Source organism: Euprymna scolopes, chromosome 23 (genome assembly GCF_053919585.1).
Source record: "Euprymna scolopes isolate OS-2025 chromosome 23, ASM5391958v1, whole genome shotgun sequence".
Taxonomy (NCBI): Eukaryota; Metazoa; Mollusca; class Cephalopoda; order Sepiida; family Sepiolidae; genus Euprymna; species Euprymna scolopes.
In genome coordinates, this window is record NC_136504.1 from 5,645,828 (window position 1) to 5,790,006 (window position 144,179).

Sequence of the window (144,179 nt, forward strand, 5' to 3'; positions counted from 1 at the left end):
GGGGCACCCCCGCATTTATATCATATTGTTTAGATGTACGACCGTCGAGGACAACCTGGATTTTTCTCTTATCTAAGAAGGATTTAATTATGTTAAGTATTCTACCAGTGATACCGTATGATCTGATTGTACTGAGGAGACCCTCATGCTATACCCTGTCAAAAGCCTTAGATATATCTAGAGCTACCGCTCTGCCCTCCCCCGCTGTGTCCAGTGAATGGTATATACGTTCAGAGATCACAGTTAGGATGTCTGCTGTGGAACGGGCTTGTCTAAATCCATATTGTTTGTCAGTCAGTAGTTTAGCATCTGTAAGATGATGGACTAGAGCATGGTTAATTATGGTCTCAAATATTTTGGCAAAAAGTGGGAGGAGGCTAATGGGGTTATAATTTGATGGGTCCGTCATTTCGCCAGAATTCTTGAATACTGGTACAACAGAAGCAGTTTTCCAACAGCCCGGAAAGCAAGTTTCATTGAGGCATTTGTTGTAGAGTTTGGAGAGAACTGGAGCTACTTCGGCTGAGCACTTTTTTAATAGCACAGCTGGGATAAGATCGGGTCCACATGCTTTTAAGGTGTCAAGGTTTTTTATGATAGCATGCACCTGAGCAGGGGTGGTTTTCAGATCGTCTAGTGTGGCGTCTGTCCGCATAGGAAAGTCAGGTAGGGGGTGGTTTGAAGGGTCCAGTGTGGAGTTAGAGGCAAACCGACTGGCAAGCATGTTAGCCTTGTCGGTTGCTGAGGAGACAACCTCGTTATTGTTGGTTAGTGGGGGAATTGTTGATTGCCCATTATTTACTACACTGTTGTAGATTTTCCAGAAGTCTCGAGTTCCTAGTTTTTGTGATTCGATGGGCTTTTTTGTTGTTTCCGTAAATTATCTCTTAGCTGTCGCTATTTCTTTCTTAACGTTATTTCTAGCTTCTATATACTTCAGTCTGTTTGAACTGGACTTATGTCGGTTAAACCTACGGTATGCATGCTGCTTTTGAGCAATGGCAGTTGCACAAGTCGACGTAAACCATTGGGGAGAGTGGGGCTTACTATAAAGTTTCCGCATGGGAACATGCGCTTCGATTGCAGTTTTGAACCAGTCAGTGGTCTCGTTTGCACATTGTTCAGCAGGGAGAGAGAAAATATTTTTCCATGGAGCATCTCTAATTAGTTCCCTGATGGCTTCCCAGTCAGCCTTATTATAATATCTCGTTGTTTTGAGCACTGGCTCTTCAGTTTTGGGTCTAGAGTTTTGGGCGATTTCAACCATTATCACTGCATGATCAGCGTTCCCGAGTGGGCTGTGGGCCTTCGTTATGCAGTCATCGGGAACTGTGGTCAAAAACAGATCTAGAAGTGATGCATGTTGTTCTTCCTGGTCAGGGAAACGGGTTGGAAACGTAACCATTTGTGATAGGGAGTGAGATATGGTTTGTGCTGCCCGCTGCATCTGTGTGAGTAGAGAATCCAAGCCAGTTTTTGTGGTGGACATTAAAGTCACTAAACACATGTATTTGTGCGCTAGTGTCGAGGGGCAGTGCCGTATCTATGCTGTCATATACTTTGTTTATTATGGAGCAGTCCTGAGTCGAGGGAGAGCGGTAGAGAAAATAATAGTAGCTAATATTGTGTTGCATGTTTTGTCTAAAGCACATAAAGGCTTGATAATCTGTTTCTAGGTTTGTTTCTCTAGTCAAGGGAAGGGTATTACGAATGTAAACTCCAAGTCCGTGCATATGTCTGTCAGAGTCCTTACGGCAGAGTGGGAGATATCCAGGCATGTTAAAGTGGTTAGAGGGAATGGAGGAGTGTAGGTTAGTCTCACTTAGTGCTAAGATATCCGGGGGTATTTGTTAAGAGAAATGCTTCAAGATCAGCTAAGTTAGTTCTAAGCCCACGGATATTTGTAAATGAGAGCCTCAAGGGAGGAGGCTAGTTGAATTTGTTTGTCCCTAATCCTGGTTTAAGCTTATTTTTAGATTGTACTGTCGTCATATTTTTTTTAAGAGTTACGGTAAGGGGGAGCTAAACAAGAGGTTATGCGGAGCTTCAGACATGCATCACAAGTAGACCATCAGCTGCCCTTTCTCCAATTAGTATTGTGGCCTCAGGAAAGCCCACCGGGGATGAGTGCAGGGCCCCTTTCCATGCGCGTCATGGCACTGCAAACAACCCGATATTATTCAACTGTTGATGGAACAGCCGCTCTAAGCGCTACCAAAGAGTTAGGGCTCCTGTACTACCAGTCGGTAACAGCAGCCAGGAACTGTCAATCCGGTACCCTCAACCCTTTAGAAGAAGGTCAACCCAATCTAATCGCTCTGGCATATCTTATACTTTGGTCAGCTGCAACAGTAAAGTCCACGATTTGGCAGGACTTTTCTTTCTTGTTAATTATTACGACATCTGGTTTTCTTTCTTGGATGGTTTTATCAGATTGTATGTCGATGTCCCAGAGGATTTTGGGATTCTTGTTTTCAATTACTGTTGCCGGCTTATGTTTGTACCATTTGTCCGTGCGTTCGAATGCAGTTGTTTGCACAATTCCTAGTGTACAGTCCTTCGTACTGGGTCGTTTTGTATTCTTTTTAGCGTGCAGCCCTTCGTACTGGGTAGTTTTGTATTCTTTTTTGAGCTAGTTTGCTACATTCACTTCCTTTATGGTGTATCGTTTCGTCTCTTTGTTTTTTTTATATATCCTTTGAGATGGTTGGTTCTTATTGAATTATCTTGTGGTGCTATTATTAGGGATTCAGGTTTTTGGTTTACGTGCCCTTTTTGCATCATTGTCCAGGTGTTTTCGTTTTTCTCGTCTTTTGTTATCCTTGCGAATCTTCCGTGCAATTGTTTATCATCCCATGTTTCTTTTCTTGTTTTATCCTTTATCCCTCTGTGTTCTCTTTTGTTTTTTTCCCTGTGGCTCTCGCTGTCATAATTATACAACCAGCGTTTTGTATTATGAATATTTCTAATTTTGGTGTTATTTGCACCATCTTCTATACGAACACGTCTCCTCCCGCCGTCTTTTACTTTACACATAGAGTCAGTCAGCATTGTTTTTCAGGTTTAGTGCGTTATGCATGGTCATGAGTTTCCTGGTATTCTGATCTAGCTGTCTCAATTCTTTTTTAGATCACCCTATGAACGGTCCACAGTATATTACTAGTCATACTGCCCATGTAATTATACCTTTTATTAGGTTTCTGCAATATAATTTAGTTCTCTGAAGTGTTCTTGTGCTCCTGGGGTATTCCTTTCCAATTCTCTCTTTTATTTCAGCTTATTTGATGATGTCTGCTTCCAGAACTCCTTAGTATTTATAAGCGTCTTGTTCCCACAGGGTTTTCATCTCCGTTTAGTTGAGTAGTTCCATGCCTTCTGTCGTTTCTAGTTTTCCCTTTCTTATAACTAGTAGTGCGCATTTTTCCATGCCAAATTCAATTTGAATTTCCTGGCTGAAGATCCTAGTGGTATTTATTAATGTATCTAGTTTATTTTTAGGCCTTACGAAAAAAGTTCCAGATCGTCTACGTGCATCAGATGGTTCATTTTTTTTATTTGTATTAGATACTTGTATCCGGCTTTGCACTTTCTCAGTATATTGATCAGGTGCAACATTGCTATGATGGACAGTAATGATGATAACGAATTTCCTCAGAAGATTCCTCTTTGTATATCTTTGTCTCATCGGCCACACTCTTCACACCTCTCACATACAGATTACAACCTTTCAAAACATACTGACAACTTTCTGCATGAAAAATGCTTAAAAAACGATCCATCGCCACTAGAATGCACAATATTTACGTAAGTGTCACACACACATCTGTTTTGCGATAGTGAAAGTATGTTCTGATGATGCCTCTTTTTTCAATAAATCTTTGTTTGAGCTGAGATGTGTCCATCTGAAATAAAAAGTAAAAATAAAACACCAGTACTTTCATGTGAACTCGATATAAAAGGACCTTTGTGTGAATGTGGGTAAGCGTTCGTCCGCTATGGACACCAAAACGAATGGGCAGAAATGTTTTCCTATTGAAAGTGTTTTAAGAATGTCTTGGAGAAATATTGATAATTGATAATCGAAGTAATCCGATGAAAGAAGGAACATTTGATTTGGGTCAAAGTAAGCATCTTACACGACCAAACATAATCAATTAATTTGAGAAGCTTTATTACCACATAAACAGAAAAGCTCGAGATATAAAAATCAACTAGGTTCTTTGATATGGCAGGGGCACATTTGAAATTAATGTTTCTCGTTAGAACACAATTGAACCATGATACTTGACTTTTGCATTTTAAATATTAATTGAAGCCTTTATCACTACTTTACTGGGAATATCCGATACGTAATCAAGATTGGGCTTTTGATTTGGCATGGCCACGTTTAAAATTAATGGGTTTGTTAAGAGCACATTTGATTTTCATAAGTGTGATAAAAACTACAATGTAATATGGGTAGATCCCTGCTAGTAGCAATGTAAAATGTTCCTCTCGGTGTCTTACGCTGGGTCTCCAACTAGAGCAGCCATGTAATCGATTTGATTAAAAATGCACGAGTTCATTGATTTCGATGAAATATAAAATAGTGAACTTTCGCCGACTATCATTCAATCCCGGGTAACCTTATGTTTCCCTGCTATTTAATATTGTTTTTTTTAAGTTCGTAGTTTTTTATCATACTAGGCAGAGGTAAATAATCGCACTGGTTTCTTCGGACGATCGCGTACGTTATTTTAACACCAACATCGTGATTTCGAAATCATAAATTGAATATAATCGTTCCATAGTAATAGGTATATGTGTTGCACATGTAAAGTGCTGTCTTTTCCAGTGTTTTCAGATATTTCTTTCATATAAGGTTTCAATGAGGAATTCGTGACTTTACCTCGGGTCGTCAAACCTATTGGAGATTTCATAAAGATCTCTAAGACATTTTCATTGTTCAGTTTCGGTGTCTCCTTCATCGTTGACGTCACATCCTTGGTTTGCTCAATTGAATATGATTTTACGTATCGACTATTCCCGGGCAGAGGCACGATTTACCATTGTTTGAAAGTTGACAGGTGCTAAAATTGGATACAAAGATATAAATCATTTTACTTCCCTTTTCACCTCCCCACATATCACACCGATATGCTTTATTAATAACTCACGTGTTTATGAGTAATACATATAATCTGCATCATATAATTCATACTTGAATATATATATATACATATATATATATATATCATACACATACACACACACATACACATTCCCCCCCACACACGCATATATATATATATATATATATATATATATATATATATATATATATATATACTAGAAAAAGTACCCATCCTTTACTGGGTTCAAAAACAGCCTACAAAAATGGACTATGATTTATGAAAGGTTATGAAAATGTAGGGTTGTAAAGAGATAGCTTGAAATTTGGGGGTATCAAAACCAAAGCAAAATATGATGAAAGTAAAAATAAAATAGATACACCCCATAATTTATTATACCATACCTGTTAACACTGAAACACTTATCACACTATTCTTTGGGTCTATATTAAAAAAACCTTGTTAAATTTGTGACATATTTCCATTCTATGAAGGTCAGGCGCGAACAAACATCCCATAATTTTATTATACCATATTTCTTCAAACTGAAACATAATTACCAAATTATACTTACGCAGATAGATATGAAAAGTCTTTATTAAAGTTTGTGCCTATTTCCATTTTATGTAGGCCAGGCGGGAACGTTGACGCCAGACTTTTAATATACCATCCCTATATAATTTCAAACAAACTTTTCAAAGTATTATTATGTACATCTACATCAAAAACACTTGTAAACGTTCTTTTTTAATCTTTTTTTATTTATTTATATATATATATATATATATATATATATATATATATTTGTATATATATATATATATATATATATATATAAAGTGATGCCAAAAAGAAATCCGCACTTATCATAATAAACACGCAAATTTTATACCTCATTTGATTCGTTTTGTGTTCTTCTATAATTTTATCTCTTCTAAATCTCGTACAAATCCCCGAATCCAATTAATTCAATTTATACGAATAACTGATCCCCATCTCAAAAAACTAGAAACGTAAACTCATTTTCATTGATAATTACTTTCATTCTACCTATGTGTTAATTCATAATTCCATGAGGTAAAGACACCCGTTTTTGATTGACTTTAGACTGACTTCCGATTTCCCGACCGCCAATAATATTATATAAAGTATATATAGATATATAGATATATATCTGCATAGCAAATCACAGTACTTTAATTTTCGTTTGTTTTTCTTCTTGTTATATAATGTTTTTCATTTTTCTATTTTCATCTCTACCTATTAATGTTTTTTACTACGTACTTTTCTATCAAGTGTAATTTATCCCCTACTGAGACACAAAGTTATTCCTCATTGAAAGCAACACAGCTATACCGACCTAAAACATCTATTGCAAATTAAACATAGAAAAAACGACGAAAAACAATTTCGAATGTTGTACTACCTAGCTCAATAGTTGAGTATACTTTGATTTTCAAAGTAAACATTATTTAACACTTAAGCTTAAACAAAACAAAATATGTTATTTCAAACCAAAACGCGGCGGTGATCTAAACCTTATAATGATATCAGTTTGCATCTTTAAAATAGAAGGATAAAGAAATTGAACATTTCTTTCAAAGTCGTCACGTTTCTTGACATTTGGTGAACATTTTATTTTTTTACCATTTATTCTCTTTCATTTACCCATTTATCGAAACCATATTTTATTTTGCCGTAAAAGATGTAAAAAGACAAAAATAGTAAAGCGATCTACAAACCGGAAGGAAGTGTCATTTGATAAAGAAATGCCAAGTCTTTTGTGCATCAATTTATACCACGCATGCGTAAGCCTTGGTTTACGTCATAAATATGGTGAATGACTTCCAGCTTAAAAAAGACGGAGATGTATTAGTATTTCTGGGCCTCTAAAACGTTATTTATATAGAGCGTGTGTGTATGTTTGTTTATCTTGTTATGCTTTTCTTATATCTAGAGATTTCGTGTTGTGGGTAACATTAAAATGTCCAGTATTTAGCTCGGTAGAAGAAATATTCACGAATGGATGAGCATTCTCCCTCATCTTGTTATGAAAAAGGTAACGGACAGCAGGACTTCTAGATCCTCTTTCGAAATATAAAGAGAATGTTAAAAAGATACATCCGGCTGTCAGCGTTTATTCCATAGAAAACGCGAAGTATTCAGTTCATATATCACTTCCGATCCATCTGTCTATCTATGTATAAATGTGCGTATTTCTACGTCTTTCTTAAATTCCACTCTTTCGTGCGGCGATTCTCTATTTCTCAATATACATGTTACTCATTTATTGACTTAAAGAACATCAATTTTCATACTATATCGGGATATAAATCTTGACACAAAAAAACTGGAAAACACATACGTAAGTGAGAAGTAACGTATAGTTCCTAGTATTTGGAAAACGACATTACGTTTAATAGATGAACATTTATATATATATATATATATATATATATATATATATATATATATATATATATATATATAAGAAACATTATAACTATCAGTTTAAATTCACAGTAAAATGTATTGTTTGACTGAATAGTCAAGAAAACAAATTACAAAGTCCTTATTCCGCCAAGTTTCAATGAATATCATTCTTCTCATCAGAGGACAAAAAAAAATCAACAAAAACACACACACACACATACACATACACACACACACGCTCACACACACATATATACATAATGACAAAAGTATATATTAAAAAGTTCATGATGTCGACCATCTTACAATTTATTACGTTTATTCAATTGGTATTTACAATTCTTTACAGTATGTGTTTCGTTCCACAAATGCAATCACTTTATTATTATATTAATAAGTGTATCTATTTTGCCCTTAACTAATCGGAAGAAATGGCAACAATCAATCCATCAGACGGAAACAAAGTTCGATTTGACATGATTGAAAATCCGAAAATTAGAAGAAAAGCTGTAAATACCTCATAATATGTTTATATTACGCCATTAGGGCAAAATAGATTCACTGATGTAGAAAATAATTCATTGAGCGGAATATTTATTAATAAATGTACTGCCTAATAAGATTATAAAGACATTGTTATACAAAAGATAATATATATAAAACAAGGCTTAATAGCATAATATTATATATAAAGATGCATTGAATAAAAAATTTTAAAATATGAAAAAAAAGATGGACGGGTAGTATACAAGTAACTCATAGCAAAAAGAAATGACAAAGAAGTAAGATAAATCTCACCTGTCTGTTAAATATATGTATTTATGTATGTATGTTTTTCTATTTTCCTAAAATTTTCGATAGAGGCGACGGATTTTCACGAGATCGATATCGTTCTTAAACACGACCCTTCGAACGACAAATATCGAAAAATTGGCTGAAAACATTAATTACATGACCCTCAACTGAACACGCTTTTACAAGCAGGGGCAGCTATTTTCGCCGATATTTTCGAAAATCAACTTTTTTTCGATTGACAACCCTTAATTTAAAGATTTGCCACTTCTGGTTTGGCAATGGACGCAACGGTAAAGACTTTTTTATCACTTGATCACTTTTTATACGTTCTTTTCCTCCTTTGCGGTACGTAAATACAATTTTTTTTCCGCAACATACATTTCCAAACAACCGGGAAACGCTGGGCACACAGCCTAGTTAAAGAAGAAAATACAAAAAATGAAACAAGGAGTATTGAGGGAAGAAAAAGCGAGATATAAAGAAAGTAGGCATGTGGGTAGTGAAAGCAAAAATCACATACGGATATACCAACGGGAATAAAATAAACGTGTAATAATGAGTAACGTGAAAGAAAAAAGGCTAAAGATATTCATAATAAAAGGCTTACGGTGGGGCAGAGGCTGAAGCTTAGATTGAAGTTCAGGACCTATCAGGTTGGCGAATCTCTTTTGAACCATCTCTAGGAGTGAGAGATTAGTAGCAGATGCACTAGCTCAAATATGACAACACTCCTCCATAAATGGGCGAATGGTGACCTTATAGAGTTATAGGATACATTCGGGCGTGAGTAGCTTTCTAGCACAGTAGAGAGAACATACCTTTTTTCACAGCGGTCCTGGCAATGCTCAATGTAATTCTTCTAACTCGTTTTTCCTGTGGACGTTAGGCTGAGGAGTTTAAAATATGTACTTTCAGATAAAGAGTCTTTGGTCATTGCTATTGACCGTAGAGAAGGTTTCTTGCTGTTATTGAAGGAAACAAGTTTAGTCTTGACAGTATTGTATGTGCCCATCCATTTGTGTCCCCATTCCACTACACATTGGAGGTAGTCCTCTTGTGTTTCTGCCATTTCTTTAGATATGTGTTCATTTGTTTTCCTGTCGTGTCTCTTATAGAGCGTGGTATCATCAGCATATATACCCATCTCACAGACAATTTTGCCTGGGAGGCTATTTATGAATATTAGGAATAATAGAGGCCCAAGGATAGACCCCTGAGGCACTCCAGCATCTATATCATATTGTTTAGATGCACAACTATCGAAGACAGCATGGATTTTTCTCTTATCTAAGAAGGATTTTATCATGTTAAGCATTCTTCAAGTGATATTATATGATCTGATTTTCCTGAGAAGACCTTCATGATATACATTGTCAAATGCCTTAGATATATCTAGAGCTACCGCGCTACCCTCCCCTGCCTTGGCAATGAATGGTAACTACGCCCAGAGATTACAGTTAGGGTTTCTATCGTGGAATGGGCTTTCCTTAATCTATATTGTTGGTCGGTCAGAAGTTTAGCATCTGTTAGGTGAGTGACTAGAGCTTGATTAATTATGGATTCAAATAGTTTGGGGAAAAGCGGGAGGAGGCTAATGGGGCGTAATTTACTGGGGCACTTATTTCGCCAGACATCTTAAAAACTAGCACCAAAGAAGCAGTTTTCTAGCAGGCAGCAAAGAAGATTCATTAAGACATTTTTTGTAAAGTTTGGAGAGAACTGGAGCTACTTCGGCGGGCACGTTTTTAATAGCACAACCGGGATGAGATCAGATCCACATGCCTTTGAAGTGTCAAGATTTTTTATGATACCATGCACCTTAGAATAGGTGATTTTTAGATCGTCTAGTGTGGCATCTGTCAACAAAGGAAAGTCAGAATGGCAAGCATGTTAGCGTTCTCGGTTGCTGAGCGAACAACCTCATTATTGTTGGTTTATGGGGTAATTGTTGATTGCCCGCTTATTTATTACACTGTTGATGATGTTCCAGAAATCACGGGTTCCAAATTTCTGTGCTTCGATGTGTTTTTGGTGGTTTCATTAAATTCTATCTTATCTGTCGCTATTTCTTTCTTGCAGTCATTTCTGGCTTCCATATATTCTGTCTGTTTGATCAGGATTTATGTCGGTTAAATTTGCAGTACGCATGCTGACTTTGCTCAATGGCAGCTGCACAAGTAGTAGTAAACAATTGGGGAGAGTAGGGTTTGCTATAAAACAACCGCAAGGGACCATGCGCTTCAATTGCTGTTTTAAACAAATCAGTGCTGTCATTTGTGCACTCTTCAGCAGGAAGTGAAAAGATATTTCGCCATGGGGCGTCTCTGATGAGATCCCTGATGGCTCCCCAATCAGCATTTTTAGAATATATCGTCGTTTTGAGCAATGACTCTGCCATCTTGGCTCTAGAGTGTAGAGCAATTTCAACTATTATCACTACATGATTAACATTACCAAGTCGGGTGTGGGCATTTGTAACACAAGCATCAGGAATTTTGGTCAGAAACAGATCTAAAAGTGATGCGAGTTGTTCTTGCTGGTCATAAAAACTGGTTGGAAACGTAACCATCTGAATGATATATATATATATATATATATATATATATATATATGATAGAGAATGACTTTAAAACCAATAGTATATATATATATATATATATATATATATATATATATATATATATATATATATACTATTGGTTTTAAAGTCATTCTCTATCAATCTATACAGATACAAATACACACTCATTCGTATATATATATATATATATATATATATATATATATATATATATATATATATATATATATATATATATATATATAAGCAGAAGCACCCTTCGTTGACTGGGTTAAAAAACAGCCGGGGTTTGTAAAGAGATAGGTTTTGATACTGAAAAATTTTACCCTAAGAAAAATTTGATGACAGTAAAGATAATTTTCGCGAAAAAAAAAATTTTTTATATCAACTTTGTTTCCATTCGTAGCCAAGAGCGACCAACAAAATGATGTTTCCTTACAAAGAGAAAATGTTATATATATAATAATATAAATATACAGGAAGTAAATGTTACCATAGTCAATAAAAGATATTTTTATGGAAGAAAAGTTTATTGATTGGTATTTTTAAGTAGTTTGTATTTTTTTTTTTAATTCATGAACCGCTTTAAAAAAAATCAAAATGGCAGCAACTTTGAAATGCAGAGCCCCGTTTTCAATTTAAAGGAGGGCACCTAAGCATTCTGTGTTAACAATTTAAGATAGTTCCGTCAACGTAAGGAATATTTATAAACATATTTTAATGTTTTCCGTTAGGGGAATATTCGATTATGGCATGTGTAGGTTATATAAAAAATCATTTATTAGTAATCGCCTGAAATCTCGTTTTAATTTCGGTTCGCTGAAATTATTTCAAGTAAAAAGCATTAAAAACTATTTCAAAACAAAAAAAAACATGAACTGAACTTTTATTGACTATGGCCACATTTATTTCTTGTATATTCATAGTTTCAGGTAGTCATTTACTGGCTTTTCTGCTAAACACTCTTACTAAATAATATCGACGAAATATCGAAAAACAAAGAAACAAAAACACTTTTGAAAAATGATTAAGTTTACTTATATTAGTAAAATAATCCGAAACAGCAAATGGGATATTAAAAAGTAAACACGTCATTACTTAAGTTTTTAAAGCAAAGAATCGATATAAATGTGAATAAGAAGAAAATGGCGCCCTTTTCAAGCAGAACAGCTTCGTTTCAGTTTTACAGTATTGAACGGTGTAGTATTGCGCCGTCGGGTTACGGGTTGTACTATTGTAATGAAAATAACACGCGAGTAGGGTTGTAATCAACTGAATTTCTTCTAGTAGACTGACCAAAAAAGCTTAAACAGATATATAAATAAAAATAAAAATTTTATGTAAATGATTTTAAAAAACATGTAATCAGGTTAGCAGGATTTTTTCCTTCTATTTACACGATAACATGTAACGTTCTTATTTTTATTATTTATCTATTTATCTATTTTCGAAAGAGTGTCACGTGCAAGTGGAGAAAGAATAAAACAGTTATGCAAAATTTTTGTGGAAAATTCTTCTGACTTTTCTTTTGCTTTCACTTTAATAAGAACGTGAATTTATGAGGTGAATTTAGTCGACACAATATGATTCAACTCAAAATTTTTTTTAAAAAAAGCTAGTGTGAATTAAGATTAAAGTTAAGGTGTTATCGTGGACCCTCACCCCTTTTAAAACACCTTGTTAAACGTTGTGACATATTTTCATTCTATGGAGGTCAGGCGCGAAGGAAAACCGCATAATTTTATTATACCATATAACTTCAAACTGAAACATAATTACCAAAGTATACTTACGCAAATATGAATTAAAAGGTTTTTTTTAAAGTGTGTGCCATATTTTCATTGAGTACGCGCGCGAACTCAGACCCCATGATTTTATTATACCACCCCTATTTAAGTTGGACCATACTTATCAAAGTATTCTTATGCACATCTGTACAAAAAAACCTTGTAAACGTTTTTTTTTTCATTTTCTATTTCCATACTTTGGGGGGGCCATACGCGATCACAAACCCCACAATTTTTATGAACCACCGTTCTGCCAGATCAAACATATCCATTTCTGATCCTCGATACATCTATAATTATATTTAATCAGTTTGTTTTTTAAAATAGTTAACCATATAGGAGCCTATTCGTGACCAGACACACACACACACACGCACATACGTTCAGCTTTATATATATATATATATATATATATATATATATATATATATATATATATATATATATATATACAGCTATATATAATCGGATATTTTATGTTATTCCTTGCAATTAAGTATTGACTCGGCGGCTTCGATAAAAAAAATATAGAGATTTTAATCAAATCTCACATAAATATTGAATCTTTTGAATCGTTTTATTAGATTTTTTTTATCCTACAGACGATATCATGTCCTCTTATAATTCAGACTGGACGATAATCTATTTTGGCTCTTTAACGGCCATTATTTACAGAGAATAACAAGATATTCCGGGGATCGAGGATTTCTCAGACACACTATTTTAATGTCGCAATAAACACACACCCACACACACAAACACCCCCCCACACACACACACATATATATATATATATATATATATATATATATATATATATATATATACATATATACTATATCATGTATCGATATATATAATTTTAGGAATTTATTCTCAGTATTTACTTCAATAGCTAGTACTAGGTAGTTGGTTTGCTTTTATGTATGTAACAAACTTAGGTAGAAGCTTAATATCTAAAATTTATATTTCGTTGCTTAAATAATTTGTATTGTCAACAAAGAGACGCATATATACATATATATATATATATATATATATATATATATATATATATATATATATATATTAATGAAAACAAATGTATGTAGTTTTTACCTGATATGCACAATGGTAAACTTCAAACTAATATAAATAACAGTATTTATATATAGAAAATTTAATCCCCTCCGAATAAAAAAGCTCAATGCGCTATAGAGAGTAGTAGTCCTTAGATTAATGGAAAGAAACTCAAAACTGTAAGTTGTACTTTACAATCAAAATTTATTGTTGGACTGAATACTCCTATAAAAAAAAAAAAAAAATTTTCAAAGTTCTTATTCCGCGGAGTTTTAAAGAATGCTATTCTTGTTATTCTTCTCATCAGAGGACATCACACATTCAACAAATTATTGTAGCAATGCTAGAATTTTCAAGTTAAGGCATTAAGTGAAACCACAATTTATTGTAGTTATAAATTGCCTAATACAAAAGTGAAAAAAATCTTGGATATGTAAAAAAATATATATATAAAAACAAACCGCGCATAATATTTAAGCTTGAATAAAAATCCTCTCGAGTTGATTCGAAATGCAAATTAGTTCTTTAGAGAGAATGTATTCCAAAATATGTCTAGCGTGACGATGCATATAATCCGATGGGAAAGTTGTAAAAACAGCTGAAATAATGAAAATTGCTTATTGTTTTCCGGCCGTGCAGTAGCCCAATAGAAGTCTGTCCCAAATCAAATGGGACCTAGTAGTAGAAAGACAGAAATTCAGTATGAGAACCTTTATCATCGGCTTAATTAGAAAAAAAGTGATTTCACATTAAATTTTAAAGTAATAAAGTTCAGGCTAAGCGGGAAAAATTAGTCCGTGAAACGCGTATTACTCTGACTGGATATTGTCTAGACAGAACGGAACAGATCAGTCTATAAAGTGTTAAATTCGGTGTCATTATTAAAAAACATTCTAGGAGTGATGATTATAAAGTTTTAAGTGTTGCAATATCATAGCTTATACAGATTGTCGAACATATATGATGATAAAGATGACAAAATAATAATAATAATAATAATAATAATAATAATAATAATAATAATAATAATAATTTAATAACAGGAATTTAGTAACAGATTTAGTAACAAAGTATAAACAATTTAATAATAACGATGAAAAATAAAGACGGCGATAATAATAATATTTATAATAGCAGGAACAGTGATAGTGACACGAATAATTATGTCAATCATATTCCGATAGTTATAAAAGTAAATATAAAGATATATACACATATACATGCATATATGTATGTATATATATATATATATATATATATATATATATATATATATATATATATATATATATATATATATATACATTGGCATACCCACATACACATATACATACTTACACATATACACAAAAGATACATACACGTATTAACCACAATTATGCATACATAAGTACACCCATACACATACAAGTACATATATGTATATATATATATATATATATATATATATATATATAATGTGTGTGTGCGTGTACAAAACACACACACACATATATATATATATATATATATGTACAAAACACATTTACACGCACATATAAAAAACTAAAACTAAAACTAAAAATATAAAAATAAATAATTAAAATAAAAACCTTCACAATTTATATATATATATATATATATATATATATATATATATATTTGTTTTCATAGATGTACTTACAAAACTCCTTTGCCAGTTTTTAATTTACAGATATGACAACTCATTATATAGGGTATTCAAGCCATGCGAGGCTTTATATTTGGGTTTTAGCCGGCGCAATCGGTACACATTTGAAAATTACAAAAAAGTATTTTGCCAGGTTTAATTAAACAAACGTATGGCATTACGAATATGCATGCGTAACGTAAAAACTATTGGTTATTTTTTACCGTTGCAGCAAACAAGTCTTCATAGTTCAATAGTTAGTAAAACGTTTGGTTGCGATTTTCGATGGTGGTGTACGAGTGATTATTTTATTTAACTGTATAATCATTACAATATATTGGGTCCAATATAATGTAATAATACACACTAAATCTGCATTAATCAAAATATTATAAAAGGTTGGTGCAAAAATAATTTCAATTTTTGACGTACATATATCTGATATTTGCCTCAATCTAATATTTAATCTGATTTTATGACCGACCAACGTCGGGCCTCCTCCTCGTATTTTATAAATTTAAACATCTACAACATTACCTGGCGGCCTGGATTGAATACTAACATAGACTATACCTTAAAACATTGCTAGAGGCAAAAGTCTAAAACAAGTTTCGAAATATGGTCGAATAGTGTCTCTGCTAACACCATTACTACTGTTTTTATTTTTTTTGTTCGTTTGTCATCGCTTTTCTGGATATCACGTATTATTACCTCGATTTAGTTTGACCAACGAGGTAATCTATATATATAGGATTAGTTATTCTTATTATTTACTACTGTTCTCATCTTGAGTGAAATTTTCACGACGTTTCGGTCGATATACCATCCTCCCTGTTTCTGCTGTTTTGTTGAAGTCGGCATTTTTCTTTTTATCGAGCTCGGAAATTTGGGCGGATTTTTTAACAGAACACTGTATTTATTGCGGAGACTAGCATGTTTACAATACTTCAATTTCAACTCCAATTAATCATAATACATTCCGTTGCTTACATCACCGAGCAAAAGCAATATATAGTAAGAGCAATGCATATGGAGACGAGATGGGACAAATTGAAAGATACCTTTCACTTAAACAACTATCGGGATAGCATGACATAAATTTTAAGAAGTCTGGACCAGACACCAAGGGACACCACCTGGAAAGTCATCACATTTATTATACCATACGTGAATGGTGACCGAAAAAAGACTTCAAAGAATATGAAATGCATATCACATAAAGACAAAATTCAAAAGCTATTTAACTCCCCAAATACAGCTCGTGCGAATCAAGCTCCTAACGCAAAAATCATGACTAAAACTGTGTACATGAAATCACAGAAAAATATGGAAAAGTACTCAAAGACGGGCATTTCCTCCATTAAAAGTACGGATAGAAAAATATGGACAAGCCGTATTACGTAAAGATATGAATGGTAAGGGGACAATAGCAACCATTAATGCACGAAGTAAAAACTAATGACAGAGTCGAGTGTAAGACGACTCAAAGAAGCATCACACACGCTGGCTTACAATCGATAGGCAAGTAGAACTATTATAAAATTAAACACGGTATTGGAAACTTTAACTATAAATAATATAAATTCTATAAAGTAAAAAGTACAAACACTTATATGTATATATATATATATATATATATATACATATATATATATATATATATATATATATATATATATATATGTATATATATATATATATATATATTTGCAGGGAGACGTGACGTTGACCGTCAGTAAATGATAAGCAACGAATATTTCACACTCCTTTATATTTATTGTCACCGAAATCCGTGAAATCGACTGGTAGAAAGCTTCACATTCCTCTATGCTGTATTTAGTCCAAAATATATGTTATTAAACATTGCACTATAGAGAACCTACTGTTTCTTTTGTCAAATTATTCATATAAACTTCTTCCAGTAAACGAAAAAACTACATTAAGCAATATACGTGCATGTTTTCTAACCTATAGACCACGACATGTTAAAACAAAAAAGAAAAAAATACATGTAAATATTCAAATCTTATAAAATGCGGAATTAAAACGTTATGCAAAAATTTTTTAAAAAAGCACGCTATCAACTTACCCACAGAAGAATTTTCACGGCCTGTTGTTCTATCATAGTTGCTACGCGACAACATGAAACACTGTCCTTTGCAATGATATATAAATTAAAATAAGTGGTTTCAATTATCGATTATTTGTAAATGTTGGGGATATTCTGAGAAAAAAACATGACTATTATCACTCCTACTGATATAAACTAAAGTTCCATATATTTTAATGAATATCTGCTCAGCCCTTTCGGAGTCTATAGAGATCGATCCCACGCACACAAAGAAAAAGTTGCATTTATATGATGGTTAAATATATATATATATATATATATATTTATACATATATATATATATATATATGTAATTAAATTGTAATTCAATGATTTCAAAAAACTCTTGTTGAAATGAAATGAAGTGATTGAGTTTCATATCAAAGAAGTTTTACTATTCTAAGCAAGACAAAGACTGGTTTAGAAAATTAATCTCCTTAACACATAGGGTTTCGATGTCTACCATCTCATCAGATGAGAGAAAATATTAGCAAATGGTTATAAAAGTATGCACCCTATTTGCTAAAATCAGAGAGGCATGGAAAGTCAAAGTGAAAATAATACATTTATCAGAAGTCATGTTGAAGGAGATTTTGTAGAAAAAAGGATATTAATGTTTTTTGTAGATCCAGCTTGCTTGGTAACATCCATGTTATACGTTCTTTAATCCGTTTGGTAATAATGTCCAAGTAATATATTGGGTAATGAGCATAGCTGTGTAGATATCCGAATCGGGCAAGTGCGTGTTTAAATTTTTTAGTGGGTCCAGCGTGTATATATATATATATATATATATATATACAGACACAAACCGCTCAGGTAGTGGAAAAAATAAACAAAAATGACAGCGTCTCGAAGCTGAAAATATCGCAAAAACATTTTAAAATAACACCACCTACAAATCTTATATATATATATATATATATATATATATATATATATATATATATATATATATATATATATATATAAGATTTGTAGGTGGTGTTATTTTAAAATGTTTTTGCGATATTTTCAGCTTCGAGACGCTGTCATTTTTGTTTAACTTAGAACTAACTTAGCTGATGTTGAAGCATTTCTCTTAACAAATACCCCGGATATCTTAGCACTAAGTGAGACTAACCTACACTCCTCCATTCCCTCTAACCACTTTAACATGCCTGGATATCTCCCACTCTGCCGTAAGGACTCTGACAGACATATGCACGGACTTGGAGTTTACATTCGTAATACCCTTCCCTTGACTAGAGAAACAAACCTAGAAACAGATGATCAAGCCTTTATGTGCTTTAGACTAAACGTGCAACACAGTATTAGCTACTATTATTTTCTCTACCGCTCTCCCTCGACTCAGGACTGCTCCATAATAAACAAAGTATCTGACAGCATAGACACGGCACTGTCCCTCGACACTAGCGCACAAATACATGTGTTTGGTGACTTTAATGTCCACCACAAAAACTGGCTTGGATTCTCTGCTCACACAGATGCAGCGGGCAGCACAACCCATAGCTTCGCTATATCTCACTCCCTATCACAAATTGTTACATTTCCAACCCGTTTCCCTGACCAGGAAGAACAACACGCATCACTTCTAGATCTGTTTTTGACCACAGTTCCCGATGACTGCATAGCGAAGGCCCACAGCCCACTCGGGAACGCTGATCATGCAGTGATAATGGTTGAAATCGCCCTAAACTCTAGACCCAAAACTGAAGAGCCAGTGCTCAAAACAACGAGATATTATAATAAGGCTGACTGGGAAGCCATCAGGGAACTAATTAGAGATGCTCCATGGAAAAATATTTTCTCTCTCCCTGCTGAACAGTGTGCAAACGAGACCACTGACTGGTTCAAAACTGCAATCGAAGCGCATGTTCCCATGCGGAAATTTTATAGTAAGCCCCACTCTGCCCAATGGTTTACGTCGACTTGTGCAACTGCCATTACTCAAAAGCAGCATGCATACCGTAGGTTTAACCGACATAAGTCCAGTTCAAACAGACTGAAGTATATAGAAGCTAGAAATAACGTTAAGAAAGAAATAGCGACAGCTAAGAGAGAATTTACGGAAACCACTAAAAAGCGCATCGAAGCACAAAAACTAGGAACTCGAGACTTCTGGAAAATCTACAACAGTGTAGTAAATAATGGGCAATCGACAATTCCCCCACTAACCAACAATCACGAGGTTGTCTCCTCAGCAACCGACAAGGCTAACATGCTTGCCAGTCGGTTTGCCTCAAACTCCACACTGGACCCTTCCAACCACCCCCTACCTGACTTTCCTATGCGGACAGACGCCACACTAGACGATCTGAAAACCACCCCTGCTCAGGTGCATGCTATCATAAAAAACCTTGACACCTCAAAAGCATGTGGACCCGATCTTATCCCAGCTGTGCTATTAAAAAAGTGCTCAGCCGAAGTAGCTCCAGTTCTCTCCAAACTCTACAACAAATGTCTTAATGAAGCTTGCTTTCCGGGCTGTTGGAAAACTGCTTCTGTTGTACCAGTATTCAAGAATTCTGGTGAAAGGACAGACCCATCAAATTATCGCCCCATTAGCCTCCTTCCACTTTTTGCCAAAATATTTGAGACCATAATTAACCACGCTCTAATCCATCATCTTACAGATGCTAAACTACTGACTGACAAACAATATGGATTTAGACAAGCCCGTTCCACAGCAGACATCCTCACCGTGATCTCTGAACGTATATACCAATCACTGGACAAAGCGGGGGAAGGCAGAGCGGTAGCTCTAGATATATCTAAGGCTTTTGACAGGGTATGGCATGAGGGTCTCCTCAGTAAAATCAGATCATACGGTATCACTGGTAGAATACTTAACATAATTAAATCCTTCTTAGATAAGAGAAAAATCCAGGTAGTCCTCGACGGTCGCACATCTAAACAATATGATATAAATGCGGGAGTGCCCCAGGGTTCTATCCTTGGACCTCTATTGTTCCTGATATTCATAAATGACCTCCCCGACAACATTGCCTCTGAGATGGGTATATATGCTGATGACACTACACTCTATGGCAGACACGACAGGAAGACGAATGAACACATTTCTAAAGAAATGGCAGAAACACTAGAGGAAGACCTCCAATCTGTAGTGGAATGGGGACAAAAGTGGTTGGTCGCGTTCAATGCTGCCAAGACTAAACTAGTTTCATTCAATAATTACAAGAAACCCTCTCTACCACCAATAGCAATGGCCAACGACTCTTTATCTGAGAGTCCATCTTTCAAACTCCTTGGCCTAACGTTCACAGGAAACATGAGTTGGAACAATTACATTGAAGGCATTGCCAGGGCCGCTGCAAGAAAGGTGGGCTCTCTCTACCGTGCTAGAAAACTACTAACACCCGAAAGTATCCTGTACCTCTATAAGGCCACCATTCGCCCATGTATGGAGTATTGCTGCCACATCTGGGCTGGTGCATCTGCTACTAGTCTCTCGCTCCTTGACAAGGTTCAAAAGAGAGTCGCAAATCTGATAGGCCCTGAACTGGCATCTAAGCTTCAGCCTCTGTCCCATCGACGAAATGTTGCATCCCTCTGCCTGTTCTACAAGTATTTTAGTGGTGAATGCTCTGATGAACTGCAATCACTTGTGCCCCCACGACGCGAGCACCCTCGACAAACCCGACAGGCTACTAGATCCCACCCCCACACTGTAGAGGTCCCTAGATGTAAAAGATCTTTTTACTCCAATAGTTTCTTCCCCAGAACCGCAAGACTCTGGAATTCCATTCCAGGTCCCTGCTTCCCCAACAGTACTGACGTGCAGAAGTTCAAGTGTAACGTGAACCGACACCTTGCTGCCCAAATCCCTACATAGTACCCCAGTAGTTGTTGCCCCTGATAGTAGCCCCCTACACCAAAGTGGCAATTTGCCTTGTTTGGGGTGAAAATGTAATAAAAAAAAAAAAAAAATATATATATATATATATATATATATATAAATATATATATACACAGGCACACATATATATATATATATATATATATATAAAGCTGGACGTCTATGTGTGTGTGTGTGTCTGGTCACGAATTGGCTCCTATATAGTTGACTATTTTAAAAGACTGATTACATATAAAGATAGATAATGTATCGAGGATCACAAATGGGTATGTTTGATCTGGCAAAACCGTGGTTCTTAAAAATCATGGGGACGTAATGAAAATATGGCACAAATATTAACGAAGACTTTTAATACATATTTGCGTAAGTATACTTTGGTAATTATGTTTCAGCTTCTGTAGTACCAGTATTCAAGAATTCTGGCGAAAGAACTGACCCATTAAATTATCGCCCTATTAGCCTCCTCCAACTTTTTGCCAAAATATTTGAGACCTTAATTAACCATGCTCTAGTCCAGCACCTTACAGATGCTAAACTTCTGACCGACCATCAATATGGATTTAGACAAGCCCGTTCCACGGCAGACATCCTCACTGTAATCTCTGAACGCATATACCATTCACTGGACAAAGCGGGAGAGGGCAGAGCGGTAGCTCTAGATATATCTAAGGCTTTTGACAGGGTATGGCATGAGGGTCTCCTCAGGAAGATTAGATCTTACGGTATCACTGGTAGAATACTTAACATAATTAAATCCTTCTTAGATAAGAGAAAAATCCAGGTTGTCCTCGACGGTCGTACATCTAAACAATATGATATCAATGCGGGAGTGCCCCCAGGGATCTATCCTTGGACCTCTGCTGTTCCTGATATTCATAAATGACCTCCCCGACAAAATTGCCTCTGAGATGGGTATATATGCTGATGACACCACACTCTATAGCAGGCACGACAGGAAAACAAATGAACATATATCTAAAGTAATGGCAGAAACACTAGAGGATGACCTCCAATCTGTAGTGGAATGGGGACAAAAATGGATGGTAACGTTCAATGCCACCAAGACAAAACTGGTTTCATTCAATAATTACAAGAAACCTTCTCTACCACCTATAGTAATGGCCAACGACTCTTTATCTGAGAGTACGTCTCTCAAGCTCCTTGGCCTAAGGTTCACAGGAAACATGAGTTGGAACAATTACATCGAGGGCATTGCCAGGGCCGCTGCAAGGAAGTTGGACTCTCTCTACCGTGCTAGAAAACTTCTTACACCCGAAAGTATCCTGTACCTCTATAAGGCCACTATTCGCCCATGTATGGAGTATTGCTGTCATATTTGGGCCGGTGCATCGGCTACTAGTCTATCGCTCCTTGACAGGGTTCAAAAGAGAGTCGCAAATCTGATAGGCCCTAAACTGGCATCCTGACTTCAGCCTCTGTCCCATCGTCGAAACGTTGCATCCCTCTGCCTGTTCTACAAGTATTATAATGGTGAATGCTCTGAAGAACTGCAAGCACTTGTGCCCCCACGACGTGAACACCCTCGACAGACCCGACAAGCTGCAAAATCCCACCCCACACTGTAGAGATCCCTAGATGTAAAAAATCTTTCTACTCCAGTAGTTTCTTCCCCAGAACAGCTAGACTTTGGAATTCCATTCCAGGTCACTGCTTCCCCAACTGTACTGACATGCATAAGTTCAAGTGCAACGTGAACCAACATCTCGCTGCCCTAATCCCTACATAGTACCCCAGTAGATGTTCCCCTGACAGTAGCCCCCTACACCAAAGTGGCAATGCGCCTTGTTTGGGGTGAAAATGTAATAAAAAAAAATTAAAAAAAAAGTAAAGCAGTTTTACTTCTTTTTTTGGGGGGGGGTCCATTTTCACCTCAAACAAGGAATACTGCTACTTTTATGTAGGGGCTCCTATCAGGGGCATAAGTTGCAGGGATACTATGTAGGTAGATTAGCAGCAAAAGGTATGTTCACATTATACTTGAACTTCTGCATATCAATACAGTTGGGAAAGCAGACTCCCAAATGGAGTTCTAAAATCTAGTCGTTCTGGGGAATAATATTTGGAAATTTCTACTTTTTAGAGGTGGTGTTTTGTTTTTTGTCGGGTTTGTCGGAGTTATTTACGTCGAGGAGTGCACGTGCCTGTAATTCGTCTCAGCATTCACCATTAAAATTCTTGTAAAACAGGCAGAAGTGAGCAACCTTTCGTCGATGGGACAGAGGTTGAACCTCATATGATAGTTCAGGATCTATCAGGTTTGATACACTCTTTTGAACCATGTCCAGGAGTAAGAGACTAGAAGCAGATGCACCAGTCTAAAGAGGACAACAATACTCCTCACATGGGCGAGTGATGACCTTATAGATTTGTATGAAACTTTCAGGCGTAAGTATTTTCTAGCACGGTTGAGAGCGTCCACATTCCTCGCAGCGGTTCTCGCAATGTTCTCAATGTATGTGTTCCGGTTTATTTTTCTTTTGAACTTTAGGTCGAGGAGTTAAAAGGAATACTTTCAGGTAATGTATATGTAGCCATAGCTATTGGTATTTGAAAAGGTTTCTTGTAATTATTTAAGAAAACGAGCTTAGTCTTGTCAGCATTGCATGTGATCGTTTATTTTTGTTTCAATTCCAGTACAGATGTCTCTAGTGTTCTGCCATTTCCTTACAGATGTGTTGATTTTTTTCCTCTCGTGCCTGTTATAGAGCGTTGTCCCATCAGCAAATATACCAATTTCAGTGACAGTTTTATCAGGAGGTCATTTTTTAATTCAAAGAATAATGAATTTATTCGGATAGACCCCTGAGGTACTTCCGCATTTATATCATATTTTTTAGATAAATGGTCCACCTGGTTAAGGACAGAAATTATTATTTACTTTCGTCTCTATGTTTTCCACTTACTAATATATATATATATATATATATATATATATATATATATATATATATATATATATATATATAATTCTATTTGTTTTTAAATATGCAATATGTCGCTACACATTCATAATCATGTTTCGGTAAGCTAGTAAGTAGTAACTAGAGACCTCTTGAAGCGATACAGCTTATGCTCATGAACGTATACAGATACATAATTGCTTATGTAAAAACAAATCTTGCCCCACTTCGGTTTTGAGTCCTTTTGTATTATCCTTGATAAAATTAATTGGTTATTTTACCCCTGTAAAATAGTAAACGTATATATATATATATATATATATATATATATATATATATATATATATATATATATATATATATATATATATGATTGTTGAGCTGGATTAAATCCGACGATATGGAATAACATGGAGGTGGAAGGACCTGGATACTCAACGTTTCGCCCGATTTATGCGGGCTTCTTCAAGAGGGATGATCATTTACGAGAGAGTCGGAGGATTGGGGCTATATATAATGATGGGGGAGAGCAACGTGTTTTCCTTATGTAAATTAGATGTCATTTTATGAGAGAAAAAAATAAATTAGAGTAAACTAGTGTAGTGGATTACGTCTAAAAGTTAAAATATCGTGGAGATTAAAAAAAAATTGCGTTTGGAAATATAGCGGTGATAGATTAAGTAAATAAAATGACACGAGATTACGAAAGAATGATACTTTATGTATATATATATATATATATATATATATATATACACATATATATATATATATATATGTGTGTGGGGGGGTTGTTGTTGTGTGTGTGTAAGAGAGTGAGTGATCTAAAAAATATAACATGGTTTCGCCAAATTCATGAAGCCTTTCGTTATGCATATCAAGAAAGTGTGAAAGAGAAACTAGTAAAGAGAAGGGAAATGTGAAAGGAGCGGAATAGAAAACATGTTAAATAAGAGAGCAAGACAAGCAACGAATAAGGTAATAGACACAAAAGCATGTTGATTATAAAATCATTCTTCCGATATCGTCTTGCAATTGCGTGGCTTCTGATCGATGTCCTGGCTTCTGTTTTCCTATCTGACTTACGATGAATATAAACAAAATATAGAAAAATTGAAGCAAACTGCGATCGATTAACCACGCTAAATTTAGACATTTTTAAGGGACGCACTTGATCAAAAGTAAAACACTATGCTATAGGAAATTGACGCTCAATATGAAATAAAATAGATATTACATATAACTGGTGCACTATCATGAAGAACTCTGGAATCAGATGAGTTTACGTACACATAGGAGAAATCATGGACATAGTCAGGGTTTATAAATGTATTTCGATTACTACAGTTTGGGATCGATTTTAGGCCGATATGTACTCAGAATCACGAGGCGTTTTTTTTCCTGTAACATACCTTTGTGTTACATGTTTTGTGAACCACCTCACTGTGTTGTTCTGGATTTTTATCTGCATGCAAGGCTACAGTATTCGCAAAGAATAAATTTAAATTACCTAAGATATCTGCAATTATTAGAAAAACGTGATGCACGTATGCAATATGATCTTCGCAGTGGTTATCTTTTATCCCGCAACCGCATTCGTATTTGTAAATCCTTAAGTTAGTATCTAAACATGTTTGTAACGGAACATGAAAAACTGAATCTCTTGAGTTATTATTACATGATTTATAACGATTCGTTGCATATTGTCTATTCTAGTAAGTTTATATACTGAAGAAACTAACATGGTTGTATCAGTTTACCAGCTCGTCCATTTAAGCTTATCATTTAAATGCCCAATGCTTCAGTATCAATCTCTCGTAATCAAAAGCATCAAATGATAATTAAACAAGAGATGTTACATTTAGGAGACTTTATGTCTTCAGAGATTAACTTTGTATGAATCTTGTCGACGGACCACACTGAGTAAAGTGTTTTACGCGTTTGGGTTAATACCAGACGCGTAAAACAGAATAATTTTCATGAATTAATGAAATATTGATAACAAAGTTAGGGACGACAGGTAAAGTAGTCGACAAAACAGAGTCAAATGATGAAACAATAATGTAAATTAACAGAAAGATACGGTAATAAAAAATAAAACGTATATATATATATATATATATATATATATGTGTGTGTGTGTGTGTGTGTGTGTGTGTGTGTGTGTGTGTACATGAAGGAAGCATTTGCGTGAGGAAACAAGTTGCACAATAGATCCATTTTATTTGTTTGGGCATAATATCTTCTATTCTTGGTTCCGTTTTAGCAGTTTTTGTGTATCGATAGACACGCGATTTGCGCATCACTACTAAGTTTCGTCCATCGTTTTCTAGGCGAAATATAAAGCGGGGAATTCAATATAGACACGCTGATCTTCCCCCCCCCATTGCTCTCCTGTCACTATGGCGACGAGAAATTTTAATAACCTTAAGAAAAACTGCAGTTTTATACAATAACATCACAAGTGAATTTAACAAGTTTTATCATCGCACAGGCAGAAGCTTCCAGCTTTTAAAATCAACTGTATATACTTTTATAAGACAGAGGCGCGTCCGAAATTAATGTTTTTAGAGCACAAATTAACCATAACTTTTGTACGTTTAACTTTAATTCAAGTGGTTATGTAAAAATTATTTCTATGAAATACACAGTTGGTTCTTTGATAAGACAGGGGGCGTTCTAAATGAATATTCCTGCTCAGAGCACAAATGAACCATAATCCTCGACTGTAGTCACTACGAGAGCCATGTGAAGTGTCCTACTGGAGTGTACAGGAAAAGTGTTCCTAATTAGAGCAAGCAATTAATCGATTTGATTAAAAAATTGCGATATCACCGATTTCGATTACAATAAAAGTATGTATGTGAAAATGTTTTGGGGCATCGTTTAATCCCTGAAAACGTCGGGTCTCCTTGTAAGTCTGTTTATATATGTCTCTCAGTTAAATTAATCAGTTACTATATGTATTATTCTTTTACACGGGTAAATTTGTTATTCCGTTAAACCGGTAATATAATACTTACTCTGCCTTCTCTAATCTCTGATTCGGGAGCAACTTAAGCTGGCAATGTTTTAAACGATGTTGATAGAGAAAGGCACTGATTTCAATATTATCTTCTTGCGAATCCGTCATAACATATGACTAACAACCAATTGATATAAGGAATATATTTGTTCTCATGTGCTGGCAAACAGGGCTACACGGGACATATGAAAAGGAGAAAATTAAGTTGCGTTTGATTATGCTTGCTAAAAGATATTTCGTTTAATTAGTTTATTTTTAATGTGCACTAATAACATTTTGTAAAAAAAATCCACTGACGTCAGCCCACTACTACGATTTCGGAATAGGCTTATGTGTACGAGAAAGAAAGATTTGAAGCAATTACTTTTAAATATTTGGTGATTTACCTAAGCAACATTCACACATTTAATAGTAATCTGATCTTTAAATTAACCCTTATCTCAATCAAACACCGATGAAATAAATTTGATTCGTTTTAGTAAATAATACAAAGTAAAAAGCACAAAAAATGAAAATGTTTTTTTTTTGTCTAAATCCAAAAGCTTACCAAAATAAACGTTTTAAGAACAAAAATAAATAAAATAGGAGGCCGCTAACGCGAACATAAAACACATATTTCTCACTCAGTTCACGGCGAGAGTTATACGACGACGTTACTAAATTATGTAGTTATCGTATCCTAGAGGTGACGTAGTTCACGAATGCACAAAGGCTTAAAGCGTTTTCAAAGACACGAGTTTACGTTACCTTTCTATTAGATTTTGCGGTCGTTAAGGTATGCAACATGAATATTTTGTTCTAAATCTCATATATTTTATGTACAACCCAAACAATACCCTTTAAAACAGCACTGGGATCATTCTTATCCGATTTGGATTCCAAAATTGAAGCGAAACATAAAACACACATACATAAATACACTACAATAAACAATATTTATATAAGAGATGGATTTTAAATGTTCAAAGTCTGGGACGAAAATACTATTACAAATTTATGCGCCATAAAACGAACCCAAAATAATTTTTTTAAATGAAAAACGAAAATATATTTGGAAAAATCAATGGATCGGATACAGAATTGAAATTGCGTAGATAACATCACGATGGATGAGAATACGTATTAATTATGAAGAGACATTTTTGGAATGTCTATATGAAATATATAATAAAAAGTAATTGAAATACAAATACCATATATAGTGTTCATATCTTATTTCAAGTTTTAAAAAGAAATTAAAAGATCTACAAAAATAATAAGAAGAACATAAATAAACAATAAAAAAATAAACTAAAATACATCACCTCCTTATAAAAAAGGTATAACACACAGACTGGCATTATACTAAATCGAGAAAGATCTAAGAAAATAGCACGATTAAAAATGAACAACGTTAACCCGACCGTCGGAAGACTCTCACCGAGTAAATAATAATAATAATAATAATAATAATAATAATAATAATAATAATAATAATGATAACGATATTGATAATAATAACGAAAGCAACAACAACGATAATAATAATAATAATAATAATAATAACAACAACAAAAACAACAACAGCAATAATAATAATAATAATAATAATAATAATAATGATAATAATAATGATAACGATATTGATAATAATAACAAAAACAACAACAACGATAATAATAATAATAACAACAACAAAAACAACAACAACAGCAATAATAATAATAATAATAATAATAATAATAATAATAATAATAATAACATTAATACTAACATTAATATTAATAATCTATTTCTTTCTCTATCCCTAGTATTATGTAAAAGGAAATTTGTGAATGTGTGTCTGTGAGTTCGTTCCCTACGTACTAAACAACGGTTAAGTCGGTTTTAATGAAAAATGCACATACGACTGTCATCTAAACTTCAGCCTCTCTCCCATCGACGAAATGTTGCATCCATCTGCCTGTTCTACAAGTGCTTTAACGGTGAATGCTCTGTCGAACTGCAAGCACTTGTACCCCTGGACGTAAACACATCCGACAAACCCGGCAAGCAGCTAAATCCCACCACTTCACGGTAAAGATCCTTAGATATAAGAGAGCCTTCTACTCAGTAGTTTCTTCCACAGAACAGCTAGAATTCCCTTCTGGGTTCCTGCTTCCTCAACTGTAATGATATGTAAAAGTTCAAATGTAACGTGAACCGACATCTTTCTGCCCAACTCCCTACACAGTACTCCTGATGCTTATGTCCCTGTTACAATAAAGTGGTACTGTGCCTTGTTTGGGGTGACAATGCAATAAAAAAAATGATGTATTAACAGACAATTCATGAAAACGTTTTAATTTCTAATCTAATAATTTTAATATTAATAGAGTTTGATTTAAAAGCCCGTCTTTATTAGATAGTAGCTTGGTTAGTCTTAAAAAACTATGGAGAGCCACTTGTAAGTTGTTCGTTCATGTAGAATTTTTGTGGCAAGTGTTGCACAATTTCCAACCAGACCCAACTTCGCAGTAGAAAGTGGGGCTAACGCCGACTGGAAGCAATCGCGAAGTAAGCGAGGAGCAGGTACAACTCCTATAATAGCCAAATGGTAACCCATCTGGTACTAGCAACCACACTCGAACATATGACGAGAACAGATGTGTCAAAGTTATTATGCTGCCTTTATTAAGAATTTATTCAGAAAAAGCAAAAATTGTTAACACACGGTGACCCAAATACAACGGGTTCCAACTCTAATTAGGCCCCGTTTCTTAGTGTTTTGCCCGAATGAAATGAAACTTTGGTCATAACCAGTTTATTATATTCAAAGCATCACGTTAAAACACTAGGGTCTTTGGCCTTTTTTTTCCTCCGTTCTACAGCATATGTTCTAGATGGCCTCCATTTAGCTTTTGTTTTTGTTTTCTGGGTCACCCTGTATAAGCCGATAAAAATAGACCGTTTCAGAACAGTGTACCGAACTAACTCTCAGAATCATTTGAATGTGTTGGAGTCAGTCTCAATTCTTTCACCCAAGCCGTCGCTTTTCCGATGAAAAAATTTCGTCACATCATCACACTTACTGGGAGATATATTTTGTCGTTCTGATAACCCCCATCTCAATTGTATACCTATATTTTATATTATTCTTTATATATATTTCACGCTAATTCCCATTCGCGTGTTCGTCTTTTTTTGGTATATTTTCTAGTATTTACTTATGTGTAATAATTTAATTTGTCTTTTCCAGTTCTTGTAACAAACGATTAACCCCTAGAGAGGTTGTAGGTGAAAGAGGTTTTCCTCATATATTATTTTCAAATCTCTCTCTTTCTCTCTTTCTCTCTCTCTCTCTCTCTCTCTCTCTCTCTATATATATATATATATATATATATATATATATATATATATATATATATGTATATATATATATATAGCGATTTGAAAATAATATATATATGTGTGTATTTATGATTTTACTAAAGTTTGGTGATTTGATCATATACCAAATAAAATATAGTTAATATTAATTGATGCAGTTAATTGAGCTCAACGAATATCAGCATTAATGATCTGGCGTATATATTATGACTCCGCAATAACAAAGACAATAATATATTCTAACACGCCTATCATAATATGGGGTGTTACAATCGTTTCTCAATCATTAGGACAAGCTTAAACATTATTTCGTTAAATGATATTTCAAAATAGCTCATCAGCAGACAGACACAAAATACAGATGTAATAAATAGACACATATACTTAATTTCTTCGTTACTAATATTTTCTGACATTTAATCGATTAATTTTGAATTGTAAATCAACTTACTTTCGAATTTCATATTTTAATTATTAAGTAATGCTTAATTATTTTTTTGTGTTTTTATATTTACTTAATCATTAAATCATTATTTGATTTATTCTGTTTATTATTTTATGTTGTAATGATTATATATGCACTCGCCTAAATTTTAGTATATATATATATATATATATATATATATATATATATATATATATATATATATATATATATATATATATATATATATATACTTTATCGGGAAATTCGAAATTGGCTTTTGTGTCGTAATTTTTAAAAAATTTAATAAACTGATTAACACGTGATTTATTTTCTGATTTGATTGTTATTTTTAAAACCTTCTATGATAAAAAATATTATACACATCCAGTTTAAATTATATTAATCTCTTAATCATATGAAATGTATTTAACGTATATAATAACCCCTTAGTTTTTTAAACTTTTTCATATCCTAAACAAACCATAGTTATTTAAACTTAATTAGTCGGGAGGGATGAACTCGTGTATAACATAATTATTTTACTTTATTATTTCTTATATTTTAGTTTGATAACTTGATATAATATTTGGATCGATAGCCTTTGCTAATGTTTTTGTTCATACTTAAATATAATACGATCTTTAGATATTTCTACGTGATTTTTACACTTTATTTAAGTATTAATTTACGATTATGTAGTGTATTTTAATCCACCTTAACCTTATTATATATATATATATATATATATATATATATATATATATTGTGATTACTTTGTACTTTACTTATTCTTCACTTAATAAATCTATCCTAGATATCTGATTATTCTTAACACACTTCATAAGGCATTTTTTTTATTTTCTCCTATATATGTACCATAATTATTTTTTATATACGTTTACTGCTTTTTATTTTCAATTTCAATTATTCTAAAACCAAAGACTTCAATAAAATAGTGTACAGAATTAATGCACCGTTTAATTATCCCCATTATATTATTCATGATACACAGTTTTACAATGATTTTATATTTTTCATACTTAATATTTTATTCATGTAAACTATTCGATATTTTTTATTTATTTTATTAATAAGTAATTACTTCTTTTTTTGTTTTTTATTTTCTGATTTATTTTCTTATATATACTTAGACATGGATCCATATAGTCCCTAACTTATACATAAAGCCAATATATATTTTTACATGTACTCTTGAATCTATTATAAAAATTTAATCAAAATCCTCTAGTATAAAATAATTACAAATATCAATTATTAAATTTATATGTAACTTTACTTCCCGAACTTAAATTTTCAGTTAGATTTCTTTCTACTTACCTATTAATTCGTGTAATATACCTCTTTAAAGCACAATTAACTTATATCTGAATTTCCCAACTACAGTCTACTATATATTATTATTTTTTTTTATTGGTTGGCCATGTTTTAGGTGTGATTATAGTAAAAAAAAAAACATGAAGACAGATTTGTATCACTGTTAACTTTAAAGAAAATATTTAAGATGTCCTTATTTAATGTGATTGAAGTGTACATAGATGAAATCTTTTAGATTAAACTAATGTATATTTAATTAGCTTTAAATATAATTTTGCATTTTAATTTATATTCAGTTTTATTTTTACTGAGACCTCAAACTGTATCCTTTAAAACATTTGTTTATTGTCTTATTTTCCAGATGAATTCTTTTATTCTTATACATATATATATATATATATATATATACATGCAAATGTGTGTATGTGTGTGTATATATCTGAAATTATATATATATATATTTATATGTATATATATATGTATATATATATATATTTGTATGTAGATATATATATATATATATACATATATTAAAAATTGGTATATTTAGGTATCATTTTTCCTTCAAGCAAATATTATTAAATGCAACGAAGATACTTTGCTTTATGGTTTTTCTTCTAATATCGACATTAAATCGACTCTATATATTTGAACTTATTGTCGTTTCCTGTATATTTTAGGTTTCACTTTAAATTCTCATTTTCAAACCTTCGCACATTTACTTCAACACCTGATGATGATTCGTGGACGGAAGAAAGGGTTCGTGACAGCATCAACTATGCAACTTTTATTAATATTTTTGATTTCCATACAAAAAGGAGCATACGGAAAATCGAAAAAAAACATAAAGAAAAGTAAACTTTGCCAGTACAAGGTAAGTGATTATTTGAAAAGGTTACGTGTTTTATGTATTGCGCCGTGTCATAAAAATATCCAGGTTCGTATCAGTGGGCATAATTCACTGGGATATATATATATATATATATATATATATATATATATATATATAAAATTACAATTAAATTTATCAAAATGATCCAAGATGGTAAAATTAAACTCTATTATAAATATTAAAGAATTAATATTTATAAAGCTATCTCAGCCAAATGTAAAAGCTCAATAAAACCCAACAGGAAATAGAGCTTATAATACGAGCAATTAAATTCAATTAACTTTCCTGAAGTTATATATTTGGATTTTACCGTCACTGGATTATTTATCTTCCACCAGACTATCCATTCATGTGTAATCACCTTTTTCTTCACCATATTCCCTCTGCTTCACTTTTTTGTTATCAAGTAAGATCTTTGGCTTCCTTGTTGTTTCATCAAATACTTTTGCACGCAAAATCTGATCCCGCATTTTGCTAATTCCTACCCTCTGATTAGAAGGAAAGTATTTCTTCGAAACTCCGCGGATTAAGGCTATCCACTTATCTAGTGTTTCCTGTTCGGATTAAATATGTTTTTAACACTTTTTAAAAGTGTTGTAACATGTTTTATTAGCTGTTTGCCCATGCATATATATATATATATATATATATATATATATATATATATCGAGATTTTCCAATTGCTTTTATTTAACGTATGGCGATTAGTTTTACAATTATAACGCTCCCACTCGTAGCTTGAGTATATTGGGAAGTGATATACACATTACCATTAGCGTATTTGTGTAAACAAATTGAACTTAGGAATTTGGACAATATCAAACATTGTTAATTCACTGCCCACATTGTAGCAGCTGAATGGCGCAACGGTTAGAAGCTCTGACTGTCATTTGAGCGGTCGGTATCTATCCTAGCTTGAGGTTGTTGCTTGTCTAGCCGCATTGATAAGCTGTGAAGCAGCGAAACAGTAAAGTATGTTGATCGATATGTACATGTGCACATGTGTATATGACAATTCACTATCTTGTAAAATATTGCAGTCGACAGAATAAAGCTATTTTTTTGTAATTGAGCACAATTTCTTAGCTAGTATTGTCAGCTGTCAATAGACTGTGTTCTGAACGCAATGCTTCAATTAACTATGCTGTCCACAATATATAGCATATATGCACCGCACATGTTTTCCTACGCGCGAGCCTACGTCTGCGCAGAAACGAGTCACCAGCGGCAAGAGAAAGAACAATCTGCCCGTATAATCATGTCTCACTCGACATAGAAAAGTAAAGAGTTTTGACACTTCATCAATAAAATCTTTTTTCGCTAATATTTTTTCCCATAACTTTCATTTGCAAATTCATTTTTCGATTTTCTTCTTATTAAATACGTTTTATTTTTACTTTATAAATTTCTAAATAAAATAAGGAAAAATAAATTGAATTTTATATTTTTGTTAATTCCCACTGACATGTAATTGACAACTTCAAAATGGAGGAAGAGACAGTTTTGTTTTATCGCCTTGCTCACGTGAATCTTCGCTCAATATTGTTTTGCGAAATTTTTTTCCGGTTTCTTTTATTTAAGGTATGGCGTATTATTTTGCAATTATTTACAAAGTATCTTTTTTTTAAACATAGGCCGTTATTAGTGATTGCTCATTGCTAATAATAATTTATGTTGTGCTTGGGGTTGTGAGTAACCAGAAGTTAACTCAGCTTTCTAGCATTATGAGATTTAGCGACTTTTCAAATAATTTTGCATTATCGCTAAAATGTCCAACATTACTATCTCGCTTTCAACGAACATTGGCTTTCTCTATAAATTAAATTCCTGTCAGCCTCTCAAGATTTCAGTACAGGAACATAATCATCATGGCGGTTTGGTTAATGCAAGTACTTCCCGATCATTACACCCTAGCACTTACGACCATCTTGTGGTGGTCCCTTGTACTATGATCACAACGTAATAATTGTTTTATGTTGTTGCAGGCAGTGTCAAAGTTATTATGAATTATAGTAATATTATTTATTTTAAAAGATATTCCGAAAAGAAACTAATGTTAGTTAAAATATGTATGTTAATTCTTTAACTGGAGAATTTTGGCCCAAGGAAAAATGTTATGAATAGATCAAAATCATAAACAAAGCAAGTTTGGAATTTGGTTTGGTAAATAACGACGTGGCTTTCGGGGAAAAACACATTGTCTACTCTGGTTTACGTAAGAGATACGTAAGCAAGGAGAAATCAGAAGTAGCAGTTTGTTTGTAAAGGGACGTCAAAGAGATCGGTTAATAGTTTGCAATAGGGTAAATTAGCAGACAGGAGTTGTCTCTCTGGGTCGATTGAAGCACCTACAAACCAACTAAGGAAAATGTAAATAAGACAATTAAGAGCTGTAAACATCGGGACGTGGAACATTTGAAAATGAAGATCTGGAAAAGATAACTCAGATTTTTTGGTGTTCCATTCGGATGAATATGACTTTTTTTCAGGTGCCTGCAGCCAGAGGAGAAGAAACCAATTATTGAAATAGTTGACAAGAGTGTTATTCATCATTGTTAAAAACTGCCGGTTATTGTCCCGGTCGTTATTGCCGTGAATAACTACTCACATACACAAAAAAATTACATGTACACATAACAGATGGACACGTACAGACCCCCTATACAAAAGAACATTTTTAAAATTAAAATTCTAATTTCTAAATTCTAGCTACGCGACGAGTCATGCGTATCGATTACAGAAAGGCGTATATCTTATATACACTAAGTATAAAGAGACACAGTTATATACACCCGAAATACAACAGTATAAGCCAATAACAACTTTGGAGTTAAATTCTACTACATAGACGACATAATCACGTTGACACATTGGTTCTTATTAGATAAGGGGAGTTAGCCAACTTTGAGCCTGGTTAGTAATAAAATAGGTGACCTCTGGGAAATTCCATCGGTTGTATGTGCTCTGCGATTATTTCGACATTGCCTCCAATGCTTGCCTCATAATTACACACGTAGCTACCCTTATGCCATTGTGACCCTTGGTTACCAAGACAGAACAGACGGCATAATTCTACGTTGCTGTGTATTTATGTTCGCGTGTCGAGATGTGTGTCATTTCTAAGGAGGTTTGATTTCAAGCTTTTTTTACTATTGAATATGCAAGCGGCGTGTATAAGAGTTCATTATTTATTACAATTAAACTTATTATCATTTTAAGCATTTTATATGCCAGCGTCATATACAATAGTTACAATCATTCAAGGATTGTTGAAACCGCCACCTCGGAATTTAAAAGATTCATGAGAATATTAAGTTCACAAGCGCTTCCAAGTAGCATGTAAAGCCCGTTCAAAGAATGAACTGACATTAGCTTTTGTAGTGTTCGCATAGAGGTGTCCATGCCCATGGCCTCCTACATGCTGTTTCTTATATTCTCCAATGATCCTTCATTTGGTACTGGCTAGGCTCAACGTTGCTTATCTTTGGTGATCTAACAAGGCCGGTATGTCAACGGATTACACCACCACACATACGAAGACACACATACACAGACACACAGACAGACAGCAACATTTTTTCATCCAAGCAAACATTATTCAATGCAACGAAATCCCTTTTTTTATGATTCTTTTTTCAATCTTAGAAAGGTCCTTGTGTACAACACAAAAGTTATATAACGTGAAAATATTATTTAGAAATTTTAAATTCTTAATGCGGCATATATTAGAAATCATCACCCTACTATAAATAAAATGCATTCGAGAAAAGTACCAATGTGTTAAAATGTATAGCAATAGCGCGTAATGGACGAAATATCTAATAGTGCTCAAGAACCTGCTGATATTTATACTCGTGTTTATAATAAACCTATATTTTAATCGACTTTCCATCGACTTTGTATTTTTACTTACCATTACCTAATGCGGTTTAATGTATCTTGTACTTTTCACTTTTAATTCCATTTTCGCTCCTTCACACATTAAAATCCTAAACACCTGAAGATGATTCGTTGACGAATCGAAAGCACTCGTAAGAGTAACAACTATGGAACCTTCATGAATATTTTCGATTTTGCTATGAAAAAGTATATATGGAAAATAGAAAAACTAAAAAGTATCATAAAACAAAGTGCCTTCGTGCAATTTAATAACGTTTGCTTGAAGACACACACACACACACACACACACACACACACACACACACATATATATATATATATATATATATATATATATATATATATATATAGGGAGAGAGAAAGACAAACTATTGTAAGGCTTGTTAGTAGTGGAAGTTTATGCCTGTTATTTTCCTTAAACATTAATGGTATTCAATTGCAGTTTCGACCGTTCGTTGCAGGCAATAGATCTTTACTTTGTTTCAATTTCTCCTCATATTGTCAGAGTTCTTTTGGTCAATATATAATATATATGGGTTACAAAAGTGTTCAGATAGAAAACGATCCGCTTCTCGAGAAGATTAATAACAACAGCTAAAAACGGCAGACGATTACTTGAGATAAATTGATTAGCGAAACTCCAGATTATCGAGAGACGACTATATTAGCATTCGTTTATCTTAGACGTGATGAAGGACATCGGTTTCGAAAGTAGCGTCGTTCTATCATATTTTAGAGATAAGATTTTTCTAGGCCAGAAAATGTCCGTTTCGATTTTGGTGTATGATAACAAGATCGTTTCTGCTGTGATTGTAGGTCGCTTATCTTTTGCTATGAAGGTGTTTTAAAGGGCAAGAACAGAGGTATAATTGAGTCAATCACCTACTATAAACAACTGATACGTCAGTCACACGCTAACAACATGTCTTCCCTGTAAAAGACTATGTAAGAATGAGAACACATTGTACGCCACTTTTCAAGACACGGAAGCCACTCAGGGATAAGGGGTATTGTAAGTACAGTGCGTTAGTGTGGATATATACAGTGTCTACTTAAGGGGGCGATTCCTAATGAATTTGTTTATGTTGGACTTGAACAAACCCAAGTTGTAGTCAGGAGGGAAGAAGGCAGACGGAACAGAGTTCCACAGGCGTGCACATCCAAGAAAGAAGCTTTGTTCGTGGAATCTACGTTTTGATTTAGGCATAGATAAAGAGTGGGGAAAGTTTTTGACAGTGGATTCAGCTAGACGGGTGGGGTGTTTTTTGTAAAAGATTGGCGAGGGGGAACGCGGAATTGGAGTTCAGACGAGCTCCTGCCATGGAAATAACGATAAAATAAGGATAGGCTTGCAACTCCTCTTCTGTGGAAGAGAGGTTGCAGGGAAGAGAAAAGGGCGTCCCCAACTGAGCCACGAAGTCTATTTTGTACTCTGTCAAGGCAGTATAGGCTGTTTTAGCAGATCCTGCCCAGATATGGCAGCAGTATTCCATCCTTGGACGTACGTGGTTTTTATATAGATAGAGAATTGCTTCAGTAGTGAGATATCTTTGCTAGATAGAACAACAATGCTTTATTTAAAGATGACTCTTTTTATGATTGTAGGATTATGTCAAGAATGGTGTACATATTAGGAACGGTAGGACTTTCTAATCATTTGGCCTTTTTTTACATAGATGTCACCACTTATCAAGGCCCGGAAGCCACTCAGGGATAAGGGTTATTGCAAGTACATTATGTTAGTGTGGAAATTTGATGAAGTGTGTACTTAAGGGGGTTCATTAGGAATTTGTTAACGTTGGACTTGAAGACATCCAACTTGTAGTCACGTAGGAAGCAGGCAGACGGAACAGAGTTCCACAGGCGTGCAGTTCTAAGGAAGAAGCTTTGTTCATGGAATCCACGTTTTTATTTAGGCACAGATAACGAGTGGGAGAAATTTTTCACAGTGGATTCAGCTAGACGGGTGTTTTTCGTGAAAGATTGGCGAGGGGGGACCAGAGACTGGAGTTCAGACGAGCATCTGCCATGGAAATAACGATAAAACAAGGATAGGCTCGCAACGTCTCTTCTGTAGGAGAGAGGTTGCAGGGTAGAGAAAAGGGCATCCCCCACAAAACCACACAGTCTATTTTGTACTCTGTCAAGTCAGGATAGGATGTTTTTAGCAGCTCCTGCCGAGATATGGCAGCAGTATTCCATCCTTGGACGTACTTGGCTCTATAACATTTTTTAACAAGTTAGCAACCACTATATAACAAGGAGAAAAACAGCTCGAGGGTAAGGTTTAATAAGTGCTCGGAGGTAAGTGAGACAGCAGCGTATTAAAAGCTAATGATGAAAATAGGGTAAGATCTGGTTATTATGTTGTAGTTAGTTTGAAATTAAACCAGCGGAGAAGAGTAATGTAGCCGTGCGGTTATAGGAAAAAAAACTTAGTTCGTAGGATTTTGCGTTTAGATTTCATCATAGCTAATATTTTAAGATTAGCTGTAAAATAGCTCTGATATGTTAAGGGCAATTTATGTGTGTGATGGACTTTTTTTCTTAAACAAAATTATTCAAAAGGTGTTTCTTCGACGAAAAGAACAATTGATTATGATATAGAGAAGTGATAATCCGAGTTATGGAGTTAAAAGGAGAGAAAATTGTTTTGTAATGTGTAAACAAGCGTAAAGCTTTTGCACCTTTCATCTCCCGCTGCAAGGCGAAATCGGGAGCATAAGAAAGATGTTGATCATTCATTTTCACTTCATTTTACTTCAATCAAAACTCAAGATGCAACCATTCCTAGGGTTGACACTTGATCTCTTTATAATATAGATTGATGTTGCAATGTTCAGTAAAAGTCCTGTATTGCAAAAATTCTGAGTTAGTAAAGAAATTAGAAACATAATTTTCCTCGCGCTTATTTAAGTAAAAAATCTTATTGTACATATTTATTTGGATCTCTTCGTCTTAACAGGACAAGCATCTATCTAGGCCAGTATAGTATCCAGCGTAGTTATTATTATATAAAATATCACAAAGAGAAACCGCACCCATATTTATATAAACGAATTCAAGGTAACAATACCAAATGATTTTATTTGGGCTTCAAATACTATGTGATTATAAATATTTATCCACGTTTACTTGAGGGGAAAGTATCCTTATGCGAGGTTGTTCTGACAAACGTCTGTATAGAGAGGATTAGGCAATTTAGCAAGGTGTCTAGTAGGCACTCACGTTTTCTCCTGTAGACATTCAAGTGCTCTCTTAATCACCAATACTCATCTGAATGTTATGATAAAGTGTTGTGTAGTCAGCATAGATGCCGTCGCAAAAGCTCTAGCTATTGAAAATCATTTACGAACTTCGGGAAGAGTGTAAGTTACAGTATCGATACAATAAACACTTCAATGTTCTGTCACGTCATACCGAAAACGTTTTATATATAAATAGCGATAGCCCTTTTAAAGAAGTTTAATGGATCCTAAAATATAGCACTTTTTCTGTAGATGTTGCAAGTGAAATGCATATAACTGTATATATAATTATTGGTATTGTGCTGATTCTTTTGTGTTCTATATTATTTACAATTTACTGGTTAGTGCAAAGCATTCATTTTTTTTCATTTGCTGGATTATCATTTTCTGTACAAAGAAGTCGGAAAAATCTACAATTTGCCTGGTTTTACAATAATAATACTAATAATACTACTATTAATAATAATAATAATAATAATAATAATAATAATAATAATAATAATAATAATAATAATAATAATAATAATAATAATAATACAAGGTTAGTACACTGGGAATTATGCAAACAACTGCACCTCGAAGGCACAGACAAGTTGTACAAACATAAGCGTGCTACTGTACTTGAAAACGAGAATTACAAAGTCCTATGGGACATGGACATAACAACTGATAAACCATCGATTCTCTAACCCTAACCCTTCCCCCATCATCCCATTGCCACATCACCCCCCCCCCAAAAAAAAACAGAGAGCGAGACCAAATAGCAAAGTAGTCAAGGAGAAGGAAAGACAGATGAACTGACCAGACCTCAGCCTGATAAGTGCGAGGAAACCTGGGACGTGGGGGAGGCTTTTTGCTATTGAAATTCTAGCGAATACCAATAGCCGCTGCCAACGAGAAATCAATGCCAAGTACCTCTTGCGATAATGCAAATTCATTTGTAAATGCAATCGAAAGAAGAGGAGAGTATTGGAAACATGGGGAGACTCGTTGTCACTCAGCTTTTAGGGAACATCAAAGGCGGTTTTTAGGGAGAGATCTCTGAAGACCTTTATGAATGCTCCTTGTGTGGCAATAATAATAATAATTAATAGAATTCTTATAATCGTCATTGTGTTAATTGTTGTAAATCAGAACATTTATTAATAAACATTATTGTTGCTTACGTTTTCATGACCGATTATAAAAGAATAGTATTGCTTTTATCATTTAGGATAGGAAACATTTGAAATTAGACATAAGCTTAATTATAAACGGTCTATTTGATGTAGCTTAAAGGATCCTGTAAAAGAGTAAGGTTGATGCATTCCTCTGATGAAATAATACAAAGCAATTCACAATTAAAAAAAAAACATTAATTAATAGTAATTGATCAGAAGATGTATTGCCCGCAAATTTAATATGCTCTGTATAATTAAACTAGTATGCCTATTATGGGTTAAATTGAACTTTACACGCAAATAATTGAATCAGAATGAAATAATTTGTGAGTTGTGAGCATTCTGTAAAACAAAATAACCTTGCACGCATTACATAGCATTGCAAGACTAAACGATACTTGAACATGTAAAACCAGATTAAAATGTTCACAGGAATCAACTGATCTTGAATATGCCATTGTTTACGGTCGGCATTCAACGACACTCTGTATTATGTATCTGTATAGTTTCGTTTTGAGGTTCGGACGACAATCCTTTATAGAAAAATGGAAACGATACTTCTTTGATTCCGTTTCTATTCTCTAACTGAAGACTCCCGTCGATTAATATTCCCTGCCATGCGATACCCTGCCTACTATCGGACCTATTCCTTTTTTGATCTGTTGCCATAGTTATAGCACCAGGATCGCTATCAGTAATGCTATTATTGTTCGAGGGGTGAGTGTTTTTAAAATTTGAATAGAGTTCAAGACGGTTTTTAGCCCTAATATCTGCTTTGCTAAGGTGTCAGATTATATCTGTGTTTTTTCTGTCCCTAAGGAATTAAACATCAGCCTGTCTCGTTCGTTTATTCGGATTCTCGTAGTTAAGTATGTGAGCATTTGCCGCCTGATTTTTTTAGTGTCAGTCATGATGGTAGCACAGTTTGTAAAGGACAGTTTCGGAATTTAAGAATTTATATCTTGATAAAATTAAATCTACCATCTCCCACATTCTGTAGAAGCTTTTCACTTTCGTCCGCGCCTCTCCGGAATCACGTGACAACTAGAATGCTGTAATGCGTTACCAATGAAATCATTCTATTCACCAAAGGCAGGTTTATATAGTGCACGCTATTATTGATAGGCACTATGTTATGATATGCTTTCTATCGCGTAACTTGTCATTTATTTTATGTTATTATTATAGAAAATTAATGATGATTACATTTGTTTTAACTTATATAACTGCGTGGTGTATGTAAATATTTAACCTAAGATATATTTCTTCTAAATATCCATTGCGATATTATATCGGTATATTTGAGTATATATATATATATATATATATATATATATATATATATATATATATATATATATATATATATATATAGTAATTTATAAAATATATATTGCGATTAAGCTACAATATATATATATTTTATAAATTACTAACTAGCTCTCCCTACGTATTGAGCACTTTTGAAGCAAATACTTAAAGTTTACGCATAAATCTATACTTTCGTATATTACTTTTATGTGAGTAAATGAAGTATATATATATATATATATATATATATATATATATATATATATATATATATATAAGGGAGAAAGAGAGATAATCTTATGTTGCTAAGTACAACCTGACATAGTGAGTTGGTTCGAATTTTTAATTCAGCAGAAATATCATCTTTTCAACTTAAGATTTAGTGACAAGGAAACGCATGGGTTGTAATTATGAAAACATGTACAGATGAAGTGTTCTTTGTCCATACTTAAAAACAAATGAAAATCCATTTTAGAAATGTGTAGCAAATTATCATCCTAGTTGTAATGCAATATTCTTTCGCGCGCCGGTTATGATTAGTTTTCTGTGTTAATTATTTTCTTTCACATATTTATTTATTGCGGCCTAGGATTGAATAAAAAACTACAGAGTCAATGCAGTCTTTCTGAATGAACTTGAATCATTCGACTGAAACTAATTATAATTTCTTTCATTGTTAATAGTTTTAGCTGGAAACACGCGTCCGTCTAAATGTGTGTGTATATATATATATATATATATATATATATATATATATATATATATAAAATATATATATATATATATACATATATATATACATGTGTGTGTGTGCGTCTAGCCTCCAAAACGAACAGACAGAATTTTAAAACCTAATACAGGCTGGCCCAAAAAAACGGGTCCCATCTCTAATTAGGCCCCGTTTCTTAGTGTTTTGTTCAAACTAAATTTTACACAGTGTATTCTTTGTCCCAGCCACCCCTGCTATGTTCTGTAAAATAAGGACAATCGGTGAATAAATAATGGAGATATCACGTTTTATTGGGGGGGCTGTATTTATTAGAAATAGAATTTAAACAGCCAAAAAATAATAAAGATTCATGTACAAGTAATATTTAGTAAATCAGCCCTTGCTCTCAATGACAGCTGCACATCGACTACAAGAACAAAACAATTCTTTACAATCCTCGATACTAATTTTATACTATTGTTTTTGAACTTTCGCCCACAACTCCTCCGTATTAGTGAGATTTCTTTCAATAACTTTCAATCCTAAGGTCTTCCAAACATTTTCTATTTGATTTAAGTCAGTACTTTACGGTAGCCAATCCATAATTTCGAATCTTCCCCGCTAAGGTAACTCATTACCACCTTTGCCTTGTGACATAGGATAATATTTTGCATAAAGGTAGCCCTTTCGAAACCTGAAATCTGTATGATTTACACGAGTTTGTAACCGGAGAAGAGGCGTTGTACGTTGACAAGAAAACATTCCAAATACCATGACGCTTCCACCCCGAAACTTAACAGTTTTCTTAGTACACTTTGTTACTAATCTTTGACCAATACGTATCTTTACATTGTTTTTTTTTCCATCATTTCCAAATAAAAAAAAAAACATGTTTTCATCACTGAAAAATACTTTTGCCCAATTATCATATGCCCAAATTATATAACTGTTTGCAAACTCTAATCTCCTCGAACTTATAAGTGGTTTCTTCCCTGGAGTTCGATTAAATAGCCCTATTTCTTGCAGTCGTCAAGAAAAAATATGTTTTGACACATTAATATGAGGTACTATTCATAACCCTTGTAATTTCTGCGCAATACGTAAAACGGTCCTTTAATGACATACGCTGCATTTTTCGATCTTCTCCTGCCGAAGTTTTGCGGGATCTGCCGGTTTTAACAGCACTACCTATTTTGCCAGTATCATTGTAGGATTTAACAACAATCTTGAAACGTTTCACTTTCCCTGGAATGTCTCTAATGGTGTGCTTTTCCTTGTGTAACTTCACAATAGCTTGTCTCACAGAGTAATCAAGTTTTTTTTTTGCGTTTCGCCATGGTGCCGACTGATGCAACGTTTACAAATAACTAAGTAAGACTTATTACTTAGTGGAAATCAAAAAATTGAATATATCATACTGTTTACGTTGTTTTTCTAAATTTAGTCCCTAACTTTTGGACGTTCCTATTTTGAAAAAAAAACTAAATGCTATTATTTTTTCTATCCTTCGCAAATGGTTCAACTTTTTGAATGATATTATGAACGATAACGACTACCATTTGTCAAAATTTTAGCTTTTCACAGTTGTTATTTCTTACAAATATTAGCTTTAAAAATTATGTCCCTTAGTTTTGGACGCAACTATATATATATATATATATATATATATATATATATACATATATATATATATACATATATATATGTGTGTGTCTGTGTGTGTATATGTGCGTGGATGTTTGTATGTATATATATATATATATATATATATATAAGGTGTATATATATATATATATATATATATAGAGAGAGAGAGAGAGAGAGAGAGAGAATATATAATATATATTATATACGTTAGAATGCAATCAACTAAACGTGTGTTATCATTGCGGCCAAAACAACCTCCCTTACAACACTTACATGTTAACCCTCTAACCCAAACCATGGCAACGTCAGCATATTGAGAAGCGTAGTTCATTTCTAATATATAACCCCGCACTCATCACTTTTCTATTCAACCTTATTTGATCACGTTAATGTATGCTTCTTCTTTCTTTCCATCCCCTTTTCTTCCTTCTTCTCTTTTATTTCCTTCTCAATATTTCTCTTATTTTAATAATATTCACTCGTGACTCTAAAAATCGTGACTTTATTCCCTTTCTCAATTTGACTTTTTCCGTCTGACAAAGATGGTAAGGTTTCAATCCGCGGAAACAATTGTAACGAATTAAGTCAATACTTGCGGCTGTAAAAAAAACATTTTAGCTCTCCTAGGCTATTGAGCACTTTTATCGTTTTTTCCATTTTTTGAATATATACATATATATATATATATATATATATATGTTTGTATGTGTGTATGTTTGTTGTTCATGTTTCCTTTCTCAAAAGCGATACACAATTACATATGTACGGAATAGCTGACATTTCCAGTCAACCGGAAGCATATATTATGGTCACGGGCAGCCTTTTAACGAGGAATAATATCGGTAAAAAAGTAAGTCTCTCTACTTGATTGTGTAACGCGGTGGAGGTAATCTGCAAGATACCAGGCTCATACATATGCATTGTGTTTTCCCCCACCAACAGAGCTCTATTCCCGAGGGTGGTATCAGATAGGTTACTGCGTGCACAACAGTGGAAGATAAACATAGCCCTGAGAATGTCATCCTGATAACTTACATATACGCATATTTTGTATATATATATATATATATATATATATATATATATATATATATATATATATAGTGTGTGTGTGCGTGCGTGTGTATATGTGTGTGCGTTAGTGTGTGTATGGGTGTGTGTGTGTGAAAGAGATGTATGTCTTATATTTCATACTATTATATCATTATTTGTGTACTTCGCTTCTCCTTTACAGAACTCGACCAGGACGTGTCACGCCATGTGCTTGGCATTCATCATTGCGTCTCAAGCAACAATTATGCAAATGAACACAGTTGTATTTCGAGGCATTTTGCAAGCACCAACGTGACCTGAATATCTGGGATCCTCAACATACCCAGAGAACAGCTTGTAGTATTCAAATTAACCTTATACAATAGAACGAAAACAGTGACGGCTTTCGTAAACCCTTCAAATAAAATATTACAATAGTTAAAAGACAAGAAAATCCTCTATTAGAATTCTTGTAGCATGTATATTTCCACAATAGTATTTTAATAGACATTTAGAAGAAAGTGGAGACAACTAATAGACTTCGTGGCTTAGTGGTGGGATACCCTTTTCTCTTCCCTGCAACCTCTCTCCCACAGAAGAGACGATGTAAGTCTATCTTTGTTTTATCGTTATTTCCATGGCAGGTACTCGCCTGAACTCCAATCTCTTGTCCCCCATCGCCAATCTTTTACAAAAAACACCCGTCTAGCTGAATCCACCGTCAAAAACTTTCCCCACTCTTTATCTATGCCTAAATCAAAACGTAGATTCCATGAACAAAGCTTGTTTCTTAGAAGTGCACGCCTTTGGAACTCTATTCCGTCTGACTTTTTCCTTCCTGAATACAACCTGGATGTCTTCACGTCCAACGTAAACAAATTCCTTATGAACCGCCCCCTTAAGTAGACGCTTTAAATATCCACAATAACGTACTGTACTTGCAATACCCCTTATCCCTGAGTGGCTTCCGGCCCTTGATAAGTGGTGACCACCTTGTAAAAAAGAAAGAAAGAAGAGAACGCATTGTACTGCAATTACCAAGAAGCGTCCATTTAATGTGCGTGTTATTAAATGAAATATGCTTTCAGACGTTAACCTGGCAAACATGTTAATCAACACAGAGATATCATACTCTAATAAAAACCCATCATTGATCATATAAAGTACTGCAACTCATGTTTGATGAATAAAGAAAACATTTTCTCTATTCTAGTTGAGATCAAATAGTAGTATCTGTTGTGTTTTCAGTTTGTGAGAAAAGGATTCTTTACACGCCGAGACAATTGCTGAATTCTCGGTTCATTGAGGACCACAATTAGACGTAAAGCTGCTTTTATATAAAATTGGGAAGAACAAAACTGAAAATTAATGACAAATGTTCATTTTTAACTGAACACATTTTAATCATATTGTGAGCCAAATGGTTTGCTGTATGCATCAAAAAGTTTACTGTCTTTTCCGAGTAAGAATAAACAGATAACGTTACCTTTTTGAATAAACGACAGCTATTTGATAATTCTAGATAAATCGTTTTTATTTTGTTTTACCAAGTAACAAGGTCGCTGGAAAAATTGTCGGATATTCTATCGCTCTAGAAGATATCTCACTGCTGATGCAATTCCTTATTTATATAAAAGCCAAGTACGTCCAAGGATGGAGTATTGTTGCTGCATTTGGGAAGGAGCTGCTAAAACATACCTATCCTTCCTTAACAGAGTACAAAATAGACTTCGTGGCTTAGTGGGGGATGCCCTTTTCTCTTTTTTTTTTTTTTTTTTTTTTTTTATTACATTTTCACCCCAAACAAGGCAAATTGCCACTTTGGTGTAGGGGGCTACTATCAGGGGCAACAACTACTGGGGTACTATGTAGGGATTTGGGCAGCAAGGTGTCGGTTCACGTTACACTTGAACTTCTGCACGTCAGTACTGTTGGGGAAGCAGGGACCTGGAATGGAATTCCAGAGTCTTGCGGTTCTGGGGAAGAAACTATTGGAGTAAAAAGATCTTTTACATCTAGGGACCTCTACAGTGTGGGGGTGGGATCTAGTAGCCTGTCGGGTTTGTCGAGGGTGCTCGCGTCGTGGGGGCACAAGTGATTGCAGTTCATCAGAGCATTCACCACTAAAATACTTGTAGAACAGGCAGAGGGATGCAACATTTCGTCGATGGGACAGAGGCTGAAGCTTAGATGCCAGTTCAGGGCCTATCAGATTTGCGACTCTCTTTTGAACCTTGTCAAGGAGCGAGAGACTAGTAGCAGATGCACCAGCCCAGATGTGGCAGCAATACTCCATACATGGGCGAATGGTGGCCTTATAGAGGTACAGGATACTTTCGGGTGTTAGTAGTTTTCTAGCACGGTAGAGAGAGCCCACCTTTCTTGCAGCGGCCCTGGCAATGCCTTCAATGTAATTGTTCCAACTCATGTTTCCTGTGAACGTTAGGCCAAGGAGTTTGAAAGATGGACTCTCAGATAAAGAGTCGTTGGCCATTGCTATTGGTGGTAGAGAGGGTTTCTTGTAATTATTGAATGAAACTAGTTTAGTCTTGGCAGCATTGAACGCGACCAACCACTTTTGTCCCCATTCCACTACAGATTGGAGGTCTTCCTCTAGTGTTTCTGCCATTTCTTTAGAAATGTGTTCATTCGTCTTCCTGTCGTGTCTGCCATAGAGTGTAGTGTCATCAGCATATATACCCATCTCAGAGGCAGTGTTGTCGGGGAGGTCATTTATGAATATCAGGAACAATAGAGGTCCAAGGATAGAACCCTGGGGCACTCCCGCATTTATATCATATTGTTTAGATGTGCGACCGTCGAGGACTACCTGGATTTTTCTCTTATCTAAGAAGGATTTAATTATGTTAAGTATTCTACCAGTGATACCGTATGATCTGATTTTACTGAGGAGACCCTCATGCCATACCCTGTCAAAAGCCTTAGATATATCTAGAGCTACCGCTCTGCCTTCCCCCGCTTTGTCCAGTGATTGGTATATACGTTCAGAGATCACGGTGAGGATGTCTGCTGTGGAACGGGCTTGTCTAAATCCATATTGTTTGTCAGTCAGTAGTTTAGCATCTGTAAGATGATGGATTAGAGCGTGGTTAATTATGGTCTCAAATATTTTGGCAAAAAGTGGAAGGAGGCTAATGGGGCGATAATTTGATGGGTCTGTCCTTTCACCAGAATTCTTGAATACTGGTACAACAGAAGCAGTTTTCCAACAGCCCGGAAAGCAAGCTTCATTAAGACATTTGTTGTAGAGTTTGGAGAGAACTGGAGCTACTTCGGCTGAGCACTTTTTTAATAGCACAGCTGGGATAAGATCGGGTCCACATGCTTTTGAGGTGTCAAGGTTTTTTATGATAGCATGCACCTGAGCAGGGGTGGTTTTCAGATCGTCTAGTGTGGCGTCTGTCCGCATAGGAAAGTCAGGTAGGGGGTGGTTGGAAGGGTCCAGTGTGGAGTTTGAGGCAAACCGACTGGCAAGCATGTTAGCCTTGTCGGTTGCTGAGGAGACAACCTCGTGATTGTTGGTTAGTGGGGGAATTGTCGATTGCCCATTATTTACTACACTGTTGTAGATTTTCCAGAAGTCTCGAGTTCCTAGTTTTTGTGCTTCGATGCGCTTTTTAGTGGTTTCCGTAAATTCTCTCTTAGCTGTCGCTATTTCTTTCTTAACGTTATTTCTAGCTTCTATATACTTCAGTCTGTTTGAACTGGACTTATGTCGGTTAAACCTACGGTATGCATGCTGCTTTTGAGTAATGGCAGTTGCACAAGTCGACGTAAACCATTGGGCAGAGTGGGGCTTACTATAAAATTTCCGCATGGGAACATGCGCTTCGATTGCAGTTTTGAACCAGTCAGTGGTCTCGTTTGCACACTGTTCAGCAGGGAGAGAGAAAATATTTTTCCATGGAGCATCTCTAATTAGTTCCCTGATGGCTTCCCAGTCAGCCTTATTATAATATCTCGTTGTTTTGAGCACTGGCTCTTCAGTTTTGGGTCTAGAGTTTAGGGCGATTTCAACCATTATCACTGCATGATCAGCGTTCCCGAGTGGGCTGTGGGCCTTCGCTATGCAGTCATCGGGAACTGTGGTCAAAAACAGATCTAGAAGTGATGCGTGTTGTTCTTCCTGGTCCTGCAACCTCTCTCTCACAGAAGAGACGTTGCGAGCCTCTCTTTGTTTTATCGTTACTTCCATGACAGGTGCTCATCTAAGCTCCAATCTTTGGTCCCCCCTCGCCGATCTTTCACAGAAAACACCCGTCTAGCTGAAACCGCTGTTAAAAATTGTCCCCACTCTTTATCTCTGCCAAAACCAAAACGTAGATTCCATGAATAAAGCTTATTTTTTAGAAGTACACGCCTGTGGAACTCTGTTCCGTCTGCCTGTTTCCCACCTGACTACAACTTGGATATTTCAAGTCCAAGATAAACAAATTCCTGATGAACCGCCCCCTTTAAGTAGACATTTTATCAAATCTCAACATTAATGTACTGTACACGCAATAACCCTTATCCCCGAGTGACTTCCGTGGCCTTGATAAGTGGTGACCACCTTGTAAAAATATATATGTATAAATACAAGTAAAAAAGTTGTTAACAATTTGTTTTGTTTTCTTAAGAAAACACAAAAAATAATTTCGGAGTACCTCGGTCACAATTAGAATTAGTTTACGCAATCCAAACACATTTAAAAGTTTTTTTATTCATGATAAGCTTTATTCCAAAAGTCAGAGTGCAGTTCAAAGTATTTGGGTTTTTTTTTCAAAACAACTTTCTTCGCAAAAGATCATTAAAATTTCATTCTGAAATTTAGAAAATATTTCAAGTATTGATTTCATTATTAGAATATTTTTTTCTTCCGAAAAGATCATAAAAATGTGAAATTAAAACACAGGGCAAGTTAGTTAACTTCTTTCCAAATTAATTAAATCAATCACGTTCTTAAAAGATCATGGACAATTTTTTTCGAGATTCAGAAAACACTTGAAGCCTTTTTTTTTGTTTTTAATCAACTCTTTAAGGTACATTTTTAATAATTAATTTATAATTCACAAGACTTCTTCTCTAAACAGATCATAAATTCATTTCGAATTAATCTAATTTTCAGAATGAAATTCAGAAAATATTTCCAAGTATGTATCATTTCATAATGCACTTTTTAAACTCAGGGTACATTTCAAGTGATTTAACTTATTAATAAAGAAAAATCAATAATGTAGATCATTATCAAGGTCATTTCAACTCTAGATAACTCTCAAGTTAATTAACTTTTTTTCAGAGTAAACAGTTTATTAGTAAGAGATCACTAGAAAGATAATTTCGAATTAATCTACTTCCGCAAAATTAGAAGTTAAATGATTTCATGACCAGTTATGTATAACTCAATATCTTGAGAAAATTAAATTTTCGCCCATATCGAACTTTCATTAAATTCAACTACATCAATGTGAAAAAAAAACTTTCGTTTCAATGAAGGAGAAATCCGTTAAGACAGAGGAAATTTTATTTCAGAATTAATTAAATTTTTCGAAAATACTCCTCAATTAACACTTCAGGAACATTCATAATTCGGTCTAATTTCAATCAAACATTCAATTAAGGAATCTGCTCGAATAATTCGTTTTCGAAAATTACCTTAAAAATTCGATAAAATCTAAACTTTGGTCTTCGAAAATCATTATCAATTTGTGTAGCATCCACAGCATTATAATCGAATAATTTTCTCTGTTGACAACCATCAAAAAGTCACACACTATTCAAGGTTCAATGCAATATTTTTCTCTTATTACTATTAAAATTCACGATAACACCTAAAGCATAATGTTCGAATCTATAATTCACCTACTCAAACATTTTTCCTTAAAAAAATAATTTTAAGATTTTGGAAATCACTCTAATTGCTATGTTTCCTTTTTCAAAGTACTATCAGTTAAAGACACTATTTAAACATTACTGTATACGTAATTTTGTTCCATAAAACTAAGTAAAAATTCAAAGATCCAAGTTCATTCGTGTCTTTATGCTATTTTGTAACCGAGTATAGGGGTTAAACTATACAAGCCCTAACAAGCAATCGAAGAAGGTGAGTGAGATAGAAAAGCTGTTAATACAACTGCCCACAATAATTTTACTAAATTTTAGCAATAATAAAAAAAATCTTCAATATTTAAAAGTAATTCTCTCTCGCCCATAAAATTTCAACGACAAAAAGAAGGGGATACGGAGAGAGAGACAGGGAGAGAGAGATAGAGCAGGGTTCTATCACACGCCCCCTTAGTCATAACACCATTGCATCAGACAATGGCAAGACCCAAGATGGCCACCTCAGCTCATCTCGTCCATGTGCGCTATTGTTTAAAAAAATGATTGACATGCCACAATAACCATTGCCAACCGAAATCCAATCCCTAAAACTACAAGCTAAAAAACAAACAAAAAAATATTATTTTTGTTTGATTTTGTAAGAGGCATGCAAATACAATTTTCATGTCTATGTTTTTTGCATTTAAGTAAATCACCTGATTATATTTTAAGTTCCCTCGGCGTTTAAGAAAAATCGGCACGTGGGTGTGTGTGGAATAGTACTAACCGAATTTTTTACTAATAACATTTCTTAAGGGACATAAAATCAATACAAAACATTCCTAAGGATGACGAAAAATCTATGAGAATGACAAAAGATAAAAATAACGGAAACACTTTTACAAGGATGCGAAAAGGATACAAAAGATGAGAAACTGACTCCTTAATAACTGCAGCAGAAGATACCTCGAAAAGAACCAACCACATCAAAGTAAAGATCGACAAAACACAAGAAAACAGAAAATGCAGACTCTGATGACAAAGACATGACAGGAAAACAAATGAACATATATCTTGGCAAAAGCACTAGAGGATGACCTCAAATCTGTAGTTGAATGGGGGACAAAAATGGATGGTCACATTCAATGCTGCCAATACTAAAGTGGTTTCCTTTAATAATTACAAGAAACCTTCTCTGCCACCAATAGCAATGACCAGTGACTCTTTATCTGAGAGTACATCTTCCAAACTGATTGGCCTAACGTTCACAGGAAACATGACTTGGAACAATTACATTGAAAGCGTTGCCAGGCCGCTGGGAAGAAGGTAGGTTCTCTCTACCGTGCTAGAAAACTACTAACACCCGAAAGTATCCTGTATCTCTATAAGACCATCCTTCGCCCATGTATGGAGTATTGTTGTCACATTTGGGCTGGTGTATCTTCTACTAGTCTCTCGCTTCTAGACAAGGTTCAAAAGAAAATCGTTAATCTGATAGGCCCTGAACTGGCATCTAAGCTTCAGCCTCTGTCTCATCAACGAAATGTTGCATCCCTCTGCCTATTCTACCAGTATTTTAATGGTGAATGCTCTGGTGAACTGCAGACACTTGTGCCCCTAAAAACGTAGACACCCTCGAAAAACGCGACAGGCAGCAAAATTCCACCCCATCACACATTAGAGATCCCAAGATGTGAAATATATTTCTACTCTAGTAGATTCTTCCCCAGAACCGCAAAACTCTGAAATTCCATTCCAGTTCACTGCTTCCCGACTCTACTGACATGCAGAAGTTCAAGTGTAACGTGAACCGACATATTGCTGCCCAAATCACAACATAGTAGCCCATGATAGTAGCCGCTTACACCAAAGTGGCAATGTGCCTTGTTTGGGGTGAAAATGTAACAAAAAAGTAGACGAGACGATAAACCATATAGTAAGTGAATGCAGCAAACTGGCCCAAAAGCAATACAAGAACGAACACGTCCAAGTGGGAAGTGCAGTGCATTGGAAAGTAAGCAAACAAGTATTCTTCACTGCATATTCTCAGGGCCCTAAGAAAATACATCGTGGAAGAATTTGAGTATATCGAACGTACATTCATGAACTTGCAATACCTTCAACATTTTTTGGCAAATACAAAAAGAAAACACTAAAAATTTACCATAACCGAAACCGAGACCATTCCCTAAATAGCCAGGCACACAACAGACAATTAACATTACCAACTAATAAAAACAACGACACAATCTATAAGAACCTAATAAGACAGGCATTCAAATAACAAAACTAAACTCTTTAACAATTAAGGATCTAAAACGTAAAATTATGACTAATACCAACATTAACAACAAAGCCGGAATATATCCCATACCCTGCCTTGATTGTGGAAGAATATACGTAGGAGAAACTCAACGTAATTTAAATAAAAGAATATATGAACACAAAAGAGATGTAAAAAACAACAATACACTCAACGCCATATTTTGTCAAATCATGGAGAACGACAACCATTTTGATTTTAACAAAGCAACTTTCCTTACACACATACATAACAGATCCCACGACGTTTAATTGAGTAAGCTATAATCTCCAATTTCAGCAATATAATTAAGCAAAGAAAAGGTTTTTTCAACGTAGCTTCCATTTCTGTCGGAAATAATTATTAAAGAGAACAACTTAGACACCGGTTAAACGCGATAAAAAAAATCGTAATTTCACTTAATTTTATTATTTTTATTTTACTTATTTACTGTATTTTATTTTATCATTATCTATTTTTAGACTCGATTTTATCACTTCCTATTCTTATTTGTAGACACCATCTTTTAAGTTACTACGCTATTTTATCCCAATTCAATTATTTCTAATTTAAAAAAAATAAGAAATAAAAAAAAAATTTTCGTAATCTCATGTCATTTTATTTACTTAGTCTATCACCGCTATATTTCCAAACACAATTTTTTTTAAATCTCTACGATATTTTTACTTTTAGACGTAATCCACTACACTAGTTTACTCTAATTTATTTTTTTCTCTCATAAAATGTATATATATGTATATATGACATCTAATTTACATAAGGAAAACATGTTGCTCTCCCCCATCATTATATATAGCCCCAATCCTCCGACTCCCTCGTCAATGACCATCCCTCTTGAAGAAGCCAGCATAAATCGGGCGAAACGTTGAGTATCCAGGTCCTTCCACCTCCATTTTATTTCATATATATATATAATATATTTGCAGTCATCGACATACAGTCCTGATTCGTTGTAGTACAACTAATCAGTGCCGCTAGACTAGCACCTCTCCAAAGCCTAGGATCGAACCTAGAACCGCCGTGTTGACAGTCCGCAATTCTACGCTTCGACCACGGAAGCGATGATCAAATAATCTGTCTGTCTGAATGGCTATTCAAATAAACATCCGTCCGCTACTTTTACCGTGCTCAAACACTTGTATGTATGTATATATATAAATATATATATATACATATATATATATATATATATATATATATATATATATATATAACTACTTCATTTACTCACATAAAATAAATATACAAAAGTATAAATTTATGCGTAAACTTTAAGTATTTACTTCAAAAGTGATCAATACGTAGGTAGAGCTAGTTTGTAAGTTATACTATATATCGCCATATATATTTCATAACTTACTATATATATATATATATATATATATATATATATATATATATATATATATATATTTATTTGTCTTTACATAAGCAGTAGTTTGATGCTACACAGTCATGAGCATGTTTCGGTCTATTAGTATTTACTAATTAGAGACCACATCAGGCAACAACCCTTATTTCGATATATATATATATATATATATATATATATATATATATATATATATATATATATATATATATATATAAGAGTATCTTGTGTAGGAGACGGTGAGACTCGTCGTGGGCGACGAAGCGTTTCACTGAAGAACCACGGCAACACATAGCAAATCAACAAACAATGACAGCCACGGCGCGAAGGCAACTAACAAAGCTCAGCTGACTGCACGAATAGAAACGGAACCCAACGGTCACTGTACTGATCGCCACGAACGTCAGAACCCGACTGCCTCGCACCTCCAATGGACCGATTTTTATTGCTCAAGATGGCCTAGCTAATTTGCATCCCCGCGAGATCTCGCACGATCCTGCGAGATTCCGTCTCTAATAAAAGCAGGCAGGCGCCATCTTGAAACTCTTTCTTCCGCTGCCCCGACCACAGGATCAGCCACCACCCCACACGCCAGGCACACACGGACCCTCTTGCGCCGAGGGCTACGGTTAGTCTCACACTCCCCCCTGGTCTCCAGATCACATACGTGACACTGCGGACGTGGCCGTTTGATTCGAGCACTCCTGCGGAGGGGTATTGCCGGGACTTCCTCATCAGAGCTCTCAGAAGTGGCATCGGAAGCATCAGCATCATCATTAGAGCTCGCAGTTGAGTCATCAGGTCCATGGGGCACAGGTTGGATCCATCGCTCATCGTCGGATGACTCGCTCCTTCCACTGCTCGCAGTTGAGTCACCAGGTTCGTGGGGCACGGGTTGGATCCATCGCTCATCGTCGGATGACTCGCTACTTCCACTGCTTGCCGATTGGTCAGCGCTTAGAGCGGGCCGGACATCCCTTACGTGGCGCTGAGTATCATCGACTAGTATGGCCTGTTCACTGATGACGCCGGTGACCCGCCCCCTCCAAAAGCTGCTGGTGCACCGACCGCCGGGTGGCTTCACCCAGACGGTGTCTCCAACTTGGTACGTCCCCTGGGGTTCTCGTTGGTCGGGTAGACACACTTCAACGTCCTTGACGCGCACGTGGTAGTGATGAATCGCATCAGCGGGCGCACTGCCGCCAGTCACGGTGTCGTTAGGCGTTGTGTTGTATCTGTAAACCGCCTCCGCGATCGTACACTTCTTCCTAGCCGCGATCCTCTTCACGGTTCGGTGGCATCGCTCCGCTATGCCGTTGCCGCTCGGCACATACGCGCATCGGTGTCGAAGGCGGATCCCCCAGTTGTCCATAAAATGCCTAAATTCCCTGCTGCAGAACGCCGTGTCGTTATCCGTGAGGATCTCCTCAGGCGGCCCCCTTTTGTAGAATATGGATTCCAATTCGTGGATGACACTGGTGGAATCCTGCCTTGCCAATTGGCGCCAAATCGCGAACCTCGTTGGCCCGCAGTCTATCAGCGTGAGGAAGTGTTGGCTGCCGTAGTGGGTTATATCCATACCCAACCGACTCCAAGTCGTGTCCACTCCCAGCTGTCCTTTCCGCCATCTGGCTGGGGAGGGGTCGATGGACTGGCACGTTTGGCACTCCCTGACCACTGCTCTTACTGCGCTTTTTGGTATTGATGGTCTAGCCAACTTCACAAAGTAGTAGGTCCGTTGCACTCCGGGGTGCCCACTGTCGTGATGTATCTTTCTGATTTCGTCCTCCTCGACGGAGGCAGCACACAGAGGCAATGGCTTAGCTTCTTTCTTCATAGCCTCATACCTTCTCCGTGGTACCCGAGTGAGCTTGTCGGCGAGGTTGTAGTCCGAGGTGACGAGCACTACGTCTACGGACAGGTTGTACTCCGTCACCAGTTTTTTCACAGTCTCGAGCCTCCGTCTTATCAGCATTTCGCTGGCTGCCTTGGTGCGTGCCCTGGCCTTGCTCGTGAGTGTGTCCGACACCCAGTGGTGCACGCAAAGTGAGTCAGTGTGCACACGCAGTTTCTTCACTTCCCATTGAAGTGCCAGGTTAATGCCCTTTATTACAGCGTCGAGTTCTGCCAGGTTGATATGGGCAGCATCATTTGCCGGTCGCAGCCAGCAGGCATCCTCAACTATGCCCCCATCTTTCTCCAAAACTACACCGATCGCTAGAGAACTTGCGTCCACCCACACGCTCAGTTCGTCTCCCTGCACGCACCAGTCCCCTGTGGCGGGGTCATTCTTTTTCACACTAGCGACGGTCTCCTTTAACATTCGAACCAATAGTTCGTCGGTTATCTCATCGTACCAGCCTTTGCTGACCGCATTTGCCCTCCTTTTTATGACGCCTGTCGCTGCACGAACCCATCCGCATACTGGAAGGTGCCCCACAAGTTTCCCGCACAGGGAGAACACGGCACGTCTTGTGTAAACGTCGGGTACGTCGGGAACTGCGGTTCCACGCCTCCACTTCAGGATCTCTCGCTCCTCTTGAACGCTCAAGCCCAATACGCGGGCACCATCCTCAAGCCGCTCAGAGTCCTTGCAGTTTAGACCAAACTCGGCAAGTTTGGATCTTAAGCGCGAAGAGGACACGATATCTTCGTCACGTATATATCGTCAATATACGCCGATGTTCCCTTTCTGATCCATTCTTCTTGTGACAACACGGCATTTACGATAGCCTTCATTATCTGGGGTGCTACGTTTAGCCCAAATCCGAGTCGCGTAAGACAGTATCTCTTCCCGGAAAACATCACTGTCTGGAAAGGCCACATCGCCTCGCCGATCCGGACCTGCAAGTATGCTTTTCTCAAGTCCAGTAGGGACACATTGGACCCCTGCCGGCGCCACTCTCGCAGCTTGCTGGCACAGACGTCGGCGTCCGCTGTGAACGCATCAACGTGCGCATTCAACTCACGGTAGTCCATTACCGGCCTCACCTTTGACTTGTTAGGTTGGGCAACTGCCATCAGCGGTATCAGGCCTTTGGGGGGTCCAAGTGTGTCGTAGGGGTATGGAATCAGCCAACCGTTCTTAATCCATTCACGGAGCTCGCTTTCGTATGCAGGCCTTATCTGGTCGGGCATACGGTACTCTGCCACTTTGTTTTGTAGTTTGGCCGGTTCCTTGTCTTCTGACCACCTCCAAGTGGCGGTCCACGCCTTCTTTTGGTCGTCGGATTCCGCACTGAAGTCCGGCTGGTCGACTCTTAGTGCTGCGCACACCGGGGGCCTATCCTGAAACTCTACAACGCCAGCGCGCGTTATGCGCACGCCGCCCAGGGCTTTGATGGCATCGTAGCCTAGCAACAGGTCGAAACTCAGCGGCTTTTCGCGTGTCACCAGCGCTTCGACGTTGGCCGAGTTCCCAGTTCTTGTGCGAATGTGTACCACACCCACGCCGCAACACATTCGTATTTTTCCAGTGATGGTATATATCCTGACGTTCTTCTTTTTCCACGCCCGACAGAAGTCCGCACACACTATGGTGCGGGAGCAACCGGAATCAAGGAGGGCTGAACATAACGTGTCATTAACTCGGACCTGAATGACAGGGAGCGCCTTGTTTATTTTCTGTTCGGGGAAGAGGTCGGCACTGGCACCTTGTCCCCGTCCCCGTTTCCCGCACAGTCTCGGGCCATGTGCCCAGTCTTGTTACAGCGGTAGCAGCGAACAGCCGTCGACCGCCTTCTACAATTTCTTGCCATGTGGCCCCGCCCGTTGCATCTGTAGCAAATGACATCACCTTGCGGGCTGGGTCCCTGAGACGGTCCTTCGCCACTTGGTGGGGCCTGTGCGACGGCGACTACCGGTTCCTGCACCGTCGAGTCATCCTTCATTATTGTCCTGGCTCTGTCCACTAGGTCACTCAGCGGTAGTGAGGACATGGTAGAGGTTGCTCGCAGGAGCTGCTTTGCTCCAGCGGGGAGTCCTGACAGGAATTTGTAGGCTAGGGCCCTCTCGGGAAGACCGCCGAACAACACCGTCAGCTTCTTAAGTTCGGCGAGATACACGTCCACAGTTTCGCCCAAGCGTAGAGGTCTCGTCTCAAACTGCTCCCATGCAGTGGCGGGGTCAGTGGCGAACGCCCTGTACAACGCCGCCTTGATACTCGAGTAGTCACACTTCTCCTCAGCGCTGAGTTGCTGATATACAGCGAAGGCCCCGCCGGTCAGCCGCAGAGGAATCACGCGCTCGACATTTTTCACGCCGGACAACTGACAATGTAACTCGACCTTCTCAACCCAGCTGAGTACCGAGTCGGATCCGTCGAATTCCGGTATCAACTTTAGATCGAACCTATCCGCCATTGGAGAAAAGAAAACCAAGTTCGGAGTGGGGAGGCCGAAATAGCTTGTAAGAGTATCTTGTGTAGGAGACGGTGAGACTCGTCGTGGGCGACGAAGCGTTTCACTGAAGAACCACGGCAACACACAGCCAACCAACAAACAATGACAGCCACGGCGCGAAGGCAACTAACAAAGCTCAGCTGACTGCACGAATAGAAACGGAACCCAACGGTCACTGTACTGATCGCCACGAACGTCAGAACCCGACTGCCTCGCACCTCCAATGGACCGATTTTTATTACTCAAGATGGCCTAGCTAATTTGCATCCCCGCGAGATCTCGCACGATCCTGCGAGATTCCGTCTCTAATAAAAGCAGGCAGGCACCATCTTGAAACTCTTTCTTCCGCTGCCCCGACCACAGGATCAGCCACCACCCCACACGCCAGGCACACACGGACCCTCTTGCGCCGAGGGCTACGGTTAGTCTCACAATATATATATATATATATATATATATATATATATATATATATATATATATATATATATAGACACCACCAAAAATGTCCGAAAAATCAAGTTGTTTTTTAAAACGAAATTGCATTTATTAAAATCTATTATTTCTGAGTAACTTTTTTTTCCAGAAAGACAAACCCCTGAATTTTATCATATAGAAAAGAAAATAATGTAAAACATGTTCTACTATTTTTAGTTAAATTTTAAATGTTAAATTTCCCCGAAAAGTTAACAACTGACATTTTTTTGTCTTGCACAAAAAACGTATGTAAATATTTAAGAAAAACGGTTTTTGAAATTATTAATTTATTTATTTGTTGTCTAACTAAGATTTAGGGTGGTTTTCTATGAGAATATGCAAAAACATTATAATATAAGTACCTGGAGTTCAAATAATTTCACTTATTCATATAGGCAACCAGTAACTTCGCGTCGATCTAGACAATGTTTACGTTTGTGCAAGATAAAAAGCTAACTATGAAAAACCAAACAAAAAAAACTTATTTTTCCGTGACGAAAACTTCAATGTATTATTAATGCTGAGGCTGGCCAGTACCAGATTGGTGACCATTAGTATGAGTTTGGTTTTTAATGTGTATGTGTGTGGGGCTGGGCTCCCCAAAATTGGGGGGGGGGCAATTTAAAGCAGAATAAAAAAAATATATTTCAGCGCGTTCGATCCACCGTAGTCGAAAGGCGGCAAACATTTTCAAACGGGATCGAAAAAATGATGCTATTTTTAACACAAAGGGAACAGCATTTATCGATTTTTTGTTTGTATCGATTCTTCAAAGCATGCCCTATTTAATAATTATCATGCATTATTCGGCTCGCTTAAAAAATTGTTAATTTATTTATCAAAGATTTTAAAATGTCTTATTTCGTATAAATGTTATTTATTTATTTATTTTTTCTTAACTTAAATTAATTATTTTACTTAAGATATTCACCGAATTTCATACTTCAAAACTCAAAAGCAGGATAATTAAACTCAATCAAAGTTCTGATATTCAGACGTCAAAATAAGGTATGCAAACATTTTTTTTAAAAATCTGCAATCCATGTGGTGTTCAGGTTCAGATGATTATTTAAGCATATTTTCAACCCCCTCAAAACAAGGAGGGGTTTTGTAAGCAAGCATATATATATATATATATATATATATATATATATATATATATATATATATATATATATATATATATATATATATATATGTGTATGTATATATCGTTTATGAAAAGTAAGTACATTGTTATGAAGTTCATTCTTCTCTTAATAATCGCTAAAAATTTCGTATTGATTGGATAATTATCTGATTTTTAGTAGATTTAAAAAAAAGGGTTCGTCAAAAAGTACTTACCTGCTCCCCCCCCTCAGTTTTGGCGGTGTGTATATATATATATATATATATATATATATATATATATATATATATATATATATATATATATATATATATATTTATACACGCACATTTATAGATTCTGTCCAAATTGGGAAGGACTTAAAATTATTCCTTTTTCACTCGCATGTGGGCTGGAGTCGTTTTTTTCTACATTTTTCCTACGTAATCCTAATGATGTCTTCTGAAATAGGGACGACACGTTGGTTACTATTTTAATAATCCTCGGTTTACTTCTCAAATAACATAACATCAACCATCATTTGTATTTTTTTTTTCATTTTTACTTATATATATATATATATATATATATATATATATATACATATATATATACATATATATATATATATTACACAGTGATCACCGCTTATCAAGGCCCGGAAGCCACTCAAGGGTAAGGGTTATTGCAAGTACATTACGTTAGTGTGGAGATTTGAGGAAGTGTTTACTTAAGGGGGCGATTCATTAGGAATTTTTTAACGTTGGACTTGAAGACATCCAAGCTTTGTTCATGGAATCCACGTTTTTATTTAGGCACAGATATAGTGTGGGGGAATTTTTCACACTGGATTCAGCAAGACGGGTTTTTTCATGATAGATTGGCGAGGGGTACTAGAGATTAAAGTTCAGACGAGCACCTGCCATGGAAATAACGATAAAACAAAGAGACGCTCGCAACGTCTCTTCTGTGGGAGAGAGGTTGCAGGGTAGAGAAAAGGGCATCCCCCACTAAGCCACAAAGTCTATTTTGTACGCTGTCAAGGCAGAATCGGCTGTTTTTAGCAGCTCCTGTCCAGATATGACAACAGTATTCCATCCTTGGTGTACTTGGCTTTTATATAGATAGATAATTGCATCAGTAGTGTGATATCTTCTGGAGCGGTAGAAGGATCCCACCATCTTTCCAGCGACCTTGGCAACAGACTTGATGTACGTGTTTCATTTCAGACCACGAGTAAAGGTCACACCCAGAAGCTTGTCAATATATATATATATATATATATATATATATATATATATATATATATATATATATATATATATATATATATTAAGTAATGTGATTTATAATTTAAAAGTTTTAAAATTTTTAAAATTTAACAATCAAAATTTAATTAAATTAAAAATCAGTTTCATAAGAAGGAACAACAACAAAGTCAATTATCTGTACGATCGTTTCGGAAATCCGTGCTTTTTATTTGTGGTATACATGAAGTCACGTAGAATAATTATACATAGTTTTTTTGGTAAGCACGGTCTCCTCATCAGCAAATTTAGGAGGATTTCTATTGAATTGAAAAGACACCAAAAATAAATCTAGCATTAAAAGTAAGGCAGATGAATCTGAAAAATTGAAGTAAAAGGTTTGGATATAAAATTTATAAGAAAATTTGTATAGGTTAGAGATAGAAATGAGTAGAAAAAATATATATATTTTTGAATTTACATAATAAATTTGATTTAAAAATATATAGATATATAATTACCTTTTGGTTTTTCTTTTTTTGAAATCAGGAACTGTATTTAAAGTAGTCATTTAGATGTTTGCTATAGCTTTTTATTTTATTGAATGATGAATTTTAAAAGGGCGACGCTCGTGCAGTAAATTGTTTCCGTTAGCGTATTTTGATTTAGAGACGCTACAGTTAATATCTATAGAGAGAGAGTTTTTATTTTATTTTATTTTATTTTTTTTTTTTTTTGCAAGTTTTTAAGGGGAGATAATCGTCATGGCTTTATTTATTATTTGATTTACGAGTCTAAGGGCGGTAATTGGTTTAACTTAATTTATTAAAAAAAAAAAAAAAAAAATCTATTTTTACTAATGAGTAATTTTTAATAATTTAAGGTGGTTTATATTTATTAAATTTAAGCCAACGTTTATGATTACACGATAGAAGCTCGTGTCTTGAATTTACTAGTTTGGTTGTGCTTTTTATATCTTCATATTTTAAAATTTTTAGGGTTTCTTTTGTACATAATGTACAAAATTTATCTCCTGGTTTATATGATTTGCAAGTCTCAATTATTTGCCATTTTAAGTTGAAAGAAATATTGCTATTTTTTAGTTGCCAAATATAGTTGGATAGAGTAGTTTGGTTTGATAGAGAGTTATTTTTAAAAGAATGTTTGTGCGTTGAAATTCTATGTTTTATTGGGCCAGATGTGGAACCAATATATATTACCTCTTGATTATTATGATTATTTTCCGTTAGGTCTATTGTTGGATTATAATGTGGTGGGTTGGTTAATAATTGATCGGTAGATTGATTTAAGTTGGTGTTATTATTTAATCTGGTAGTTGAGTTATGGCTGTTGATAGGTTCTTGTATATTTGGAGTTTTTGATACTGTGCAGCTATAGATAACATTTTTAATTTTACATGAGCCCTGTAGGGGACATTTATTTTTTCTTCTACAGTTACAGTCCGATGTATTTTGTATAGTTGCATTTTGTAGTTTATTAATTTTATTATTATTAGAGCTAATTATTTTCTGATGAAGGTTAGGCATAGTAGAGTAAGAGACTTTAATTGTGTTCTTATTGAAAATCTTATTATATCTATGGGGGGCTTTAAAGTTCTTATCTAATATTTTAAAAAATTCTCTAGCTATGTTTGTTTCTAGGTTTTTGGAATACGGGGGGTTGAACCATAGGATCTCCTTGTGTCTATTCTTACGTTTGCGGGTTTTAGTTTGTTGTTTATTTATATTATTATCTAATATTTGTAGTTTGGTTTTATCTTTTTTTGTCTCCTGGTTATTTTTCTTAACTCGTATACGGGAAGACATTGCCATATTATATGTTATTACGCTCTTAATAGGTTTATTTTTAATGCAGTTTATGTTTCTATCATTTTCATTTATGAATTTAATTTGTGAATTATATCCAGAGTTTTTAAGGGCTTCATTATAGTATTTTTCATTTTTGGTAAATATTGATTTAGTAGAAGACAGTCTAGAAATTCTGAGAGCGATATTGGGAACTATTGATTTTAATATTGATTTAGGGTGGTTTGATTGATTGTGGACATATAGAAGTGATTGGTTAGGTTTATGGTATGGTTCAAAGGTAGAATTTTCAAGATTTAAGGTTATGTCTAAGAAATTAACAATTTTTTTATTAGGGTCGATTTTTATACTAAGTCCATAATTTTTAAATAATTTATGTAGAGCTTTAATTGCATTTTCATAATTTTTATTAGTAGAATTCGTTATGAAAAGTGCATCATCTCTATATAGCCCTCCTTCAAGTTTGAATTGTTTATGGAGTATACAATGTATTTCATTTAAAAGGAAAAGGCCAACTAGATCAGTGACCTGAGTCGAGTCCGTCGATCCCATTAAAATGTTGAAGTGGTTAGGGGTATTTTCCTGGTCCAATATTTATTATCAAATGTTATTAAAGACTGTCTAGCTATAAGTATTAGTTTAGTTTCGTCTTGAGTTATATTAGTTAATTTTCGTGCCATTAATAGAGATTTATTAAGTAGGATAGGTGATATAGATTGGTAATATGATTCAATGTCAAAAGAAAGAAATTTAATATTGTTTTTATTTTGAATATTAGAAAACCAGTCGATTACTTGGTTTGAAGATTGCCATAGTGGGTATTTTATTATGGATTTAATTTTGGGGATAATTCTATCTAATATGTTTTTACTAACCAGTCCTATATCTGATTTCGAGGGGCAAATGAGTCTAATAGTAGGGTTGATATTGAAGCTGTGTTTGTGGTCTTTTAAAGTAAATCTCGGGGTACCTGGTACCGTTATTTCTGTGTATTTATCTATTTTAAGTTTAGTTAAAATGTTTTTTGCATCATTATTTATTTTATTTAGTGCTGATTTATTAGTAGTTTTATAATTTTTATTAAGTTCTTTATATATTAAATTTTTATATTGTATATAGTCCATTGTGTAGAAATTTCCAGTTTTATCTGCCGGTACTATGAGTTTATTTTGGTGGCTTGTAGAAATAGATTTTGAAAATTTATTTATTTTTTTAAGTGTTGGAGTGATATATTTTTTATTTTTCTTAAATTTAATATTTTTAATCAGGTTGATTAAGTCATTTTCAAAAGTTTCAGTGTCTATGTTTCTCTTAGGGTTTTTGTATGTTTTTAGTCTGTAGTATTTCGCTGCTTTTCTTTCTTCATTGTCTTGTCTGAGGATGGTTTCTTTTATTTCTCCAGGTTGGTGGTGTATTGGTTCTGTGGTTTCACTTTGGTAATTATCAAAATGGTAGGCTTTCCATCTCAAGTTCCTTATAAATGTATTTATACTTGTAATTAAGCTGGTTATAAAGGTGTCTTTAGGGGGTATGGGGATGCATTTAGTTGATAATTGTATGTCCTTCTTATGAAACATATCTACAATTACGTATATAAACTCAACCTGTTATAGGGAGCTAATAATTTAAAGGAGATTAGAATAATAGTCTAAAGAGCTAAGTGTATTTTAATGTAATAGTGAAATTACTAGTTTAATTAAAATACAGGAAATGCTCGTTGTAATTTAGATATATAATAAGCTCGATATCGGTTTTCTAATATTCAAAATAAAAATAATATTAAATTTCTTTCTTTTGACATTGAATCATATTACCAATCTATATCACCTATCCTACTTAATAAATCTCTATTAATGGCACGAAAATTAACTAATATAACTCAAGACGAAACTAAACTAATACTTATAGCTAGACAGTCTTTAATAACATTTGATAATAAATATTGGACCAGGAAAAATACCCCTAACCACTTCAACATTTTAATGGGATCGACGGACTCGACTCAGGTCACTGATCTAGTTGGCCTTTTCCTTTTAAATGAAATACATTGTATACTCCATAAACAATTCAAACTTGAAGGAGGGCTATATAGAGATGATGCACTTTTCATAACGAATTCTACTAATAAAAATTATGAAAATGCAATTAAAGCTCTACATAAATTATTTAAAAATTATGGACTTAGTATAAAAATCGACCCTAATAAAAAAATTGTTAATTTCTTAGACATAACCTTAAATCTTGAAAATTCTACCTTTGAACCATACCATAAACCTAACCAATCACTTCTATATGTCCACAATCAATCAAACCACCCTAAATCAATATTAAAATCAATAGTTCCCAATATCGCTCTCAGAATTTCTAGACTGTCTTCTACTAAATCAATATTTACCAAAAATGAAAAATACTATAATGAAGCCCTTAAAAACTCTGGATATAATTCACAAATTAAATTCATAAATGAAAATGATAGAAACATAAACTGCATTAAAAATAAACCTATTAAGAGCGTAATAACATATAATATGGCAATGTCTTCCCGTATACGAGTTAAGAAAAATAACCAGGAGACAAAAAAAGATAAAACCAAACTACAAATATTAGATAATAATATAAATAAACAACAAACTAAAACCCGCAAACGTAAGAATAGACACAAGGAGATCCTATGGTTCAACCCCCCGTATTCCAAAAACCTAGAAACAAACATAGCTAGAGAATTTTTTAAAATATTAGATAAGAACTTTAAAGCCCCCCATAGATATAATAAGATTTTCAATAAGAACACAATTAAAGTCTCTTACTCTACTATGCCTAACCTTCATCAGAAAATAATTAGCTCTAATAATAATAAAATTAATAAACTACAAAATGCAACTATACAAAATACATCGGACTGTAACTGTAGAAGAAAAAATAAATGTCCCCTACAAGGCTCATGTAAAATTAAAAATGTTATCTATAGCTGCACAGTATCAAAAACTCCAAATATACAAGAACCTATCAACAGCCATAACTCAACTACCAGATTAAATAATAACACCAACTTAAATCAATCTACCGATCAATTATTAACCAACCCACCACATTATAATCCAACAATAGACCTAACGGAAAATAATCATAATAATCAAGAGGTAATATATATTGGTTCCACATCTGGCCCAATAAAACATAGAATTTCAACGCACAAACATTCTTTTAAAAATAACTCTCTATCAAACCAAACTACTCTATCCAACTATATTTGGCAACTAAAAAATAGCAATATTTCTTTCAACTTAAAATGGCAAATAATTGAGACTTGCAAATCATATAAACCAGGAGATAAATTTTGTACATTATGTACAAAAGAAACCCTAAAAATTTTAAAATATGAAGATATAAAAAGCACAACCAAACTAGTAAATTCAAGACACGAGCTTCTATCGTGTAATCATAAACGTTGGCTTAAATTTAATAAATATAAACCACCTTAAATTATTAAAAATTACTCATTTTTTTTTTTTTTTTTTTTTTTTTTTTTAATAAATTAAGTTAAACCAATTACCGCCCTTAGACTCGTAAATCAAATAATAAATAAAGCCATGACAATTATCTCCCCTTAAAAACTTGCAAAAAAATAAATAAATAAATAAAAAAAATAAAAACTCTCTCTCTCTATAGATATTAACTGTAGCGTCTCTAAATCAAAATACGCTAACGGAAACAATTTACTGCACGAGCGTCGCCCTTTTAAAATTCATCATTCAATAAAATAAAAAGCTATAGCAAACATCTAAATGACTACTTTAAATACAGTTCCTGATTTCAAAAAAAGAAAAACCAAAAGGTAATTATATATCTATATATTTTTAAATCAAATTTATTATGTAAATTCAAAAATATATATATTTTTTCTACTCATTTCTATCTCTAACCTATACAAATTTTCTTATAAATTTTATATCCAAACCTTTTACTTCAATTTTTCAGATTCATCTGCCTTACTTTTAATGCTAGGTTTATTTTTGGTGTCTTTTCAATTCAATAGAAATCCTCCTAAATTTGCTGATGAGGAGACCGTACTTACCAAAAAAACTATGTATAATTATTCTACGTGACTTCATGTATACCACAAATAAAAAGCACGGATTTCCGAAACGATCGTACAGATAATTGACTTTGTTGTTGTTCCTTCTTATGAAACTGATTTTTAATTTAATTAAATTTTGATTGTTAAATTTTAAAAATTTTAAAACTTTTAAATTATAAATCACATTACTTAATATTGAATTAGCTCTAGTACATTTAACTATCGAGCTTATTATATATCTAAATTACAACGAGCATTTCCTGTATTTTAATTAAACTAGTAATTTCACTATTACATTAAAATACACTTAGCTCTTTAGACTATTATTCTAATCTCCTTTAAATTATATATATATATATATATATATATATATATATATATATATATATATATATATATATATATAGGTGTGAGTTTGTACTAATAACTTACACCCTAACTGACCGACAGCGACCTGGTATTTCATTTAGCAATATAACTCTTAAAGGAAAATCTTAAGGCATGTGTGCAGGACAAACTCTTTAAAAGAAAACCGTCTGAATGTGAGTTTTAGTTTAAAAAAGTTAAATTTTACTGCGGATTTATTTCATGAAACAGGGTGTCTTTGTTGCGATATAAGCACAGACTTTTGCACTGTCTGTGACGAGTAATGGAAATACTAACTACCACTGCGGCGGTTGAAATTGTCTACCATTTTTGTTCCCCGACAGTTCTAGCGATTAAGTTGGATCTATCTTCAAACGCCTTTTTCGGAGCATTATTACCGATGTTTATAAGTAAAATACTTAATTGAATTTTTTTGTCTGTTCATGTATTTTCTGTATGTGTGATAATACTTGATACACCCTGTATACATAAGAGCTATATACTATCCTTTCGCCAGAACAACAGGTAAAACAATTCTTGGCCCGATGTTGCCCTAAACACCAAAATATGAAAAATATCAATTAAAATAATCCAAACAGTGGGATCCAAAAGCAAGATCTGGGTGTCATGATCGGCAGGTGCTCCTTCGGTAGTTAACATGGGGGGGCACGGTCCTCATCCTTTGAATGTTGGCCAACTTTTTAATTTCATAAACTCAAATAATATGGAAGCTAAACAGGTAGGATAACCTCTAATTTCAAAATTATACCGAATAAATAATAATAATAATAATAATAATAATAATAATAATAATAATAATAATAATAATAATAATAATAATAATAATAATATAACATCATAACGTTTTCACTTGTGCTGAGTTACAAATATAATCTTGATAACAAAAAGTACATCTGATTTTAATGTCTATTTTGCTTTGGTTTAATAAAGAATAATTTTATTTAATTATTTTCATTTTCATTTTATTTAAATTTAATCTAATTGCCTGTCTACGGATATCCTTTGGTTTTTAATCACAAATTGATTGCAAAATTGAACTGAATTTTTTAAAACAAATTTACCGGATTGATATAATCAAAGATTTGTCGGATATCCAATCAAACTAAAGAAAAACTATGGAAATATGCATATATTTTATTGTTACCAGCTTTCTTGGATGTATTACTACACGCGTTGGACCTTTTTCCTGCCGAAATCCAAAAGACTTCCATTACAGGATATAGCATACACTTTCTCTTTGAAAAAAAAAACAATAATATTTTCTTTTTCTTTTTTGCTGCATCAATATCCAAGTTCACTTATTCTATGTAGCTAAAATGATTTAAAAACTTTAAAAACGTTTCATCTAACATTCTATATGTATTACCTTTCACAAATTAGGTGCAAAACTTTTATAATATTTGCTATTTTCCTCTGAGGATATGTAAAACATCGAAAACTCATGAGTTAATGAAATACGTTTTACTGTACTGTATTCTTTGTCTTGCATACTATAACATTTCTATATTTGAAATTTAATGTTTTTCTAAATACCAAATGGTAAATTCCTAAATCATGATATATATATATATGTGTATATATATATGTATGTATGTATGGACATATCAATATATACATATATATATATATATATGTGTATATGAATAATTATATGCTTATATATTTAGTATTTATCATAGTAAAATATTACACAAGCATATATATGTATATATTATTCTTAATAGATATTTTATTTTGTACATATGTTCTTTAAAATTATCAATTATTGAATTAAATGCCCATGGTATATAACTTTTTACGCTAAAGGAATAATTTAAGAAGAGTGTCCATCTTTATCCTAGGCTTATTATCTTTATTTATGTTATGAGTGTGACTACCATTTTGAAGTTTAGCCGTTGTTACTAAATGTTTCATTATTTATAACGTGATAAATTTGCACCCAAAGTCCTTACATAAAAATTATGATAAATGTTGATTATGACATAATAGAAAAACTTACGATTCGAATGTATATATATATATATATATATATATATATATATATATATATATATATATATATTCATATATATATGCTACAAATGTATAACGAGCAGCTCATATGTAGAATTATAGAATAGATTATGCAACGTATCGGTTAAAATGTGGAACATCCCCAGTACTTAATACTGATTGTTCGATATTGAATACTCATTATTGCGATAATAATCTGAGTTCGAAACGGTGCTTTATGTTTCCTGTACTGTTTATTATGGTATAATTTGTATCAGTTCCTCAATGTGCAAATCTGCGAACACTTGCCTTTGAAATCTTCTTTTGTGTAATTGGTAAAACTAAGCCCATTACATCAGGCGTAGCGCCGAGCAGTAATCGTATCCAACCAGGAATATGCGGACATGTTGGTTGGAAGTTGATTAAAAAGATGCAACAAGGCTTCTAGATAACCTGAAAAGACAGAAATCTTACCAAAAATATCATAAAGAATTTCTATAGAAATAAAGAAGCTCGACATGTAGAGTCTTTTTTTCTTTGTATTGAAATAAATATTTTACTTAGTTTAATTTATAGTAGAATCAGAAAATATATTCCCTGGTGGTTTCCTAGCCTGGAAGATATGCAACAATTTTTAGATTGCGTAGTTTACTTGAATAATACTGTTAACATAGAGGCAGTTGTAAGTGTTTATTAAAGCTTTGTCGTATCTGTTTAGATGTTAAGTGCCATCGTATATTTCTATGAACGTCTAAACAACCATCTGATACGAGATAAGAATACTTTCAAATCATTTTTAAGTTTCAAAATGTAAAAATAACCCACAAAGATGTATCCTTGCACTGTTTTTTTTTTTTTTTTGACCTGCACTTTTTATTTATGCTTATAGAACATTTAAAAGCCGCGTTAAATTCTAATTTGGTACATTTACTTGTCTGGGTTATAACCTACAATTTCATGTTAATACAGTGTTGAGAATCCAAATGATAAGTACAGAGAAAGCACAAGAACATGTCAAAACTGTTATAAAATTAGTAAAACGTTTTGACTCACGCATTCCAAAATAGTAATTTTTTTTTTTCGAGACACAACATAATAGTATATCGGAAGAATTTGAAAGATTTTTTTTTTACACAGGAATCATCACTTATCAAGTCAAAGAGACCACTCGATGAAAATGTTTAAAGAGTGTATAGTAGACAATTAGACAATATAATAATCGTTAGAAATGGGAATTCTGTAAATTAATTAACTTATATGGAACGGCTCATAAAAAACTTGTTTACGTTATACTTGAAGACAACCATATTGTAATCAGCTGGAAAGCAGTAAAGTGAAAGACAATTCCATAGGCGTGCAGTTCTAAGAAATAATCTTTGCCCATGGAATCTACGTTTAGGTTTAGGCACAGATAAAGAGTAGGGGAAATTATTGACAGTGTTTTCTGCTAGACGGATGTTCCTTGTGAAAGTTTGGCGAGGGGGCACCATAGATTGGAGCTCAGCCGAGCACTTGCAATTAAAAGAACAATAAAGCTACGACAAACTCGCAACATCTCTTCTGTGAGATAGAGGTTGCCGGGAAGAGAAAAGAACATCCCCTACGAGGTTACGAAGTCTATTTTGAACTCTATAAAGGCAGGATTTCCTTTCTAGTAGCTCCTGCCCAAATGTGGCAACAGTACTCCATCTTTGGACGTACCTGGCTCTTATATAGATAGAGGATTGCATCATCAGTGAGATATCTACTGGATCGATAGAAGCATCCCAACATTTTTCAAGTGACCTTGGCAACGGATTTAATGTATGTATTCCATTTAAGATAAGGAGTAAAGGTAAAGCCCAGAAGCTTGTCAAAACATGAACCCTCCCCAAGACGAGAGCGATTAATTTCATTTGATGCCAGATTGGGATCAGAGTGTTGATTATGTAAAGATAAAAGCTTGGTTTTAGATGTATTAAAAGTAACAAGCCACTTCTTTCCCCATTGTACCACTTGCTCAAGATAAGAGGACGGAGAATAAGAGAGAACTTGGTCGTTTAGGGTCTTAGATGTGCTACCATAGATAGTAGTGTCATAAGCATAAATATCTACGAATAATGTAAGGATGGAATTTGGAAGATCATTAATGTAGATCAGGAAATGTGTTGGTCCCAGGATGGACCCCTGAGGGGCTCCACCATTAATACTGAGAGCTTCTGATTTCTGCCCATCAACCACTATTATTTTGAACCTATCAGAGAGAAACGATTTAATAATGGGGAGGGCATTTCCAGCTATACCATAGCTGGAGATTAGTGAAGTAAAACTGTATGCCATACTCTATCAAAAGCCTTTGATATGTCAACAGCAATTTCCCTTGACAGATAGTTTACGTCGAGATATTCGCTAATCCTATGAGATATAACTGTAAGCTAATCTGCTGTAGATATAGCAGAACGGAAAGCATATTGCGTGTCACTAAGAAGGTTATTTTTGCTGAAATGGTTGATTACTTCTCTATTTAACACAGATTCCAGCAACTTACTCATGACGCACAGGAGACTTATTGGCCTGTACTGAGAGGGGGATGAACGATCACCTGAATTCTTAAATACAGGGCATACTGATGAGATTTTTCAGGGTGAAGCAATTCCGGAAGCAACAACGTTTAAACAGTTTTTAAGGATTGACGCTATTCCTGGTTGAAGACTTTTGAGTACTATAATTGCAATTACCGTCATTTGAGTATTATAATTGGAATTACCGTCATTTCAGTACTATAGTTGAAATACCGGCGTGTGATTGACTTTAGAAATTGGGTTGCAGATTACATTCAGTAATTTTGGGGATTAATTTTTTAACCATAGATGCAAGGCAAAAGCTGATTTTAGACACTGACTCCTGGATAATATATATATATATATATATATATATATATATATATATATATATATATATATATATATATATATTAGCAAGTCGAATATGGACGATCCATGGTTTTGTTCTAACATCTCCATTGCACTGTGCTAATGTTATATAGGAGTCTTATTAAAAGAGAGTCTTAGAGAGAGTTTTATGAAGAGGGATGTTGTGAGAGATGTTGTTGCGTTCCGTGTTCGTGTTATGACGCGATTCATATATATTAAATGTTTATACTTAGAAGTGTAATATAAGCTCTTAGAGTGAGGATTCAGTGTTCAGACAGTCTTAGTGTTCACATTGTAGATATGAGATGTGTAGGTAAAGATATTTTAAACCACATGATATACTTAAGACATATATAACAATTTTCACTTTACCTTTTGGTTGAATTACAACACAAAGACAACGCTTATAAAAACACATGATGGGTGTATTTCTTCTCCCGACCGGTTGTGGTTTTCATCATCAAGAATTCAAAGCTTCACATTCTAAGTTTCAAAAGTGACCGTCTCGCTTCTAGACGTTCGAATCCCATGTCTGGACTGTCGTCCGTCGTCCTCCGACTCTCTCCCAGTGTCTCCCCCAGTTTCTCTAAAGTTTCTAACTATATCGAGAACTTCCCGTTTTCCATGACGTCATACACATGTTAAAACAGGTGTCTTCTTTCACGTGTTCTGGAAATGCGTGTCCTAAACTTTTTCCTGTGTTTACAAAAGGAATTTTTACCTATATTCCCAGTAACCTATATTTCCAATATGTTAAAAACATGTTTATTAAATTATCCTATAGTTGCATTCCTCAATTGAATTTTGATAACAGAATTGACCACGCACATCCTTTTCTTGAAACTATTTTATCTCTAAGCTACACAACGGTTTGTTTTCACATTCCATTTGCTAATTCTCTCTCGTAATCTATTTCTAAACCTAAATTACGAGGTTCGAATTTCGTCTATGCTATTTCATTTTCATTTTAACTAAATCTCTCTATTTTTATACTTACATGAAAAGGTAACAGCCCTTATCATGTAACACTGAGTACTAGACTGTATTTTGGTCATATTAATCTGATTTGTTTTCCAAAATATTTGTCTCTTTTAAACATGTGGGATAACATTTTACGACACGATTTCTGGATAAAAGATTAAATTGAATTGGTTCCTAATTGTATGAAACTCTGTATACAGCATATAAGTTGACTAAAGATCTCAATGCTATTTGATTCTTTAAGAAAATCAGAGTAAATGAACAATCTTTTCGTTTGCTGTTGCACTTTTTCTGAGGTCTACTAATTTACTAATTAAAATCCTTGATCTTACACTATCACAGAATAATATTTTTATTTGATAATATACGAGTTACTGCAAAAAGAAGTTTATTTTCCATTTTTACCTATTTCTGTATTTTGTATAAAGTGAAGTTTTGTACAACATTGTTTCTTTAAATTTGTTATTGCTCGTCACTATTGTAATAATACATTTTTTTATTTATCATAATTATTAGTGCATTAGATATTAATTAGGTTCAGCTTTGTATATGTCTAGGACGGCCGTCGTTGTTGCCTCGATAAATACGCTTTAATATGATATTTTAATTCATGGAAATGTCATATTTGTTACAATAGAGCAAATTCTCTATCGATTATTATATTTTAGTCGATATATAGTAGTGATTAAAAAGTCCATATCTAAAAAGGCCATAAAATAAAATCGAAACTATGCATGCACCTCTCCTGCCTTATACGTTTCCATCTCAGCTACTTACCCACACATATCTTTTGTTAAAAATGTGTTACTTCTAATGCGTAGCAGAGCAACTTCAATCGATGTACCTCTTCTTAATTCCCATTTTTTTTTCTTTTGACCTGCGCACTGAAATATTAACGTTATTATTTCGACTTATTATTTAAAATGGAACGAGTGGGGGTGTTTTGCAACTATTCTTTATTACGACTAAACAAATTTAACCCGTTGAAACACAAAAGAACAATTGTAGTAAAGCAAAGACGACTACTACTACTACTACTACTACTACTACTACTGCTACTCCTTCTATTTCTACTACTATTACTACTCAATATTCTTCCCTTGTCTTCTTTCCTTCTTTTTTATTTTTTGTTAATATTTCTAGATAACAATATAGTTGTGTGAGAACGGTGAATTTGCATACACATTTGCTAATATATTTAAATATTAGTTTTATTTTAATTTATGGAGTAAGGTATTAATTTTTTTTTTTTAGATTTTAAGTTTCTATAACTTGGTTGAAGGATTCCAATATGGGATTTTGATTCTTATGTTTCTCATCGGTAGGTTCATGCGCGTTTTTGCTGCTAAATGACTTCGTCGGCGTTCAATTCGTAGGAAAAATATGTTTAATTTTCAATTTTTAGCTATTATTCGGAAAAAAGTTAACTTTACACGAATAGGGATTATTTTTCATGTGTGAGTGATCCCCCGTAATTTTTCATTTTAATATACTTTCATAGAATTGTTTCTCTTATGCCAAAAAAAAGTATTTTCTTTACGTCACAAGTGTCAAGCTCATACATTAATTCCATAGCTTATATAACCTACTGACTCAAGGGGTCACGGGTAGTCTAGTATATATATATATATATATATATATATATATATATATATATATATATATATATATATATATATACTATATAATATATATATATATATATATATATATGTGTGTATAAAGAGCGAGCTGACGTTACAATCTAGGGGAAAAGGAACACCGCATGATATGTCCGCAAGGGTCTACAGTGTAGTTATTACTGTGAGTAGATTTTTTTTATGTGTTCATGTATACATATATATTTGTTTTTATTAATGTTATGTATATATATATATATATACCTTTAGTTATATACATATATATATATACATATATATAGTACATTTATTATTATTGTTTTTGTTATTATTATTGTTTATTATTGTTTATATTATCATTATTATCTTCGATATGTGCACGTCCCAACAATATGTCAGACATAGCCTTTGAACATTGAACGACATGCGCAAAGCCGTTGCTCGTAACAAGAGCCGTTTAATTATCAAACGTCTTTTCCTTTTACTGTATTGAGCAGAGAATTGGGTCTCACATCAGTGAGGGGGACCGATACGCGAACATGCCGTAGGGAGGAAGGCCCCGAAACGGTGCGTATTCTCTCCTGATGACATAATATTATCTATAAGACGAAATACCCCCAAACATGACTATATAAAGTTTTAAAAGACATGCTATGAAATACCCCCCCAAAAGCACCATCCGACGAGGAAAGCCCTATGAAGGCACTTTATCTCTCCCTTGACATTGACTTTATCAAAAAGAAAACAGCTAACACACATCCGTATATACAAACCTATACGGTACGCTGTTTCTCTCAAATACAACATCTGTTGTTCGCTTGCTTCATAGCGAGTTTCTACTACTGTTCCGGTAGTAATTTTTATCCTCTAATTTATATTATATATATATATCTATATAAGTATACAAAAGTACATACACACACATACAAACACACACACACACATATATATATATACACATACATACATGTATAACACATATATGTGATGTATATATTTGTGATATATACATAAATATATATATATAACTTATAAATATATATATATTTTTTCAGTATTTCGTATTATCATTAATATACGTCAAATGTATGGATGTGAGGTCGAAGCAGTTTTCTTTCTTGCTTTGTTCGCGGTTTTAACTTTTAGTCAAATCGTCTTTATATTCTCAATAATGTGTGTCAGTCTGAGTAAGGTGTTAGCGAGTATGAGCGATTTACTGAAATAGTAGCAAATGAGTGTGAGCGAGAGTCGTTGTATTGCTGACACCGATATAGGAATTGGTGTTGCAGGCGGAAGTGAAGAGAGTGTGTCGTTCTAGGATGAGTGATAGAAACATTTGGGTGTGAGGTAGGAGAAAGAGTTGTAGGTATGCATTATATATATATATATATATATATATATATATATATATATATATATATATATATAGTCTGACATAGAACTGACAATCTTAATCGATACTATATATGACACATTTATTTTTAAATCAGCCACTAATCTGTAAACAAACAGAAAATATAATGCATATTGCTTTGATATCTTTTTTTAATTCCTAAGCTATTTCCCCTGGATACATAAAACAGATTAATGAAGAAACATTCGCGCGGAAAGATAAGGGGGATATTTTGTGGACGCAGCAAGAAGAATGGGCTGTATTAATCCAAGATTGTAATACCCGGTGGTAGTCTGAGTGCATACATAAAAGTATGCATAAGCGACTGAGATGGATTCAGCATGAGAGAATTATTTAATAAAAGAATACATTTAATTGGCGGGACACTGATTATATAAAAATGTAATTGTTTGTATGTATCATCGTTGTATTTCTGCTTTCATGTTATCATAAGTTAGTCATATCGCCTACTATATAATACACGTTATGCCCTGTTACTAAATATATATATGTATGTATATATATATATATATATATATATATATATATATATATATATATATATATATATATATAAACGAGATAAGACACTGATAGAATTCAGATGAAAAATCTTGATAGATATTACTTGAACCACGAAACCTATATATATATATATATATATATATATATATATATATATATATATACTAGCAAAAGTACCCGTCGTTGACTAGTTTCAAAAACAGCCTACAGAAAATGGGCTCGTATTTATGAAAATATGGTAGGTTATGAAAAGAAAGGGTTATAAATAGATATCTTGTAATTGGGAGTATCAAAACCAAAGCAAAATACGATGAAAGTAAAAATAAAATAGATAAACTCCATAATGTATTATAGCATACATGCTCATACTGAAACACTTATCACAATATTTTGTAGATCTATATTAAAAGACCTTGTTAAACTTTGTGACATATTTCCATTCTATGGAGGTCAGACGCGGAAGCAGACCCCACAATTTTATTATACCATCCCTATTTAAGTTAAAACATATTTATAAAAATATTATTATGTACATGTATATAAAAGACACTTGTAATTTTTTTTTCAATTTGTCAATTTGTTTATTTCTATAATTTGTGGACCAGGCGCGTACGCAAAACTGACAATGTTAATGAATCATCATTATGCCAAGTCAAACATACCCATTCCTGTGTCTCGATACATCTTCTATCATTATATGTGATCAGTTTTCTATAATAGTCAACCATATAGGAGCCTGTTCGTGACCGGACACACACACATACGTTCAGCTTTATATTATATTATATATATATATATACATATATATATATATATATATATATATATATATATACTTAATTTACGCACATAAAATTAAGATACGAAAGTATAGATTTATGCGTAAACTTGAAGTATTTACTTCAAAAGTGCTCAAGACGTAATAGAGCTAGTTATTAATTCGTGTAAAACAACACTAGCGAATAAATACTGGGAACACAAGGAAAGAGGGCATTCGCCGGTAGTCGAATGGAAAATAATAAGACAAGCTGCCACGTTTTGGGACCTAGACGGCCCATGTAGATTATGCGTACATGAAAAATTTGCTATTCTGTACTTTAAATAACCCCAACATCTATTAAACTGTAGAAGAGAAATACCAAACAACTGTGTTCACAAGATAAAATGTACTCTAGGATAGCGATACAAAAAAGTTTTAAAACTATCATAAACAATAGAAAATAAACAAATAAATAAATTAAATAAACATGAATATACATAAACGATCACACATATATGTATGTATATATATGTATATATATATATATATATGTGCATATATGTATGTGTACATATATATATATATAAACTAACATAAAAAAAATCACTAACCCAGATTTAAAACTGATCAAGAAGCAAAATATCTAGGCTAAATAACACACAAAGGAACAGGTCAAGAAGAGGTCAAATAGCCCTTTGTCCGATAAATGCATTCTCATTGGCTGATAGGAAAGGCGCGGTGGATACTAGAAAGCTGATTGGCTAAATAAAATTTCAATAGAAGATGCGCATATAAAACCGACAAACAACCACAGGATTCGCACATAAGCCTGAAGAATCCTAGCGTGGATGAAACGCGGAATATTCAGTGTAGCTTAATCGCCATATACATTTTATAACTTACTATAAATACATATATATAGCTTTATATTATATATATATATATATATGTTTGTGTGTGTGTATTTGTTTATAGCTTTGTCTTTGCGTGTTGCGTTAAGGGAGGTAAACCAGTATATATTATATAATCATTAAACGCTGTGGATGTCCACACTATCATAACCTTTTTGCAGTGCAAATTCATTTATACAGTTTGTGCGTTATTTGGACATTACCATTTTTACAAGTTGTGGCATCTGGGCAGCAGCTGCATGGCGTGCCCTGTAATGACTATGCAGAGTTCAAAACCGGCTTAAAAACTAAGTAGGTGACACCGTTTTCTTTTCCCTTCAATCCTCATTCCAACATAAGAAACGTTGCGAGCCTATCTCAGCTTTATCGTTATTTTCATGACAAATGCTCGACTGAACTCAATCTTACTTATTTTTCCCAAATTTCCAAACTGTCAAACTCTTGTTCCCCACTGCCAAAACTGAATAAGCACTCGTCCATCTACAACGCCTATCAGTCATATCCAACCTACCTGCAAAAGTCGAAACGCAAATTCAATAAAGTTTGTATTTATCTTAGAACTGCCTACCTTGAACTTTTTTGATCGACTACTTTCCAGATGATTAGAACGCGCTCATCTTCAGATCTTATGTAAACAATCATTGTAGAGCAACCCCCTAAATTTTACCCTATTTTATCGCCTATCATTACAGTGTAGTCACAATTACCCTCACCCCTCAGTAGTCTTATAGTCTTGATAAGAATTTACTTCCTTGTAAAAAAAGTAGAAACAATAGAAAAAACTGATCAATTTTAGTATATGTTTTTTTATATAGGAATTATTAATTTTTGTTTACAAACTATGTATGGATAATTGGTCTGACTCACATGATGCTTTTGGTTAGAATTATCTGATTATTAACGGCACATTGTAAATAAATATTGCAGACCAAGCCAATATTTAAACTAAACTTTATTTTCACTAGTATGTCACCCTAATATGTAAACTAATATGTCATCATTAAGGCTATTAAAACAGCATACTATTTTCATTGTATTGACCCTCGAGTGTGTATTGTAGTTTATCTTATATGCTTTTATATAGAATAATATGATTCCCGGTTGATTAACTGTGTCTAACTGTGTCGGATATATACTCGAGTGTCAAAACAATGACACGCATATTCTGTTGTCATTGCTATAGGCATCACTAAAGGTGCATATAATATTTTAGATTTATTTCTCTTTTTTCCAACTCGTGGTTCAAAGATACATTGCACTCCCCTTATTGTGTTGCAGACGTTATGGATAACGCCGATAATATCAGATCCCCGCAAAGCCCAGACGTAAATCGGATTGCTCTCGACGACGTAAACCATTACATTTGGACCGACGAATCGAGATAATGAAACAATCAGAGCATTATTTTACTCGGGACTGAAATTGATTAAAGTTCAAAGCATTTTACAATAGAAGAAACTAATAAGTAAAAAAATAGACAATCAGATAGGCAGAAGGGAGAGAATCCAACGTCACACGTTTACCGTCGTCCGAGCGACAAACAACACACAACACACAACACTCCTACGAAATTGTCAAATTATCATCCGCTAAACAAATAACGTTTTGCTGATTTAACAAAAAACACGGTCATCAGAGTGTATATACTATGGCACGCAATGCCAAAAATTGCGTCTATAACATATATTACAATTATTCTCTCACATTTTAAAGTGAAACAACATTTGGTTTATAAGCGCGCAGATTAAGCAGACTCTTCTCATTTCGATTAAATTCGTTTCTAAAACAACTTAACGATGAATGGCGTCCATTCGAATTAAAAGAAAGACTTTTATTTCCGTTTTAAAGCTTCTATTTGATTATCACGTGAAGCTAACAAGACATAAAATTACTTAGAATAATAGAAAACTAATTTCATTGTAAAGTTTAGAAAGTTAAAAAAAGTATTTCCTAGAAGAAGCATTTTTTCTTCCTTTGACTTTGTATAGTGTTATTTAGGTAAAAACTTTAACAAAATACTTTGCAAACCAATTTTGAACGTGGTTTCCATATGATATGTTTTTGCCTTATGTTTTAGAAAAAATGCCAGTTCTTGAATGATTTATTTACACGTACATCCCCCTTTATTAATATATATGTGCGTGTGTATGTGTGTATGCGTGCGTGTGTGTGTGTGTGTGTAATGTAAGAGAGAAAGAATGAGAAAGAGATAGAGATGGATGTGTGTGAAAATACAAATATCATACTCTTGTTAAATACTCTCTCTGACTCTACTTTGAAGACTCGCGGTCATAGGATTCATAGGCACTTAATTTCCAATCATTCACTGTTACTTTCTGCAGGCCTAGAGTAGAGCAGTATGATTACGAAGTAAACTGTGGTTTTGTATTGTATACGTATCTCCCGATCACCAGTAATTTTTATTCCTACCATGTTGACTGCAAAAGCATGAAACACTGGAGTATACAGGTAGAAACAGTTTAAACATTTATTTTCAAATATTAAATACATATCATCGTTGGCAGAGATCGGATACGAGTATATATTGTACTCATTAAGACTGAATCAGCCCAAGCTACAGAGTGTTCTTTTTAGGGGCATCTGCGCGGCGGAACTCCAGATGTCACTATTCGCTGCGAAAAACAGTTTGACATGCAGATTTAGGAAGACATCTTATAGCCAGTTGCTGAAACACCGTTTCCTGGAGCACCGCCTTGTCACCGTCCCTCCAAGCAAGTTTATACGGTGGTGCACCTCGCCGAGGGAATTAAACGCGCCCCCAGATTACAATATTAACCTTTCTACGATTCGGGGTGATACATGTGGCGTCTAGCATTCCTAAATGGTCACTATCCGGTACTGTCGAGTCTCATCGTTGCTTTTCCTCGGTGATATGTAGAGAACCGTTGTGTTGACATAATTGGATCCGTATATAATACGTTTATCACTTATACTCTGCGCATGCATTTCGTTGCCTTTATATAAAACTAGTGGGGGGTACCCGGCATTGCCTGGGTGTTTCGAAGTAAATCAAAACTCCGGGGGGGAGGGTAAAATAAAATAAAAAAAGTGTTGGTAGGTTTGTATGAGGATTGAACCCGAACCCTTGAGGCCAAGTTGAAAATTAAAGTGTGAAAAAAACATGCGACGTTAACCATTGGGCCACCGCGACATATTACCTAAAACACGTTTGAACTTATTTAATTACTTAGAATTTACAGTTGCACGTTTTAATGTCTTAATGAGGTTAACTTTGACTGCAGGTTTTTTTTATTTTTATTTTCCCAAGATGTTTGGGGCGGGCAGCTCCCCTTGTCAAATTTGAATAGTACTGTTCCGGCGATAGCGATCGGAAAAATACCGCCAGAATTAGTGTCGCTTTTATTATAGGAAAAAGCCTAATCCACATGCAGCGAGTGAAAACTGTTGAATATTTATCTTTCAAAAGTGGAGCAAATTAAATAGACAGGCGAGATCCGTTGTTAACTCGAAGATATTATGATTAATATGTGATATAAAAAGTTTTAAGAAGTTGTGAGCCGACCGAGCGCTTCTCTGAAAAAAAAACTTTTCTTGGACATACATAAAAAGCGAACATACACACACATTTTCGCTTTTATATATTTTAGATGACAGTAATCAACATTTAATAAGTTCTTTCTCAAAACATAATCCTAAAATAAATTCCACCAATGCATTTCGGACTGAAAATGTATATGGGGATGTGAACTTGTGTTATAATATTTAGACTTGCTTATGTATTATGCAGAAAAAGCCTCTTACCAGAGTGATCCAATGCACTTCTTAGAAATAATAGTGCAAAAATACAACATATAAAAAACGCATTTCGTTACATGAAAGAAAACAGCAAAAATTTCCACTCATGAACTGCATTATGGAAACACATTCTTAATAAAATATGTTCATCTTTTGCAAATATATATGAATAAGGAAACATCATTTGGAATCAATGTATTTTAATTTGATGTTCATTTGTTTTAACTTTATATACAAAGGTTTTGGTCCATACATGGACTCGATCAAGCACAACACTCACAATAAAATAACAAGATTCGCTTTTTTTTCTCCTGAACGTACATTATATAGCATAAATCCCTTAGGGTTTGTTTTTACTTATCAATTCCTGGTATTAAGGCTAGTGGCATTCATGCGGAAAGATAAACTCAATATTTTTCACGGAAGCAGGACGTATCTTTACAAGAGGGTTCGTCATCGTTAAATCGGTCTTTGTCTTTGTCACGTTCAACTTGTATAATGAATTTCTATTATTACACACGCAGTTGACATATATTAAGCGATGTTTTCTTTCTTTAAGCCGAATAAAGACATCTGGCTTTCAAAAATACATCGACGTCCAATTGACCAAATAATTACACGGTGAGGCGGTCAACTCAAGACTCCGTGACAAAAGTTGCATTATCTTTACTCCTTTACTGTGTGTCCTTTTCGTTATATATATATATATATATATGTATATATATATATATATATATATATATATATGTTTGGTGTAATTTTTAAATGTTATATTTTAATTTATACATATTGCGCATATTGTTATAAAATTAATCGTCTACTGATTATTATATATTAAGAGAAATACTTTTTCCGGTGAACTAATTCGTAAAATAAAAAAAAGAACAAAAAAAGAGATAAAAAAATAATAATTACAATCTTATTCATGAGATTCTCTCTATGTTTGTTTAAAATATCACGTCAGCTTATATTTAGGTTTGAGGATAACTGTCCTGGAAAAGTCACTTCTAATTAATGTTTAGTTTTAAAATATGCAAACGAAAAAAGTATTTACGACGATTTTTGATGGCACCGCTTCTTTAATCATGAATTGAACAAATTAATCAGAAAAAATCAAAATAAATACGGTACAACTAGATTTGAAAAGGAGATCAGCCTATCTGTCGTCGAATGTTCTAGCACTGAGCTATATCTCCAGAAGTTACATATGTTTTTTTAAGATAGAAATGATTTGCTGAAATTTTATTGACCGTCGTAATGTAAAATATTCCCCCTGTAAAGTTAAGAAAGGAGATGAAATCTACTTTTAAGATCGGACTTTTTCAGTTTTCGATACTTATCGGATGACTTTCTATATAACAGATATCTAAGAACACTATCAGACATATAAATTAGCTTTGAATGAATTTTGAATAGATAGGCTCAGTTGTTTCGGAACCTATGAGAAATACCCCACACACAAAGTGAATTTTATATAATACTAGCGAGGGGTACCCAGCGTTGCCCGGGTGTTTGTAGGTTTGTGTGGTGTTAAATAAAAAAGAAACCGGAGGGGGTAGGATCGAACCCGAAGCCCTGAGGCGAAGTTTGAAAATAAAATCGGCCAGCCAGAATGAATTAGTGAAATATGTTTGAAAGTCGTCGAGCGTTACGACAACGACGACGCCGACGCCTACGCCGACGCCGACGATGTAAGCATTCAACGTTTTAATTAAGCGGTGGGGGGGTAATCAAAACATAAAAAAACACAAAAAAATCTAACGTAAGGCAAAGGAACGATGAAAACAGAAAAAACGAACACGTGAAAAATGGCTTAAATAAGCCTGTTTCGATATTAAAATTTAAATAATCGGTGGATACCCGGGTGTTTTGGGGTGTCGCTAAGAATAAGCGAGGTAAAAAAAAAAAAAAAAAAACAGGAAAACGAACGTTTCGTAAAAAATGACTTAAATAACACAGGGTTACATATTAAAATTTAAAAAATAAACATATCACATCGCGATTCGAACCCAAAACGTTTAGATAATGAACAAACACGCTAATCAACTACGCTAAAGCGACGTAGATGAAATGCATTCGATTTTTCAACTATTTAAAGTAAATCAGGTCACGACGTCATGACGTCATCTGACGCATGCGTAGAATCGGTCATCGTTACGAGAAACCCGTTTTTGTTGACCACCTCTGTCGAAAATTGTCGATTTCGGGGTGAAAAAGTTAACGTTTCTGGCCAATTTTTCGATATTTTTCAAGCGAAGGATGGGGCTTCGATGTGATAGCGAGTTTGTGAATTTTCGTCGCGTCTGTCGAAAGTTTTTAGCAGACACACAAACATACATACATACACAAAAACATACATACATTTTCGCTTTTATTTATTAGATAGATTAGAGATATATAGGGGCAAATATCGTGGATAAATGTGTAGATTCTTTTGATTTTATTATTTTGTAAATTTGCATGGTCATCTCTATGTTATTTATTTGTTATGTTATTATGTTTATTATTATTTTGTGGATTTGCATGGTCATCTCTATGTTATTTATTTGTTATGTTATTATATTTATTATTATTTTGTGGATTTGCATGGTCATCTCTATGTTATTTATTTGTTATGTTATTATGTTTATTATTATTTTGTAGATTTGCATGGTCATCTCTATGTTATTTATTTGTTGTGTTATTATGTTTATTATTATTTTGTGGATTTGCATGGTCATCTCTATGTTATTTTTTTGTTATGTTATTATGTTTATTATTATTTTGTGGATTGGCATGGTCATCTCTATGTTATTTATTTGTTATGTTATGTTTATTATTATTTTGTGGGTTTGCATGGTCATCTCTATGTTATTTATTTGTTGTGTTATTATGTTTATTATTATTTTGTGGATTTGCATGGTCATCTCTATGTTATTTATTTGTTATGTTATTATGGTTATTATTATTTTGTAAATTTGCATGGTCATCTCTATGTTATTTTCCAAATAAAATATTTACCTTTGCACACATCCATATACAGAATCAATTCTGTTCAATTTTTATCCGATAGTTTAATAAAGTCTCGGTTCTTCACGTTCTATAGCCTTAATTCTAGCATAGTTTTGTAACACGAACTTGAGATGAGAATTCAACACACCAAACTTATTCAATATTCTTTCATTAAAAAGACAAACTATGGCATTTAACGTGCACAATATGTATACAATAATTTAATATCAATTTACTTTCATTTATATTGTGTTTATTATATTTACTTTGTATTCGTGAAATTAACAAACGATATTTTATTTTTTTCATTTGAAATATTACATCTTGTGCGCTTAAATATGCATGACGTAATCTCAAGCTATGAACAAAATATTAGGATAGGATTGAAATGCCTTCAATGATTAAATGCATTATCTTGGGTTATATTACAGTCGTCACATCGGCGGTTGTTTCTCTTGCTTATCAATGAGCTGTCTGTTTTGTGTGAGACGATTGACAACGTTTGGCGTATTGCAACTCACACGATACTGAGGAGTGTGTACTGAGATGAAGAATACAAATCATTATTATTTTAGTTGCCTTCACGAAAACTGTTTCAACTGCCTTTCTAACACAAGAAAAATTACACTGGTTTTCATTACATATACTGCCAGTAATACATACACCGATGGAAGAAGCGACAGTACTACCATTGACTAGCTGCGTGCAAGGCAGTTATACCCATTCCTACCTTTGTACCTGTGATGTTAAATACACTTATTCCTTAAACCAATCTCGACTTGATTTTCTCCTTTTTACTGTTGTGCTAGGAACGAACAAAAATAATTTCTGTATTCGGTGTTTATTATAATAGGGAAGGACGCGTTAGCAATTCAAAAACATTTTTTGAGAGAACTTGTAGTTTCACAAAACGATATTATATGAGTTTTGATTATTAATTTTATTCAATTCTTAATTATTTACTTTCATAACACCTGATCTAATATACACGTGCTGATTAGCGTAATAGCTGCGTATAATTCGCAGGAAACAGTATATTAAAGTACGACAAATATACCCTGACAATAACGAATCAGAAAGTACAATTGTTGATCCTGAGAACGAGAACGAAAATGGTATCTATATGCAATTATGAATATAAAGATAAACTGATTCCGAACAGTGCCTACAATAATTAGATACTCTAGTACTATGCACGTATTAAATGCTGTCAGTTTTGAATATGCTAGATCGATGTGAATACTGTACACATTTCATATTAAAATAGATATTACACAAAAGTCCCCCTATATATATATATATATATATATATATATATATATATATATATATATATATATATATAACCAAGAAAGTAATTTTATCATGTTCGACATAGATGCGTACTACCCTTCAATTTTCCCAATACTATTCGAGAAATCACTTAAACTAGCTGCAGAGGAAACGAATATGACATAGTTGGAAATTGAAATTATAAAAATAGCTATAAAACAGGGAACTGTGGACTAGAAAATATTGAGAGGGGCATTTTGATTTTACAATGGGTCCCCTAGACTCCGCCTGTTACTGACTGGGTATGCTTGTACTTACTAACGGAGATAGACAGGAAAATCCCCGATATAATGGGGGGGGATTTATACGGACGACGCACTTTTTGTAGTTAATTCTAGCGATCGCATTACGGAAAAATTTAGAAAAAAAATCAGAAGTTTTTTTTAGGAATTGGGATTGGGGATAACAATAGACAGCAATTACAAGAAAGTTAACTTTTTAGACGTTACCCTCAGCTTAAACGATAACGCATATGAACCATACCACAATCCCAACCAGAAAATATAGATTACCAATCGAATCATCCGAAGTGTATGAAGAAGGCGCTTATCCGAACCTTCTAAGAATGAGAGTATTTTTAATAAAAGCAAGGGATATTACAATGAAGCTCTTCTGAAATCGGCATATAATGGAAAAAGTACAAGAAGACAAATAACAGTAAGAATAACAAACTTATAACATGTAAATGAGAGCTAAAAAGAAACCGAAGATTAATGAAGGATTCGTTAATAATGATCATAAGAATGGGAACGGAGGGAGTAATAATTACAGCGGAACAGGTAATGACGAAGAAGCTACCATAAATAATAGAAATAGACGCTCGAGACAGGTTTGGTTCAATCCGCCGTTCAGCAAGCATATCAGAAAATAATATACCTAAGGAAGTGTACGGAATAATTTATAAAAACTTCTCTCCGGAGAATAGATTAAGCAAAATAATAAATAGAAACTCGGTAAAATTATCTTTCCCGGTTTCAAGCAACTAACACTATAATAAGTTCCAACAACAGAAAAATCAGCAAAATAAGGAATAATAACGAGTGTCGTAAAAAGAAAATGTAATTGCAGAATACCTGGAAAATGTCTGTTGGGTGGTCAATGCCTAACCTCAGAAATAGTGTACAAATGCGAGATTACGACCGATAGTACTAAGCAGATATATATTGGGGCCACTGATTGCGTTTTTAAGTAAAGATATAGAAACCACATAGAATCCTTGAAAATTTAAATGGAATGATGTAGTATAAACGAGGGACCCGCATCTAGCAAGCAAATATAGTTTCTATTATTCTACACTGGGTAAGTAATATAGATATATAATAAGGCTACACTAAGATTAGTAATATTGTTCCATAACCGGGAGCATTTTTTTTAGTCATAGTAGTATCGATGGTGAGATAAGTGGTACTGTTTCCAGATCAATAAAATAACTTAACAACAAACGAGCAATAAAAAATTAAATTAGCAATTAGTGAATTGGAAATTAATTAAACAATATGATAAAAATGCGGGGACGCTCCAGGGGCCTATCTTTGGACCTCTACTGTTCCTGATATTCATAAATGACCTCCCCGACAAAATGCCTCTGAGATGGGTATATATATATGCTGATGACACCACACTCTATAACAGGCACGACAAGTAAATAAATGAACACATATCTAAATAAATGGCAGAAACACGAGGATGACCTCCAATCTGTAGTGGAATGGGGACAAAACTGAATGGTCACATTCAATACCGCCAAGACTAAACTAGTTTCATTCAATAATTACAAGAAACCTTCTCTACCAATGGCCAACGACTCTTTATCTGAGAGTACATCTTTCAAACTCCTTGCCCTAACGTTCACAGGAAACATGAGTTGGAAAAATTACATTGAAGGCATTGCCATGGCCGCTGCAAGGAAGGTGGACTCTCTCTCTCTACCGTTCTAGAAAACTACTAACACTCGAAAGTATCCTGTACCTTTATAACACCACCATTGGCCCATGTATGGAGCATTGCTGTCATATTTGGGCTGATGCATCGGCTACTAGTCTCTCCCTCCTTGACAAGGTTCAAAAGAGAGTCGTCAATCTGATAGGCCCTGAACTGGCATCTAAGCTTCAACCTCTACCCCATCGATGAAACCTTGCATCCCTCTGCCTGTTCTACAAGTATTTTAATGGTGAATGCTCTAACGAACTGCAAGCACTTGTGCCCCCACGACGTGAACACCCTGGACAGACCAGACACGCTGCAAAATCCCACCCCACACTGTAGAGATCCCTAGATGTAAAATATATTTCTACTCCAGTAGTTTCTTTCCCAGAACCGCTAGACTTTGGAGTTCCATTCCAAGTCCCTGCATCGCCAACTGTACTGACGTGCAGAAGTTCAAGTGCAACGTGAACCGATATCTTGTGGCTAAATCCCTACATAGTAACCCAGTAGTTGTTGCCCCTGATAGTAGCCCCCTACACTAAAGTGGCAATGTGCCTTGTTTGGGGTGGTAATAAAAACAAATTAAAAAATTGTTCTCTGTAAAACTTGAAAAATCCCTGCTTGTTAAAATTACTCTATCTCTAAATGTTTTTATCAAAAATGCAACGATAAACACCACTTTATCGGAGTAAAACACACTTGGAGCTATAGACTTGTTTTATTATCAGTATACTGATTAATGGGATATATATTATTTTATTTAAGTATCCAAGAACAACATTCACGAATTGTAATTTTGGTTATGGAGCTATGAATAACTCCAGCAGATTATGGACGGATGGCAGACGTATGTTACACCCTTGGGTATATAATACACTTCAAGAATAAAAATATACTTTAAGATCTGAATTTATTGAATAATCAGCTTGAAGATTAAAAATATACTTTAAAATGTTAATTTGTTGAATAAGCAAGGTTAGCATTTTCTGTATCTATTTAATTAATTAATAAATCATAGACGCATTTAGGGGTTACCAAACTAGAAACATCAAACGCCCCTGGTTGTCGGCCTATAACTGTTATAAGTGTCTACAGCAATATTGGGTTCCCATAACTTCGAATAAATGTTTAAAAATTAATAACGAGCGAGATTATATCCCTTCCGTAGCAAAGAATATCCGATATTTGCCAATACCAATTGATGAGAACGAAAGGGAATAATGGAATAAAAAAATAGAATGGGGTCCATAACCTTGAATGATGATTGAGCATTAAATAAGTATAAGGTAATGGTTGGGCTTTATTTCTCTATTAAATAAAATATTAACTTAAAACTTGTCTTAAATCTAAGAAATAAGTTAGCCGATATTTTTGTAAACTAAGTAGCGAGCATAGGTTGAATACGAAAGTAAAATAACATTAACGTTTTACAATAGTTGATCTGGCCATATTTCAAATATAAAAATAAAACTCTAAAAAATCGTTTAAAAATAAACTATGTGAAATATAGAAATATAGAAATCTAATTAAAGAAATTCACGAATAGTATTATAAAAAGATATTAAATGGCTACCGTTTTTGCGGTAACTTCTTATGGCAGGTTTTAAATAGTGATACGATAATTAGGCGATATATAAATATGTAAATAAGCTCCTAACAAAGATGCGTCCGGGATAAATGTTTTCGCATGTTTTATTTCCTTTAAGTGAAGTGTCTTTACATATTGTTCTATTGTGTTTTTTATTCAAACAGTCTGAAGAGAGGCTGGTTATGTGAAACTTTTCAAACGTAATAATGTTTGAATTTTTTTCCAATTAGTCTTGAAACAATTGTAACTAACAATGAAGTACACTTTTGGTTGCTATCAATACTTTATATGAATGCTCAATTATGGAATATGATAATTTTGTAGCTTACAATTTAAGTCATCTCTTTTTGGCTAAAGATTTATTAGTATATGAAGATTTACTGAATTATTGTTATGGCTTTCAATAAGCCACAAAGAAAACAGAACAACAGAATAGAGTTTAAACAATGTATTACTGGAACAACAACGTAAAAAGGTTACAACTGGAAAGAGAAGTAAACGTCACCGAGCAGGCGAGGGTCGCTCTGGTGTTTAATCCACACCTAGGATCAAAAGGTGTATGGTTTATATAATGGATAGAACAGTCCATTTGGAGGGTGATTACCCCACAACACCCCCCTCCCAAGCTGATTTCCGCGGTGTTGAAAATTAGTGTTTCTTCATTTTTGGGCAGACTACCAAGGGGTCTGTGCGCTTCCTCTTTCTGCCGGAGCGTCTCGGTTCTGACATCCCTTTTGGAGGGTCTATGTTAAAACAGTCATACACAGTTTCAATCGCCTCACTGCCGTCCCGCGGTTGTTCTTCTTGGTCCTTGTAGAAGCGTTTCCTGATTTGGTTCAGGTGTCTCTTATGTTGGAACTTTGGGCCCTGAATGGTGTATGTAACATGGCTTGTAAGATCGTGCCCTGTTCCCCAAAAGTAACGATATTTCTAAAATCTCCAAATTACACGTTATCTCTGCCGTTAAACCGTTTCGTTGGAATTGTAGAGGTTCTGTTGTGTACTATGTGTTTGGGTAGCAGTTTATCAAATACGGATTTTATTTTTCGTCCAAACATAAATTTTGCTCGGCATCCCGCATCTGGTTTGTTCGGATATCTCGTGATTCTGTAAACCTTCAGAAATTGCTGAAGGGGCTTTTCCGTCAGTGTACCGGACGCCTTTTTTAATGCCCTTTTAAGCGTATTGACGAAGCGTTCGTTTTTTTTTTTTTTTTCATCTTAGTGCGTCCGGCCATTTAGAGTAAGAGTCAACTACTATCAGGTAGTAAAAAATCATCCACAGGCCCGGGTAATCTGTGGATCCTCGACCATGGTTGTTCAGCCTTAAACCAAGGTTTATATGTTATCGGTGGTGCTTTTGCAGCCAAACCACATTCTTTACATCTGTTCACCATGTCGGTATGTCTTCGTTCATAGCTGGCCAATAAAAAAAAAAAACTTCTCATTAGGCTTTTCATTCTGTTTATTCCTGGATGCCCCATGTGAAAATTCCTGAGAATTCTTTTTTGAAGGGTTTAGGGGATAACAACCCTTTCACCGTATAACAGTATTTCGTCGAAACCAGAAAAAAATGTCTGAACTGCTGTCACCCAGTGCTTATTTCTGCTTCGTGGTTTGAATGAAATTGTCAGGGATTCTGACTTTATTTCCTGAAGTGTGACCAGCAGTTCGCGGATAATATTGTGTATCATTGTTTTTACATCAATATTAATACGATGTGCCGCGATTAATGAATCTTCAAAGGGTCCATTTTGGGATGAATCAGTCTCGATAGACCGTCTGCATGGGCTAGTTGTTTGGAGCGGAGAAATTAAATTGTAAAATTATAGTTCAGCAGAATAGTTCCCCATCTTAATAGTCCGTTCGCAGTGAATGTTGAAAGTCGTTTTGAGACAAAAATGGATAGCAACGGCTTATAGTCAGTTTGTAGAAAAATGTCTTTCGCACAAGAACTGTTGGGATTTGGAAACTGCAAATATAATTCCAAGGACCTCTCTTTATATCTGAAAATAATTATTTTCCGATAAGAGTGTCCGTGAGGCGAAAACAATAGGCTGTTTCGAGCCATCTGGCATTCGATATAGCATGCACGCTCCGACGCTATATTGACTAGTATCGCTAACTACTATTATGTCTTACTGCGGGTTGAAATGCGCTAGCAATAGTTTGGAAGTCAGGATTCTTTTTATTTCTTGGAATGATGTCTGACAATCTTCTGTCCACTCCGAAGCCTTAATATTTTTCAACAATTCATTAAGCTTTGCGCACAATTTGTGCATATTTGGGATGAACCGCTGGTAATAATTTTCCAAACCTAAATTCTAACCGTTACATATTTGCGTAGATTTTCATCTTCGACGTCCTTAGTTTTGGTTTGAGGTACACGGCTTCTATTCTGAGTATTCCTAAAGTGCGAACTTTTATGACGGCTCTTATTGCATTAATGGCCTATTTTTGTTAAAAATGGACAATCTCTTACCCAATGTATTCCACCAAATCTGAAAAGCGCTCGGTGCTTTTAGTTTTTCTGAGTTTCGGTGGTTAGTGTCTGTGTGCCATATCGACGTTTTTTTCTTATTTACTTTTGTTTTATATTCGCGATGCTTGCTTCGATATGTCTTGCATTTTTTTTTTAATAATTTCTACTTTTTGAAAATTCTCAGTCAATTTTTGAAGTGTTATGTTCGATTCATTTTCTAATTTTGTAAGGACTCTGTGCTTGATTTCCGCATCTTTTCCCGAGGGTAAACTTTGCGCAAACACATGACATTTAAAATTTGCTGCTGTTAGTCCAGACAACTTAAAGTAATCACATGTTAGTTAACTACAGCTGCGTAGGTGGCCACATCGTCATTATCGTCTTTTACCACATTCAAACATCTCCAACGCTTATGGAAAAGAGACGTTCTCGGCGAGAAAAAGTCCTGTTAACAAATTTACCACCTCATTGAATGATAAATCTGCTGTTTTCCGAGGCAAGATGTATTCCACGAATTTATCATGCTCAGCCATTTAAAAATTCTCGTAGTAGAAGTCTGGTTTTCTTTTGATCAGAACTGATGCTGCAGTAAATATTTAAAAAAATCTTCATAACGCCGAAAATACGCTGCGAATGATTTTTCCTCTTCCTCGTATTTAAAATTGTCTATCGCGGTCCATATTGTATTCTGAGAAAATGCTGAATTGCTTTCCGCGTTCGCATTATTCTTAACAATTTCCATAAGCAATCCCTCTGTTCGTAATTGACGTTCGGCTAACTGTTTCTGAACTTCTAACTGACGTTCGGCTAACTGTTTTCGAACTTCCTTTTGCTGTTCCTCGGTTCGTCTTTGACATCCCGCTAACTGTTTTTGCAATTCCTTTTGGTGTTCCTCGAATCGTATTTGACGTTCAGTCCAGTGTTTTTTTCGGGTTGTGACTGACGCTTTGCGGCATCGACATGCAACTTGGTCAAATGTTCCAACGCTACTTTCAATTCGTCCATTTTGCTTTGTCAGCACTAGCAATTTCAAAACGTTCGCTAATTTTACAAAACCGTTTTATTCTTTCTTATTTCTTCTTCCAGGCAATAAAACAAACCGAAAAAACATAAATACATAAAATTTTCATTATCTAAAGAGAAAAAAAATCAAGTGCATATTTTTCTCCCGAGAAAAAATAACGCCTGATTTTAGCGGCGAAAACCATAAGTGACGAATTCTTTTTCCAAAAGTATAAAAATGTCGCGACGAACCTGTTTCCTTTCACAAAAGTACATCACTATCTTTGAAAGTCGTGACGGGCTATTTTTTTCAACTCTTTTTTTCCGTAATTATCGGCATTTTCTTTTTTACCGTGAACCTTTCAGTTGCAAGGGTTTAGACAATTCCTTTGGCTTAATAACATTTGAGTCCGACGTCATTAGTATGTTTAGAATACTATTTTTACGCGAGTATTTTTTTCAATGTCGTTACTAGTTTCGATTTTAGTATGCCCCTTGAACCCAATATCGTAAGTATTTAGTTTTTTAGAACACTGTTTTTAAACGGGGGTACGTTCTCCGAATCCAATGTCGCCAGTGTTATGGCTTGCAATAAGCCAGAAAGAAAACAGAACATCGGAATAGAGATTAAACAAAGTCGTACTGGAACAACAACGTAAAAAGGTCACAATTGAAACGTAGGCGAGCGTCGCTCTGGTGTTTTGTCCACACCTGCGATCAAAATGTCTAGTTTATATAATGGATAGAACAGTCCATTTGGAGGGTAATTCCCCCACAACAATTATACAAACCTAGCAAAATTCAGTATATTACAAACATGTCTCTCTCACCCCCACACATATATATTAAAGTACTTATGTGTAATTATAATCATACTAAAATGCTGGTTCCGAGAATGTAATCTAAATTTAGATACTAAAACATTATAAGTTTTACAAAAAATAAAGTTCGAGTATACTTAATAATCATAAGAAACTGTACAGATTGTATATTAAAGTAAATCTTAGGCTAGTTTAATATATACATATATATATATATGTATATATATGTGTGAATATATATGAGACATTTATATATATGAGATATTTATATATATATAAATATATAAATAAATTAAATAAACATGAATATACATAAACGATCACACATATATGTATATATATATATATACGTGCATATATGTATGTACGCATATATATATATATTTATATATAAACTAACAAAAAAAACACTAACCTAGTTTTGAAACAGATCCTTTGTCCGATAAAATGCATGCCCATTGGCTGATAGGAAGGGGCGCGGTTGATACTAGAAAGCTGATTAGCCAACTAAATCCTCAATAGAAAAGTACCATATAAAAACGATAAACAACCACAGAATTCGCGCATAAGCCTGAGGAATCCTAGAGTGGGTGAAACGCCGAATACTCAGTGTATTTTAATCGTTATATATATTTTATAAATTACTATATATATATATATATATATATATATATATATATATATAAGATAAAGGTACACGAGGTCCTGAATATGACCTTAAACTATATGCGATGGCTTTGGGGAGTGTGGAACATCTCTTAAATTGCCATAGCTCCCAGCTCCAATCTGACCCGCAGTTGTATTACCTGATAGGATCCAAACTAAGTGTTTAATAGAAACTGACTTGAAAAAAAAATGATATTTTATTTAAAAGAAAAATCTTCAAAATAACTGGATTCGGCATTAAATAGCCTGAAAAGGGTTGATATGCCGTAAAACAACCAACCAACCAACAACAAGGTAGGTGATTAAGGATTTCCTTCTGAAACAACCATCGTTTGTTCTCATAATCTCCAACTATTAATAACATACTGAAAATATGTAGAAAGCTTGACGTTGATATCAAAATATGATTAATTTCCTCAGAAGCCTTTTTAAAATTTCTTCGCTTAAACAACATTTTTCAGTAGTACCTCAGTTTTAAAGGTAAAATAAAATGTTAATAGTATTTCTAAAGTTATAGTTGCTTTAGTTGCAGATGTTCCGAATATAGCTTGCCAGTGAAAGAACATTTAAGCTATAGTAAGCCTATCACAAGCAACTACTAAACAACAGTTTATTTTGGAAGTCGGTACGTCGTTGATATTGAAAGCAACATAGTCAAGGTTTGTCTCTGAAGTGACCATACACAATATTTTATTATCTATTGAATAAATTTTACCTGTCTGTTGAAATTTATGTATGTATTATGCATGTATGTCTGCCTTGACCGAGGCGACGGATTTTCACATAATAGGTATCGATTTTAAGCTGATCCTATCGGAAGCCAAATATGGGAAAATTGGCTAAAAACATAAATTCCTTTGAACTCAACTGGACACTTTTCTACAAGGAGGGGTCGCGTTTTTCGCCAATATTTTCGCAGGACCGCCTCTCTTTGCGATTGACAAGCCTTAATTTAAAACTTCGCTACTCCCGGTTTGGCAGGGGACGCAATAGGAAAGATATTACGCCATTTTTTCACGTTCTTTTTTCTCCTTGGCGGTACAGGGTTTCGAGCCTGCCTGGCTACTAATTTTTTGTTTGCTCAATACAAACCTCCAAATGCCCGGGCAAGGCCGGCTATCTAGGCTTTAAAACTAAAACTGAATATTTGACTTACTATAACTGACTTCAGACAATTATCTCATATAAGATTTTTCTGATAACGCGAATTTAACCACGGAAACAGAAATGTTCTGGTGTCTCTCATAAATAAGTAGAATATTTAAAATAAACAACAAATATATGTTTAGATACATGTTTTGTTGCATTGAAAATCTACATGGGTGATAGTTCACGTCTGTGTCTTGTCAGCGTACCCATCTGTGAGGGTAAGACTCATATGTATCTAATGGAAACATGCTATGCATAAAATTGGATATTTCGAAAATATCACTTGATCACAGATCAGAAATTATAGATGCTAGATGCAAAAATGTAATTTATATTTTGTTTGCTTATCGCCCTTAGAAGTCAAGCAATACATAAAAAGGTAAGTTATCATGTGTTTATACTTATAAATTTGTATAGGGAAGATTTATTTTTCTAATCGATCATTATAGACTATTGAAAACAGAGTAAAACCTAAAGTGTCAATCGCATCGACATTTATTTCAATTTTAATAAATAGGGACAAATATAGGGCGGAAGTCTATGGTAAATTTAAAGGATTTGCTTGAAGTTTACACCAGTAAGACAGATACGCCTTAATATGCTATACTTGTTGCAAATACAAATCCTCCTAATTTCTATCTAAACAGATTGAGTATTTACAAGGGCGTAGTGACCCAATTCAAACTAATGCCCTACCGATATTTTATTTCTACATGGTAAATACCATTGTCAATGAACGTTTGCCAGTAATTAGATGACTCATCTCTGCCTCTGAGACACGCCTATGACAATGTTTTTTTTTTTCTTAGAATCTCACAACGCCAATATTTCAAACTTTCAGGTCATGAATGCATAAGTTCCGTTATATTAATAACGTAATTTGCAATCCCTTTGAAATCTTCGTCGGAATAAAAAATAGGAAGATTTAATATTTGAACGTCCATTGTACAAGGAATATTATGTATATGTTCATAATTATAGTGACGATATAGATCATCTTTTTGATAAGGTGCGTGCAAAATTTTATCAATTGCTTTGGTTTAAGAATCGATTTATTTATATAACTTTGAACGTATCATCAAAACTAACTACAGGTTGTCACTTACCAATTCTCCAAACTGACTAAAAAGTAAAGGTTAAAGAGTTTGCCATATAAGCGATGGCAGAACAGCGTGATGGTGTGTAACGCTGGTTTAAATTAAACAAAATGTGATTATTTAAGATTACGGCTAAGCAAGCATTTGTTTACAGTTGAACTGACAACAACAACAACAACAACGTCTTAGCCAGACGGGAAGCAGCCTCCTGATATATTGTTCCGCGTATGGTAGTAAAGAAACAAACGCACACACACAAACACAGAAAACACGCACAAAAACACTCACGAATATATGCAAACAGCTACAAACACAGACAAACACACCCACGACAGCAAAGAAAATACATGAACCAAATACACGCACCAAATACAAAAACATACAAAAAACATACACAAACACACACAAACGTACAGGAAAATACACACACATACCTCACAAATGATGAGTATTACTAGATGATTAACAAAATATGCATTTTATATTCACTCACTATCACGAAGGCACCCACACGTTTATTATAAGAAACATGAATACACATCAATGCTTACAGAACAAGAACATAAAACATACAAATGAACCCACAAGTACACACATATACACACAATAGCAACAACTATACATATCTAAACACATAACGCAGAATAAATATATTTACAAACAATAAATATACACACGCCTCACACAGGAGGAAGTGACAACAGTAAGAAATGAATATGAATATAAGAGGCCAGGGTTTTTTCCCATAAAATTTACTCACCGATGTAGAGCTCCAAAACTCACAGGTGCTTTTGATGTAGAAAAACACGTATAACTATATTCATATTAATTAGCGTTACTGATTCCTATTGTTTAAATTGTTTTAAACTCAACACATATTCTGACACATAACCGACTGTATGGATGCAACACGTGGCAATTATTAAAAGAGCTTTGTTTTACAACCATCACCTTGTACCTCCCATCCATGGATCGGTCTCTTTAAGTAATACCATTGCTCACATTTTATGGTATTTTGTTTATGAAGTGAATTTCTCATAAATAAGAAAAAATGTTCTAGCGCTACGACGGACATTAATTCCTTCTTTATTAGTATCGAGTCTTGCCATTGTTCTGTGTATATTCACACTTTATTATTATTATTATTATTATTATTATTATTATTTCCTTTTCAACCTGAAATAATTTTCTCATAAACAAGAGTGTTTTCTTACTTGACGGCTTTATTTCCTTCCATATCTTTTTCTTTTTCTTGTAACCCATTCGTTAATTCTCCTAAACAACGGCGAACAGGATATAATAAGACTGAAAAATTTACAGCCAAGAAAAAACATTCGATTTATTTTCTGGTTGAAATAGAAAGCACATAGCGAGTCGCCGAAAGCCGATCCGACAACCAGCCTAGACATTACTCCAAATGCAAATAAATAAATAAATACCTCAGCAAGCGAGAAAAATAAACAAGCAATTGTGGGGAGACGCTTTTTAAGCAAGACGGCACCGGTGCGTCACTTAGTACGCATAGGTCTGGCGCGTATGGTCTCGCGCAGGGGTATTCAGTCGTACAAAACGAGACGTGGCGGTGGGTAGCCGCCCTTGACAAGTTGGGTCGTTACAAGTGAACGCGCCTGAGTAATTTGTAACACGACATTTTAAACGTATATGTTTTTGGTGCCGGTGCGTGTGATCGTAAATGCAAGAGAACAGTTTCATCTTCATCCGTAGACATTGTTCAGTTGTAAGAAGTTGGAATTAAGCGAAACAAAACAAATAAAGAAGGAAAGAATAAATAAATCCACATTCCGTAAGATAACACATGAGAAAAACTATTAGTTTATGGGCTAAGACAGAATGTGGAAAGGCGTTTATTTGTGTTTCTTGCTCTTGCCGTTTCATACATATACACATAAATATATCTTCATTTTTTCAATCTGTAGTTCTCATTACTTGTATATGTATACATATATATTGCGTGATTTACACATTTTTTCATAAGATACTTTCACTCTCTTATACTTATATATATATATATATATATATATATATATATATATATATATATATATATATATGGTGGCAGCAAATTCCTTTTCGAATATTGTCATTACTTGATATAGTACACATCAAATATATGTACAGAAGCATGAAAACAAATCAGCGGTGGACCGCACGAATATGGATTTTAAGCCCTGCCAAACTCTGGCATTCGTTGGCAGATATTGTGAAGACATGTGCGCCACTAGCAGCACGTTCTTGATGGTCATGAATATGTATATTCAAATGCCATTTTAAACCACCTGCTGTTTTGCACGTCCGCTCGCAGTTGACACAGGTAAGATCTGGCAACACAAGACAGTTTTGTGGCTCACTGCGCTTATGAGTAGTCTGCTGGCTTATCAGCCCAGCTATGCTCAGACATAACCGCCCGCACACCTCACACTCCAGACCAATTTGGCGCCCCAGCACATCCACTGCTTCTTGCACTTTCCCTTTCCGGATATCACGTTTCAGTCGCTCATACTGGGTTCGATCAGCCTCAAACTTGCCCATCCCTCCCCGCAAGGTCCTTCTCCACTTTTCACGATCCAAAGCAAAACTCTCCCAGATCATCTCATCCATCTTACATATTTTTAAAGTGGGCCTCAAAAATCCTTGTATTTCATTTTAGGCTTTTGAGCCAGACGTCTTCCCTCGGTGAGCTCGCCATAAAGGAGGTGTTTCGGAAGTCGACTGTTGACATCATCACCACCTGACCACTCCATCTTAGTCTATGTGTGATAATGAGAGCTTCAATGCTCAGACATTGGTATGTTGTCCAAGTTTCACGGGCATAGAGAAGAGCAGAGAGAACGCATGCTGAATAAACCTTAATCTTTGTTGGCAGCAAGATCCCGTGACAACTCCACAAACGCTTGTCCAACTTGCCAAAGGTATCATTTTCCCTACTGCTCCGTAATGATACCTCATCATCCAGGGCACGTGACATACTTAATGTGATACCCAAGTATACAAACTTAGTGACGACCGCTATCTTTAACCCATAAACATAATCTGATGGCTCATAGTATGGCATGCCTGGAGCAGGCTGATACATTAAGATAATATATGTTTTTCAGATTAATAGTCAGGCCCAATACACACACACACACACATATATATATATATATATATATATATATATATATATACATATATATATATATATATATATATTAATTAATTAGGCCCTGTTTCTTAGTGTTTTGTCGGAATGAAATGAATCTTTAGTCATAACTAGTTTGTTATATTCAAGATATCACATACCCACACTAGGGTCTTTGGCTTTCTTTTCTCCGTTCTACAGCATATGTTCTAAATGGACTCCATTTAGATTTTGTTTTGCTGGTCACCCTTTATAAGCGAAAATGCGTGTGTTTTTTGTGTGTGTGCATTTTTTATGCATGTCCGGAAAAGGTTTTTTCAACCGGGATCTCGGAGGGGGGGTACTATTTCTTAGAACTTTTATATACCATCTAAATCATAATCTCTAGCATTTGCGAACGCGTTTCGCGTTTAGAGTTATTTACATCGACTTTTACAAAATTCTTGCTATTTCGGTCCTTCTCGTGTTTACTCAGCTTTTTCGTATAAAAGCGAAACTAATCAAAAGCGAAGGCATTGTTCCCGGCTTTAGTGCCGAGAACGTCCGGAAAGCAATCAGGTTTTTTATCAATGTGGGCGAAACACTTTATATCAGACAATTGCTATTCATTGGGGCACGTCCCTTTTTATAGGGAGCGGGTTTTACCACCAACATCTTGGGGAAACAAAACTCTAAAAAACTACCCCGCAGTGAAAGTTAACTGCCGTATTTGTATTTTATCTCATTAAATTCAAAACCACGCACCTGCCAATTTGTGTAAACAAACTAAAAAAAAAAAAAAAACTGCCTCGCAATAGAAATTAACCGCGCGATTTCTACGGCCTGATATTTGACCTCATTTTTTAATTCTTAACTAAATTCAAACGCTGTTCTATTACTACCCCTTGCCGAGCTGGTAAACATGTCAGGTTTTTTTCACCCTTATTTTTCCACCTTAGCCTGAAGGCCCCTGGCTTGATCCTACCTTCCTATCCAAACATTTTTTGTTACCCCCTCCCAAACACATATAACTGCAAACCCCCGGGCAACGGCGGTTATCCCTGCTAGTCTTATATAAAATACATATGATTCAACACCAACTACGTTCAGGTACGCTATTTGGTACTATAGAGGCGCCAAACAACGTACGGAGAAAAAAAACTGATCACTAGGGCAAGGACAACAGCATATTCTTTTCATTGTTTTCACTCTCAGGTGTGTATCCGTTGATATCTGATACGCTTTTATATAGGGTGATGTGGTTCTCGGTTGATTAACTGTGTCTAACTGTGGCGGATATATACTTCAGAGTCAAAACAACGAAAAAAATATGCTGTTGCTATAGCCCTACTGATCATTAATAAACACCATAGACAACTACAATTACCGGATCAAGCGTTATATCCTTGGTGACCTGTGACTTGGATACAAACTACCAAAATGTGGGGCGTCTCACAGAGGTCACGTTTAGGATCCGACACCGAATACTATAGGACTCTCTATTCGACTGGGTCTGAAGGGTGTAATGATGTCTGTGGACTGAAGATCGGACCTCAGATTTTAAAAAGTCCAGACTCACACATATCTATCTATACCCCTATATTTGTTTACATCATATTAAAACCCTTGTTTTCTGGTTATTTAAAACTACCTGTAAATACACGGCCTTGCCAAGTTGTATATGATATATTTGAATATTTTTTTCCTGTAATACATGCTTTTTGTTTTTCTTTTATTGTTATGAAAATCATATTCACAGAAATTAATTTGAATTATTAGTCTTGCATAAAACATGTCTTCAAATCTCAGGTATAACCGTGGAAAGAAAAAGTAAATCGTAAGCTAAACGTTTTCGTTTCGATTCTCCGTAGTGGCGCACAAGTCATTTTTTTATTTTACTTTTTAAATCATTACTGCATATTAAGCTTAATATAATGTAATAATAAATACGAAATTTGCATGAATCAAAGTATATTTAAGCGTATTATACAACAGGACAATGACAGTCGGAATGTTAGTATATATATATATATATATATATATATATATATATATATATATATATATATATATATATATATACTAGCAATGGGTGCCCAGCGTTTCCCGGGTGTTTGCAGGTGTATGCTGAGAAAAAAAAAAAAAAATTTTAATTTGACCTATATTATGGCCCCTTAATATTTAATGTTTTGGGCTCAAATCAAGTTTTTAAGTTAAATCCATGTCCAAGGATCTAAAATGTCAAGTGTTTAGACCCAAAATTGTCGGAGGAGTTTGGTAGACTTGTAAAAGGTCAAATCGTTGAATTTTTACCTCTTAACAGCGAAATTTTTGGCCTAAACCCGATCACATTGATTTTCTCAAATCTCAGTACCCTGTATATCAAATTTCGGGTCTGTAGACTAAAAATTGACAGAGCTATTGCGCAGGCAAATGTAAACAGACACACACACACATACACGTTCACTTTTAGAAATATATATATAGAGAGAGAGAGAGGAAGAGAGACAGACAGACAGACAGAGAGGCATACAGATAGACAGACACACAAAGGCAGAGAGATATAGAGAGACGGAGCGACAGATGAGTATGTTATTTAAGCATATCTTGGCCGGTGCTAATAACCCATTCTCTCTGTATTAAGCAGTACTTAAAAAGGCCAGAAGTCTGATACACCCTGAATTATCAGTTAAGCACCAACCCCGTCGATCGCCGTAAGGTTACATCGGCGTTTTTGTTCCAAAAATGATTTTATAAAATGAAATAGCGACGTGAAGGAACCCTGATTAAAAAGGGCAAGCAGCAAAATCCTGTTTTAGTGTAGAGCTTCTGACATACGAACATTTTTCTGGTGTATTAGTTTCTACGTTTAAAAAGCTAGTTATTTAAATCCTATTCCGTTTTACAACGTGTTAACTGTGTTTTAATGCACACATTTTAAGTTTGTGCGAATAAACATTTTACTGTTACATTCCTTACTAATAGTGCCCCTGTAAATCTGAGGAAAACTATTATTATTATTAAATGCAGAGTCAAAGCTAAAGAGAAACATGAAGTGACCTGCGCTTTCTATATTTTATTTGATTAAACAATAGCATATACTATATTGTGCAGCTTTTGCTCAACAATCCACGTAAGATCGCAAAAGAATCATTTCAGAATCTAATTTTAATCTATTTTCTCTCAGGATAGAATTTAGCCAGTAACTCAGACGAATCACTGTTTTAAATAGGTAGTTATTAAGTTACAATCGATTCTAACTTAATATGAGTGTGCACATATTATAACGACAGAATCTTATAATATATAGAATTCTGCATCTTTATTTACTATCAATCGAAGATAGCTTCCCTAAACACATTTCACACTCTGTTGTTTAAAGAAAAGAGAAGACAATGCTATGAAACCAATTGGTGCCCTCGTGACCAAAGATAAATGTCCCATTTTTATTACTGTATTGCTGCCGGTTGCGCGTATCAAAGAACGGTGAACGAAGACGCTACTAGTGGTCGTAAAATTCGTCGTTATGATTTCTTAACGGTATTTATAATCGTGTCTATTTTTATGCAAGACCGAGCACTGTCTTCCCGCTCGACTCATCACAGTGCTTTACGCGTTTGATTCTATTCGGACGAGTATCGCCAATCAGGTAATAATATAGTTATCAGTTACACGAGGACGAACAACTTTTATGTCTCCCTCCCCTCAGGTTTTGAGCTAATGTCAGGATTTTCCTTAACGAAATAAAAGGGCCGTATGATTTAAACAACGCGCTGGACCATTATTTATTATAGTTCATGCTTTCCCGAGCAAAACTGTCGCGAAGGAATCAGTTTAAGTATTACTGTAAGGTTAACAACTTGGGTTTCTTAGAATTAATAATTATATATTTGTAACAAAGACTGTCATGGGTTGTGTTCGTTCGTTTCTCTATGCCCTTAAACAATATCATTGCACACTATTAGAATTGTATGCATAAAATGTGAGTTATAAAGGTACTAGCTTGCTACCTGGCATTGCCCAGTTGTACGCTTAAGCATGATACTTCAATTCATGCAGATTGCGTATGTATTATTATAGAACCAATCTCTTGTGTAATATTATATATTACGAAGAATAATTTGCCCGCTGGGCTGATTCGTATAAATAAATTGAAATAAAACAACAATGATAACGCGTTTTATCTCATTCCGTCTGTGTTTCTTTACAAAATCACATCAACTAATATCTGGCCTTGGCGATGAATGCCATGCGAAATAGCTTCTGATTAATGTTTAGTTTAAAATATGCAAACGAATAATGATTTACGGCGATTTTAAACGGTGCATGTTCTTTTATTGAAAATTGAATTCATTAATAACAAAAAAAAAAAAAAAAAAAAAAACGAACATATTCTGGTTAGGTATACTCGAGCTTAAACAGGAGATCGGTCGATCTGTAGTCGAGTGATCTACCACTGACTTATATTTCCAGATCAGTAATTCTGTTTTATTTTAATGAGATTTTTTTTTTGGATATTTATTATCTCCCTTTCTGGTGTAACGTAAAATCTATAAGAAAAAAAAGACTATTTTAAAGATCGGATTTTTTCGATTTTTTAATATTTATCGGGTGCATTTCTGTACAAAACATATCTAAGAACACTGTCAGACATATCAATTAGATGCGTGTGAAATTTGCAAAAGATAGGCAGAGCCGTTTCGGAACCTATGGCGAAGCAATTCACCCACACATACGCAATTGTATTTTATATTATAGTAGACAGCTATGTTTATCAATTAATGAGTAACTGCTACTTGAGAGAAACTACCAAAAACAGTATCTGTTGTTATATAACTGTTTGTATTTTCTCTCCTCACTCAAGGAATGAGAAAATTTAGTAGACTGAGATAATTTTAATTTTTGTATAATTACACAGTTTTGTTTTTATGGAATTTGATATTTCCTAAATTACAAACAGACCTTGTGCTGACCTAGAAACGTAAATCGGGCTTTCGAAGTACATTTGGTACTACCAATGAATAACTGTATTCCTTCTATATAATAAGGCGCATTCGTTATTTCTCAGAGTAATTTTACCGTTTATTTTCGATTTTTTAAAAATTTGTAATCATCCGAAACAAAAAAAGAGGAATTAATTTCAATATGCCTAATAAATGTGTCGAAACTGAAACTAATGTTTTGGATGGTAAATATAATATTCTTTTTTATTGTTATCGTAATGATAATAATTGAAACAAAATAAAAATGAAATAAATATAGTAAAGAGCTAAACATGGTGATGGCATTAACAGTAATAATATTAGTAATACTGATAATAGTAATAATAATATTATTATTAATGATTATATCAATACTAATAATAATAATAATAATAATAATAATTATTATTATTATTATTATTATTATTAGTAATATCATTATACATTTGTTAATACAAATACTTATAAAATTAGTAAAAAATATAAAAATAATATTAATAGTAATATGAATAGTTATGGGATGGAGATCATTATACTTATCTGTATGTCAGTCTTTTTATAAAGCGTACACATAAATGCGTGTATGTACACCGACACCGACATAAAAATAATTAAACAAAATTCATCACACCTTCTAATGATTCTCCCTATCTTAGATTAAGCATTTGGGAAGTGATATAGAAATTACCATTAGCGCATAATGCGATGCTCTTTTTGCAAACAAATTGAGCTTCGATATTTTGGACAATGTCAAAACATTGTTAATTCACTTCCCGCATAGCGCAACGATTAGAAGCTCCGACTAGCTTTTGGGCGAATGGGTTTTGATCCTGGCACTGATGAGCAGCGAAATAGTACTGTAGGTGGATGACTATATCTATAATATAAAGCTGAATGGGCATTTTTGATCTGGCAGAACAATGGTTCATTAAAATTGTGGGGTCGGCGTTCGCGCCTCGTCCACAAAGTGTGGAAATAAAAAATTAAAAAAAAACGTTTACAAGTGGTTTCATATAGATGTACATAAGAATACTTTGATAAGTATGTTTTAACTTAAATAAGGATGGTATAATAAAATTATGGGGTCTGCCTTCGCGCCTGGTCTCCATAGAATGAAAATATGCACAAACTTTAATAAAGACTTTTCATATCTATCTGCGTAAGTATATTTTGATAATTATGTCTCAGTTTGAAGAAATATGATATATTATGGGGTGTACCTTCGCGCCTGACCTCCATAGAATGGAAATATATTACAAAGTTGACCAAGTTTTTTTTTTGTTTTAATATAGATCCACAGAATATTGTAATAAGTGGTTCAGTGTGAACAGGTATGGTATAATAAATTATGGGGGGGTATCTATTTTATTTGGACTTTTATCATATTTTGCTTTGGTTTTGAAATCCCCACATTCGAAGCTATCTCTTTATAACCCTCATACTTTCATAAATTAGAGTCCATTTTCTGTAGATTGTTTTTGAACCCAGTCAACGACGAGTACTTTTGCTAGAATATATATATATATATATATATATATATATATATATATATATATATATATATATATATATATATACGAAGGCTTCCTTCAGTCTTGACAGACTATGGATACCCACTGTAAGGGTGCCTGCGCGTGAAATTTGTGTAGCAAGAGTGGCGCAATCGCACCACGTCTCTCCTGAGTCAACATTGTTGCATACCAGTGGCAAGTTGAGGTAGAAGACGACTGAAAACAATGCCGAGATAAGCGGAGAGCACATACAGCGCGTAGAATTCCCAAATGGTCACCCATCTGGTATTAGCCAGGCTCAACGTTGCATAACTTCGGTGATCTGACGAGAACCGGTGTGTGAACGTGATTATGCCATATATATATATATATATATATATATATATATATATATATATATATATATATATATATATATATATATATATGTCACCCACATACAGCTGTCTTTACGAATACAAACCGCTTCTTTATGCGTAATATTGTGGATATATGTAGATTGACAGGATACATAAAGACAGCAGCCGTATAGAGCAACAATTAGAAGCTCCATCAATCTAACAAGCCCCAGATTTTGCAGCTGTGCTCCAACGTACCCGACAATCGACAAAAGTCAAACTTTACATTAGAGATCCGTAGATCTCTTACTCTGAACGGTCACTATATATCTAAAAGATTAAAACATTAACATGTTGAAGTAAGAGATTTTTTTCAAGAAATGCACAATGCTTAATATGGTGACATGTAAAGAGTTCTGTCTAAAATCTATCATGAAGATTATCTGTACTTGTAATACATGGATCAAACAATAGGTTCGAGTTGTAAAGAAGACCGGGATATATAACGAGTTTTCTGAACTTTACCTTATCATATAATATTGATTATTAATGATAAAATTACTAACTATCAAAATAATATGAAATATTTTGCCGGAAAGAAAAATGCGGACGCCCATGGCTCGAAGGGAATATGTATTTAATGCACCAAATTCGATGGTTTTAGACTAAATGTTAAAGTCACTCTTGATAGGTATATCACTGCTGGTAAAATCCTCTCCTCTGCATAAGAGCTAGGTTCGCCCCAAAATGGAATACTGCTGCACGGCGCACCTTATCCTGTCTTGGTCAAAACTCCCTTCAAAACCTAGTAGTTGATGCCCTTTTCGCTTCCGTGCAACTTCTTTGCTACAGAAGAGACGTTGCTACATAAGAGACGCCGCGAGCCTGTCTCTGCACTACCGCTATTTACATGGTAAGTGCTCCACTGAACTCCAATCTATGGTCCCCCTTGCTAACTTTTAAAACACACTCGACTAGCTAGAACTACTTTACATGATTTCCCCCAGTCCCTATATGTGCCTAAATCTAAACGCAGAATCCATGAGCTAAGCTTCCATTTCCAGACTTGTCCGCCTTTGGAACACTGTTTCGCTTGCTTTCTTCCTAGTTTAATGCAATATATTCTCAAATCCAATGTAAAATCTGCTTGTCGAGCCGCCCCTATAAATTATCAAAGCATACCAAACTTACACTATTAACTATTACTAAATTATCACTCTACATTTATTAAATGTTATCCTCGAGTGGCTTTCGGGCCTTTGCAAGTAAACAATATTGAATCAGTTGGTTTACAATCTATTGTTATAAAGGTTTCTGCGATTAATATTTTACATGCATTTCAAAATAAATGTCAGAACTCTTAATCGCTTTCTCTGCCATTTGTACCAAACCTTTTTTAATTTAATTCACCACACAATCTATACTCACTTCGCCTCTCTCAGTTGCCAAAATCTCCATTGACTTTTCTTTCTACTCCTTTTTTGTAACAGCTGTTTCCTTTTATATGAGGCTATAAGATATAAGGCTAAATGTATACAAAGAAAAATTAAACTCATTCATGTCTTTTCTTTTTGTACGTCCTATCTTGTCAAGCGACGGACAAAACAAACGCGATGTCGCTAGTACCTAGTTGGTTCTATTATAACATTTGTATTTTCATTTACATCTTTATACTATACACTATCCCAAAAATATATTACTACTAATAATAATCCGCTCTAGACTTAACAGTATTGCGTGTTGCGTTCGGCAGAATACCAACTTCTTTGTGATGCATCTTTCAGAGGACATTGATGGAAAAATGTGATGCCCTTTGCTAGATTCCTGAGAAGTTGAGTTTTTCCCCTTCGACATGCACACCATTTTTGTTAGGATGTAATAGTATAGCTTAGTAATTATTTTTTGCGTTGTCTTTACGATTGTCGAACAAACTAATCAAACTATCATAATAAATTAATAAGTAAACTTACATCACATTTACAAAATTTGGTTCAAGTGATATGCATTGTTTATGCAGGAGCGTTAAAAAATAGATGAAAAGCAATGCATTGTTCTTGAATCTGTAATTCTTTGATTTAGCAATCGACATAAACAACACTGTTGACATGTATCGACCAGCGAATCTAACACGTAGCCAGGATACAACTAATTGTTGTCTAATTCCTCAGATTATGATCGTCTTTTGTGTGTGTGTGCGTGTGTAAAGTTCACACAAGCTAAAGATAACTGTTTCCTAGGACATTATCACCCGAATTTGCAATATAAGCAGCTGCAAATTCGAGCGAGTAATTTTTCAAGGACGAATTTGATGCACAGCGTGATTTTCTGGCTTCCGGCTATTTAAACATGTATCTTTAAAGCCTAGTTTCTAATCAAGCGCCATTAAAGAAGTATTAAATTAATAAATTAGAAATCCCCTTGCAATATATAACCGACGATTGTCTTTGACACATTAAGTGTTTACAGACACCACATGCGACGTATGATATGACTGATCGCTGCATTTTTGTAAAATTCACCTGGTTCGAATTAATGATATTCGCGTGTAAAAATAATTCCACGCCCAGCAAGCAGTTGCCGCCGTGTTTACGCTCAGAAAATTATTCCAGATCTCGCCCGTTTATTGACGTGCCTTCCTCGAACATTTGACCATACTCAGCGTACCAAGCTGGTAAAGTTTACTCATTAGAGGAGTATGTTATGCCTGGGAAGAAAATGTATTCTCAGTTAGACAATATCGCATGCAATGCCGTTTTTTGTCTAATAGAAAACACGCGCTCCCATTGCCAGAGGGGTTTATGAATGAAGGGAAGATGTGTAAATATATTCATAAAATGTAACCGATAGAATGAATCAATCTACACAAGAACACTTCTCCTGGTTAAATTAACAATATGATCCTTTCTTTAAATCTGTTATGCACGGATGTTCAAATCTTGCGTATGTAGAAGGGCATTAATGTATCTGCTTCCAAACAATAACTTGATTTATATTCAACTCCACCTTCGCGGATAAAATTCTGTGCACGATCCACGTGGACAACAAACTCCATTTCAGGATGATCTTTAAACTCGCCTTTGCGTCAGTTTATATACTAAAAAGTGATAACTAAAAATCTACAAAATGTTTTTGCATGAGTTTGCATTAAACCTCATTGGGCGTTGTCTACATTGACCCATCATATAGGGACCAGACTTCTTGTGCCAATCACCTCCCCTCGTTTAAATACTCTTACATCTCCACATTTCGCGTCTGCCGACATCGCGCACCGATAATAATGGTAAAAATCAGAGCTGACTATTGGTATTTCCACCTGCTATACAAACTCGATTCTTATAAGCCGTGTAAACACTCATTTTAATTTATGGGTATTGCCCTACATTGATATAAACACCTGAATTGCTTTTAATCCTTAAACAGTTTTAAAGTGGGCTGTCCCTTTCCTGTATCTCTACAAGGAAACAATTCGCCCCAGCAGGAAGTATTGTTGCCACATCTGGTGCATCTACCACTCCTTTCTCGGTCCTTGACAGGGATTAAAATAGAGTCGCAAACCTTATAGATCATGAACTATCAACTAAACACAGATTTCTGTCCCATCGACGAAACGTGACATCCTTCTGCCGATTTTACAAGTATTTAAATGGCGAGTGTTCTAACTAACACAAAGCATTAGTATCTTCTCGACGACAATAACCCTAACTCGACAAGCATCAAAATCACACCCTACACTATAAATATCCATAAATAGCGTAATGCCTTCTATTCAGATAGTTTTACATGAACTTTTGAATTCTCTCCAGGGTTCCAGCTTCCCTGACTGTATTGCCATGCAGGAATTCAAGTGAATGCGCACTTCGCTGCACACTTCCCTAAATCCGGCCCAAATATGTAAGTAGTAGCTAAGTAGCTGTGTGCCTTTTTTTGGTGTGAAATGATAATTTTAAAAAATCAGTTTTCGTTACTAAACCGCATACAAATTTTTCACATAATGTGACTCAACTACAAATTGAAATTCAGTTTGAAAGACTGATTCAAGGAAAATCCTGAACTTCTAAACTAAGCTTTTTAATAGGGTGAAACCGGCATGCCACAGACGTGACACAACTTGTTATTCTGAGAAGGATCAGAGTTTAGTAATCTCAGCTACAAGAAAATACTACAATTAGATCTGAACCTGTCAAAACCGAAAATGGAGGAAGTTTGACATGTTATTCATGATGGCAAATACTTTATTTAAGGGATGCTTTAGTGAGATATTAAACAAATATTTATTAACTAACTTTATCAGCTCTACTCCATTTTGTAATAGATTTAATACAAGACTCAGTGCATTGACGTCATATGCCGTCTATGATACTATCCATCCTCATTTAATTTGAAGCATTCATGCTTTTGCCGAATGTATGGTAGAATTTTTAGAGTGTTGTTCCAATTTTGCAATTGGTCAATAGATTTCGATATTTGGGGAAGCGATTTTTTTCATTGTTCTTATTATCTGCACCTCGTTCTTTATTTTCCTTTGTTCACAAACATAAAGCTATTTTGGGACGTGATTGTTATAATTTTTGCCAAAGTGTTTCTCCATTTTTATTTTGAAAGCATTTTCGTCTTCATACTTATATTTTTTTATGTCTCTTTATTCAAATACTTTTGTATTTTCCTCACTTCTATGTTTTACTCGAATTCACGTCTTTATAAGAGTTTCCTTATTTTTATCGTTTGCTTTTATTTTGCGATTCTTTTCACATTCTAGTTTTGTTATATTCGTTTTCTATTTCTTTTTTCTTGTTCTATTTCTCTAGTTTAGTGTTGCCTTGATTAATATTCGCTCACTGCGTTTCATTCTTATAAGATTTTCATTATTTTCTGGTGTTTCCTCATGACTAACAGGGGTGGGGAACTTTGCCCGATCGTAAAATACGCTTAAATATGATATTTATATTTGTCCAGACTCCATATATATTATTATAGAGTTGTGATTTCAAAAGTTAAAAATGTATTTGAGTGCCATCAGCATGAATCGAAAGCGAGAGCAAACCTATAACATTAACATCTTGTGACGTTACTACTGTACGCATATGAGCTGAGTAAACATGAATTAAGACGAATTTACAAAATGTAGAACACATTTTTTCCAATTTTGATCCTTTTTAACCCGTTAAAAACTATTTTATCGGGTAAAAACCCATTAAAGCATGGTTCATAAAAATGAATTCATTTGAGATCTCTAGGCCCGGTCTGTAGGTTTTTAGTTTCGGAAGTGACACAGTTTGAAAATATGGTGACAGAAAGACCGACATAGTAATTTTTATGTATTAGATTATATTCTTTATTTTTCTGATTTTACTTATCCCAAGCTAATATTCTTATTTTTTATCTTGCTGCTTATTAGTCTTCTTGGCCAGTCTACCTTCCTCTTAACCTGTTTCTACGCTTTTTTTGTTTTGCCTTTTTTCTGTCTCCGTAAAGTTTCTTAACTATTTTTCGTTTAATTTTACCTTTTTCATTTTTGTATTTATGTCATGTTATCGAATTACATTTTGTCTATCATTGATCTTTCATTTTGTTTAATTTTCTTTTAATTATTGTTCATCTTTATCAGGTTTCCTTATTTTTTCTTATTGTCGTGGTGTTTGTCTTGTTAATTTTATTCGTTATTTCCTCTTTGATTCGTTTACCTTCTCAACCTTACCTTTTTCATACTCTTCTTCTTAAGGCTATCCCTTTTCGTCAGCTTTTACAATTCCATATTAATCTTTGTTATTTTCTTATTGACGCTATTTTGTTGTTTGTTTTTTACTTGTATTTTTGTGTGTATTCGTTTAATCGGTCTTCTAATGCTTATACATCGTTTAAGCTTTTTGCTCTTCCTACATTTTCGTTATACTTTTCTTTTATTTCCTTCTTTGAGATTGTTTTCCTTTTTTCCCACCTTGTAATCTTCTTTTTTGTTTTGTTTTTCATCTTTCACTTAGTTTTCCGTCCTTTGTAACACGCTACCAACATTACACCCATATTATTTGTTCTTATTTCTATCATTTCTCTTTTCGCCCCCCCTCGTCCATCCTCTCCATCTCTGCTGATAACCTCTAGATCTGAAATTCTGAAATTACATCCACTCAAGCAATTATTTTCCTTGTTTCCAGTTTTAACAGCAATAGAAGACATGAAACAATGCGCTCCATCATATAGACAAACAAATCGATTTTATCAATGAAAAGAATGAAATGAGGAAATCTATCTCATACACAAATACAAGATCGAAAACGACCAAAAAGTAAAGGAACTAAAAAAGTAACATCGTACAAATTCTGACCAATCGAGACAAATCTGATTGCACACAGAAAAATTTCTAGTTATCATGGAGAGAACTTGAATACCTAATAGACATTATATCCGAGTGTGTAAAGTTTCTTTGTATATTACGAAGGGGTGCTGTGTCCAGGCAAGCAGGAAGAACAATACAAATTCCAGGCGATAAAAAAACGATTGGTCTCAGGAAAGTTGACCTTAGCTACATACAGGCAAACGAAAATAAACAATTGAAATCCCGGGATTTGGAATGACCTGTATCCGTGACATCAATTGGTCATAGGTCAGACCAAAAATCAGCAAAAGTGCAATAAACAAGCTGGCGAAAAAATAGGTTAACAGGTCGAAGTGATACCAATAAATAGAGGCGAACGGAACAAAGCAACAGACAATCAGAGAGACGGACAGAAACAAGACATAAATTGACAGTTTGCGACCCACCTCTGCCCTAACCCCCACCGCCGTTATTTTGTTGGAGTTTGTATATTAAATATATAGTAAAATAAACAACCGCTTTATTATAAAACAAAATGTCCAGTATTCATTCATAAATGAAATAATTGCTCATTTTTATAGCTAAATGCTCACCAGCCAGACATATATGTAACATGTACAGCGGTTTGCCAGAACACCATGGCATGAGGATACTTTTTCTCGAAAAGTAAACCCTGACTAAATAGTCAAAATCACATAGTATTCGTTGCCCGAATAAGATCTCCTTTTTATTAGCTTTTACGAGGAATGATGCACCTTTTCCAAGTGATATTACCTCAAGTAATAACACAAAGTGGATACTCCATCATACTAGATAAATTCTTGTCATGGAATCCAGTAAGACCAAGATATCAGAACTAAATATATACTACAGCATATTGAAATGATTTATTAAGGAGAGGAATATTACGTTATCAGTTTCATTAGCGCTTTAGTGCTTTAGATATAAAGAACTTAAATAGAACATTCGAATATCAATGTATCTCACATAGAGGTCAAGTGTTAACCCTTATTTTTATTTGATTGTACCTTTTTCACTGTCAGAGATGGCATGGTGGTCTCAGAGAGGTTTAAAGTGTAACGAACACGGTTTAAGCATAACGGTTCCTTTACATATTTAAAGCCGCGCACAAAGGAAAGGTGAAAATGTTTTTCAATACGTCCATGAGAAATTTATCTTCTCCACCCACTTTTCCTTACTCTCTCTCATTCTCTCTCTCGATCTCTCCCTCTCTTTGGAACTTAATTTTTAAAAACATTTTTATTAACACTATATACATTTCTGTGAGTTGATCTGTAATACTTAAGTTTTATATACTACATTTATTGCTACATAGACAGATTCTATGGACACATCTTTTTCGATGAACAAATAAATTAGAAAGTAATCAATAAGTAGAAATGAAAGAAAAAGAAATACCGAATAATTGTGTTTCTATTCAATCTGCTACAGCAATCATATCATCTGTCACTCTGTCATAATCAGTCTGTAATATGAGTTGGCCGGACGGTCGGTCGGTTTGTCTGGCTTATTCGTGAACTTATATTTTCATAGCTAAGCTCGCTAATTTAATCGACACATCTTATTATAGCATAAATTATCTTTAGACTTTCTGTCACCCTTCTGTTTCAAACCCATTTTCGGCAGTCTTTTATGTTGGCCTGACGCTACATTCGTCTGTGGCTCTCACACGTCTTATTTGAAAATAGAATCTCCATCGCTGTGTCATATTAATCTGCCGTCGACTTGTCCTCCGTTAATTTTAAACATTTTATTTGCTAAAAGCGCGGATAAAATTGACGCATCTTACGCGTATCAGTTGTTTTTTTTTATATGGCATGTTCACCCCCCAAAAAGGCACAGCGCAACTTACATTTAGAGAGCTACTATCAGGGACAAAATTTGCAGATATACTATCTAGGGAGTTGAGCAAAAAAGTGCCTGTTCACATTACACTTCCATGTATGCATGTCAGAACAGTTGGTGAAGCAATATCGCAGAAGGAATTTCCAAAATCTAGCAGATCGATGGAAGAAACTATTATACTGGAAGACTTTCTTACATCTAGCGATCTCTACTGTGTAGGGGTGGGATTTCGCTTTTTGTCTGGTTTGTCGGGGGTATTTATGTCGGGGCTACAAGGGATTGTAGTTCGTCAGAGCATCCGCCATTAAAATACTTGTAGCACATGTTGAGGTATGCAAGATTTCGTCGATGGGGCAAAGGTTGAAGCTCAGATGTCACTCCATGACTCTATCCTTGCCAAGTTATTGCCCAAAAACCGATGTCAAAGCTTGCCCTATGTCTGAATACAGTTTATGCAAAAATTTCAAATGTTAAGATCAAAATCGACTGAGTAATTTGGTAGAGACCGCAGAGAACAGTTCATTTTAAAATTCGAGCCAATTTTGACCCCTTAACGTTCATTTTTTTTTTGGTTCAAATAAAATAAAAAAATATGATCCATGTTAAAGTAACCAACATCTAGAATTTCAATTGTTTAGACCCAAAATTAGCAAAGAAGTTTGGTAGAGCTTTCAAGTTCATATCGTTGAACTTTGACAACTTGACTGAATTAACAGATTTTCCTACATTTCAATACCCCTTATGTCAAATCTCGGGTCTGTAGACTGAAAATTAACACCATAATTTGGTACAGAAATGCACACACAAAGACACACAGAGAGAAAATTTCACTTTTATAAATATATATAGATTACCAGCATAAGAGAATGAATCATATTAAAATAGTTATTCCAATAAATATCAAATTACAAGCAACAATCCTGATCGACTTTAAAGTACAATTTAATTATTAGAATCTGACTAATAGTTTATCTACTTCATATGGATAAACAGGGCGTTTTAATGAATGATACTCTGATATTTTTGAGGAAACGTTAATCAAATACATTAGCATAACTATCTACAGCCAAGTTCAAATACAATCAGTGTGGTACTAAACAAGACACAACGTGTAAAGTAAATAGAATCACTCAGAGTAACCCAGGAATATTGAATCAATTAAAATAAAGCAAGATGCCACCTACAAAAATACAGTCACTTCATTCTTTTCTAAATTAAATTTACAAATCCGTTGTAACAAAATTTGTTGGCAATGATTGTCATATCATTAATACAAGAATATTAAGTTGATTTACTACACTTCCGGTTTTAATGGACACATATTTAATTACCTGTGAGACTTTCCTGTAAACGACAGGTGATAAAACCGTGAGAAATAATTAATATAAATACAATATCAGAATGACATAACGTTCATTAAGATGGAAGTGAGGAGAATATTTTCGGATGCGAGGGATAATCTCTAAGTCTGACCCCCAAGAGCGCCATGGGCATGGAATATGTACCTACATTAAACATGGCTTCCCGTGTAGCAGGGATATCTCTAGAGAAGATCCTTAATTACCCTATATGTGCTTCAGGGTTGCACTTGCTTACACCACTGCATTTATATTTCCCCTCTATTGGCCCCATAACAGCGGAGTTACTATATTTAAGAGTATATCTGAGAAAATAGACCACACCCTGTCTACACATCCCTCGGCTAACATCCACATCAGTGGCGACTTCAACGTCCATAACGTGGAATGGCTGACCCATTCAAATAAGACAGACGATGAGAGGAAGTTTTGTTATGATTTTCCCATTGCTTATGACCTCACTAAGATTATTTGCGAACCCACCAGTGTGCCCGATACTACAGGTCAATATGCAAGCCTCCTAGATATTTTTCTCTCAACTTCCCCTGAGCTATGTTCATGTTCCGTTCATTCTCCTCTAGGATCCTCCGACCACTCCGTCGTATCAGTTAACATAAAAATGAAATGTAATAAGTCCTAAGACGTACCCCTCCACCGTATTGTATACCGATGCTTTATGGCTGACTGGGATAGCTTCCGTACATTCATATCTGATTTACCTCTGCATTCCATGTTTAAAAAGGAGGTGTCCTCTATAGTATCAGATCAAACCGAATGGTTAATTGTAGGCATAGACAGATGATAACCATCTAAAAAATTCCCCAAAACCCTAACAGCTAGCCATGGTTCTTCCCAGAATGTGCTGCTGCTGCTATCGCGCGCAGAAATCACTTTTCCATAGCTACCAACGTAGTAGATGCACTGAGACTAAAGTTGCTTTCAGGAATGCCAGCAACCACTGTAAAAGAATAATAAACAATGCAAGGGAGTTATATGCTCAGTCTGTTAAATCCAAAGTAGCTGATCAGCGGCTTGGTTCCCACCAGTTTTGGCAAATAACAAATAGAATCATGAACAGAAGTGTGCGTTCTATCCCAGCCATTAACAATTGACCTGAGGTCATCTCGTCAGCATCAGACAAGGCCAAACTATTTACAAAGAATTTTGCAGCTAATTCTATCCTATGCGACGACGGCCATCAACTCCCCATATTTCCTCCTATAATACAGAACAAGTTAGACAACATACAAATATTTGTGCATGAGGTCGCCAAGCTAATCAAGAACTTTGATTACAGTAAAGCAACTGGCCCTGATTGCATCCCAATTATAGTGTTAAAAAAGCTTCAAACAGAACTTGCTCCCATACTTACGAAACTGTTTAAGCGTTGCCTTAAGGGGAAGTGCTTTCCGACTCCCTGAAAAACCTCATCAGTATGCCCTGTATTTAAGAATTCAGGTGATAAGTCATCTCCCTCTCAGTACAGACCAATAAGTCTCCTGTGTGTTATGAGTAAGTTGCTGGAATCCATATTAAATAGAGTAATAGTCAACCACCTCAGCAGGAATAGCCTTCTTAGTGACACAATATGGTTTCCGTACTGCAAAATCTACCGCATATGTGCTAACGGTTATATCTCACAGTATTAGTGAATCTCTTGACAAAGGCTTCCTTTCTAGCGCAATTGCGCTTGACATATCAAAGGCCTTCGACAAGGTATGGCATAAGGGCCTACTTCACAAGATTTCAGCTATGGTATAACTGGAAATGTTTTCTCAATTATTAAATCATTTCTCTCCGATAGGCTTATAAATGTAGTGGTCGATGGACAAAAATCAGAGGCCTTAAGTATGAATGCTGGAGCCCCTCAAGGGTCAATCCTGGGCCCAACTCAAGTCTGCTGCCAAGGTCGCTGGAAAGATGGTGGGATCCTTCTACCGCTCCAGAAGATATCACACTACTGATGCAATTCTCTATCTATATAAAAGCCTAGTACGTCCAAGGATAGAATACTGCTGCTATATCTGGGCAGGAGCTGCTAAAAACAGCCTATCCTGCCTTGACAGAGTACAAAATAGATTTCGTGGCTTGGTCGTGGATGCCCTTTTCTCTACCCTGCCACCTCGCTGCCACAGAAGAAACGTTGCGAGCCTATCCTTGTTTTATCGTTATTTCCAGGTGCTCGTCTGAACTCCAATCTCTGGCCCCCCCTCGCCAATCTTTCACGAAAAACACCCGTCTAGCTGAATCTACTGTGAAATATTTTCCCCACTCTTTATCTATGCCCTTATCAAAACGTAGATTCCATGAACAAAGCTTCTTTCTTAGAACTGCACGCATGTGGAGGTCTGTTCCGTCCACCTGCTTCTTACCTTGCTACAACATGGATGTGTTCAAGTCGAACGTTAACAAATTCCTGATGAACCGCCCCCTTAAGTGAACACTTTATTATATCTCCACACTAACGTACTGTACTTGCAATAATTCTTATCCCTGAGTTGCTTCCGGGCCTTGATAAGTGGTGACAACTGTGTAAAAAAAAATATATATACATACAGATGGCCGGTTGCAATGGTTATAATTAAACTAATATATATAGATCAAAAAATAACTGTTTGAGGGGGATACTTTATAGGAAATATCCAAATTAAAAGAAATAAATGCGTGAGCCATAAATATGAAAACTACATTGAAACATCAGTTCACGTTAAATTATCGGAACTTTAGATGTAAAATCTGCCGGTAAAATGCAACAAACTATTTGTAAAATACATAGAATGTAGAGTGTGTATCCTCGCTACCACATACAAAAAATATAACCCAAGTATGCATTTTGCAAGTACTGTATTTATACCTCCTAATTCACACACATGTGTTTCCGTAACGATATATTTTTTTCTGAATTGTGCTGTGCTTATATCTAAAGAGACTACGTAAACAGTCCTGAAAGCGTCTTTAGTTTCAATACATCTATTACGTTGGACGCAATGGAAAAAGTGATTTCTGTGCGCAATGCCAGCAGCAAATTCTTGAGAGAACCATGGCTGGCTGTGAGGTTTTAGCTGGAACTTTTTAGGGTATGAAACCGTCTATACCTACAATTAACCATTAATACTATAGAGGACACCTCCGTTTTAAGCATTGAACGCAGAGGAAGATCCGATATTAATGTACGGAAACCATCACAGTCATTCGTAGTGTACCGATATACTGTACGTGCCAACGTTACGTCTTAGGACTTATTACATTTCATTTTTATCTTACTTGATACACCAGAGTGGTCTGAAAATCCACGTGGTGACAGAACAAAAATTGAACACAGTTCGGGGCAAGTTGTGAGAAAAAGGTCTAGGAGATTCGCATACTGGCCGTCAGTGTCGGGCACACGAGCGTTCACTAGATATATTTTTTAAATTAACCGTTAAAAAAACGTGATCGTATTCTGAACTTCGGCTAGTGACGTTTTAAGTAATTGCAAGATAATAGGATGGCGGCGGGGAAGTCTTCTGAAAATCGGCTAATGACGTTGTAAGGAATTGCGAGATAAAAGAAAACTGGAGCAGGAGGGGGAGGGGGTATGTAAAGAGAATATAATCGTTGAGTCAATGCTATCTTTAAGATCAACTATGTAGATATGATAAACAACATTTATGGACGAGAAAAGCTATTATTAAGTAAAACAATTAAAAAAATAAAAAAGTATAAATTAAATGCTGAAATAAAATGCAGTTTTAACATTTCAATCATAAAAGATAAAAATTAAAATTAATATAGCAACGACTTATCTGGAAAGAGTTATATCTCCAAAATGCAAACTCTGTAACCGTTCAAAAACTAGACAAAAAAGTCACCATACACGGATAAAAGAATTAAACAACTAATGAGCATGATCAGCAAACTTCATGTAACACACAGTTTTTCTGTGTAGACAAAAAAAGAAGAAAGATAATAACTCATCAATACTGAAAATTCCGCTAGTGTTTAAACTACGTAACTGATAATCATGCACAACACTCTTTACGGTAAAGTAAGAGAACTTGAAAGCCAAGTAGATAAAATGTATGAAAACTGAAAATGTAAACTCTGTGGATAAATTCACGAAACAGTGAGGCAACAAACAGTTCAAAAGTAATACACACTTATATTAAGTCGTTCATTATATTTCGATGTAAGCTATGCGTGTATATTTTGAACATGCACACAAATTGTATAAAGACAAATTAGAGCCATTAAATAAAGCATTAAATCGCCTGAGATATTAACAATACGGACCAAAAAGTCCAACTAATAAGAAGATAGAAGATAATAATCTAGATTTCGGCGTTTCAGCAATCAACATGGTGGATATCAAAAACTCTGCAGCACTAAGATAATGCTGGAATAATAAGACCCAGACACGTAATACAATCAATTGTAGGATGCCTTACAAAAATTTAAGAATAACTTCAAACACGACAAGGCAATGATGTAAAACAAATAGAATATCAAAAAATTCTCACATGAAGAAACAGTCTCACACCTCCAGGGAAAATCGACAAGAAATAGCTAAAATAGCATTTAACTAATCTAAAGAATTTAAAAGTACAAGAAATCCCGTACTCTGACAGGCCTATCCCCTCAACATCTCGTAGTGCGACGTACTATTGAATGTTAAATGGGATAGACAAAATATCAATATCTTCACTTAAATGGCACATAATCTCTTGCAATACTGGTTCAGCTTAATGACACCCAAGTGTTTAGTGTAGCGAAACGGACATTACAAGGACAAATCAGAGGTAAATGGTTTTTGCGATAATACAAATTGGTGTCCTGTAGGCATCAGGAAAAATCATCTGTCTCTGACAATGCGCATTAACTAATAGAAACTTCTTCCAGTTTTGCGTCTTCATAAAAAGCATACAATAATAGAACGTTATAGTATACTGGAGTGTTGGAATGATTCTTCCCCGGCTTTAGTTTTCTTAAGCTGCTGAACCATTTCATTCCGTTCTAGTTTTTCTCAGCTTTTATGAAACAATTTTATCTTCAGTCTAACGCGTAACCACACACCCTCTAATGATAAAGCCTCTTTATCTGGGGATTTTATATCCTATTTTTCTTATACTAATCGAAGAAAACTGGTGCTATAAACACAATTAATTCGGGCGAATTGCAAGGGCGATGGACGCCTATTGTAATATTTCTATGGATGATACAATGAAGGTGCGAAACAACCACCCACGCAGACACAGGTAAAAAGGGAAACAAAGTATGAGTAAAATAAAGAAAGTATTAGGATTGTACAGTTGCCTATGTATGAAATAAAACAAAAACACATACACGCACAAAGAATAATACACGCACAACTCCCAAGAAATGAGTTAAATAGGTTCTAGATAGAAAGTTATTAACATAATTATATATAAGTTTGCATATTTAATCTGACTATTTTATTTATTAGACTAATGAAAAAGATCATTATAGTTGTGCATATATATATATATATATATATATATATATATATATATATATATGCATATCTATATATTTAAATTAAAAAAATAACACTATGAATTGTTCAAAACCACTTAAATTAATTTCATATGACGATTAATCCTGAAGGGTTGGAAAGTACTCGGACTTAGAATGAATATGATGATTACACCAATCAGTCCCCGCCATGAGTAAAGACTGTTATTCGGAAGTTGGAAAGAATCGAAAATGAATTAATAGACTAAAAACGTCTTTTTTATTTAATGAAATATACCATAGATAAACAATGCTGCCTAAATATATATATATATATATATATATATATATATATATATATATATATATATATACACAGAGAGAGAGAGAGAGAGAGAGAGAGAGAGAGACCTCTGATTGAAAACGACGAAGTTATTTTTTTCCCGATTTTAACGGATATTTTTTCAATTTGCCGCGCGGTCTTTTTATTCTTTTATTTACTTTATTTGTTCCTTCGAGAATGTCTCTGAACCCGCTATAAAAATTCATACAACGCATACATATGCCATACAACAACACTCCCCTAACGACTAATATATAATTTAACTGACAATAGTGGCATAACATTCCATGATAAAAACCTATCGTCGTCCAACATTAGAAATATCTTAACTAACAATACTAAAATCAGATACCTTAACAACTGCAGAAGCCATACTTATAAAAAAAAAAGCGGCAACTCTTTTTACACCGGATTTTATTTAATACCGGGACGAACATACTAACACTATTTAATAACTAATTAGAAACTAAATAAATAAACTATGCAATGAGAAAATTGAAATTAAAAAAATAAAATAAAGGTAATTCGCCCAAACCCTCCTGCACCCACCTTTATAACCAATTAAAAATATAACTATATATATATATATATATATATATATATATATATATATATATATATATAGTTATATATATATATATATATATATATATATATATATATATAATTACACCAAGCCTAAAAGAAAAGACAAAGAAAACGAAAACAACAACAACCTGACGAAAATCGGGGATGCACCGATAGAAAGCGATCGAGAAGGATATGGTCAAACAACAACCTTTACGCGCCATTCTGTATAAGTTATCTACAGAAATTAAAAAAGACCACCCGGCAAGTTGAAAAATTATTCACAAAGATCAGAGTGGTAAATTAACGATGCTGGTAATGATCCTCTTTTCATATCTTGGTAGAGATCGTGGGTTTTACAGCGGCTCATCTCCGATTCCGCACCTTGGACATTGTGTCACTTTCAAACATAGAAGATCGCTCTTATACTTCTCGGGATTTCTACACAACTGTCAAACTTGTAAATGGTATGCTACAAAAAATGAAATGGAATCATGTCGTATTTTCTGTTGCGACAATTGTATCGTTCATCTCGTTATGTTTTGTTCTAAGTTTTGTTCCCACTAATAATTCGTATATATCTATATAGATTAATTTGTTTACTCTGTATACATTTTTTAAGTGAATAATCAGCAAATAATATATTAAAGTTAGCAAATATATAAAAGAAGAGGTCATATCACAACATCGGTTCATAGTTCACATTCGGGATTCAATCACATTTCCCGAAACTCTAACATTAATCCAAAACCGAAACTTCTTTTTTTCATTCAAACCTACGATGCTTAGTTATACTACAAATACGTATAAGATTAAGCCTCTATTTACTGACAGAACTCACAAATGTTCGCATTATTGCCATAGCATATGATTATACTCCAGTGTGCTTTATCGATTTAATTCTATGTGTGGCATCATATTTTTATGTACGTGTGAATATTTATGTCCGTTATAAACGCGTTTTAACACAACTGACTTTGTATTCAGAGGCAATTAGTGCCGTAGTCCGGCTTCCCAACTAAACAATAGCGGATCCGTGTTTTTACATAACACTTAGATATTTCTATTTTTATAAACAAGTTACGTAGATAATAGGAATGAAAAGATGTCGGATCATGGGAAAGCGAACACATTACAAGAATTAGGTCGATAACATGAAAAGCAAAAAAAAAAAAAGTCATAAAAAATTTAAAGTCCCGAGCAAATTAGGTAATATTGTGAAAAATAGAAGTATACAGGTTTGAGAGTAAGAGTATGGCAAAAATAGACAAACACAATTTTCACTTGAGAAATTAAGAATAAAGCCTGAACAACGAGGGAGTATTGTTACACTGCGTGCGTTTAACGTCCACGTTCAACAATAATGATGATGATGAGCAATGAAAGAAATTATGCGAGAACGATGCGAATAATTTTAACTGACTAGAAAATGGAAACGTTGTTTTGATGTGAGAAACTGATAAAATGCACAACTATATTTGAACCGAGACAGAACTACAATACATATTCAAACTTGTTTGGCCTGACCGAGTAATGGGAGAAAAAGCGCGAAAACACTATCGCAGAATTAATAATGGTGTAAATATAGTGTTTCCTTAAAGACTAACGCAACTTATATATTTATTGTAACATAGAAGTCACCATTTATCATGACACTGAGACCACTCGAGGATCAGTAATATCGTAGTAGAGGTTATTAATGGAGATTTGGTAGATTGGATTACTTAAGGGTGCGGTTCATCAATAAATATTTACGTTGGACTTGAAGACAACCATCTTATAGTCAGCTCGGAAACAGACAAACAAAGAGATTTCCTTTGCGTGCGATTCTAAGAAAGAAGCATTGTTCATGAAATCTACATTTTGATTAACGCACAATTAAAGAGTGTGGAAAGTTATTGACAGTCGTTTCAGCTAGACGTGTGTTTTCGATAAAGATTGCCAAGGGAGGAGCATGACTTGAGCTCAGGCGAGCGCTTGCAGTAGAATAACGATACAACAAAGACAGGCTTGCGATGTCCTTTCTGTGGAAAAGTGGTTGAAAGGAAGAGAAAAGTGCATGCCCCACTAAGTTACGAAGTCTATTTTGTAATCTGTCAAGGTAGGATAAGCTACTTCTACCAGCTCCTGCCAAGGTGTGACAACAATACTCCTTCCCTGGACGTACTAGGCTTTTATATAGATAACGAATTGCATCAGCAGTCAGATATCTGCTGGAGCAATAGAAATACCCCACCATTCGTCCAACGACCTTGGCAACAGATTTGATGTAGGTGCTCTATTTCCGATCAGGAGTAAAGGTCAATCCCAGAAGGTTGTCAAAACATAAAGCTTCTCCGAGACGAGAGCCATCCATTTCAATTGATGGAAGATGGGAGTCAGAGTGTTGATGATGTAAAAATAGGAGCTTGGTTTTACAACCAAATGTCTTTTTTTATAAAACATATATGAAAATATTTTTGCGTGACAACCGTAAAAAACGTAAAAACTAAACAAAGAGTGACAAAGTAGTGACGGCGTTATTTCGAACTTAAATGAGACACAGACCAACGAAAATAATATTTCAAACTAAAAAAATGACTCGCTGTCCAGTCCTCTATTACAATAGTTTTTAACGGTTCTACACGACGTTAAAATATCAGGTATAATAGAACAATAAAGGAGTCGGGCAAAATATATCGTGACACAAAGATGAAAATGTTAATGAAACTTGCAACGGGATGGAACAAAAACAACGTACGCTCGAACTTGTTTGTCAATCCGAGCAATGGTCGGACACAAAATTAAAACACTCTCGTAGAATGAACATTGAGAAACAAACAATTTTATTTGAATCTCAATGCCTACCAAACTGAAACACCTTCTTTGACATCCAATATGACATGGATTCATATAAATAAAGAGTTCCTTTCGAAATTTCATTCACGAGTTCCATAAAAACATTCCCGAATACGACAAGATTCATCCGAAGAAGTTCGAAGGTTACATCAACCACAAGGTCGTGAATATTACACTCAAGATGAGAACAGTAGTACGATGAAGCGAAATAATACGAAAAATCAATCTTCATCTAAAAATTGAGAAACACTTTATGACATATATAAAATCAGTAGAAGACAAGTTCTGCTATTATATAGGCATATGAAACGAAGCAATGTGAGGAAATGCAAAACCACTTATATTAAAAACCTAAGCAAAAATATTTTGCATTCAGTTATTTTGTAGAAGATTTTTATTCTTCAATCTCTTTGTATCTTTAATTGCTAGTTTGTTGTGTTTGGTTTGGTTTGGTTTTGCTGTTTTATAGTGAATTTCCATCGTTTTTGTTTCTTGCCGTGCAGAACATAATTAAGTTTTGGATTGGGATATGGAAAAAGGGTTACAATATTAATGTTGGGTAGATTGTAAATAAGGAAACCAGACGGGAAGTGGAGGAATTAGAAGGAGAAAGATGAAATGGAAAGAAAATATAGGAATAGGATGGTTGTGTTTTTTCTTGGTTCTGCAGAACATAAACAAGTTTATCAAAAAGAAGTAGAAAGACAAAAAGCATTAACTTTAGGTGCATTTAGTCTCGAGAAGTTACTATTTTCAGACAGACTAATCTGGTAGCCCCAGGAGTATAGTATGTATGTTTAGGCTACTCTGTAATATTTAATATAAATTTTAAATATGTTGGTATTTCTTTATCCTAAGCTATTGTGAGTTGTCCTACAGAGACAACCTCTGCCAGACACTCATTTCTGTCCACATAATTTCTATCAACTAAGCGACAATATTTAGACACGAGCCGGTGAAAATAAAGCTAAAACGGATAAATTCAAAAGAGAGTAAAATTATTTATTAACATTACGTTTGAGGATGATATATTACAGACTGGAAGTTTGAAACGACATTAAGTTCAAAATAATGGCGTATGTCTTTTTTAGCGGTGCACTGTGTTTGGACGCTTTTTCTAAAAGATGTCTTAAAATAAAAAAAAATAACATTATTTGTTTATTATTTATTATTGAATTTCATTGCTGAATCTATGCTACAGCAAATTAAATATTCCTCGGTTGCTTCATAGCTACTGCAGCTCTCTATGAAAGTGAACGTCATTATATAAACGAACAAAGAACTACAACAATGAAATGCATGCCCATCTCTTGGGCCGACGATAACTAATGCAGTGAGTCGGTGAAATATCTCCACGCTGCAGACGGATTCATAGTTGCAATCAATCCTTCCAACTGGTTTATGAGAAAACAACAAAGGCAAGATTTCTTTCAGCAAGACAAATAAAGCCACACTGTTTTCCAGGTAAAATACAATACTTTTAAATACCTGCACACTTACAAACCTACAGGATATACGGTATATCAGAACTTTATAAAAGAAATATTTGCGAATTCTAAAGAAAATAATATGTCAAACATTGATTTAAAATTGCACACCAGTTAAAATGCAGAGTCGATGAGAAAGTGTTTTCAACAAAAACGCTTTTAGTGTATATTTCGAAATATAAAATAAAAAAAGTCCATATTATTCTTTTGTATTTTCTTTTAAATGTTTGATAATTATTTGTAATTTGTCTTCGTTACAGAACGAGAGAAGGAGATGGAGAGATACTATTAAACATTTCTTTCACTTTTATTTATAATAAATGGCTTATTAATGCTTATTAATGGATTTTTATAAGGAAAATAACATAGTGACATGGTGATAGAATAGATCCTACACGCTCTTACAGTGGTAGCATATCGCAGGAAAACATACACATCCCTACAATGTATATTCTGACGATATTGTTAATACATGTCTATAAGAAACGCATAGTTCTCGGGGCCTCAGATTCGTGCCACCCTATTTGCAGAGTCTGTCGTTACTGTGCAAGTTTATTCAGTATTCACAGGATCTGTAAAACATGCATCCCTTGTCTTAGTCTAAGAGATCTGTTACAGTCTGTTCACTTATTTATCTTTTCACTGATGGGGTAATTCTAAATGGCAATAATAAAACGCAATTATTCGTGAACCAATTATTTTAAATTTGTCGTCCTCGCAGAAAGAGAAAATGGGAGGGAGAGATAATATTAAACATTTTTTTTTTACTTTTCTTTATATACTAGCTGTACCCTGCCACGCGTTGCTCTGGCTCAGTTTGGTGTAATGGAAAAGTCTAATAAAAAGCGAAAATGCTTCTTATATTCTTAGTACAGCAATCGATACCCACAAAAATACGAAAATGTAAGAAGTGGTACTCTTGCGGTACGTAATGGTCTGATATTTTGGTGTTTTTATTTAATGTTAAATGTTTAATCATCACGAAGAACACAGTGTGTATGTCTGTATTTGGAGAAGTGAAATGGTCGCGGATTCTGTTGAATATGTTAACTTTTGGGTAAATAAGCAAAAAAAAATATATCTAAAACAGTGTCAGAGTTTTTTTTTCAGTTTGAACTGAATTTCCTGAACGTAGCGTAATGAACGGTGTCCGCCAGCAGTTGTATGTTTGAAAGACACAGGTAAAGACTGTTTTTCGAGCCGACTAAACGGTACATTAAATCGAAAGGGTTTGTCTTAGTACACACAGATACGAAAAAGTTGTGGGAAACTCAGTATGTAGGAAATGTAATATCGTTAATAAAGAAATAGCATCCATAACTGTTAATTTAAACACGTACGGATTTATTTAGTAAAGAAAAAGCAATCATGATTTTCTGATCTTAATCGGACCTTTATCTGGTTCTTTGGTTTGTTTTTGTTTTTCAATTTGAATGCAAGTAATTGCACGATCTAAATATGTAACTAATATAATTAAATAATAAATTGCTCATAGTTAGAATCGTCGGTTAGAGTCGTCCAAACAGGAAGTAAAACCGGAGTAGTCACGCAGCTTATGTTATTGTTTTTGTTTTTGATTTTCAAGTGTAATGCAAGTACTTTCACGATCTCGTTGCGTTGTAATATTATTAGTTTTTTTTTTTGATTTTCAAGTGTAATGCAAGTAATTTAACGTTCTCGTTGTAACAGTAATTTGTAAAAAAAATGAGAGGTTAGGTTCCAAAAATATGTGTAGTTTAAAGCAGTAATAAATGAAGCTCATAGTAAGATTCCTCGGTTGGAGTCGTCCAAACCGGAAGTAAAAACTCAGTAGCCTCGCAGTGTGCGTCGTAAGGCCAGTTGGTTATCTTTTTCTTTCTACATTGTGAACTGTATCGATGGTCTTATTGAGTTCACATGGTCTAGACGAGCCTGGATGTCTTCCTGATGTGGCCAGAGTATGAATGTGTCATCAACGTATCTTAGCCACATGTCGGGCTTTAAGGGAGCTGAACCTAAAGCCATGTATTCGAAGTATTCCATGTATATGTTCGCTATCACTGGTGATAATGGCGAGCCCATAGCTAGTCCCTCCTCTTGTCGATATAGGTCAGTACCCATTCAACACTCAGACGACAGCTGGTACGAGTGAAGCCCCGCATGGATGAAACCATGACCAAAACCTGCATATACTCCATCCCATCCAGTTGCAGAAAGGTTTACAAGGGTGTAACATACCGCCCCCTTAAAGGGTGGAATAAATCGAAAAGCGGTAACTAAAGGGGAGACGAAAAAATCGGGTATAGCCAACCATGTCTGGATGGAGAAGGGGGACCATCGCCCCCTATGGGATGAAGTAAAAATAATAAACAGAGAGACCCACTGGAAAGTGAGAAAACTTAAAGAAACAGCTCACATGCTCGGACATAACAACCTACTGAGCAAACCAAGCATAGGGCTGAATGCAATTTGGACACCTCTGATAGAGAGAGAAAACCTTGAATAACAACATAGGTTTAACATTAACAAAAAACAACTAAGAATTATCCTAGTGACATATGGCCGAGTGGTCCTAGACGTTGTATCAAAGTTTACAGTTGCCCAAAGGTGCTGAGTTCAATCCTGAACGAAGGCAGTGAAAAAGTAACATTCAAAACAGAGAATCAGCAACTATGTCCCAAAGCCTAGCTGGAGTCCGAACACGGTACCCCCGTAATAATAATAAAGGGTTGGGTTCGAGACTCCTAACAAACGGTTCCCCAGTTCGATACAAAACACCTGACGAAGGCCGGAGGGCAAAACGGCCGAAACGTTGTGACAATAACAACCAAGATGAGGAAGTCAGTCCGACAATCTCAATCAATGTAGCTAATCATAAGCGGACGTTTGGCGCGTATATATATTTTTTGAAGTGAAATGCAAATAATTTCACAGTATCGTTCGAATAATAAATTGTAACTAAGAAAGTGTTTGTTTATTTAATAATACGTTTTAAGTGGGAAGTACTAATATTTAAAACTCATAGTTAGATCCCGCGATTAGAGTTGTCAGAGCCGGAAGTAAAACCTGAGTAGTCACGCAGTTTGCGTTCGAGGTAAAAAAAACCCAAGGCTTATAAAGATAATGTTAATCGGACCGTAATTCATTTTTTTCTTTTCTCTTTTTTTTTTTGGTTTATTTTTATTGGAGAGAATGGGAAAAATAGAATATCAGAAAAAGTAAAAAATGGCTTTAATAACCCTTTACGATTCCAAACCGGTGTTTAATCCTACTGTACCTTGTGGACGCTTTCTTAGCGGGGTTAAGTTGTAGCAGTAGATGTAGGAATGTTATAGAGGGAAAATATTTTATAACTTCCAGTTTTAGCAGTGAACTCTCACCGGAAAAAATGTAAGAATGTACGGTTATCGAGGAAGTGTAAGGAAAATAGGCCTATAGCACACCTCAGATCATGTGTTGCAGTTTGTGCACATTATATTTGCATGTAATATCTTGATTTTTAATCCTATTAAAGTCAAACCCACACAGGAAAATGAGTTCATGTTATTTATATAGAGAAGAGATAAATGGTTTATTAATATATTTTAATAAGGAAAAGAAGATAGCATTAACTGTTAGTATTAAAATATATTCGTGTCATATGTGGTGATAGAATAATAGAATAGATCCTACACGCTCTTACAGTGGTAGCATATCGCAGGAAAACTTACACATCCCGACAATGTATATTCTGACGATATTGTTAAGACCTGTCTGTATAAGGAACGCATAGTTCTCGGGGCCTCAGATTCGTGCCACCCTATTTTCAGAGTTTGTCGTTATTGTGCAAGTTTATTCATATTGACAGAATCTGTTACATTATATGCATCTCTTGTCTTAGTCTGAGAGATATGTTACAGTCTGTTCTATTATTAAGCTTTTCACTGATGGAGTAATTCCAAATAGAAAAAATAAAACGCAATTATTCGTGAACAAAGCAAATATTAATGACAGAAAAATGTTCTACACCTTGCATATGAACCAGCTTTATTATAAATTCAAGGGTTGCCGAGGATCTATTGTCATGACTTACAAAATGTATATCACATGTAAAACCTCATGTGCCTATCCGATTTAAGTTGTCTATTTTATTCCATGCCATATATTTTCGTATTTTTTCAACTTGATTTTTCTTCCCCAAACAAAAAAAGTTGATCTTATATAAATAAAGGATATTATTTTAAAATGTTTTTTTTTGAGGGGGGGGTGAATAATTGTTTTTATTTAATGTAATTTTTAATATAATTTATGTTTCCTTTAGTTATTTTATTGCTTTTCACAGTTTTTTTTTACCTAATTATATGGATTTTACCGAACATAGTAATGCAACAAGAAAATACTGTTATATTTGGATCCTATTTTTGATGAAAATCGCTACCGACATGATATGAAATAACTTGTCGAAAAGAGCTAAAAAGAAGTAAAAAAAAACTACATGAAGTATTAGACAGATTGAATGCAATGCATAAATATGCAAGTATTTCCCATTTGCAGAAACATCGGTCGTGGAATTGTAGGACTAAACAAGAAAATAAGGGAAATGAGTGGTACAAAGCTGCCGAAAGTTAACGTATTTTCTGCTCGCCTTTCCAACAGTAATCTATTAAGTAGTTGAGATACGATTTGGGATTGAAAATAATAATTTAATAATGAAGCTGAATTTGTCACATGTTAATTGGAGGGAACAAAATCAAAGAACAGATATAAAAAGAAAACAATAAAAAACATTCACGTTTCATAATACGACGATTTTATACAGTAGTATATATTTAAATTGTGCTCATACAAATGAAACCAATGATATATTATATTATCCCTTTTATTTACAATAAAACTGTGCAGTTTCGAAAGTGTATAAAACACCAAGATACCTTTGTGAATATACTTTTTTGTTAAAATAAATACATTTATAATTTCCATTAGAGATTCAGAAAAATACTAATTGTCGCTAAAAGTAAATACAATTGACAAACTAAATAGTTGACTATTATTTCTTGTCAACGTCTCATTTACAACAGTGTTTAACAAAAGTAGTTTTCACGCCACGTCCAAACGTATTATATACGTACTTACAGAGAAGCATATAATCATTAACAAAGGCAATTAGGCACGTACAATGCAGTACGTTGGATTACCGGAGATCGTTCAGTTATAGTTACTTTATTACCAGGTGATGTATGTGCTCTCCGCGTATCTTGAATTTGTTTCTAATCGTCCTGTATTTCTCCTTATTACTGGGTTCAAGCAGTATCTGATATATTCGTAACTGGATATCCTTTGGCCAAATTACGATCCACCTTATTTTTGATCTTATATATCTAAAGAACATCCCATTAAAACGGTGTACATTATTTCCCTTATTAAATGTAGACTTGTTCTGATGCAACCGAATCTGTAATAGATATATTTACTAATAAAACTACTCCTTTTCTAGACATGAACATATCATATGCACGCACACCCAAGGGTTAATACGTAAAGGAACTTTGGAAAAGTACGTGAATAACGAAATGAATTAAGTGATCAATACTGCAAAGATCACATTGTCATCCATTCTGATATTGCTTATTTGTGTCCTGACGTTCGTGTATTTTACATTCGACACGATATTTTTATATTATGTTCATATCTAAACGTGTCGGTGAGGCTGTGCTAGAAAATTATACTATATTTATACGATAAAAATATCAGTAAATATCAGTATAAAACATTCTTTTAAAGTGAAAACACTTATCAATATTGTTTATTCTTTATCGAATATAAAAAATATAAATATTAAATATTAAATATTTTATTAAAAATATTAATAAATATCAGTATAAATATTCTTTTAAAATATAAACAAATATCAGTATTATTTATTCTTTTATAAATATAAATGTTCCACTTTTTTAATGTGTGTTTTACCGAACTCTGGAATTTACGGTCGAACTCGGGAATTTCGATAGGATTTTGAGCTGACCATTTATTTAATTTAAGGTAGTGTAATCTTGTTCTGCCAGCCCTGATTGGATAGAGGTCCTGAATAATTCGCAATTGTATTTTACTGGTCGGTGTTGTAATTATTCTGGATTATTATGTCTAATATTTGAAAGCCTAATACCTTAGTACAGTTTTCGACACAGATTATAGAGAAGTATTAATTTTTAAATTAGCGCGGACAGAATATGGTTTATTTATAAGGAGAAAAGTTGAAGAATAAAACATCTAATATCTTTTGAGCTGTTAAAACCCACGGACATTACATTGATTATTTTTCACTTTTTTTTTTCCACATGAATAATCTGCGGGCAATTGATTGGAATATGCACGGCGTGATGTCTCTCTTCAATGCTTCTTGGGTTCTATCTGTGTTCCGACTGTAATTATTAAATAGGTTAAAGAAGTCCCTCAAGAATATAGTAAATCCATGCGCCCAGGTCGATGTGTGACTTAGCTAAGACATTGATTCGTCAGAGCATAAAGTCCTTATTTTATTCATGGTGAATACTATTATAAAATCATATGTTATAATTATAATAATGTATGTTTAGTTGCAGGCCAGTCTGTGTTTGCCATTAATTGGATGACTTTATTGTTTTTTTTTGTTATTAGATGTATAAGAATTCATGTCAATATTCAGTCAAAAACGAGTCAAAGAAATGTATGCTGCTGAACAACATGTCTATGCTGCATTTTTGAAAAAAAAAATAATGGCAATGTACTATTAACTTCTATCTTAGAATAGTCACATTTATAAACGACTAAATTGCATAACAATGATGCCTATTTCGGTTATTATAAGAAATGTAAGCGTACAGACTTGGTAGTAGTTGATCGAGTTTTACCTTTCCAAATAAAGACGTTAACAATCATTTATTTATTTCTTGGGCATGGCTCACGGCTCACTTTACGGTATAAATTTAAACCATTGGCTGATGTTGATGGTATAATTGGACCGGATCTTGATGATAATTATAGGAAAAGAAACACCGATATAGAAAAATGTAAAACATAATAATTCGAAATGAGGTACTTATTGCTATTGAAATTAATCAAGCAAATTTCTAAAAACATGTACAATTATAAATGTATATGCATTTACACATTTGTAAATGAGGGGATCTTCTTTATATTCACTTTGACGTTAATAAATATTCAATCATTTGTTATGATGGAAATGATTAACTATAAATTTTGCTATGAAGTCATGCATACACAACCATCGTCTGCAAAAGAATATTAATAAAAAGATATTCATTAATGTACTTGGGCAGACCGTGAGTCTACCCACAAATATATGAAATGAAAAGGCGAAAAATATATAAAGAAATGTATTTCATTAGCAATAAACAGGCGCTAAACACACAAACACAACTTTAAAAGAAGTTTTAATCTAGAAGTGTCTAGGAAAGTTTTTCGGCAATTTACAAACGGTCGTTGATTTGCAGCAGTTGCGAAAAATTTTAGTGATAACATTTTCTAGTGCGACATAGTGGACTGGATGTTGCAGTTCGGTAGAGATCAAGATAAGCTAACATCATCTGACGAATATTAACTAAGAAAACGACGAGTTAGCTGTGAACGATTCCGTATGAAGTGATTCCCATGTCACACATGAACATACAGAGTGAAACTAATATTTCTGTAGAATTCGTCCCTCACTCTTGTGGGGTGACCTATTTTCCCAATGTCTTAATAATTTTCCAATCAGAAAGCAAAGAGCAAAGTTCTAAATATTGCAGCACACATATTTGCGTGTTTCTAATTACGTTAACCTATTTACAGAATTTTTACTGCTTGAAATTAGAAGGAAACCAATTAAATTTAACACAACGAATACGGGCACGTGCAAATTATTGTTGTTTTATTTCTAATGTTCGAAATAGAAAAGAAAAGAAGAGAGTACAAAGGAAAAGAAAAACAATAAAAAGAAGAAAAAGAAAGAAACAAAAAGAAAACTAAAACGAAAACAAGAACAATGGAAATAAAGTTATAAGAAAAGAAGATGGAAAACCTGAGAAAGAATTTGGAGTGACAGAATCGGTGTGTGTTCAGTATGGAAAACGGAATAGTAAATTTACAAACAAAAAGAGAGAATATAATTTTAGTCGAAGTGTAATAAAATTAACAAAATTATATGAGTTTGAAAAACCAGAAAGTATTTTGAACAGAAATAAATAGCAGTATGAATATTAGCAGTAGTTGTAGGCGTTGAATAACGTAAGAGTAGGAGCAAGAAAAATATTGCAAAAAAATATACACGCAATAAAAATACTAAAATTATACGAAGAAAAATACGAGAGAAACGGGTAAGAACAAGTAAGAAAACAATATGTACATGCGATATATATATATATATATATATATATATATATATATATATATGCACACACAAGCATACATATTCATACTCCTATAAACTTCCGTTTTGTGCATTGATATCCATATTAAAAAGAAACTTTTTATTTCGATTTATTATTTATTTATTTATTTGCTTCGCACGAAAGCAAAATGTGAAACAGGACGTTTCTTATGTGAAGGAAAACACAGAAATATAGGCCCACATTAATAATTGTCTCAGTAAAGAGGGTTTCCACTACATTAACCACGACAAATTAGCTTTAGAGTAGCATCGGAAAAATTCTACACTTTGATCTTGGCAGGAAGGCCAAGTACAACTGAAAAAAGCAAGCCTTTTTTTCTATTTATTTAAAATGAAATTGCATTTTTTTAAAATTCATTTTTTATTTATTTTTTTTATTTTTCAAAGGTTGTGGAATGCCATTCACTAGGAAAAGATTCTGCTGATCCGCATATAATTTTTAACATTCATTTTAATTAATTCCATAATATTTTTGCCGACTTCCTTATAGGATAATTATCTTTAGATAAATATAACGTGCAATTATTTTACTGTAGATATTTTACATGGTTTATACTTGCGTAATATTTGAGGAAAAAAGGTTATAGTACATAAAAATCTCTTCCTGTATATTTTTATGCGTGCGTATATATATATATATATATATATATATATATATATATATATATATATATATATATATATACATACATGCAGACAGAGACGGAGAGAGACAGAGAGAGATGGGGAGAGAGAGGAAGGTTTGCCTAGCAAACTCCTACGTCAGTTTTTAGTCTACAAACAATAAATTTCATAATATATATAGGGTTTTCGAACCCATGTGAAACTTTGCAGCAGCGACCAGAAAAATACAATTCCGGGAAAATCCGTACAAAAATGTAAAAACTAAACACATGAAACTCGGCAAATGAAGGTTGAACGACGGTATTACGAATATGCATGCGTAACATAGTAGCTATTCGTTCACGTTTAAATTTTTAGCCTTGCATATAAAATTCTTCTATAGGTATGGCATAAAAGTCAAGCTAAGTAATAACTGCTAAGCGTTTTTGATTCGATTCTCAGTAGTGTAGCACAAGTCATTTTCAAAAACTTCTTAAATCATTACTATATATTGGGTCCCATATGATAAAATGGAAAAATGCGAAATCTACATTATGTAATGCATTATTATCTGCATATTAAAGCGTATTTTACAACCGGGCAATGCCGGTCGGACCTTTTGAATATATATATATAAATATATATATATATATATATATATATATATATATATATATATATATATATATATATATATATATATATATATATATATATACTAACAAATGTACCCATCGTTGACCGGATTCAAAAGCAGCTTACAGGAAATGGACTCTGATTTATGAAAGTATGATAGGTTATGAAAAGGAAGGGTTGTAAAGAGATAGCTTCGAATTCGGGTGTATATGAAATAGATAACCCCCATAATTTATTATACCATACCTGTTCACATTGAAACACTTATCACAATATTCTTTGAATCTATATTAAAACACCTTGTTAAACTTTGTGACATATTTCCATTCTATGGAGGTCAGGTCCAAACGAACACCAAATAATTTTATTATACCATATTTCTTCAAACTGAAACATAATTATCAAAGTATACTTACGCATATAGATATAAAAAGTATTTATCAAAGTGTGTGCTTATTTCCATTCTATGGAAGCCAGGTGCGAACGCAGACACCACAATTTTATAATACCATCCCTATTTAAGTTAAAACATACTTATCAAATATTATTATGTACATCTATATCAAAAACCCTTGTAAACTTATTTTTTCCATTTGTATTTCCGTACTTTGGGGCCAGGCGCGAACGCAAACCCCACAATTTTTATGAAGTACCGTTCTGCCAGATCAAATATACCCATTCCTGATCCTCGATACATCTTCTATAATTATATGTAATCAGTTTTTAAAAAGATAGTCAACCATATAGTAGGATATATATATATATATATATATATATATATATACACCTATAAATCTGTTTTTTTTGGGGGGGTGTATCGATATTCATATTAAAAACACCCTTTTCTATTTATTTAAAAAGAAAATACAATTTTCTTATATCTTGGTTGTGGAATTGCATTCACTAGCAAACGATCTAGCTAATTTGCATATTCTTTTAAACATTCATTTTAATTAATTCCCTATTAGTTGCTTCGGTTTTTTTTAATGGAATACTAATCTTTATTTAACTATTACCTGTAATTATATTCATGCAGATATTCTACATGATTTATACTTGCATAATATTTGCGAAACAAGTTTATAATAAACACAAAATTGTTTCCATATATATTATGTATGCGTATATATTTTTGTTAAACAAATCTATCTATCTATCTATCTATAATTTTTATGCCTATAAAAGTGAAAGTATCTGCGTGTGTGTGTGTCTGTGTACTTTTCCATACGTCATAACTCTGTCAGTTTTAAGTCTACAGAATCGAAATTTGATATACAGGGTGCTGAGATTTGGGAAAATCGATGTGCCCGGGTTTTGGGCAGAAATTTAGCGAGTAAGGAGTCAAAGTTTAACGATTTGACTTCTGAGAACTCTACCAAACTCCTCCGACAATTTTGGTCCAAACACTTGAAATTGTAGATATAGGTTCCTTGGACATTGGTCTAACTTAATAAGTTTATTTGAGCCCCGAACAATAAATGTTAAGGGGTCATAATAGGGGTCAAATAAAAAAAAATAATTGACGTTTTTTTTTTGTTTTTTTTGCTCAGCATACACTTCCAACCACCCGGGCAACGCCGGGAATCCATGCTAGTATATATATATATATATATATATATATATATATATATATAATAAAGCGTAGAAGAAAGATTTAGAGAGTAGAGCAGGATAGAGAGTGAGAAAGTAATATACATTTTAATGAAGAAAGAAAGTAGAAAGTTGCTTATGTTTCTCCTTTATATAACAGTGTAACTTTCTCTTTCCTTAGTTTACCATTAATCCTCACATTTGAAAGAGATGCTTCTAACAACAGATCAGTTTATTTCTGTTTTTTATACATCAGAATCTAGTTTTCCTAACGCTTTTCTGTTTGCTAGTGGGATAGTATTTTACTATTTGTACCAAATCCCCCATACCTTTATGAATGAATTTCTAGGAGTTTCTATAAAAATAGCAATAAGAAAAAATGGCATATCTAAGAGTAAGATGTAATTCATAAATACATATTTTAAAATATTTAATTCTAAAAGTTCAAACTAACATCTTAATGTTATGTATGAGAGGTATGCCTATTTTCTGCATTTTCAGGTTGCCGAATGCGGAAGTCCTACATGGTTGTAAGCAATGTAGGATTCTCAGATAGTGCATTTCTGTGACGCATAAATTCTTATCGTATAAATAAGAAAATATGGACACACTGATATATGTAACTGTTATATTAAAATGTTTTGATAATTTCGAGCGAACAGCTCTTTTTCTAAATGAAAACAAACGGAACTTCATTAGTAAATCAGAACAACTAAAGATAATAATAGGTGAATTCATTGACAGTTTAAACAGTCTGACATTGACGTATTCTTTGGGACTAAATGCACAGATTCTATATACGGACATGAGGAACGAGATGTCTTTACACATTACAATTGAACTTATACAGGTAAGTACAGCGAGGGAAGCATGAACCCGGAAGGAAATCCTAAAGTCTAGCACTGAAAATGAAAGAAACATTAGTAGGTTTTATGCTATCTAGAAATCTCTTCAGTGTAAAGGTGGGAGTTTGCTGCTGGTCGGACAAATCGGGGGGTATTTACGTCCGGGGAGTACAAGTGTTTTAGTTTCCTCAGAGAATATTCCATTAAAAGTAAAACACAGAGATGCAACATTTTATCGATGGGAAAAAGGTTGAAATATGATTTCTAGTGAGGTTTCTATTAGTTTGGCGACTCTTTTTTTTAACCTTTCTAAGTTGAGAGACTTGTGATAGACGCGCCAGTCCGGATTAGGCTACAATATTCCATGATAAAAGCGATTTTCTAGAGGTATAAGGTAATGTCAGATCAGAGTGACCTTTTACCAGATTAGAGAAAGCCCACTTTCGCAGCAGCTTGATAATGATCCCAATATATTAGTTCCAATTCAGCATGCTTGTTAATAGGAAACCTTGTATTTCCATGTAGTGTCATGATAATCAATGGTTGAACACATAAAACGGAACAAAAGAATAGAAAGTAAATGCATGTCCAGCATTTGTCTGTGTGGATCCCGGTTATTGACTCGTAAACATTTAATCACGAAAAAGGAAATAAAAATGAAGCGTATTGTTTAACTAGCAAAACTAATCACAAACGTACAGAACACACAAGCACACACGCATAAGCCTGAAGAATCCTAGAGTGGATGAAACGTGGAATATTCAGTGTAGCTTAACAACCATATATATATTACAACTTACTAACTAGGTCTACCTAGGTATTGAGCACTGTTGAAGTAAATACTTAAAGTTTACGCATAAATTTACTTTCATATATTAATTTTATGTGAGTAAAGGACACACATATATATATATATATATATATATATATATATATAAATGAAGTAGTTATATAAATATATTCACAAAACAATAGAAATAATTAACTTGAAGTCTAGTCCCATTCCCTCCGTCTCTCTCTATCCTGTTTTTCTCCCTATCTCTTTCTTCCCCCCATCCCTCTTTATATATATATATATATATATATATATATATATATATATATATATATATATATATATATATATATATATATATATACAAATGAAGTAGTTATATAAATAAATATATATATATATATATATATATATTAACTGCGTATCAAATTATTATTTTGTAATATTTAAGAAACGAGTGAATAAAATCCATGAAGCTTTGAGAAAGTGCTCACGATACAATTCAGCACCTCCAGTCCGAAAATGAAATTATTTAAAGCAGTATTAGCGAAACTATGGCACAAGATAGGAATATCTATTGATTTCAGTGTGTCAAGTTATTAAAAAACTAGAAAAAAATCAATATACCCAGAGCTTGTGTATTGAAATAATATTCATACATTACATACACCAGAAAAATCCTTACAACACAAACACTACATAGCAGTTTTTTCGTTGACAAAATTAATAGAGCATATGCGATCGTTTTTTATGAATGACTTTTAAAAGACGTTGGCCCACAGAATTAGTAAAATATGTGATTTCGTCAACAGTTATTCCTCGCGGTACCCCTTGGAGAGCATCCCATAACTCACCCTGGCGTCCGCTTGCATAGAGGAGTCGCTTCATGAAACTCGAAAGGTTCTTAATTGGGTGTAATTCTGGGGAATTTGCAGGCCACTCCATCTTCCGTTGCCCAGAGAACCCCAGTTGTTGCAAATAATTTTCCCCACTCTTTATCTGTGCCTAAACAAAAAGTAGATTCCATGAGCAGAGCTTCTTTCTCAGTGGAACTCTCTTTCGTTTTTGCCTGTTTCCCACCTGACTACAAATTGGATGTCTTAAATCCAACATAAACAAATTCCTGACAAACCGCCCTGGTAAGTAAGATACTCTATCAAATCTCCAATACTAATGATTACTACAATACTATCTCATTGATTACTGTACCCGCAATAACCCTTATCCCTGAGTCGCAACCGGGTCTTGATAAATGGTGATCTCCATGTAAAAAAAAAAATACTCTTTGAATTTTACTTGTTGCCTGCGAGGAAGCATTATCCTGCATATTTTTTTTTTCTGAACGTTAACATTTGCTTCTTCTGCCCTGGTTTAAAGTGTTCCTTCAGAAAAGCTATGTAAGCATTCGGCGTCATTTTACTCCTTCGGGGACTCTCCCTGGGCCAACTAAAGTACCTTCGATAACCCCAGACCAAATCATTATCTCACTACCACGTTGGTGGCGCCTTAAGGCTGATGACGAATTCTTTCATCTCGGCCCCATCCCTTGCTCAAGCCATTTGGGTCATCAAGAGTGACACGCACTTCATCCTTGAACAAAACTTTAGAAAAATCCGTTTTCATGTTGCCCTCTGCCCATGTCTCTCGGTTTTGTATGTGATGTTGCTTTAATGGAAGCTTTGACTAGGCTCAGCAGACTTTGCCACTTCTTTTAAGAGGCGACATCGAGTATTTTTGAGGCATTCTTTAATCCGGCTTGGTCAAAGATTTCTCAACTTGTCTGTCCAGGGTTCTTAACAACTTCCCCTTTAATTTGGAGTAGAGACCAGCGTAAAACACCTCTGCATTTCCC